The sequence below is a fragment of the Heterodontus francisci genome, chromosome 15, assembly GCF_036365525.1.
Source record: "Heterodontus francisci isolate sHetFra1 chromosome 15, sHetFra1.hap1, whole genome shotgun sequence".
NCBI lineage: Eukaryota > Metazoa > Chordata > Chondrichthyes > Heterodontiformes > Heterodontidae > Heterodontus > Heterodontus francisci.
In genome coordinates, this window is record NC_090385.1 from 30,339,997 (window position 1) to 30,484,175 (window position 144,179).

Below are 144,179 nucleotides of genomic sequence, written 5' to 3' on the forward strand. Positions count from 1 at the left end.
AGGGTGACCTCTCCTCTCCTGTTTCTAACCTCGGCCCATACTACCTCAGTAGACGAGTCCTCAAACGTCCTTTCTGCCGCTGTAATACTTTCCTTCTTATAAAGGTTCATTTCCTTGCTGGGATATGGTTCCTCTAATACTTTGCCCAATTTGACATTACTCATATACAAGCCTCAATAGTAATTGGCAGCAAGCTATTCGACTGTGCAGGGTGTCATAACAAATCCAGTCCTATTCTCAAAGGACATCTATACACCTGCATTTCCTGGAGGATAGTTGGATAGTGATTTTCCCTTCCTTAAACTGGGAACAACAGACTGTAGCATCCAAAAAAGCACCCTGGATTAGCTAACTCAGCACACATTCGGCGATCAAACCTGAGATTTCCCTAGTCTATATGGCCCAGAGATGGTGTCTTTACCTCTCAGTCATCCCTCCAAAGAACCATTGTTATAAGGATTTGCTGATGGTGATTAGTTTTCCTGTAGTATAAACCCTCTTTTATGTTTACTTAATTGAAATTAGACTTTTCAATAAATATAATCTCAACCTGTACTTGTGGCTCCAACTGTGTTGCGATTGATCCAATACTAGATCATTAAATACCCACAGAAATAATATTTGTATGTGTAAGCAAAGAACTTCAGTTCAACACTTTCTCCTGCAGGTAAAACCAAATTGAACAGGGCTTCTTAGACAATGTGTATTTATAAAGCAGTAGAGAAGCCCAAATATTGCTACATAAATATAAAACTAGTACATTTATTTATCAACACAATCAAACATAAAAATCAGCCCTCTCTTTCATAAAATCATTGTGTTCCTCCAATTTCCCTGATTCCAGTTCCAACCTGTTGAGAATAAATAAGCTACAAAAACAGGAAATGGAAAGGGGAACAGATAAAGATCATATTTTAGGGACTATGTTGTGAGGATTGTTTGGAGATTGACACTTAGTTGCAAAGCCAAAGGTGGTTATAAATCCGTCAGAGGTTTATAATTTAATAATGTGTCTATAGTTTTTACCCTCTCCTCTCCCTTCAAGGTTTCTATGCATCATGTACAATAATCCATGTGAAACAGGAGGGACCCAACTCCTAGACTGCCATTTCTGCTTTTTTGTAAATGAATGCCAGAAGACATGCAAGGAGTACCTCAGGGTGGCTCTGCCTCTTATATTTTCTCCCTCCTAGTTGGGCAGCAAGTGGTGAGGGCGGGGAGTAGCATCTGGTCTCTGATTGGTGCATCAACCTCAGACTCAAATAGGGAACGCAGTGCACAGGGATTTACAGATAACAAACAAAATCTCTCCCTCTCCATTGTCATTGTCTCAAGCTGAACATGACCATTCACAACCTTGCCATCTGATTTGATCTTGGAATGAGTTTCTGATCACATATCCACTGCATCATCAAGCCCAACTACTTCAATCTCTGTAACAACACCCATCTCCGCCATTGCCACAGCTCATCTTCTGCTGAAACCCTCATCCAGGCCATTGTTACCTCTAGACTTCACTGTTACAATGCTCTCCTGGCTGGCCTCCCATCTTCCAGCATCCAAACTTCTGCTGTCTGTAGCCTAACTCACACCAAATCCTTTTCAACCATTACCCCTGACTAACATTGGCTCCTGGTCCACCAATGCCTCAATTTTAAAATTCTCATCCTTGTTTTCAAATCCCTCCATGACTTCACCATTTCCTGTTTCTGTAACCTTCTCTAGCACTACAACCCTCCAACATAGGTCTCCTCCGCCAATTCTGGTTTCTTGTGCAACATCAATTTTAATCACTCCACCATTGGTGGCCAGACTTGCAGCTGCCCAGATCGTAAACTCTAGGATTCCCTCCCTAAATCTCTCTGCCTCGCCATCTCTCTCTTCTCCTTTAAGACGCTTCTTAAAACCTCTTTGACCATTGACTCATTTCCATTTATAGTCACCTTATTTTTAGCAGAACAGATGTTACAGGAATATAGCATTAAGTACAATTAAATGTAAACATACCATCCCATGTGCGACACAAACTGCTGCCCACTTAAATGCTCATGCCCACTGCCTTCCTGTTCAATCATTTTTAGCAGCTGTGTGACACCCACTTGCAGTTACATTACAGCTTTAGCATCTCTAACAAGTAATCTCCGCTTTGTAGAGATGCTAAAGATACTGCACAAATCCAGAATCAGGAAGGGAAGGGGTGTGAGGCTACTTGGAGGGGTAACCTAATTATGCTTTGATTTAACATCACACTCCAGTGGAGTGTCAAAACCAGGTGCAAAAATGCTCAGGGGTCTCTTGGATCTCCTGGGCATCTTTGAACCTACCTACAATTAACTTTAATCATTAGACAATGCCCACGCTGGCTTTCATGCTCTCTAAATATTTAGAGGTAGAATTTCCACAGGATCTTCTAGTGTAACTTTGGCGGAAGACTGGCAGAAACTCTGGAGAAACGGCCTGAGTGACTACTTGCTCTGTTGCTCCGGGGTTGACACCGATCTTCGATGGAAGTTAGTAATGTCGAGGAATCGGGAGAAGCCTCGGAGACACTACCGGGGTTATTAATCGTTAACTGCTGAAAGAGGAGTTCTGCTCATGTGTACAAAGCTCGCACCTGCTCAGGAACTCCAGTTGGGGTGCTATAAATGCAACTTAAACAAGGATACTTTGAGTGCACTGGTGACACTGCAAGGCAATAACAATATGACTAAGATGATACAAGAACGCTCAGCAGGGACGTGTTCTGTCTGCCATCTCTACTTACATGAATGATCAAAGAATAAGACTTTAAAGCATGAAATCCCTCAAAAATTCAAAACCAAACAATCCAACCAATGAAATCTTGTACATTTTCTGTGATTTCAGACCACGATTGGCAATAGAGATTATTGAAAAAATATGTAAATTAGCGAAATAATTATAGAATTCATAGACTGATGCACTGCAGACTTATTTTAACACAGGTCTTGAGAACCGAGCACTTGGCATCTTCCAGTGAGATGCATGCTGTAGTGAATGCCTAGCAACAGGGTATATGCTGTAATATGTACAGGTCCAATTGCTTTATAACAGGAATAGCATTGTAACTTGAGGATGGGAAGGGTGCATTCAAAAAATATGAAATAAATTTTAATAGACCAGAAAAGGATCAGGAAAAGGTAGTGGGGGAGGGAGGGAAGGCACTTAAGCCAATAAAAATGGTACCTTTAAACACAATGCTTACACAAGGGAAGGTATGTTTTTAAATTCAAGCGGTTCTACAAGCATCTTTACTAGAGGTACTTTTCCTAACAGCGTTCATTTTGCTGTTTTTCAGGAATGCAGATTCATGATTTGACAGCAACTCGTTTATTTCATTCGGTCTGAATTGTGGAAACTTACGCCCGTAAAATGCACTTTTACTGGATCTCGTTTCTTTTTTCTGACACAGTCTCACACAAGCCTTGATGATCAAGTAGCCCACCTCTGCTATGTTCAGCAGCACACAGACGCCAGAGACCACCAGCATGAAGACGGTGAAGATAGTCTTCTCGGTGGGTCTGGAGACAAAGCAATCCACTGTGTTGGGGCAAGGGAAGGCATGGCACTTGACCAAGCGGATCATCCTGAAGCCCGGGTAGATCAAGTAGAAGATGTACAAGAAGGCAACTTCGAAAATCACCCTGAAGATGATACTGATCACGTAGGTCCACCAGAGAGACCCAATGATATGCATTTTGCGCTTGGTCACCTGCTCAATGTCCATCTCCCCAACTTCTCCGGTGAGCTGCTTGATCCGGAAAATCTTCTTTTGCACATGATGCTTATGGGCAACGTGCATAGCCACCAGAAGGGCGGGAGTGGACACCAGGATCAGCTGGAGGGACCAAAGCCTGATGTGGGAGATGGGGAAAAACTGATCGTAGCAGACACTATTACAACCTGGCTGTTGAGTGTTGCAGGTGAATCCAGTCTTTTCATCGCCCCAGACGCTTTCTGCAGCCACAACCAGCACCATGATCCTGAAAATGAACAGAACAGACAGCCATATCCGTCCGATCCCGGTCGAGTGCTTGTTCACCCCGATGAGAACAGTGTAGAAGACTGGCCAGTTCATCTCCACTCAGTTCTGGAAAGAAAAAGAATCAATTAAGTTGCCAATTCCTCCGTGTCAGCATCAACCCAACGAACGCCTTTTGTAATTGGTGATCATATGGTCTGTAGCGTTCTACATATTATATTTGCATACAACGATTCCTTTTATTGCACTAACAAAACAGTATTCAGTTCCGACTCCTTCATCTCCACCTACACTAGATAAAGGAATCTGTGTAGTCACAGAGATAGCATGTGCCTATTATCCATTGTTTAGTTAGCCCACGTTATCCCCTTTCTCCCATACATGAATATACTATGAGTGAAAGGACCTTGCGAATGAAACAATTTTGCCCTATTATTTTATTCAATCTTTTATACTTTAAAGGCACTGAGAATATTTCTTATTTATGGAAATTTCTACAGACCAGCAGAAAAAAACTCTGAATGAAAGGATTTCTATCATTTGTTTTTAAAAAGCTTGACTATTTTAAAATCTTATTCAATTGCTAGGCACATAGTCAAAAATATTTCAGGTCAATACAGTTTTTGCATTTAAAGTGGTATAAGTAAAAAAAAATGCAAATGTGCTCGTCCCGTAGCTCAGTTAGTATAGCCAGTAAATTAGCTGAACCATACAGACAAGGAACGTTTCAAGTTGGCTTCCTGATCTATGCTGAGTTCGTCAGTCGCAATAGACATAATAATAGTGTGCCACATTTGGCCTCAATGTCCCTGAAGTTAGAAAAGATGAAATCAACCAGAATTATCATTGTAGGTCAATAGTCAACAACAACAACAGCAACAACTTGAATTTATATAGCACCTTTAATATTGTAAATTGGTCCAAGCTACTTCTCAGGAGTGTTATCAAACAAAATTTGACATGAGCCACATAAGGACAGGTGACTGAAAACTTGGTCAAAAACATGGGTTTTAAGGAATGCCTGAAAAAAGGAAAGAGGCAGAGAGGCTTAAGGGGGAAATTCCAGAGCCCTAGGGCCCAGGAAGCTAAAGGAATGGTCACCAATAGTGGAGCGATTAAAATCACAGATGTGCAAGAGGCCGGAATCGGAGGAGCAGAGGGATTTCGCGGGTGGGGGTGGTGGTTATAAGGCTGCAGGAGGTTACTGTGATGGGGAAGGGGAAGGCCATGGAGGGATTTTAAAACAAGGTGAGAATTTTAAAATAAAAGCATTGCTGGATTACAGTACTTGGAAATTTCAGCTAGGGTGAAAGGGACTTGGTGAAAGTTAGGATGTGGGCAACAGAGTTTTGGATGAGTTCAAGTTTAGGGAGAGTGGAAAATTGGAGGCTGGCTAGGAGAGTGTGGAAATAGTGAAGTCTAGTGGTAACAAAGGCATGGATGAGGATTTCAGCAGCAGATGAGCTGAGGCAGGGGAAGAAATGGATGATGTTGCGGAGGTGGAAGTAAGTGGTCTAGGCCATGAAGTGAGTCGGTGATTGGAAGTTCATCTCAGGATCAAATAGAATGCCAAAGTTGTGAATAGCCTGGCTCAGCCTCAGACAGTGACCAGGGAGAGGCACGGAGTCAGTAGCTAGACTTTGTGACAGGGACTGAAGACAATGCCTTCGGTCTTCCCAGTATTTAGTTGGAGGATATCTGCTCATCCAAGACTCAATGTCAGACAAGCAGTGTGACAAATCAAAGACAGTGGAGGTGCTGAGAGAGGTGGTGGTGAGGTAGAGCTGGGTGTTGCCATTGTACATTTGGAACCTGATGTTGTGTTTTCAGATGATGTCACTGAGGGGCAGCATGTAAATGAGGAATAGGTGGAGGCCAAGGATCAATCCTTGGGGGATTCCAGAGGTAATAATGAGGGAGTGGGAAAAGAAGCCATTCTAGGTGATTCACTGGCTACAACTGAATAGATAAGAATGGAACTCGGTGAGGGCAATACCACTCAACTGGATGACGAAGGAGAGGAATTGGAGGAGAATGGTGCGGTCAACTGTGTCAAAGGCTGTAGACAGATCGAGAAGGCTGAGGTGGCAGAATTTACCACAGTCATATTCACATGAGATGTCATGTGTGATTTTGATAAGGGCCTTTTCAGTGCTGTGGCTGGGGTGTAAGCCTGATTGGAGGGCTTCAAACATGGACATGTGGGAAATGTGGCCATGGATTTGGGAGGCAACAACATGGTTAAGGACATTGGAGAGGAAAGGAAGGTTGATGATGGGGCAGTAGTTTGCAAGGGCAGAGGGGTCATGGGTGTTTTTTGACGGGGCGGGGGGGGGGTTGAAAGATGTGGGTCTTGTGGATAAGGTGAGCTTGAAGAAGGTATGAGGTGAAATAGGAGACAAACAAAAGAAAGATGCCAGTTCAGATAGGGAAGGGGGAACCTTAGGATAAATTTGGCCCAGTGGGCTAGGTGAAGGGAGGAAAGCAGTAGAGGCAGCTGATGAGATGGTCTCAATCTTAGTGACAACAAAGTTCATAAACTCTTCACACTTGTTGAAAGTGAGGGTGGAGGAGACAGGCATTTAAGAATTTGATTTGTAGTGGAGAAGAGTTGGGGGTTATCTTTGCATTCCAGGATGATCCTGGAATAGTGAGAAGTTTTGGCAGATAAGAGCAGGACCAGATAGTACTACATGTGGTCCAAACAGATATGGGGATGAATGGCTAAACATGTTGTCTACCATAAATGCTCAAGTCTGTATCCTTTGGACTTAAATGAGCAGGGATGAGGTCCGTAGCAGGGAGAACGGCCAGGGTGAGAACAAGTAATGGTTTTAATGGGCACTTGGGCATCAAAGGTGGAGTTGAAGGTATGGTTGAGCAGATCGGTAACTTCAGAAATGCCATGGTGAATGGAAGTTCAAAAGCTAGATAGTTGAGAATTTGATAGTGCTGTCACAAGTGAGTTGGGGGCAAGTTTTTTTCTGGGGTGAACACAGAAAGAAGTGGGATTGGGAGGGGGAAAGGAAATGTGAGTGGAGAGGGATACAAGGAAGTGCTCACAGATGGCTTTATCAATGGAAGTAGAGAGGCAATGTGTGATGTCAAGGTCAAAGGGCTGGCCGTGAATATGGGTAGGAAAGTTTACATGGAGAGATGAAGGAAGGAAGTGCTGAAGACAATTTTATTGCTACCTAGTAGAGATTAGCTGACTCAGGACAAACCAAAGATTGAACCTGTAAATTTCCTAATCTGTATAGTTTATTAAGTTTTACTAGCATGCTTGGTGATACATTTACCCCACTAAATCATGGCATGCTAGCTCATTATTATATAATTTTATAGCTGCTGGGATACAATGGCCCAGTAATTTCAATGTCATGAAATGTAATAAAGGAGCTACGCTATCAAAATATTTCTTGATATTTTACCCAGGCTGTTTTATATTTTCCCTTCCTTTGTCCTTTCAGGTCTCTCCATTTCTCAATTGAGAGGGCAGACAAGAATCTGCTCCTGGGCCTCTGCTGATGCTACTGCTCAATTCATGGCTAGCATATGCATAAGAATGGCTCTGAGACAACAAGCTTTATCAAGGTCCCCATTGGGAAATAAGTGGCTTCCCTTCTCTGTCTCATCTGATTGGAAAATCCTGTGTCCTATCAATCTGTAACACATCCCAGATCTCAATTTGATTTGAAGAAAATAATTTGTTGGCACTGTGTGGTGCATTTCAAATCTTGTTTGATAACATAAAAGCAAAATACTGCGGATGCTGGAAATCTGAAATAAAAACAAGAAATGCTGGAATCACTCAGCAGATCTGGCAGCATCTGTGGAAAGAGAAGCAGAGTTAACGTTTCGGGTCAGTGACCCTTCATCGGAACTGACAAATATTAGAAAAGTCACAGGTTATAAGCAAGGGAGGTGGGGGTGGGGCAAGAGATAACAAAGGAGGTCTAGATTGGACCAGGCCACATAGCTGACCAAAAGGTCACGGAGCAAAGGCAAACAATATGTTAATGGTGTGTTGAAAGACAAAGCATTAGTACAGATTAGGTGTAAATACACTGAATATTGAACAGCAGCAAGTGCAAACCTGAAAAAAAACAGTGGGTAAGCAAACTGAACAAACAAAGATGAAATGAAATAAATGCAAAAAAAAGATTGTAAAAAATGTAAAAAAGAACATTAAAAAAAGGAAGAAAAAATAACTAAAAATGAAAGTAAAATGGGGGGCTGTCATGCTCTGAAATTATTGAACTCAATGTTCAGTCCGGCAGGCTGTAGTGTGCCTAATCGGTAAATGAGATGCTGTTCCTCGAGCTTGTGTTGATGTTCACTGGAACACTGCAGCAATCCCAGGACAGAGATGTGAGCATGAGAGCAGGGGGGAGTGTTGAAATGGCAAGCAACCGGAAGCTCAGGGTCCTGCTTGCGGACTGTTTGATAACACTCTGGTGTAGTGCCTTGGGATGTTTCACGACGTTAAAGGAGCTGTATAAATGCAACTTGTTGTTGTATATAAATAGAAAAGAAAATCAGGCAGAGTGTCAAATGGGTGGCTGATTCATTATTGCCCATCTTGTGCTGCTGCCCAAGACAAATTTCACCCCCACTTTGCCTTCAATGGACTTGTCCTCACTTATACATATAATACTATGTATTCTCAATCTCTCCAACATATACCAGTTTCCTCATAAGAGATCCACAAATAGCTGTTTCAGATAGTATACTGGTCATATAAACCCAAGTTAACAGTAGTAAATTTTTGCTCTGGACCCTGCAAGACAGGATAAAGAAAAGAGGCATGGGATGGGCAAGAGATTGCAGTCCCTTCTCCTTCTGGCAACATTGGCACACACTTATCCTGTTATTCACCCTCTTTCCTGCGCTCAGCAGTCCAGAGACTTCAGTTGGTGGCGGGGTGGGGGGGGAGGGAAGTGATGGCAGGGGCACGGGTGGGGTGGTTGGTGGGGGCACAGAGATATACTGCAATGATAACTTTTCTCCATAACTTCCTTTGCAATAATATTAAATCACATTTTACCCTGAAATACTGAGGACTTTGAATTTAGAACGAGGATTGAAACCATCCTGGTGATTTCAATCTTCTGCAAAAGAGATCCTTTTTCGGGATGTTTTTGTTCAAATTAACAAATAATGGCCTTTTCTGTCATATCTTGGCATCAGAAGTATGTCATTGCTGTGATTAATCTGTAACACTGAGCTGACTATAGTGGGGAAATGCTTTGCACTGAAGCAGTGCCAAATTGTGTCAATAATAATGCTTATTCAGTCAACTGCCATCACATTTATGCCATAAATGTTCTTAGTGACGATAAGCGGGGTCTGATGTAGTAAACCAAAGCTACTAAGTATCATCACCTCATTCCATGACAATATGAAAGGCACAATTCAACATGGTGGCTCCTCATCAGAGCCCTTTCCTATCCTGAGTGGTGTGAAACAGGGCTGTGTTCTCGCACCCACACTTTTTGGGATTTTCTTCTCCCTGCTGCTTTCACATGCGTTCAAATCCTCTGAAGAAGGAATTTTCCTCCACACAAGATCAGGGGGCAGGTTGTTCAACCTTGCCCGTCTAAGAGCGAAGTCCAAAGTACGGAAAGTCCTCATCAGAGAACTCCTCTTTGCTGACGATGCTGCTTTAACATCTCACACTGAAGAATGCCTGCAGAGTCTCATCGACAGGTTTGCGTCTGCCTGCAATGAATTTGGCCTAACCATCAGCCTCAAGAAAACGAACATCATGGGGCAGGATGTCAGAAATGCTCCATCCATCAATATTGGCGACCACGCTCTGGAAGTGGTTCAAGAGTTCACCTACCTAGGCTCAACTATCACCAGTAACCTGTCTCTAGATGCAGAAATCAACAAGCGCATGGGTAAGGCTTCCACTGCTATGTTCAGACTGGCCAAGAGAGTGTGGGAAAATGGCGCACTGACACGGAACACAAAAGTCCGAGTGTATCAGGCCTGTGTCCTCAGTACCTTGCTCTACGGCAGCGAGGCCTGGACAACGTATGCCAGCCAAGAGCGACGTCTCAATTCATTCCATCTTCGCTGCCTTCGGAGAATACTTGGCATCAGGTGGCAGGACTATATCTCCAACACAGAAGTCCTTGAAGCGGCCAACATCCCCAGCTTATACACACTACTGAGTCAGCGGCGCTTGAGATGGCTTGGCCATGTGAGCCGCATGGAAGATGGCAGGATCCCCAAAGACACATTGTACAGCGAGCTCGCCACTGGTATCAGACCCACCGGCCGTCCATGTCTCCGTTATAAAGACGTCTGCAAACGCGACATGAAATCGTGTGACATTGATCACAAGTCGTGGGAGTCAGTTGCCAGCATTCGCCAGAGCTGGCGGGCAGCCATAAAGACAGGGCTAAATTGTGGCGAGTCGAAGAGACTTAGTAGTTGGCAGGAAAAAAGACAGAGGCGCAAGGGGAGAGCCAACTGTGCAACAGCCCCAACAAACAAATTTCTCTGCAGCACCTGTGGAAGAGCCTGTCACTCCAGAATTGGCCTTTATAGCCACTCCAGGCGCTGCTTCACAAACCACTGACCACCTCCAGGCGCGTATCCATTGTCTCTCGAGATAAGGAGGCCCAAAGATGTAGTAAAAACCATGCCTTGTCAACTATGCCAAGTTGCATCATTAGTACTCACAGTCAGAGTGACAGTATTCTTCTTATTCGATTTATTATAAAACAAACCTACACATGGTCCTCTTTCATTTGTTTAAGGCTTGCTGTAAAGTTCAAGGCATTAGTAGTTTGACGTTTGCTATCATGCCGAAGTAGTAAAGGGCAGCATGTGAACTCATATTCACTGAGAGATGGAATTTATTAATTTTAAAATTATTTCACTCAGGTGCCACAGGAAATTAAAAAGCTCCTTTAAAATTTTCTCTGTACAGGTGTATGTAATGTCTTTGTTTCCCCTTTAGCATGTGTTCTCAAAGGATGTAAGCACCCCAATTTGGGAAGAATGGATGTGTTGAACATGGCGGGAGTTGTATTTTTGGTGTAAAGTGTGAACAGCTAGCTATAAAGCAAACAGTCCTTAATATCAGCACCATAACTCTAATGGTAAAAAGATAACCAGAACAGCCTGAAATCTGAAATGAAAACAAAAAATGCTCATCAGGTTGGTCAGCATTGAAGCAAAAATAAAGGTATATATTTTTTTTAGAGATACAGCACTGAAACAGGCCCTTCGGCCCACCGAGTCTGTGCTGATCATCAACCACCTATTTATAATAATCCTACACTCATTCCATATTCCTACCACATCCCCACCTGTCCCTATATTTCCCAACCACCTACCTACATTAGGGGCAATTTATAATGGCCAATTTACCTATCAACCTGCAAGTCTTTGGTGTGTGGGAGGAAACTGGAGCACCCGGAGGAAACCCACGCAGACACAGGGAGAACTTGCAAACTCCGCACAGGCAGTACCCAGAATTGAACCCGGGTCGCTGGAGCTGTGAGGCTGTGGTGCTAACCACTGCGCCACTGTGCCACCCCAATGTTTATGTTTTGAGTGTGAAACTTCAACAGAACTTGCTCACAATTGTAATATTTCCATGCTTTTCCAGTCTTTCTTTACTCCACAAAAATACATGGGAAAAGCAAACTGGAAGCAGCTCAGGAATATTTTGGTAAAACACCTGTAGGAGAGCTCTGCTTCACTTAGAGTCTCTTACAGCTGTGGAACCACAAGACCCTACCGTACTTGGAAATTTCAGTTTCTATTATGAAATTGGCCTTGCAAACTGAAGAATAGCAATCGATGAATACAACAGCACTGGAGTCCAAGAAAAATATTTTAAATGTGCTAACGTCCTTCACCTTGAGACCCCTTCTTTGGCCTCCTTGTCTCGAGAGACAATGGGTAAGCGCCTGGAGGTGGTCAGTGTCTTGTGGAGCAGCGCCTGGAGTGGCTATAAAGGCCAATTCTAGAGTGACAGGCTCTTTCACAGGTGCTGCAGATAAAATTGGTTGTCGGGGCTGTTACACAGTTGGCTCTCCCCTTGTGCTTCTGTCTTTTTTCCTGCCAACTGCTAAGTCTCTTCGACTCGCCACGCTTTAGCCCTGCCTTTATGGTTGCCCGCCAGCTCTGGTGATCGCTGGCAACTGACTCCCACGACTTGTGATCAATGTCACAGGACTTCATGTCGCGTTTGCAGACGTCTTTAGAGCGGAGCCATGGACGGCCGGTGGGTCTGATACCAGTGACGAGCTCACTGTACAATGTGTCCTTGGGGATCCTGCCATCTTCCATGCGGCTCACATGGCCAAGCCGTCTCAGGTGCCGCTGGCTTAGTAGGGTGTATATGCTGGGGATATTGGCCTCCTCGAGGACTTCTGTGTTGGAGGTACGGTCCTGCCACCTGATGCCAAGGATTCTCCGGAGGCAGCAAAGATGGAATGAATTGAGACGTCGCTCTTGGCTGACATACATTGTCCAGACCTCGCTGCCGTAGAGCAAGTACTGAGGACACAGACTTGATACACTTGGACTTTTGTGTTAAAACAATTATAAAAGATGATCAGGGTCACATGGCATGTTTTCCATTTCTGGAAATCAGTGTCAGCATCAAGCATACCTAAATCAGCTATATCAGGTTTAGATACAGAATAAAGCTCCTTGTATACTGCCCCAACAATGTGGCTCACCCCAACCTCTGAAGAGTTTCCTTTACGACACCAGTGTGAAAGAAAGAGATATTGAAAATGATAAAGAGAAACAGAGAGTAAGAAAGATAAAGAAAGAATGGGAGAACAAATGAAAGAACCTTTCACATCTTCAAAACAGTCCAAAGTGCTGCACATCCAATGAATTTCTTTTAAAGTGTTATTGCTTCTTGTAGGCAAACATGGAAACTAATTTATACATAGCAAAGTCCAACAAATAGCATTGACACGAATGACTAGCTAATATTTTTGATGGTGGTGTTGTTTCCTTCAGCATTTCCGATTCCCACAATAGCTATCTTTGTGGCCTCATTGAGTGACATTGTTAGTTAGGATGGAGAGTGCAAATGAGTCCAGGACAGGGAGGAGGGAAGTGAAAGTGGTCATGTGACAGGGTGGAAGGAGGAAAGAGGGGTCAAACGGAAGAGTGAAAGCAAATGACAGAGTTGGGGGAGGTAAGCAGGATTATGTTCTAGTGTGAGGGAAGGTGAGACAGACCACATGCTGGTCTGGGTGGAAGTGAAAGAGGCAGTACTCTCCAGGATAGCGTAGTTTGTACATGAACAGTAGCAAGGAAATTATTTAATGCTCTCACTAAAAAGTGAAGAGATTTACAGGAAAGTAAAAAGAGAAGGACATTACAGTCGAGCTGATCCTCTCCATGACCTGTGTGTATAATTGTGCATTTTTAGGCTCTGGTAAGAGAGAAGACTATGAAGTCTCCATTCCTTGCACACAGGATCTCCATCACCTTCTTGATGGCAAACTGGGAAATGTTGGCTATGTCACCTGCTCCAACCTGGAAAGATCTACTTGTGTAGAATTTGAGGACAACAGTGACCTTGGTAGCCACTGGCTGTGCCATCCTTGCTCTTGCTGTGTGCTGTAGGTCCTGTTGAAAAAGGTGGCCTAGTTCAGTGACAATGTCCTTGGTGAATTGTAGGCATCTCACACATTACAGCAGTCGAAAAGTGCTTCCTGAATACACTTGGTGGGTAGGTCCTTCTCTGGAGAGCCCTCCAACTTCTCCCTTTGCACACAGTTTCCCTTCTCTGCAGTCTCTGCTCCATTGCCCTGTTGTGTGCAACCCAACACAAGTCCCCTTAACTCTAGCAGGCATTCTGCACACAGGGCACAAAACCCCTCTCATCTCCTTGTCAGGATGCAACAATACTGCCTTCAAAATCCAACGAATCACCAAAACTCCTCCAAGAACAGCAAGCACTTCCACAAACTTTGCAACGGCAAGGTACAGTACCATGAAGTCCAGCTTGACAGAGTATTGCTAGACAGAATATTTACTTAACTTGTGAATTTGGTAAGTGAGGGAATTTTAAGGGCTGCTCTCTTTCTAATCTCTAGTCAAGTTTGCATTTTGCATTTAACTTAACTTTAACATTAAATTGTAGTTTCTTTCAGTATTAGTCAGTGATAAATAAGGCGCCTGCTAGTGGCAGCTGCACACTTAGTTAATTGGGTGGCTTGTTAGAACTGGTTCCCTAGTAAGCAGGGTCTGACTCAGGTCTCTGGAATTTCAGCTAGTATAAATACAGGAGGTTTTGCTAATACACAAAGTCCAGCTTGGTGAAGTACTGCTAGACAGACTATTTATTTAATTTGGTAAATGAGGGAATTCAGTGCAGTGAGGGAAGAGGTGCTGGCCTTTTGCAGAACAAAGACTGGTCTGAAAGAGGGAGTGGGAGACAGCAAGGCCTGAGAGCTGAAGTCCAGAGACCTTAATTAGGTGAGTAGATAGGGGAGTTTTAATTAAAGGTTTCCTTTTTTCCCCTCTAAACTAGGGCAATAGTTTAAACTAGTACTGGAGAGATATAAGTACTGTATTAAATTTACAGCTTAATGAGTTAAACTACTTAAATTAGTTGCAAATAATCATTGAGTGATATTTCTAAACTTGAAAACTTAATTAGTTAGACAAAATACAATAGAGAGATGGCAGGGCAGGTGATGTATTGCTTCTGTAGCAGGTGGGACCTGGTGGACAGCAGTCTGATCCACAGCAGCAACCATATCTGCAGTAACTGTTTGCAGCTTGAGGAGCTTTGGTTCAGAGTTGATGAGCTGGAGTCTGAGTTTTGGACACTGATGCATCATGGAGGGGGAAGGGTATCTGGACACTTTGTTCCAGGAGGCAGTCACACCTCTTCGGATAGGTACTTCAGATTTGGACGTGGTCAGGGACGTGCGACTGCGAGTGAAGCAGATATGGGGATCCTGAAAGTAGCACTGGAGGAGCCTCAGCCCTTGCACTTGTCCAACACATTTAAGATTCTTGCAGCTTGTGTGGATGAGAACAGGGACTGCAGGGAGGATGAGAAAACTGGCCACAGCACGATGGTGCAGGTGGCCATTCAAGTGGGGGGAGTATAAAGGAATGTAGTAATAGTAGGGGATAGTAGAGTTAGGAGGATAGATGCTGTTCTCTGCAGCTGAGAGTGTGAGCCATGAATGCTGTGTTGCCTGCCTGGTGCCAGGGTTACGGACATCTCCTCAGGTTTAGAGAGGAATTTGGAATAGGAGGGGAAGGATCCAGTTGCCATGGGTACACATGGGTACCAAAAACATAGGTAGGACTAAAAGAGGTGCTGCTGAGGGATTATGAGCAGCTAGGGGCTGAATTAAAAACCACAAAGGTAATAATCTCTTGATTACTGCCTCAGCCACAAGCAAATTGGCATAGGGTAAATAAAATCAGAGTTGAATGCATAACTCAAAGATTGGTGTGGAAGAAATGTGTTTTAATTCATGGGACACTGGCACCAGTATTGGGGAAAGAAGGAGTTGTACCTTTGGGATGGCCTTTACTTGAACCGTGCTGGGACCAATGTCCTGGCGAATGTGTAACTAGGGCTGTAGAGAGGGCTTTAAATTAAATAGTGGTGGGGAGGAGTCACATGAGGGGAGAATTAGAAAGTTGATGAGAAAGAACAGGGCAATAGTACAGAGTAGCGATATGGGTAATGGTAACCAGAGTGTGACAGGAACGGACAGAGCATACAAACATAAGCCTAATGGTAAAAAGACAGAATTAAAGGCTCCTTTTTTTTAAATTTAGAGATACAGCACTGAAACAGGCCCTTCGGCCCACCGAGTCTGTGCCGACCATCAACCACCCATTTATACTAATCTTGCATTAATCCCATATTCCTACCTTCCGCTCAATTCCCCTACCACCTACCTATACTAGGGGCAATTTATAATGGCCAATTTATCTATCAATCTGTAAGTCTTTGGCTGTGGGAGGAAACCGGAGCACCCAGAGGAAACCCACACGGTCACAGGGAGAACTTGCAAACTCCGTACAGGCAGTACCCAGAATCAAACCCGGGTCGCTGGAGCTGTGAGGCTGCGGTGCTGACCACTGCGCCACTGTGCCACCTGTTCCTTATCTGAATGCCCACAGCATTCATAACAAAATGGATGAATTGATAGCAAAAATAGAAATAAATGAGTACATGATAGCCATTGCAGAGATGTGGTTGCAAGATGACCAAGGCTGGATATTTGACATTTCAGAAGGATTGGAAGAAAGGAAAAAGAGGTGGTGTAGCTCTATTAATAAAGAATGAGATCACTACAGTAGTGAGAAATGATCTTGGGTTAGAAGATTAAGATGTATAATCAGTTTTGGTGGAGATAGGAAATAGCAAGGAAAGAAGTTACTTGTAGGAGTAGTTTATGGACCCCCTAACAGTAGCTACACTGTAGGACAGAGTATAAATCAAAAAATAATGGGGGCATGTAAGAAAGGTACTGCAATAATCGTGGGCAATTTTAATCTTCTTATAGATTGAACAAATCAAATTGGCAAAGGTAGCATTGAGGATAAATTCTTAGAATGGTACATTCTGAAACCAACCAGGGAACAGGCTATTTTAGATCTGGTAATGTGTAATGTTATGACCAAGGTGGGAAGAGTGCACTATTAATTCTGTTAATTCATCACAGGTCACAGCATATCAATAAATTTTCCCACTTACCGATGCAGCCAATTCGATACCCTATTTGTCCCCCAGAATAAAGCACACCAACCAGGTTTCTTTAATCAACAAAAAAATAACCATTTATTATAAAACCAAGTCTTAACCAATAATGAAGTAAATCTATACATGAATTGAGTTATTAAAGATCTTAATTTTTCCCCTAACCCTCATGCACACGCACATACATCCAAAAACCTGTTAACTGGGAAAAAAGGGATTTAGCTTTACAGTTGTTTCATAGGAATAGAAGGAATTTAAAAAAAGCTTAGATTGTAATGATCTGGAAGCAAGTTCTTTGGTTTGACAAGGTGTCCCAAAGTCGAATAGTTGGATGCCACTTGAAGTCTTTCCAGGTGAGGTTGATGCACAGTCTGTGATGGGTAGGCGTTCAAAGAAATTTAACTGTATAAGACTTCACATCGGTCTTTCATCAGGGTTGTAGCAACAGGTGTCAGTTCTCACATTCGATGCAAAAGCCCTTTTTTAAAGATGCAAGATTTCTGCAAATTCAGGGTTTGTTCAAAAATGCAGGAGGCAACAGGACTACTTCATTTTTGCTTTTCGAGAGTAAGGAGTCTTTCCAGTGAGGTAATACTTTTCTGGTTCTTCTGATCTCCAGGCAGGTCCAAATCAAATTCCAATTGCCTGCTTTTGTCCAAACCCACTGGTTTTTAAACAGTTCAAAATGAAACCAAAACCTTCCAGAAACAAATCACATGCCAAGTCATAAATTCTCTCTTATCACAACAGAGGGTAGCTCTTGGGTCAAACCCCCCCTGCTGGTTTCCTTGAAATTACCTGCTTTCCAGTCCTTGTTTACCAGTTCAACTTTTGTTGAACGTCCTTTCAAAACCTCCATAAAGTTCAGCTATCTCCAGATGTCTCAATGTCCACTGAAATCCTTTTCAGTTCTTTACAAAAATATAGAATCCCAAGTTTTAATACAAAAAAAATGGAAATCCTCATAAGAGTAATGAGACAGGATTAATTAATGATCTCTTAGTAAAGGATCCTTTAGGCAAGAGTGATCATTACATGATTGAATTTCACATTCAGTTTGTAGGTGAGAAACTTGGGTCTGAAACTAGTGTCTTAAAGGTAAATAAAAGCAATTACAAAGGCATGAAGGCAGAGTTGGCTACAGTGGACTGGGAAAATAGGTTAAAAGGTAAGACGGTAGACAAGCAGTGGCAGACATTTAAGGAGATATTTCATAACTCACAACAAAGATATATACTTTTGAGAAAGAAAGACTATGAGATGGATGAACCAGCTGTGGCTAACTAAGGAAGTTAAAGATGGTATCAAATTGAAATAAAAGATGTACAATGCTGCAAGATTAGTGGTAGGCCATAAGATTGGGAAAAGTTTAGAAACCAGCAAAGGATGACTTAAAAAAAGGGAGAAATTAGAATATGAGAGTAAACTAGCAAGAAATATAAAAACAGACAGTTAGAGCTTCTACAAGTATATAAATAGGAAGAGAGTAGCTAAAGTAAGCTTACAGCATAAGACTGGAGAATTAATAATGGGAAACAAAGACATGGCAGAGATTTTGAACAAGTATTTTGTATCTGTCTTCATGGTAGAAGACACAAAAAGCATCTCAATAATAGTAGAAAGTCAAGGGGGAAAAGGGAGGGAGAAACTTAAAACAATCACTATCACTGGAAAAAAAAATACTGGGAAAACTAATGGAACTAAAGGCTGACAAGTCCCCTGGACCTGATGGCCTGCATCTTAGGGTTTTAGAAGTGGCTGCAGAGATAGTGGATGCATTGGTTACTCTTCCAAAATTCCCCAGATATTGGACAGGTCCCAGTGGATTGGAAAACCGCAAATGTAATATTTCTATTCAAGAAAGGAAGGAGACGGAAAGCAAGAAGACAGAAAGAAAGAAACTATAAATCAGTTAGCCAAACATTTGTTGTTGGGAAAATGTTAGAATCCATTATTAAAGAGGTAGTAGCCAGACATTTAGAAAATCATAATACAATCAAGCAAAATCAACATGGTTTTATGAAAGGGAAATGGTGTTCGATGAATTTATTAGAGTTCTTTGAGGATTTAATAAGCAGGGTGGATAAAGGAGACCCAGTAGATGTAGTGTATTTGGATTTCCTTTAGGCATTTGATAAGGGGCCACGCAAAAGGTTACTACACAAGATACGTGCTCATGGTGTTGGGGCTAATATATTAGCATGGATAGAGGATTGGGTAACTAACAGGAAACCGAGTCGGGATAAATGGGGCATTTTCAGGTTGTCAAACTGTAACTAGTAGGGTGTCACAGGAATCAGTGCTGGGGCCTCAACTATTTACTATCTATATGAATGACTTGGATGAGGGGACAGATTGTATTGTAGCCAAATTTGCTGACAATACCAAGATAGGTAGGAAAGCAAGTTGTGAGGAGGACAAAGAGTCTGCCAAAGGCTATAAATAGGTTAAGTGAGTGGGAAAAAAATTAGCAGATGGAGTATAATGTGGGAAAATGTGAGGTTGTCCACTTTGGCGGGAAGAATAGAGAAACAGAATATTATTTAAATAGAGAGAGACTGCAGAATGCTGCGGTACAGAGCGATCCAGGTGTCCTTGTACATGAATAATGAAAAGTAAGCATGCAGGTTGTCACAGTCCTGTAGTTTCATGGTCCTGTAGTTTTTTTGGGGAATATGCAGTTTGCCTTTAAGAATAAGACTGTTAAGAATAAACTACCTGAGAGTTATAATGATTTTTTGTCAAAGGGGAGAGTAACTCCGTATCCTGTAAGTGAGGCAGGAAAACCTATCATTATACTCAGGGATACAGGAGCAACACAAACACTCTTGTTGGGGAAAGATATGAGGTTTTCACCAGAGCGCGCATTGAGCACTAAGGTTTTAGTTAATGGAATTGGCGGGGAGTATATACCTGTACCTTTGTATAAAGTACGCCTAGAGAGTGACTTAATATCTGGGATAGTAACTGTAGGTGTTGTCCACAGTTTACCAGTAAAGGGAATTGATCTACTCCTAGGAAATGATTTGGCAGGATCAAAAGTATCAGTTTCTCCTATGGTTACAGAGGAACCCTGTGAAATTAAGGAAACGGAGCAATTACAGGAGCAAGTTCCAGGAATATTTTCTGCGTGTGTAGTTACCTGAGCAATGGCTAAACAGGATCCATTGTCGGAGGTAAAAGGGGCACCAGAATTAGATAATCAGGCATCTGAAACCTTATTTGGGGATTTAGATAATCCAAATGAGATGTTTAACAGATTGTCTATCATTGCAGCACAGTAAGCCGATCCAGAGATCTACCAAATAGCACAGATGGCTCTGCCAGAAGCTGAGGCGAAAGGAGTTCCGGAAGGCTATTATACGGCAAACGAAGTTTTGAGGAGGAATTGGAGACCACCTCATAGACCAGCCGACGAAGACTGGACAGTTGTTGAACAGATAGTGGTACCACCTAAATATCGCCAAGGATTACTAAGGTTAGCATACGACATTCCTTTTTCGGGACATAGGGGAATTCGGATGACCAAATCACACATGGGCAAACATTATTACTGGCCAGGTCTTACAAAGGATATGAGACAATTTTGTAGGGCATGCCACACCTGTCAAATGGTGGGAAAACCACAACCTACCATAAAACCAGGGGATGAGGTATTAGTGTTGTTACCGTCACAGGGAGAACCAGTAAAAGCACGTTTCAGTGGCCCATATAGAGTGATCAAAAGAGTGGGTAAGGTAGATTACTTGATTGACACCCCGATCGCCGGATGAAGAAACGGTTGTGTCACGTTAATCTGCTCAAACCATATTACCGAAGGGAGAAGGATAAGCCAGTACAGGTAGGCCATGTAATCAGGACTGTGGAGAAGGAAAAGGATAGCGAGGATAAGGCAGAAGTAGGCCTAGGAAATTGTCAGAGAACCTCCAACTATCCAATCAGCGAATGCAGAATGGCTAGGAAAATTAAACAATAGACTTTTACACTTGGAGGCAAAACAGCGTGAAGTCCTAACCAGGGTTTTCACGATGATTCAAAATGTTTGTAGGGACAAGCCAGGATGTACAACCTTAGCCACACATGATGTGGGTATAGGGGAAGCCATTCCTTTAAAACAACATCCTTGTTGCTTAGGTCCAGACAGACAGGCCCAAGTGGAAGCAGAGGTACAATGCATGCTGCAGGGGAGCTTAGTTGAACCGAGTCAGCACAACTGGAATTCACAGATGGTCTTGATGACTAAACCTGGTGGGACGACTCAAACTTGCATAGACTCTAGAAAAGTCATTGTGATAAAGAAGGCAGACTCCTACCCAAATTCTCATTTAAAGAACTATATGGACAGAGTGGGCAACACAATGTGTCTTAAAGAGACAGATGTGTTGGAAGGATACTGTCAAACTCATTTGACATCCCAGGGTAAGAAAAAATCTGTTACACCAGACAGGATTTTCCAGTGTCAAGTGATGCCACATAGGTTAAGGGATACTCTGGAAACTTCTCAGAATAGTGAACCCAGTAGTGGTCTGTGCTCCTAGCTGTGCAGCTCACCTGGCTGAGATGTTGGACAATAGGGACACTTGGAAGGAAAATACAAAACAATTGGAAGACGATGCTTGGAAATTTAAAGCCGAAATGTTCTGGTGGAACTTTTGATGTAGTCTAAACATTTTTTTTAGAAATGTGTATATCTGTAAATGTGTGGGAAAAAAAATGTTTGAATTTTTTCAATTTTTTTTAACCATTGGAATGAAATGCATTTCAGGAATGGCAGTTCATTCTGCTAGGGGCGGTGGTGTCATAGTCCTGTAGTTTCATGGTCCTGCAGTTTTTTTGGGGGGCAATATGCGGTTTGCCTTTAAGGTTTGCAGAGGATCAGTATTGCTTTAAGAACCAGCAAGCCTCAGGAGTTATAGAAAGGTGCATTTTCAGTTGCGGTTAGAAACAGCCATTTGGAGACTGTGATTCAAAGGGTGCATTCTCGTTACCATAGATACAGCCCCTGGGAGTGAGTAGCAAGCGATACATTTATTACAATTCAATTTTGAACTGGCTTTTATTTGAAGACAGTTTGTTCTAACAGAACACAGACAGAGGACACAGACAGCTGTGGTGTTTCACACCTGAAAAAAGAGCTCTCAACCATTTAAACTGAAGGAATAAGATTTTAGTCTGTTTAATTATTATCTCTCAAAATTCTAAAAATTTTAAGCCAAAACAAAGGTCTCTGGTAATTTGAACTGAAGAAAGGGAAGTTAGACTGTGACAATCTTTTATCCCTCAAAAAATTGAAGTCCGATTGATTCTATCGAAAGTGTTCGCAAGCCGTTAATTGTTGAAATTCATCACCGAGGAAGGAAGCATCACCTATTGCTGAAGTTAGACTACGGACTGTTCTATGTGGAAGAACCTTTTTCCCCATCAGATGGCTGTGAGGACTTCAAGCAACATTCTGAGAGGACTTCAAGCAACATTGGACTGTAAATTTGCAAGGACTCTAATTTTTTCCATTTTAAATGTTGTTTATATCTTCATAGTGTTTAAGAATTTAGTTCTTCTAATTAAAGAGTTAATTTGTTTGGTTTGGTTAGCCTCATTTGGGGGGTTAATAGATGGTACGATTTGGCTGGGTCTTTCTTTAATTTGGAAAGTTTTAAATGATATGTTCGGCAATCTGTGGAGTGACAGGACTGAATTATTAGTGCGTTTCTCCCACCACAATCAGATCGTATATTTTGATTGGGGGCTTTGACTGGAGCGGTCGGTCGTAACAAGGTTCAGCAAGTAATTAGGAAGGCAAATGGTATATTGGCTTTTATTGCAAAGGGAATGGAGTTTAAAAGCAAGAAAGTCTGGCTACAACTGTACAGGGCTTTGGTAAGACCACACCTAGAGTATTGCAGTGTACAGTATACAGTTTTTGTCTCCTTACATAAGGATGGATATACTTGTATTGGAGGCAGTATAGAAAAGGTTCACTAAGTCGATTTCTGGGTTGAAGGGGTTGTCCTATCAAGAAAGGTTGAGCAGGTTGGGCCTATACTGATTGGGGTTTAGAAGAATGAGAGGTGATCTTATGAAACATATGATGCTGAGAATATGTTTCCCCTCGTGGGGGAATCTGGAACTAGGGGGTACAGTTTCAAAATAAGGAGTCTCCCATTTAAGATGTAGATGAGGAGGAATTTCTTCTCTCAGAGGGTTGTTAATATTTGTAATTCTCTACCCCAGAGAGCAGTAGAGGCTGATTCATTGTATATATTCAAGGCTGAATTGACAAATTTTTGAACTACAAGGGAGTCGAGGGATATGGGGAAAGGCAGAAAAGTGGAGTTAAGGCCACAATCAGATGAGCCATGATCTTATTGAATGGCGAACAGGCTTGAGAGGCCAAATGGCCTACTCCTGCTCCTATTTCTTATGTTCTTATGGTCTAAAAGTAAATCAGAAGCACCTCACCTATAAGTCGGATGGCTGGCCCTTTAAGTAATGCTAGTGGGGTTTTGTCGTGCAGGTGAATGCATGTGAATGCACGTGAGTTAATAGGAGAGGGCATTAACTGAACCTGCATGGTCCAAATTGGCAGAACGTGAGATAAATCAGTTGAGGAGGCTGATCGACATTACAATCTGCCCACTCTCCATGCTTCCAGCGCGCACACGGCAAGCCATGCTAGCACACTGACAAACGGGGTCATGTGGGCCACTTTGGATGTGGGCGGAAGCGCTCTGGTCGCCATTATCTCTCTTTTGGGTTTCTATATTGTGGCACCGGTGGTGCTACGGAGCCCAACTTTCTGGCCTTTGTTCCTCTATTGCCCTGTTCAGGTTGAAAAAAACGACGACGTTAACAAAACTAAAACTGTAAAAACGGACTGTGACATTAGAGAGGAAATTGACTTTAACAGCAAGCATTCCTGTAGCAGCCTCATTAAGCTACTGTATACAGGTAATGGCCAGGACCAGTGTCACTTAAAGGGATTGTTAGAAACAGATCTGAGAACATTGAAACTCAAGGCGTTAGCAGATTTGCGGCTATAAGCTTTACTACAATTATTCTTTCTGCTCCCTGGTCATAATCTTCATTAATGCCTTTCTCCACCCTCCCTGCACCTGCCCAGGTCTTCACTTTAAGCCATTGCTGCAGGCCCATGTTCCCTGTCTGGCCCGCTGGCTTCTCCACCCTCCCAAAATGGTAAGCTGCCTATCAACACAGGAAACACATGGGTTGCTTACTATCAGTGACACAATTAGTGATACCAATCTTGCCTCTGAGTCAGAAGGTGGGTCAGGACCCAGTCTAGCGAATTGAGCATAAAATCAAGGGTGGCACTCCAATGCAGGACTGAAGGAACTCTGCACTGTCAGAGGTGCTGTCTTTTGGATGGGATGTTAAAATGAGGCCCTGCCTATCTTCTCAGGTGGATATAAAGGATCCTGTGCTGTTATTTTGAAGAAGAGCAGAAGATTTCTCCCCAGTGTGCTGGCCAACACTAATCCTTCAAACAGATTATCTGGCCATTATCTCATTGCTGTTTGTGGGACCTTGTAGTGTGCAAATTGGCTGCTGCATTTCCTACATTACATAAGAATATAAGAACGTAAGAAATAGGAGTAGGAGTAGACCATTCGTCCCCTCAAGCCTGCTCCGCCATTCAATATGATTGTAGCTGATCTTTTACCTCAACTCCCCTTTCCTGCCCACTGCTGATATCCCTTGATTCCCTGAGAGATTAAAATCTATCAATCTCAGTCTTGAATATACTCAACAATGGAGCATCCACAATCCTCTGGGGTAGACAATTCCAAAGATTCACAACCCTCTCAGTGAAAAAATTTCTTTTCATCTTAGTCCTAAATAATATACCCCTTATCCTGAGGTTATGCTCCTGTGTTTTAAATTCCCCAGCCAGGGGAAACAACCCCTCAAGCCCCTGCAGAATCTTGTATGTTTCAAGGAGATCCCCTCATTCTTCTAAACTCCAGAGAATATAGGCCCAATTTGCTCAGCCTGTCATCATAGGACAACCCTCACATCCCAGGAACCAATCTAGTGAACCTTTGCTGTACCACCTCCAAGGCAAGTATATTCTTGCTTAGATATGGACAGCAAAACTGTGCACAGTACTCCAGGTGTGGTCTCATCAAAGCCCTATACAATTGTAGCAAGACTTCTTATTCTTGTAGTCCAATCCTCTTGCAATAAAGGCCAACATGCCATTTGCTTTCCTAATTGCTTGCTGTACTTGCATACTAACTTTCTGCATTCCTTGTATGAGTACACTCAAGTCTCACTGAACAACAACATTTAAAAGTTTTACACCTTTTTAAAATATATTCTGCTCTTCTATTCTTACTACCAAAGTGAATAGCCTCACACTTCCCCACATTATACTCCATCTGCCACCTTGTTGCCCACTCAGTTAACCTGAGTATATCTCCTTGCAGCCTTTTTGTGTCCTCCTCGTAGCTTACATTCCCAATTAACTTTGTATCATCAACAAACTTAGATACATTACTCAGTCTCTTCGTTTAAGTCATTAATATAGATTGTAAATAGCTCAGGCTCCAGCACTGATCCTTGTGGCATGCCACTAGTTACAGCCTGCCAACTTGAAAATGGCCTGTTTATCCCTACTCTCTGCTTCCTGTCCATCCATGCTAATATATTACCTCCAACTCCATGAGTCCTTATCTTGCATATTAACCTTATCAAATTCCTTTTGGAAATCCAAGTATACTACATCTACTGATGCCCCTTTATCTACCCTACTATTAATATTCTCAAAAATCTTGAATAAATTTGTCAAACACGATTTCCCTTTCATAAAACCATGTTGACGTTATCTGATCATACTATGATTTTCTAAGTGCATTGTTAAGACTTCCTTATAGATTCCAGCATTTTCCCAATGACTGATGTCAGGCTAAGTGACCTGTACTTGCCTGTTTTCTCTCTCCCTCCTTTCTTGAATAGTGGAGTTACATTTGCTAAGTTCTAATCCACTGGATCTGTTCTAAAATCTAGGAAATTTTGGAAAATCATAACCAGTTATCCACTATTTCTTTAGCTACCTCTTTTAGAATCATTGGATGTCGGCCATCAGGTCCTGGGGATTTATTGGTTTTTAGTTCCTTAAGTTTCTCCAGTACTTTTTCTCTGTTGATATTGATTACCTTAAGTGCCTCACTCTTATTAGCCCCAATAACCAATTATGCTCTATTTCTGGTATATAATTTGTGTTTTGTACTGTGAAGAGAGAAACAAAATGTGTTCAATGTCCCTGCCATTTCCTCATTCCCCATGATAATTTCTCCTGTCTCTGCCTCTAAGGGATCAATGTTTATTTTAGGTACTCTCCTTTTTATATACTTGTTAAAGCTCTTACAATCTGTTTTATATTCCTGGCTAGTTTACTCTTATATTCTATTTTTTCCCTTTTCATCAACTTTTTGGTCGCCCTTCGCTGGTTTCTAAAACACTCCCAATCCTCAGGTTTACTACTATTCTTTACAACATTAGAAACCTCTTCTTTTAATCAAATACTTTCCTTAACTTCCCTAGTAAACCACGGATGGATCTTTCTTGCTGAGTTGTAGTTTTTTAAATGAAATGTATATTTGTTGAACATTTTGAATTGTTTATTTCAATGTTTCCCATGTTTTTTTTAGCACCATACCTTTTAATCTATTTCTCCCTGTGTCTGCGTGGGTTTCCTCCGGGTGCTCCGGTTTCCTCCCACATGCCAAAGACTTGCAGGTTGATAGGTAAATTGGCTATTATAAATTGCCCCTAGTATAGGTAGGTGGTAGGGAAACATAGGGACAGGTGGGGATGTGGTATATGGAATTAGTATAGGGTTAGTATAAATGGGTGGCTGATGGGCGGCACAGACTCGGTGGGCTGAAGGGCCTGTTTCAGTGCTGTATCTCGAAACTAAACGAAACGAAACAATCAACCTTGGCCAGCTCTCCTCTCATACCTATGTAATTTGCAGAATCATAGTATCATAATGGCACAGAAGGAGGCCATTTGGTCCATCGAGTCCATGCTTAAGTTTAAGACTTTTGTCTGGGACTGGAGTATGTCGCTTTCAAACTTTACATGTATTTCAATTGTCTGATGATCACTTTTTCCCAGAGGATCTTTTACTATGAGATTACTAATTAAACCTGCCTCATTGCACAATACTAAATTTAGGAGAGTTTTACCCCTAGTTAGTTCCACCACATATTTTTCCAGGAAAATGTGTGAAAATATTCGACAAAGGCATCTTCCAGACTACCTTTGACAACTTGATTTGTCCGGTCTATATGAAGATTAAAGATCCCCACAATTATTACAATGCCTTTGTTACAAACTTCAATTATTTCTTGCTTAATGCTCTGTCCCAACAGTATAACTACTGTTAGGAGGCCTATAGACTACTCCCACCAGCATTTTCTGACCCTTGTTATTCCTAATCTTCACCCATTACAACAATGACTACATCCCAAATGTACTTAATTGGCTGTAGAACACTCGAGAACATCCTGAGGTTAAGGTGCTACATAAAGCCTTTCTTGCAGTTGAACTTAAATTAAGCCTAACCATCAAACTGGTTTAGACAACATGGGATGGGTCTTGCGATTACTGTGCTCACCTCCTGCCCAATGCATGCCAAAAACCAAACTTGAGACCCTGGAATAGAAGCCCTTAAGCAATTTTCCCTCCCTAGCTGAGGAGCCCAAGTCCAATTGTAGTGTCCCCTAATGTTGCTTCAAACTGAGATCAGATAACTCAACACAAACTGGGGATCAAACCAATCACCTCATGATTGGTGTGACTGAACAACTCATTGGATAAATTCACTGAGCCATCAAGGGAGAGCCTACATTATTATTTTTTTAAAATCAAACTATTTCTTGTTCAATGTTTTCTAATGGATTTTGTTTGTGGTCTGTTTGTTGACATTCTTTAATGAAGTAGCTATGAAGTAATCAAAATTCAACAAGAATATGTGTAGTACCAATAAATACCACATGGTGGCATTAAGTATCAGTTTAGATAATTACTAACCTATTCTAACTTTACAGCTTACTATAGCAACCAACTATTATAAATTTATACAGTAAAGTGTCGCATAGGGCAAAGTAATGGATACAGTGTTACTGGATAATGGCATAGCAGTGTTACATGTATGGAATGGATAATGTCAACGCTTATTTATAGGATGACCAATAGATGGGGTGGGGCGGACAGAGTGTGGGTTAATAGATAGGAGAGTGTTAGTGTAACTTCTCAGGATTTTTTTTTTCAAAGGATTTGGGAATTAGTTATTTTGAAGTGTTGTGCTTTAAAACAAATTGATATCTGGCAAGTTTGAAAAACTGGAGGCAGCAACCATTAAGACAGTGCTTGTTTGTTAATGGGCCAAGCATTGAAGATATGTACTAAAGCTAGACAAGGCAGTTTGTGGAAGCTACTTCCAGTTGAGATAATGAAAGAATATTGATTCCTCCCAGCTTCATTGAGACAGCATGACTCCAATTAATAGCAAGAAAAACAGGAGATAGTTTCTTCAGACCCACACTCGAATGGGTGAGGAGAGGTAGCCTGATTTGTCATGCTGCTTGTCTGATGCCCAGTATTGGATGAGCAGAAATTTTCTCCAATTGAATACCAAAGCCATTGTCCCTGCCACAAACTCTGTTCCCTAGCCATTGACTCTGTCACTTTCCTTGGCCACTGTCTAAGGCTGAACCAGACTAATTGCAACCTTGGCATTCTGTTTGAACCTGAGCTGAGCTCTGACCTATATCCTCTCCATCACCACGAGAACCTACTTCCACCTTTGTAATATTACTTGTTTCTGCCCTTCCCTCCGCTCATCTGCTGCTGTAACCCTCAGACATGCCTTTGTTACCTTTAGATTTGGCTATTCCAATGTTTTCCTAGCCAACCTCCCATCTTGCACCCTCCATAAACTTGAGCTCATCCAGAACTCTGCTGTCCATATCCTGAGTTGCACCAAATCCCGATCACCCATGTTCTGGCTGATCTAAAGCAAAGACTTGACTTTAAAATTCTCATCCTGGTTTTCAAATCCCTCCATGGCCTCCCCCTTCCCTACCTCTGTAATTTCCTCCAGCCCTACAACCCTCCAAGATATCTGTGTTCCTTCACTTTTGGCCTCTTGTGCATCCCTGATTCTAATCGCTCCACCATTGGTGACTGTGCCTTGGGTTGCCTAAGTCCCTCCCTAAACCTGTCCACCTTTCCACCTCTCTCCCTCCTCCTTTAAGATGCTCCTTGAAAGTTACCTCCCACCTGTCCTAATCTCTCCTTATGTGGCTCTGTCAAATTTTGTTTGACAAAACTTGCATTCAGGAGTGTGTCTTCTGCCTAATATATAAATATATAATGGTGTATCGTGAGGGTGTAAGAAGTGCCTTGGAACATTTACTGACATTAAAGGCACTAAATAAATGTAAGTCGTTGATGTTTCATTGACAGGCCTACAGTGAATCACTGAACCAAGAAGTTCGAGGAGAAGACCTTGCACTTGTTGGAAAAACAGAGAAAAGGAGGTAAGAAACATTTTGTCAATCAGTCAGATTTTAAACATGAAACTGTGGAACAGGCCTGGTCCTCGAGCTGGAAGCTAAGATGCAGGAAGTCAGATTATGCAATTAGAAGTTGTCTAGAAAGAAAGATTAATGCCTAAAACAAATAAGTCAGCCCACAAAAGAGAAAGGCCACATGGTTTATGACTTTATTCATCACTTTTTGAGTAGAGAAATGAAACTTGTGTCAAGTAAGTGAGGTTTATTTATTTATTACACCTGTAAAATAAACTATTTGTATCTGACCATCTCACAAAAGAGATTTTTCAGTTCAATTACTGAGAAATTGGGGAATTGTCATTATTGCAGGTGTGAAGGCCCAATATTCAGTTCAATTTGCAAGGATGTCCAATTCTTACACCCTCACGATACACCATAATATATTTATATATTAGGCAGAAGACACATTCCTGAATGTAAGATACTTGGACCACTTACTGGGGTGACTAGCAGTTCTGTACCTGAAAGAACATCTAAAACAGACCCAAAACCTTTAACAGTTATCTATAGAATAACACTAGGGAAGTGCTGGACTCTTGCCCCGTTCTACACACAATTCCAGCCGTGTCTACAAGGAAGGGGGACGCTTGAACAAAATAACACAGATTTCCTCTACTGGCAATGCCGTCTGTACAAATGAAATATATGGATCGATTTTTGACAAATAACTGAGGGATCATGCTGACAGCCTGCCCCCTTTCAGTGGTGAAGAAGCCGGAGCCATTTTGAGGCCAAGGCCTTATTTAAATGGAATTGGCCTGCTGCCCGCCACAAACAGGCACCTCCCCAGATTCAGGCCACCCCAGTATTGAGTTGCAACCATGGGGTGGGGTGGGCAGGTGGTGTCAGGTGGGAGTGCTGGGAGGCAATAGCCTCACAAAGATAATTTAATCTTACATTTTTGGGTCCCTTTGACAGTAACACTAATAAAACTGGTCAGAGTGCATAGCGCATGCCCTGTCCAGTTTTGTCCTAAAATAGCAATTAGGTCCGGTGCCCCTGATTTGCATATTCATTTGTATAATATTTTACTGCCTGAAATAGGCACGTGCTATGAACACCTAGCAGCAGACCTTCATAAAAGTGGCAACAGATAATGTCAGAGTTAAAAGGATGGTAAGTCTACCCCATTTTGAGGTCGTTTGTGTCCCGTCAAGTTAAACTCAACCCATAGACACCAAGGCAGCCCTTGATCTATAATCTGTGCTAAATTTGCTGATTTCAGCTAGGGTGGCGTTGGAAGGCACTCTAAATATTGTCAGTGAGTGGGTGAAAAAATCAGCAAGAATTCTCACTTCTGTGACTCCTGCTAGAGTGTGTATGTGAGGTCTTATGCAGAGAAACAACATGAGGTACTGAAGGGCATCTGGTACTTTTGGAACCATATCCCAGCAAAAATCAACACACTTGGACTTGAGGAAGTGCAGATGGTGGCCAAAGTAAGGCTACCAAGCAGGATGGGAGAAAATAACATTTTTAATGGAGGAGAGAGAATGGTTGAGCAGATGGACAGCTGCCAAAGGCTAGCAGTTGACAGCTTGAAAGTGCAATTATAAGTGTTTTTGGTGAGAGATCTTTCCAGGGTGGATGTAGAAGAAGGTGGGGGTTGGATATGGACAGTGGTCAGGATACAAGAAAATGGATGGAAATGGTTTTGTTGGTCATCAAGACCATGGGAGCAAAGAGGCCGTGTGAGATGGAAAAGTTGAGGGTGGTGGGATGGCCATGTGTGTAGGAAAGAGAATTTATATGGGGGGAGAGGTTAAGAGAGGGCAGGAGGGCAGTGAAATCAGAGGCAGTAGGGGAAGGTAAGTTGAGATGGAGATTGAAATTACTGATGAGGAGTCATTCAGTGCAGCGGCTGAGGGAGAAATGGTATTAGGGTAGCCATGTGGGAAACTCAGGATGGGGTTTGGCAGTAGAGGTGTTCAAAGGAAGCAAAGATGGGGTTGGGCTGGGCAGGGGTGGGGGTTCGCCCCACCTTCAAGGGGATTTTACCCATGGCAAGCGGGCGTCCTGGAGCCTGGAAAGGCCGCCCAGTGAAAGCTGGCGGCCTCTCAGCACCCCGGGGCTGAGTCCTGACAAACGGGCACAGGGTTGCCCCCACCCTTGCCTTGCGGGGGCCCGACCGATTACCCCCAGTGAGGCAAACCAAACTTACCTGCGCTCCTGGCTCCATGTCCTTGGCTGGGCTGCAGTCCCAGCAGTTGCCACAGGTCCCAGTGGCACTGCAAGGATTAAGAGCTGCCAGCCCGATGATTGGCCGGCAGCTCAATGAGGCGGGACTTCCTCCCTCAAGTGGGTGGAAGTCCTGCCTTGGAACAGTTAAAGCCTGGGGACCCGTAAAATGCGGGACGGATCCCCAAGCTAGGCAGAAGCGGGTTTGCCACTGACTTTTACGTCAGTGGCTAGCTCCCGTCCGCCCGACGTAAAATCCAGCCCAGTGTTTCAGAAAACTATCCTGGAAAAACCACCTTGAAGAAATTCACGACCTTTCTGACATTTGCTAGTCGGCTTAACTCAATCTATATGAAACTTTGTATCCCCTATTAAAACCACTCTGCCTTTGCTATATGCTTGCCTAATCTCAACATTTATACAAGCTACCACTTCACAGCTACTACTGGGCACCTACATAACTCCCACTACAGTTTTAAATCCTTTTCTATTCCTTATTTCTACCCATAAAGTCTCCACTGCCTGCTTATCTCTTGTTATATTTTCTTACCATTGAAGTGATTTCATTCTTAATCATTAAGACTATTCCTTCCCCTCTACTATTTTACCTACCTTTCCTGTAACATGGTAGATTTAATTCCCAGTCCTGACCATCTTGCAGCTATGTCTCCATCCCAGCCCAGTTCAGGTGGAGCCTGTCCCAAGAGTTCAGTTCCTTCCTGTCCCAGTACTGGTGCCAGTGTCCCATGAAATGAAACTCCTCTTTCACACACCATTCCTTCAGTCATTTTTTCATTCTTTCATGGGATGTGAGCATTGCTAGCAAGGCCAGCATTTACCCATCCCTAATTACCCTTATTAGATCATTTCAGAGGGCCATTAAGAGTCAGCCACATTGCTGTGGGTCTGGAGTCACATGTAGGCCAGACCAGGTAAGGATGGCAGATTTCCTTCCCTAAAGGACATTAGTGAACCAGACGGGCTTTTATGACAATTGATGATAATTTCATGGCACCATTATTGAGACTAGCTTTCAATTCCAGATTTTTATTATTAATTAATTGGATTTTTATTTATTAATTGATTATAAATTCCACCAGCTGCTGTGATGGGATTTGAATCTGTATACCGAATACATTAGCCTGGACCTCTGGATAACTAGTTCAATTACATTACCACTGTGCCACCATCTCCTCCCTAATCTGCTTATCCCTACACAAATTTGCATATGGCTCAGGTAATAAACAAAAAATTAAAGCTCTCAAAGTTCTGACTTCAATTTAGCTCCTAGTTCCTGGTATTCTCCAAACAGGACCTCTTGCCCACCCTTTTCTATGATGATGGTGCCAACATGGACCACAATGATTGGATCCTCACCCTCCCTTAGAACCATAGAAACATAGAAAAAGTACAGTACAGAAGGAGGCCATTCAGCCCACCGTGTCTGCACCGGTCTAATAAACTAGCCTCCCAAACTAATCCCACCTTCCAGCACCTGGTCCATAGCCCTGCAGGTTACAGCACTTCAGGTACATGTCCAGGTATCTCTTAAGAATTGAGGGTCTCTGCCTCCACTACCATTCCTGGCAGCGAATTCCAAACACCCACCACCCTCTGGGTGAAAGAGGTTCCCCTCATGTCCTCTCTAATCCTTCTAACAATCACCTTAAATCTGTGTCCCCTGGTAACTGACCTCTCCCCCAGGGGAAACAGGTCCTTCCTGTCCACTCTATCTAGGCCCGTCATAATTTTGTACACCTCAATTAAGTCATCCCTCAGCCTCCTCAGTTCCAGGGAAAACAACTCTAGCCTATCCAATCTTTCTTCATAGCTGCAACCTTCAAGCCCTGGCAACATTCTTGTGAATCTCCTCTGTACTCTCTCCAGAGCAATTATGTCCTTTCTGTAATGTGGTGACCAGAACTGTACACAATACTCCAGCTGTGGCCTAACCAGCGTTTTATAGAGTTCCAGCATCACATCCCTGCTTTTGTACTCTATACCTCGGCCAACAAAGGAAAGCATTCCAAATGCCTTCTTCACTCTATTCACCTGTCCTGCCACCTTCAGGGATCTGTGGACATGCACTCCAAGGTCTCTCACTTCTTCTACCCCTCTCAATATTCTCCCATTTATTTGCCCTCCCCAAATGCAATACCTCACACTTATCTGGACTGAATTCCATTTGCTACTTTTCCACCCAATCATTGATATCATTCTGGAGTCCACAGCTTTCCTCCTCACTATTAACTAAACGGCCAATTTTTGTGTCATCAGCAAATGTCCCAATCATGCCTCCTACATTTAAGTCCAAATCATTAATATATACCACAAACAACAAGGGACCCAACACTGAGCCCTGTGGAATGCCACTGAAAACATCTTTCCATCCGCAAAAACATCTGTCAACCACTAACCTTTGTTTCCTGTTCCTGAGCCAATTTTGGATCCAACCTGCCACCTTCCCTGTATCCCATGGGCTTTCATTTTACTGACCAGTCTGCCATGTGGGACCTTGTCAAATGCCTTACTAAAATCCATGTAAACCACATCCACTGCATGACTCTCATCAATCCTCTTTGTTACATCCTCAAAACTCTCAACTAAGATGGTAAGACATGACCTGCCCTTAACAAATCCATGCTGACTATCCCTGATTAATCAGTGCCTTTCTAAGTGACAGTTCATCCTATCCCTCAGAATAGAATCTAATTCCAACAATTTACCCACCACCGAGGTCAGGCTCACTAGCCTATAATTATTTGGCTTATCCCTCGCACCCTTTTTAAACAATGGTACAACGCTTGCAAACTTCCAGTTATTTGGTACCTCGCCTGTATCTAGTGAGGATTTGAAGATAATCCTCAGCGCATCCACTATTTCCTCCCTGGCTTCCCTCAACAATCTGGGAAGCAATCTATCTGGTCCTGGTGGTTTATCCACTTTCAGGGATTTCAGACCCACAAGCTCCTCCTCTCATGCTTATCGTATCCAATATTTCACACTCCTCCTCTTTAACTACAATGTCTGCATCAACCCTCTCCTTTGTGAAGACAGAGACAAAACCTCATTAAGCACCCTGCCCACATCTTCTGCATCCATGCATAAGTTCCCCTGTACATCTCTGATAGGCCCTACCCATTCCTTAGTTATCCTCTTGCTGTTAATGTACTGATAAAACATCTTTGGGTTTTCCTTGATTTTGCCTGCCAATAATATATCATGTCCTCTCTTTGCTTTTCTAATTTCCTTTTTTACTTCACCTCTGCACCTTCTATACTCCTCTAGACTTTCTAAAGTATTAAGATATTTGTGATGATCATAAGCTTTCTTTTTTTGCTTTAACTTACCTTGTAAGCTTTTAGATAACCAGGAGGCTCTAGATTTGGCGGTACCACCCTTAATCTTTGTGGGAACATGCCTACACTATGCCCGTAGTATCTCGCTCTTGAATGTCTCCCATTGGTATGCCACTGATTTTCCTTCAAGTAGCTGTATCCAGTCCACTTTCGCCAGGTCACCTCTCAGTTTCATAAAATTTGCCTTCGCCCAATTTAGAACCTTTGCTCCTGTTTTTGTCCCTTTCCATGATTATGCTAAAACTAAGTATATCATGGTCACTTCTCCAAAATGGTGACCCACTGTTACTTCATCCATGGCACATTGGAGCAAGAGGCTGTCCAAAGGGAGAAGGAGGGTGAGAGTGGGCGCACCGCTGGGCTTGTTACGTGCTAGCTAAAACAGTTCTTCCCTCTCCAATATCCCTTCAAGCTGGTTCGAGATGTCCCTCACCCTGACATCAGGTAAGCAGAAAACCAAGCAGGGCTCTCGATTCTGCTTGTAAAGGATGCTATCTGTCCCCCTGATCATTGAATCCCTACAACTACATTAGGCTTCCCCTCCTTCCCCCTTTGGACAGCCTCCTGCTCTAATGTGCCATGGTCCACATTCTGACAGTCCTTATCCTGATTTGCACAGGTAGTAAATACATTGTACCTATTGGATAGGATCAGTTTCAATGGTTCCTCTTTCTCTATCACACTATTGGCCACACCAACCCCATTCTGAACCTATACCTCTCTATGTGGTGTGACCAAAGTTTGGAGAAAACTTCTTTATGCGTCTCAAAGTCACACTCCAGCTCAATGACCGAACTGGAAAGATTTGAAACAGAAATGGGGCAATCTCGCTCTCCACATACTTCCACACACTGCAGTTCTGCTATATCTTAGTCCAAATTATTTATATCTAGTTTTTAGTTTGTTGTGTATTTCTTTTTCTACACACTAACTTACATTAAGTGCTGGGCAAAAATTTTAAATACCTTTCTGCCACAAGCTTCCACTGCAAGTATTGCAAGTAAAAGAAAAAGCATCTCCTCCCCCCTCGGCACCGAATTTCCACTTGCACCAAATTCTTGACGTTAGTACTCTGTTAATACTGCACTATTCACAACCACTCTGTGCTAACCGCCCTGTCAGGGAAGTCAATTCCTGGTGAGGGGCCCCAAAGCCAAGGCAGCAGTAGTCTAATGTCCTCACACGGTTGGTCAAGTTCAATGAATGCATCTTCACAAGACATCTAATATCCACCACACTGTCAACCTCTCACACTGCTCAACACACCACCCCTATCACTTACCCAGCAGCATTCCCTAGCACTCAGGACTTAAACCTAACCTCCAGATACTCTGTCACCCTCACACACATTCCAAAGATTTAGATTCCACCTCCCACTGCCTCCACATACCTCCAGTTACTCAGCTGTGGCAGGCACATCACCCAAACACAGTTCCACACAATCACTGACATTAAGCCCTCTCTCTTACAGGACAAGGTCACCCACAATAGAAAGGAGCAAAGCAAATACAATGTGGGGGTAGGGGGTTGGCGGTGGTGGGACAAGGATGCTTGCAGTCCAGGGCCCTATGGGGGGGTGGGGGTGAATGATTCTCCGCATCAAGGAGCATTCAGCACCACTGAAAACATTAAGGGTGTCCTGCCTTATTCCCCTTCTCAACTTCCGGATCACCCTCTTCCTGTTGTCTAGCATGTTCAAGCTGCTGATGGTGTGACCATGGATCTCTGGCTTTCCACCCCCACCCCTTCCATCACCTCAACCTTCCCCTTTCTGATATTCTGCTTTCAGACACCCAAGAACTGCTGTCTGCCCAGCCACCGCAGCCCCAGGAGGAAGAGACCAGCACCAAAGCACTGCTGAAGAAGCCCCTCACTTAATCTGAAACTCGAAGCCACCAGCTCAGATACTGGCACTGCATGTACCTTAGAGGCTAGTGTAGAGTTGGGATTAGCACGAGGTGAGTCACCACACATGTGGGCTGCAGCCAGACCAGAGGGAAAGGATAGTTTGTGTGCCAGCTCTCTGGAGGACAAGGTCACATGTTTGAGTTCAGGGGACTCAGATAAGGACTTTGATGGGCTGGCATACAGGAGAATACTGACGAGGATTCATACCAAGGAGCTGGGTACATTGGCTGGCCTGCTAGACAGCCTCCTGTCACTGTCAAGCAGAATGGAGAAGTCTGGCTCCAACTTGGCAGAGGGCATTGCACAGAGCTTCCCCTCTACTCAGCCTCTGCTCTATCTCCCTGTCACATTGCAGATCCAGAGGCACTGCAACTTCAGCCCCTATACCTGTTGCAGTCTTTGTGTAGAAAGGTCATCAAATCCTTTACCATCCCTGTCAAATCCAGCAACTCACCACAATACCTTCGAAAACACTCCATAGTATTTCCAGACTGCAATAGCAGACGTTAGTGTAAATCAACTTATCTGTAAGTTGGGTGCCTGGCCCTTTAAATAACACTAGTGGTGGGTCCGTCTTTCAGCTTTATAGCTGGTGAGTGACATGTGAATATGTTGAATGGACCTATGTGATCCAAGTTTGTAAATTGCATGTCATATCAGCTGGTATGGTCTGGCCAGCTGGAAGACTTCAAGCACACGGAGGGCATGCCATGAGGGGCACGTCCTAGCATCTCGCGCCATCCTCGAAGCGACCAGAGGTGCCGTGCCCCCAGCTTCCGTAGCAACCGTTCCAGCTGAGTTTCACACCTATTATTTTGCAGCAACAGACTAGGATGAACAATTTTTTTTCCACAACTGGACAAATATTGTTTCCTTCCTCCACTACACTGCTACAAAAAGCATATTGTAATAATGTATGAAATAACATCAATCATCTGTGTGTGTGCATATGTAAAGTACACAAAGAGTAAAGGATCCTTTTAGGATGAACGAAACTCAAATCATTTGGAATTTACTGAAGGATCAAATAACACAGACTTGGAATTTCCTTCAGTCGCTGATGCAATAACTGCCCCAGGTTTCCTCAGTGCCGTATCCAGGCATATGGAAAGGGAGGAGTGTTGTAAATTGATGCTAAGACAGAGAGCCAAAAATGTTTTTTCCAACAGGAGCATCCCTTACATTGAGTGCAAAATTAATTCACATCCAAAAAAAACATAAAAAACAAAAATACTGTAAAATAGTAGCAAACCTATTGCTGGGGTCACTTGATAACATTCTGGAAATTACAAACTGTAGTTGAGGGGGTTGGCTTATGAGGAGAGACTGAGTAGATTGGGATTATATTCATTGGAGTTCAGAAGAATGAGGGGGGATCTTATAGAAACATATAAAATCATGAAGGGAATAGATAAGATACAAGTAGAGAGGATGTTTCCACTGGCAGGTGAAGCTAGGACAAGAGCGCGTAGCCTCAAGATTAGAGGGAGCAGATTTAGGACTGAATTAAGAAGGAACTTCTTCACCCAGAGGGTTGTTAATCTATGGAATTCCTTGCCCAGTGAAGTAGTTGACGCTTCTTCAGTAAACGTCTTTAAAGCTAAGGTAGATATCTTTTTGAACAATAAAGGAATTAAGGGATACAGTGGGAGTGCGGGTAAGTGGATCTGAGTCCACGAAAAGATCAGCCATGATTTTATTGAATGGTGGAGCAGGCTCGAGGGGCCGGATGGCCAACTCCTGCTCCTAGTTCTTATGATCTTATGATTTCAGCAACCTAAAAAAATCTTGATTTTCTTTTACTGGTATCTCTGATATGTTTTTTCTCCAATACTCAGACAGCCAGTATTTCATGCACTTTTCTCTAATCTGCATTATTTGTTGAGAGGTAATTTAATAAAGAAATACAATGAGCAAAAATAACACTTTAACTCAATATACTTAGAAATCAATGACTATATTTTCCCAATTTATGCATCAAGTAGACATAAAGTAGTCTACCCTGGATCAGTTATCTTTTGCACTGAATTTTCCAATAATTCAAATTAAACAATGTAAGTAACATGGCAAAGTGATAATTTAGAGCTTAAATTTCTCAATTATCAGAAAATACAAACTAAGTGCCTTTGAATTAAGAGGGATAGGGTGCTGCTTTATGCTCGTTTTTACTTTTCTGTTAAAGTTAATGAACAAATGAAAATATACCCCTAGAATTAATTAATAAAACTGAATCTTTCCCACCTTTCTTTAGAACAGCAGAATGGAGAGTCTGCACAGATGGTAAGATGATGTAATTGGGTTGAAATTGTACTGTGGTAGTAATAAAGCATGCATTAAAAAGTTCATATAAAATGTCTGGGTCTGCTATTTAACCAAGGTATTAACCAGTGTTTACATGAATTAATGCATTCAATAGAATATTGGACAGAGGAGTTTGATATCAATGCATTAGTTTGTTCTCTACCAATATCATAAACTTTGATATCAAGGATCTAACACTTGATCTAGGTGTTTGCAACAGCAACATTTAATAGTTTGCTCTCTCAGCAACAATATTGTCATAAAACATGAACATGTGGTTAATTGTTTTGCATTATGGCTCTGTTAATGAAAAACCTTTATAAAAAAAAAAATTATAACAAATCCTAAAAAAATTATTGAAAATTATCATTCAAGCTCCCATTCATAAAATGTTTGCTAAATGTGGGATTAAATGATGCAAATTGAACAAAATTAGCAATCACAAATCAGTTAGTGTTTTCCTGTCAAAAACAGTGAATTTTCAGTGCAATGAATAGTTCAAATAACTTGCTTGTATTAACAAGTATTAAGCATTACATAACTTAGGCAAAGGACTCAGTTTTAAACATCTGGAACAACTCAAGCAGAACCAAAGCTGCCTTCCATTACTTGAAACTGAATCCTCCAATCAGCTGTGGACACTTGACAATTCTCCATTTCCTCCTCTGAACCAGCAGTGAGACAACACAACAAATCTGCACATTGGCAACAGCTAATTTTGGTTTGCAGCCTAAAACATCAGAGAATTTGTAAGTGGCCATTATCTTTCCCAAAAAAAAACTTAGCCTCCATTGCTGGCTAGAGATATTAAGATTATGAAGAAAGGTTCCATAGGAACATAGGAGCAGGCCATTAAGCAAGCTCATTCAATTAGATCATGGCTGATCATCTACCTCAACGCCACTTTCCCGCACCATCCCCATATCCCTTGATGCCATTAGTATCCAGAAAGCTATCGAATTATGTCTTGAACATGCTCAATGATAGCTTCCACGGCCCTCTGGGATACAGAATTTCAAAGATTCACCACCCTCTGAGTGAAGAAATTCCTCTTCATCTGTCTTAAAACGACCTACCCCTGATTTTGAGAGTATGTCTCCTGGTTTTAGACTCAACAGCCAGGGGCAACATCCAATCTGCAGCCACCATGTTATGTCATGTAAGAATTTTTAAGTTTCAATGAGATCACCTCTCATTCTTCGAAACTCTAGAGAATACAGGCCAGTTTGTTCAATCTCTTCTCATAAGACAATCTGCCATCCGAGGGATTAGCTGGTAAATCTTCATTACACTCCCTTTATATCCTTCCTTAGGTGAGGAGACCAAAACACAATACTCCCGGTGCAGTCTCACCAAGGCTCTATACAATTGCAGCAAGACATTTTTACTCCTGTACTCAAATCCCCACGCAATGAAGGCCATTTGCCTTCCTAATTGCTTGCTGCACCTGCATGCTAGCTTTTAGTGACTCATGCACAAGGACACCCAGGTCCCTTTAGACATCAACACTTCCCAACCTCGCACTATTAAGAAATACTCTGTCATCCTGTTCTTCCTACCGAAGTGGATAACTTCACACTTATTCACCCAATAGCATGAGCGCATCTTTGCTTCTCAGAAACTTACTGACCCATTGTCCATTTCCAGTTTTTATTTCAGATTTCCAGCATTTGCAGATTTACAGTTTATTTTTATTAAGGTATTTTATGTTTTTTAAAAATTCATTCATGGGATGTGGGCGTCGCTGGCCAGGCCAGAATTTATTGCCCATCCCTAATTGCCCTTGAGAAGGTGGTGGGGAGCTGCCTTCTTGAACCGCTGCAGTCCATTTGGGGTAGGTGTACCCACAGTGCTGTTAGGAAGGGGGTTCCAGGATTTTGACCCAGCGACAGTGAAGGAACGGCGATATCGTTCCAAGTCAGGATGGTGTATGACTTGGAGAGGAACTTGCAGGTGGTGGTGTTCCCATGCATTTGCTGCCCTTGTCCTTCTAGTTGGTAGAGGTCGCGGGTTTGGAAGGTGCTGTCTAAGGAGCCTTGGTGCATTGCTGCAGTGCATCTTATAGATGGTACACACTGCTGCCATTGTGCGCCGGTGGTGGAGGGAGTGAAGGTTTGTAGATGGGGTGCCAATCAAGTGGGCTGCTTTGTCCTGGATGGTGTCGAGCTTCTTGAGTGTTGTTGGAGCTTCATCCATCCAGGCAAGTGGAGAGTATTCCATCACACTCCTGACTTGTGCCTTGTAGATGTTTACTGGGATATTTAAAAAACTTGTATTTATATAGTGCCTTTAACATAATAAAATGTTCCAAGGTGCTTCACAGAAGCGCTATAAAACAAAATTAGACAGCAAGCCACATAAGGCAATAGTAGGGCAGATAGCCAAAAGTTTGGTCAAATATGTAGGTTTAGTTTAAAGGAAGAAAGAGGTAGAGAGTCAGATAGGTTTACAGAGGGAATTCTAGAGCTTAGGGCCGAAGCAGCTGAAGGTGCAGCCATCAATGGTGGAGCAATTAACATCAGGGGTTCTCAAGAGGCCAGAATTAGATGAGCACAGATGTCTCAGAGGGTTGGGCGACTGGAGCAGATTATAGAAATAGACCATTGGAGGGATTTGAAAACAGGATAAAAACTTTAAAATCAAGGTGTTGCTTGACCGGGAGCTAATGTAGATCAGCAAGCACAGGAGTGATAGGGGAATGGGACCCGATATGTGTGTCGACACGGGTAGCAGAGTTTGGATGACCTCAAGTTTATGGAGGGTAGAATGTAGGAAACCAGCCCGGAGTGCATTGGAATAGTCAAGTCTAGAGGTAACAAAGGCATAGATGAGGGTTTCAACAGCAGATGAGTGGAGGCAGGTGCAAAATCAGCTGATGTTATGGCGGTGGAAATAGATGGCCTTAGTGATGGTGAGGATATGTGGAAGGAAGCCAACTCAGGGTCAGATATGGCACCGAGGTTTAGTCTCAGACAGTTGCCAGGAAGGGGGATGGAGTTTGGAGCGGGGACCAAAGACAATGTCTTCCTAATATTTAATTGGAGGAAATTTCTGCTCATCCAGTACTGGTTGTCGGATAAGCAGTTTGATAATTTAGCAACAGTGGACGAGTCAACAGAGGTGGTGGTAAGGTAGAGCTGGGTGTCATCAGCATGTGTGTGAAAACTAATACTGTGCTTTTGGATGACGTTGTCAAGCGTCAGCATGTAGATTAGAGATAGGAGGGGACCAAGGAAAGATCTGTGGGGACACCAGAGGTAATGGTGCAGGAGCGGGAAGAGAAGCCATTGCAAGTGATACAATAAATCCAAGGTTAGACTATCAACTGGTGTATATAGGACAGATGCCTTAGATCAGTACTGAAAGGGAAATAGACCCATATGACATTACCCTTCTCATATGGGTTTATTAATAATTATCTCAGTAAATAAATGCATCATGACACTGAGCTATACACATCAAGAACTTTCTAGATTTGATCCGTGTTCTGTGATGAATGTGGTTAATCTCAATTGTGGTGACTAGGAGAGTTCTACAGTTAGTTTTAGCATCCCTGCACTTCAGCCAAAAAACTCCCATTTGTCATCCTCCAACCTCCTCTGAAAATACTTGTGATTGGATGCTGAAGGAGGCCAGGGAAACTCCTCATACTCATGTTGACCTTAGCTATGTGCTAGAAAAGGGAAGAACAGGAAGACGAATGAGTTGAACACATAACTAAAGCGGTGCTGTCAGGAAGAGATGGTGGAAAAACAGTGATTGTGGTATACATGAACTTTCAGAAAACCTTTGATAAGGTACCACAAAGGAGACTAATGAAGAAGATTAACAGATATGGAATTAGCAGAAGGGTAGCAAATTGGATTACAAACTGGTTAGAAGTGAAATGGTGAGTAGGATTTAAGAGTAGCTTTTCCAGAGTGGTTTCTGATTATTTATACCAATGGTCTGCATGTACGTCTTAAGTGGTTTTGTCCAAATTTGCAGATGATACAACAATAAGAGGCATAGTTAATAATCCTGAGGACCAAAGGAAGAGGATATTGATAAAATGGAAGAATGGGCAAAAATATGGTACATTTTGGAAAAAAATATATACCTTTAATGGGAGAATGATGGATGATGGGAAAAACTAGAACGATTTGGGGATTCAAGTTCATAAAACAAAAGCAGCAGCTCAGTTACATAAGACCATTAAACAGCTAATGGAACACTGAGTATTATGGCAAGAAGTTGAGATGTATTTGTGGACCTAAATAAAATCTCAGTAAAATCACAGTTAGTGTACTGTTGAGTTCCAAATTATGGGAAGGATGAGGCATTAGAGAGGGTATGTCACAAAGCTGCTACCTAGGATTCTGCCTATTAGTCATTTACAGCACAGAAGGAAGCCATTCAGCCCATCGAGTCTATGCTGGCTTTTCACAGAGCAATCCAATCAGTCTCACTCCCCTACTCAATCCCCAGAGCCCTGCAAGTTTATTTCCTTCGAGGGGCCATCTAATTTCCTTTTGAAATCATTGTCTCTGCTTCCACCATCATTGTGGGCAGCGAGTTCCAGGCCATTACCACCCATTGCGTAAAAAAGTTCTTCCTCATATTCCCTCTGCATCTCTTGCTCAAAACCTTTAATCTGTCTCCCCTAATCTTTGTACCATTAGTTAATGGGAGGTTTTTCCTTGTCTATGCCTGTCATAATCTTGTACACCTCTATTGAATCTCCCCTCAATCTCTTTTGCTCTGAGCAAATCAACCCCAGTTTTTCCAACTTAACCTTGTAACTAAAATCACCCATCCCTGGAACCATTCAGGTAAATCTCCTCTGCACCTTCTCAAGGACCCTCACATCCTTCCTAAAGTAGGGTGACCAGAACTGAACGAATACTCCAGTTGGGGACTAACTAGAGCTTTATAAATGCCACCCTCAATGATCATCAAAGCACATGTGCCCTCAGGTCCCTCTGTTCCTGCATACTGTGCGTCTCCCTATTTCTTCTGCCAAAATGCATCACCTCACACATCAGTATTAAATTCCATCTGCCACCTGTCTGTCTATTCCATTAGCCTATCTATGTCCTGTTGGAGGTGGTTCATATCATCCTCACTGTTTGCCAAACCTCCAAGTTTGGTCTTATTGGCAAATTTTGAAAATCTACACTGTTTTCCAAGATCCAAGTCATTTTTATGTAGCAAAAATTGCAGTGGTCCCAGCACTGACCCTTGAGAAACACCACTGTGTACCATCCTCCAGTCCAAAAAACAACCATTTACTATGATCTGCTGTTTTCTATCCTTTAGCCAATTTTTTATCCAATTGGACACTGACCCTTCTATTCCATAATCCTAAATTTTGTTAACCAACCTTTTACGTGGTACTTTATCAAAAGCTTTCTTAAAATCCATATAACAATATCCACCACATTCATCAACCTTGTCTGTTACATCATCAAAAAATTCAATTAGTCAAGCATGACTTTTTTTTTTTACAAATCCATGCTGGCTGTCCTTAATTAACTCAAACCTCTCCTAGTGTCTAGTGATTTTTTCCCCCCCAGATTATTGCTTCTAAAACTGTACCCATCACTGATGTTAAACTCAATTGCCTGTAGTTGCTAGGACTGTCCTTATACCCTTTCTTGAATAAGGGTGTCACATTTGCCACACTCCAATCCTCTGGAACCTCCCCTGCATCCAGGGAAGATTGCAAGATTATGGCAAGCCCTTCTGTTATTGCCACCCTCACTTCCTTTAGTAATCTGGGATGCAAGTCATCCAGACCAGATGACTTAGCTATCCTAAGCATAGCCAGCCTTTTTATTACCTCCCCACCTCTCAATTTTCACCCCATCCATTGCCTCTACTCTCTCCACTTTACTGATATTTTGTCAGATGCCTCTTCCTTCGTGAGCACTGATACAAAGTACTCATTAAGTATATTAGCCTTGCCCTGCACCTCGAAGCATATATTACCCTCTTTGTCCTTATAGGCCCCACTCCACTTCCTACTACTTGCTTACTATTTACATGTTGGTAGAAGATTTTTGGGTTCCCTTTTATGTTGACTGCCATTCTATTCTCATGTTCTTTCTTTGCCAGTTTTATTTCCTCTTCACCTCCTCTCTTAACATATTGTATTTGGCCTAGTTCTCCATTGAAGATTTCACCTGACAAGCATCATGCACCCTCTTTTTGTTTCATCATAATCTCCAACTCCCTCGACACCCAACGAGACCTATTTTTGGTTCCCCTAACTTTCACCCTTGTTGGAATGTATCTAATCAGTACCTGAAGCATCTCTTCCTTAAAGATAACCCATTGTTCCGATTCGGCTTTTCATGTCAGTCTTTGGTTCCATTTTACCCTGGTTAGATCCTTTCTCATCACGTTGAAATTAGCCCTCTTCCAATCTAGACATTCTACCTTATTTTGTTCCTTGCTTTTCTGTATTACTAATCTACACCTTATGATATGGTGATCACTCTTACCCAAGTGCTCCCCAACAGACACTTGGTCCACTTATCCCATTTCATTCCCCAGCACTAGATTCAGTAATGCCTCCTTTCTAGTTGGGCTGAGAACATCCTGATTAAGGAAGTTCTCCTGAATACATTTCAGAAATCCCTCCCCCTCCTTTCCCTTTACTCTAACATTATCCCAATCGATATTAAGGTAATTAAAATCCCCAATATCACCACTCTATAGTTCTTGCACATCTCTGTGATTTCCCTGCAGATTTGTTCCTCTATCTCTCTCCTATAGAATACCCGCAGTAGCGTGATCATACCCTTTTTGCTTCTCAACTCTAACCAAATAGATTCTGTCCTTGCCCCCTCAGACATCCCCTCTTTCCAACACTACAATGTCTTCCCTAATCAGTATTGCCACTCCGCCTCCCTTTTTTCCTTCTCTATCTTTTCTGAACACTTTATACCCTTGTACATTAAGTGCCCAGTCCTCACCATTTTTAAGCCATGTTTCTGTTATTGCCACATCATATTCCCATATTGCTATTTGTGCTTGTAGCTCACCAACCTTATTCACCACACCTTATGCGCTTACATACATGCATTGTAATCCTGTCTTTGCATTCCTCGCAATCCTTCTCAGTTTGCTGTCATCTAATACAGAACTACTCCTCTCTCTAGTACACTCAACACTCTCACATTATGCACCTTATTTCTCCTTTCTACTTCTATATGCTGGTACTCAACCTCCGCCAATTTAGTTTGAAACCTTTCCCAACCACACTAGTGAACCTCTCTGCACGGACCTTAATACCTGCCCCTGCTATGTCGTTAGGAAACATAAATCTGTAGACTTGAAAAATTGGGGCTTTTTTTTTTTAAGAACGGAAGAGATTATTGGTGATTTCATAGGACAGAGTACATTGAAACAAATGGTTTCCAGCTAGTGAAGAGTCCAAAATGAAGGAACATAAAAGAGTAAGTTCAAGAGATTCAGGACAGCGAAAACCTTTTTAAAAAAAACAAAGCATTGTGAGGCTGAAGAATAAATGGACGGAAGAACAGAGGAGGCACACGTGATTAGAAAGACTGCTGTCTGGAAGATAAATACCAAAGAAGCCATGTTAGGCTGACCAACCTGTTTCCATGTTGTAGTTTCTGTGTAATTCTATGTAATTTTGTGGCAAAAAATGAACACACCCAGTAAGTGCTCAGAAGTGAGCTGCTGCTACCAAAAAGACCCAAACTGGGTTTAAAAAGTTAAAGTAGCATCAAGACAGTCACCAAAACTATACTAAAACAATATTTGTAGTTAACAGTGAAATGGTTTATGGCATCAAGTGCTCTAAAACATGAAGGACTCCAATAATGTTTGGGAATTTTTTTTTTTATTCGTTCATGGGATGTGAGCCATTTGTTGCCCATCCCTAATTACCCTTGAGAAAGTGGTCACCAGTCAATGTGTTTAACACCATTGCATTATATTTTAAATACACTGATTACTCATTTAAAATAAAGATTGACAAACACATTCAAATAGTAGACAAAGAAATTTTATGTGAACCATTGGCTGGTGTGTTACCAAAGGAAACCAAATTCTAAGCTGGAAATGAGGAAAGGCTGATCAATCCAGCTTCTTTTTTCATATGTATTTCCTAACTTGATACCAAACCAGGGCTCAACAATGTCCAGTCTGCAGAAGGGGAAAAAAAATAAGTAATTTAAAAAACAAAAACAGGTCCTTCAAACTTCTCTGGCAACTGTCTTAATCACAGTTATGTAGTTTATTTTGCAATTTGTATTATGTAGTACAATATGAATAATCACTTGTGAGGGCATAATGTTAGGATTTATCTTCCAAGAATTTGTTGCTGTCCTCTTTTTTTTTTAAAGAAAGTACAAGCTATTCTTCATTTATAGGTAACATTTTGAGGAGTACATTTAAAGCTACCAACACATTGGATTTTGATGTTCATAAGCCATAAAGTTGGCTTAAAACACTATCTAGGTCTTCTGACATGTTACTACCTGTAGCACGCCCAGCTTCCTGTTATCTATATAATTAATGCACATTAGAACATACCTGGTTATTTTCTCAAGTTAGTTGGTTCTGACAGTAATTTTACAAGACGTTGCTTCCAGTGCAGAGGAATACTTGCTCCAACTTTGGGTGAAGCTTCAAAAAAAAAGTTTCAAAACATAAACTTCTCACCCAGAAATTTTTTGCCACTGGAGTTTATAAATATTATTGTTTGAATGATTTCAGATGGTACATTAGTGTTGTGCATTAAAAAATGCACTATAGTAGCAGGTACAGATTTGTGTTACCATTTTCTCTGATATCTCAGGGGATTATCACTGAACCAGATAGTTTGCACCTCGATGAGGTGCTCAGGTGAAAGGTCATCGACCTGAAACGTTAACACTGTTTCGCTCTCCACAGCTGCTGCAAGACCTGCTGTGCATTTCCAGCACTTTCGGTTTTTATTTCAAATTTCCAACATCCGCAGTATTTTGCTTCAATATTATTACACCTCAATGTTGTATTTGACCCAAGATGACCTTCCGGCTATATATCCACTCCATCACCAAGACCGCCGCCTTTTACTTCTGTAACATTGCCCGACTCCGCTCATCTGCTGCTGAAATTCTTAACCATGCCTTTGTTACCTCTAGACTTGACTATTCCAATACACTCCTGGCCAGCCTCCCATCTTCTACTCTCCATAAACTTGAGCTCATCCATAACTCTGCTGCCTAACTTACACCAAATCTGTTCATCAATCACCCCCCTGCTTGTTGACCTACACTGCCTCCCAGTCCAGCAATGCCTCAATTTTATAATTTTCATTCTTGTTTTCAAATTCCACGATGGCAAAGACTCTCCCTATCTCGGTAGCTTGCTCCAGCCCTATGAACCCTCCATGATCTCTGCACTCATGCAATTCTGGGCTCTTGGGCATCCCCTATTTTAATCATTCTACTATTGGCAGCCATGCCTTCAGCTCCCTAGGTTGTAAGTTCTGGAATTTCCTCCGTAAATCTCCCCACCTCTCTTTCCTCCTTTAAAATGCTCCTTAAAACCTACATCTTTGACCAAGCTTCTGCTCATCTGCCATACTATCTCATTATGTGGGTCTGTGTCAAATAGTCTTAGGATGTTTTACTATGTTAAAGGTGCTATATAAATGCAAGTTGTTGTTGTTACAGAAAATAGCTGAGCCACACTGAACAAAGAGATCCCACATTCAAATCCTGATCTTTGTAGTTAGTTGATCTTAGCTGGGGCAATCGGAGAGGTACTACAATGTGAATCAGTGCTCTTGTATTAGAGAGGGGAAAGTTCCAGATCACTTACAATAACCCCTTACATTAACAATAGTTCCTTGTGAAGGAGTAGAGAAAAACAAAAACTGCATTTGTGTGTGTGATCAGGTGAAAAATGGTAGTATACAGCAAAGTGCGATTACATGGGAAAACCAGTACTGGTTTAGAACACGTGATACTGAGCCAAGAGTATACATTTGTACTTAAAAAAAGTGAAAACTGTGGGGGCTAAAGTTCATTTCAGGAAATGGAACTGTTCTTTTCAAACTGCACACAAAAAACACATTTGGTGTTCACGATCCCATTGGCTATAACACTTACCACAATTTCCTTCTGAATATCTTGCAAGCCCAGCTGCTGCCATCTTTTGGGAAAGCTTAGACCCTCTCCTAAAGGAAAAAAAAAGTTAAATCAAGTACAACAAACCAACTAAGTTAAAGAAAGTGAACTTGTACTAACTTTGACAGTTAAGTTAAACTAGGACTAAATTATATAGCACTGCAAAACATTGTTTAAGAATTTAGTTCTTCTAATTAAAGAGTTAATTTATTGATTTATACCTTAGATGCCGAATGTTTATTCAGTATGCTTAGCTAAAATGGAATATTTTGATTACTATTCATTACTCATTATCATTTTAAACTTTCCAAATTAAAGAAAGACCCAGCCAAATTATACCATCTATTAAGCCCGAATGAGGCTAACCAAACCAGGTGTTTTAAATCAATAAATTAACTCTTTAATTAGAAGAACTAAATTCTTAAACAATATGAAGATATGAACAACATTTAAAATAGAAAAAATTAGAGTCTTTGCAAATTTACAGTCCAATGTTGCTTGAAGTCCTCACAGCCATCCGATGCGAAAAAAAGGTTCTTCCAGAGTACAACAGTCCGTAGTCTAACTATAGCAGTAGATGCTGCTTTCCTTCTTCCACGATGGATTTCAACAATTAACAACTTTCAATAGAATCAATCTGACTTCAGAGTTTTTTGAGGGATAAAAAATTGTCACAGTCTAACTTCCCTTCCTTCAGTTTAAATTACCAGAGATCTCTGTTTCGGCTTGACTTTTTTTTTTAGAATTGAGAGATAATTAAACAGACTAAAATCCTATTCTTTCAGTTTAAATGGTTGAGAGCTCTTTTTTCAGGTGCTAAACACCACAGCTGTCTGTCTGTCCTCTGTGTCTGTGTTCTGTTAGAACAAACTGTCTTCCATTAAAAATCCAGTTCAAAATTGAATTGTAACAAATGTATGGCTTAATACTCACTCCCAATGGCAGTATCTAATGTAACAAGAATGCACCCTTTGAATCGCAGTCTCCAAATGGCTGTTTCTAAGGCAACGGAAATGCACCTTCCCTTAACTCCTGAGGCTTGCTGGTTCTTAAAGCAATACTGATCCTTTGCAAGCCTTAAAAGCAAACCGCATATTCCCAGAAAAAAAAAAGCCACAGGACCATGACACTAGGGACATTGATTTACTAGCATTGGGGACAGCCATGGAACCTGAAAAGACAAACAGTGTCCAGTGTCTGATGGTAGTTACAAGGCCTAGCAGTAATTTAGGGGGTGGTGGTGAAAGGGGGGGGATCAGTGCATTTGAAGGGGGAATCCCTGCAACATTTGAGGGAAGGGTTGAACTAATCAAATCACTTTTGAAATACTCTTTTGTCAACTATTTTTATCTTTAGTAACAAATGTCTAATGCCAAAAATAAGGTGCAAGACTGGCATTGTTTTTATCCCAGGGTTAAACGTTCTTCTTTTTTAAAAAATTATTTCATGGGACATGAGCATCGTTGGCAAGGCCAGCATTTGGTGCCCATCCCTAACATTCGCACCACCAAGTGCCAGGCAGTGACAATCTCAAACAAGAGAGAAGCTACCCATCTCCTCTTGACGTTCAATGGCATCACCATCACTGAATCCCTACTATCAACATCCTGGGGGTTACCACTGACCAGAAACTGAACTGGACCAGCCACATAAATACTATGGCTACAAGAGATCAGAGGCCGGGAATTCTGTGGGGAGTAACTCAGCTCCTGTCTCCCTAGTGCCTGTCCACCAACTACAAGGCACAAGGAGTGTGATGGAATACTCTCCACTTGCCTGGATGGGTACAGCTCCCAACAACACTCAAGAGGCTCAACACCATCCAGGACAAAGCAGCCCGCTTGATTGGCACCCCATCCACCTCCTTCAACATTCACTCCCTCTTAACACCAATGCACAGTGGCAGCAGTGTGCACCCATACAAGATGCACTGCAGCAACTCACCAAGGCTCCTTCCACAGCACTTGCCAAACCTGCAACCTCTACCACCTAGAAGGACAAGGGCAGCCAATGCATACACCACCACCTGAAAGTTCCCCTCCAAGCCACACACTATCCTGACTTGGAACTATATTGCCATTCCTTCACTGTCGCTGAGTCAAAATCCTTGAACTCCCTTCCTAACAGCACTGTTGGTGTACCTACACCCCAAGGAATGCAGTGGTTCAAGAAGGTAGCTCACCAACACTTTCTCAAGGGCAATAAATGCTGGCCTAGCCAGCGACGCCCACATCCCACGAACAAATAAATAAAATTGCCGTTGAGAAGGTGGTGGGGAGCTGCCTTCTTGAGCCGATGCAGTCCATCTGGTGCAGGTACACCCATCTGGTTGAAATTCACCCCTCCACCGGATGATGTGCCTAAATAAAAAGCTTAGAAGAGACAATTTCCTCCTGCAAAGTACTATCACAATGACAATTTTATGTCTCACACCATCACAGCCTGTCTGAATAAAGACTAGCGATGTATCAGACAAAAGTGGCCCATGGGTAAAGATTAAGATTTCTACTAGCTACAGTAAATACAAATTAAAAACAAACTATTATATTTAGTCCAAATAAGATCACAACTCAAAAAGGACAGGGAGGTCTTGCCTGCATACCTCATGATCCCTATTTTCCCTCTTTCACTGAAGAGTGCCACTGTCATGATGTTTGATTTTTGGTAAAGTCTCGCAAAGAATGTTTTATTTTTCACAGTCTTCTTGAACCAGTTGATCTCTGATCTGGACCAGTTGGCACCATATATTGGAGAAACCTGCAGAAGATGATTTGATAGGATATTGTTTTGTAAGCATTCCACACCGCCCCTCTCCAAACCCAATATCTCACGCTCATGAAACTTATATTTTAGGGTGTGATGTGGGTAAATCAGTAAACCACCGTCAGTGCCTAATCAATTTAACAGTTCAGTTAAAAAACATTACACAATATGAACCACAGTTCCATTACTAAAACTTGTTTGGTTACAGAATCTGAACAGCATTACTTATTAAGGATGCAACACGTTTTAGGTAGATTTTTGGGACACATTCTGTACTTTTTATTGTTTGTGAGGAAAACAGTGGCACAAACTTAATGAGTAGGTGGGACTTGGAGAAAAAAAAGTCACAAGTTTATATCACAGCATGCCCAAGGCACTGAGCACTGGTGTTGCAGCACACTTAATATCATCGCAGTTTCTAACTCAGCATTTATAAAATCATGTGTTTTTTCAATCGCTGAACATTAAAGCTAAAAAGGGTTCATGCATCATTATTCAATACCCTTGATTTAGTTGCAATTATAAACAGTATTAGCCTAAGAAAATAATCCTCCTTAACCTTTGTTTATTTGTTCCTGATTTGGCATTAGATATTAAAAAACCTGAAATTACACATGCGGAATTTTCTTAAAACTCAGACTCCTATGTACTTACATTTGCTAAAGACACAAGTAAAGCTTGCTGGGGAAGGGCATAACATGTTGGAGGTAGAGATTTTAAACAACTGAGTGAAAGGCAAGCAGAGAATCCATAATCCACACATACCACTTCTACTAGAATGTGTTGATTATCTGCAAAAATAAAGTCAAAGTTAACAATTTACCTCCTCAATGCAAATTTAGCTTTCAAAAAATGAATTTAAACAAACTGCTCATTGCAGAAGAAAAACAACTTTATCAGTAACCTGCTGCAACCTGATATGCAAAAAGCCAGGTATATCAGAATCTAAATGATTAATCTCATTTACTCTATGTGGAGAGTTTATCTAACTGGGTGATCAAAGGTATACAACATATTGTACCAAAGTTCCTTAAACACTCAAAACCTGTGACAACAAGCTGATTCAATATTACACATTGTTAGAACCTACATCAAATGGACTGCAGCGGTTCAGGAAGGCAGCTAACCTTCTCAAGGGCAATTAGGGATGGGCAATAAACCCTGGCCTTGCCAGTGATGCTCACATTCCAAGAACAAATAATAAAATCAACAGTAAGCCTCTGTGAATGATTCTATACTAGTCATGGTGAAACTTGCCATAAAGAATTTCAGTATAATAATGCCATAGTTATTGGTATGCTGCATGTAGAGCAAACTATATCACAATAACAGAAAACAGAAGGTAGGTAGGTTCAGTTCCCTGGTGTGTGGCGAACTGGCTGATTTCTATGGGGGAACAACTTGGATGTTATAATTCGCATGGGTTAGGACCCCTGGAAAGTGCACTTATGTAGATGTTAGTCAAGGCCAGGCTCAGGGCTGGCTTTGGTGTCCACTGTGACTGAACAGCCCCACCCACAGTCACTGTCTCCACTCTCACATGAAGAATGACCACTTGTGCAATCCTGGTACTCCCATGAAAAATATGATTTGCAGGTTATAAAGACCTACATGAAAGTGCATCATTTGTACTTGTTCTTTTCTCAAATGTCTTTTCATTTACTATTATGATCTACATCCTGTTTTTATAATGCATTTTCTAGCCCACTCGTCATACAGCCTGTACCCATACCATGTGTGATTGTTGCTTCATTTCCCAAAACCCTGATGATACGTGACCTGTACCACTGCTTGCTTTCAAGGAGCCAAGCACACACACAGGAGCTGATCAAAGGGATGCAACACAAGGTAGCAGAGTTCCTCAAGCACTCGATGCTGCAAAAACAAGGTAACCTAATGTTAATTTTGGCAATAGGTTCAGCCAAGGTTATTAACACACACTCTTTGGAGAAGAAACACAATATGGGGAGTCCATTAAAGAGGATATTTCTCGTTCCAACAACAGTTAAAGTTATGAATCAATACATCAGATTTCTGCATTAATGTTTGCAAGTGAGAGAAGCTAAATATACACAGGCACCTGCTGGCCCCACGCTGTTGGAAAATCCGATGTCTAACCGCTATCTTTGGGTGGGGAGCAGGTTGCTTAGTCCACTTTGGAGAAACAATTTCTGCACTCCATTTAGCCTCCTTTGTAACAGGGGCTTGTAATAACTTAAAAACTCACATTTTCTTCAAGAATCCAGGTCACTCTCATGGCCTGAAACCCATCCCAAACTAAGGACCTATTTGTGCTCTTCAGGAGGCCTTTACACCTCATCTAACTTAGTGCACTTGCTTGCAAACATATACCAAGTCCCATTAAGTTTGGGAGTCAGTAATCCTCGACATAGGGCTTCCACATCTCCAACCCCTCCATGTTAAGGTGGCCTTGTTTGTGGCAGATGGAGGTTGTGCTCCCAAACAAGGCTGGAACCTGGTGTATGTGGTAGTTAGTGATTGTACCACTGGACTCCTGCTACAGTTAGAGTTTTTTTTACACAGTTTCATACCTCAAATTTTAAGTGAGAGACAGGCATAACAGTAAAATAACAAAAATGTCTTCAGAAATTAAATATTGCAGGATTTTTGTGCTAAATTCAAAGCTTTATAAATCTATCTATCTATATAACTTAGTAAAGATTTTCAATCTGCATACACTGGGGGGAGGGCAAATAGTGTCTTTTCCCATTCAATTTTTTTTAAAATGCCAATTGGTTGAATTTTGGAAGTAAACAAAGCCTCTTTGAATGAAGCAGATAGATGGGGGGGTTAGAGGGAAAAAGGTTGAAGGGGCCTCTGGCCTCCCAAGCTCCTCCCCTGGTGTGTATGAACAGCTAGGGAGTGACTGCAGAAAGGGAAATGGCAAATTACAGGGTTGAGTTGTCAGTTCAAAATAGAAAAGGTAGGGGTAGTGATGGGAGTGAGGTGATAATAGATAGAGGAGGAGATATAGGGAAAGTGAAGGGGCAGGAAACATGAAAAGATAGGAGTGAGGGGCTGGGGGAGAAGCACAAATGATATGGAAGGTTGCCGGGGGTGTGGGGGTTATATTTTCCCTGCAAACTCCATCCAAATGCGGTCTGCAGCCTTTGCTAGCTCCTTTTCCCATGACACCATACCACTCCACACACCACTTCCCACATAAAAAGCCAAGAAAAGAAGAAAAAGACAGAAAAGCAGAGAGAAACAGAAACACAAAAATAACAAAAGGGACAGATTTCAGAAATCTTAGTGCATGTATATCAACTTGTAATATATTAAAAATATTAATACATCTGTGCATATTTCTGATCAACTTTTCCTATTACAAATTTCAATGTCTAAATTTATAATGGACACTCCCTACAGAACCTTGTCACATTGTAATTACACTATTTTACCAATGGAAGCAGGGCAACATCAACACTGACAGAATGATGTAACCATAACAAGTTTGTATCAGGAGTTTTCATTATAAATGTGGACATCGGAATTTATAACGGTAATATAAAAAGAAGTATGTTTTAAAATGGGGACTAAACTATGCCTGTGTACCCTGGTCCAATTATCTCACTGCCTCTAACCCTGTAGGCTACACTTGGCCTTGACTCCCTGTGTGCAACACCACAGAAGATCGTATATTACAAATTTAAAATCTGATGTCACAGTCTGAGATGGAGTCTTTTTATTTACTTTTTGTCAGGGAGGGAAGGAAAACAAATAATATTGCACCCATAATGCATACCGTATGCCTAAGTTATCAATAGTTACAAAATTATTACTGTTGTCCCAGTAAGCTCTCTGTGTCCTGCTACTTTGTTTTTATAGAACTTTGTTCCTTCACTCTAGAAAGACATGATTATTTTAAAACACAGGGTGGAAAAATTCTCTCATGTACTTACTTTAATTGCCTCATCAGTTCTGGTAGCTCTTGACCACAGTGCTGTATATAGAAATAATGTGGGTCAATTGCGTAACTGACCCTTACCTCCACCTCCTGCCACCGACAAAACTGGAATTCTGGAATATCACTAGCTACAGGCAGTTCTATATCTCTTTCAACTGGTGAATCTGGAAAATGACTCTTACTTAGTGGTCCTAACATGTTGTTTGGGCTCAAGTATTGTTGAGGAGAAAATATACAATTTTTTGAGGTCGACACTTGTTCAATTGGATTTGGTTGGTGCAAAGTATCATTCAGGCTCAAGGGTTCTTGAGGTGAAGTGGCATCAAATGTTGAGACCACAACTTGTCTGTTACATGACTTTTCTTCTTCAGACTCAACATAGCCACTAGTATCGCTGTCCGATGCAGTAAATTCAAAAGTGTCCCAAACTTCCCATTCTGATCGAACTATATATTTTTGACTGTCATTCGAAGACTTGCTTTCGTTGGACAAGATATGTGGATCTTCTTCACTCAGGAAAAGGCTTGTGCAACTAGAGTTTTCAGTAGATAACTGTTCTTCCTGTGTTGCAGTGACCTCATTGTATACATTTGATGACACAACTTCTTCTGGAAGTTGGTCCGCTTCTGAAGACTGACTGTTGGTAAAAGGGTAACTACCAATGGAATGTTTCACAAATAGTTCTTCCTTCTGCAAGTTGTATAATTCAGATTTTGATGTTACATCCTTACAAGGCACACCAATTACCCTGGAAGTATTCATTTTAGAATCGTCAAGCTTGGGACTACAGATGCCAGATTTCTCACCAATACACATGCTTACATTTTTTTTAACACCTGTTAGAAAATCTTCTGGAGCTACACCATCAATGTGACTTTTGGAACCAGATGCAGGAACTCCAATAGAAAGAAGTTTCTCTGTTGGAGTCTGTGGTCCAGTTGCCAGCATTCCTAGTTGAAACAAGATGCCTGTGATGGCAGACAAGGCCTTAATGAGGAACAGAAAAATAACCTAAAGGAACATCTAATCTTTGTTAAATTTAGGCATAATCTTTAAACAATTAACCTATAGCAATTAGCTTTAACAATTCAATTTAAAGCACAGAAAAATAATGTCCCTTTCATTTCCTGAGAGCTCCTTCAAAAATGTTGTTTACATAGTAACTTGGTATAATTGATCTCAAACTTGAAACTTTTATAATTACCCTGCGCATAATATGAAATTACAACCGAAGAAGCTGGGCCAAAGTCAGTACCAAAGGATCAAGAAGAAATAGACTAATAAGTTAAATTTCAATCTTTAGTGTCCCACATAATTGAAAGTCCTATTTCTAGCATGTGTCTGTAGCATCACTCCTTTCAAAGGCTTCAGAAGTGTTACACCTTAAAGCGTCACATTTGTAAGGCAAATAAATTGTGAATAATCCAAATAATAATCTATTTAAGTCACTGAAATCTAAATCTGAATCAAAAGCAGTGAAGCAGCGGAAAATCAGGTAATCAACTCAATTTTTTTCAAAGCTAATATTGACTAACCAGCAGTACCACAAACCCAAACAATTTCATATCTTTCCCTATACGGTTTTCATCTTTGCTCAGTTGGAAATAAAATTTGTAGTATACATGTAAACAAAGGAAAAACAATCGCGAAAATGAATTACTGGTCTCTAGCATTTTACATTCATAACGTTCCAGTATGTGCATGAAAAAAGTCAAAGATGTTCAGAAAAAAAATTACTTAAGTTTCCTCCAATATATCTTAACATTTGAGATTTTCAAGATTTAGTTACAGATGGTGAGTTACCTGTTTTAGTTTCTTGCAGCATTTTGTATAATTCTTTACTTGAACTGTGTAGTTGACTTAGTTGATCATTGACAACTTCATAATTTTTGCAGAAATCTTCTTCAGAAGTGATAGTAATGTTCTGAATATTCAATCTGACCTTTATCAAGACACGTTTTAACAAGCCAATTTTAACCAAAAAAAACTTGCATTTATATAACGCTTTTAACATAGTAAAACATCCCAAGGTGCTTCACAGCAGTGTTATCAGACAAAAACTGACACAGAGCCACATAAGGAGATATTAGGACAGATCAAAATGGTAGGTTTGAAGCAGCATCTTAAGGACAACAGAGATAGGGAGGTGGGGAGGCTTAGGAATTCCAGAGCTTAGGGCTAAGACAGCTGAAGACACGGCCGCCAACGGAGGGACAAAGGAAATCGGGGATGCACAAATGCCAGGAATAGAGGAATGTAGCTATGTTAGTTCTTGGGTATTATTCACTGTGAAGATCATAATGTAGTTTGTAAAATAAAAATATAGAACTTTATACAGTGAAAGAAACATGGAATGAGAAAAGTTTTCCTTTCCATCAAGCTTATTTCTTCAATAGATTTAATGCTATATGCCTTATCATAGACTCTATGTAACCTATATAGTGCCAGTTAAAATTTGAATAAATATTCCAAGCTGCAAAAAGTAATTAAACACAGTTCCAGAGTTTCGATCCATATCACTGTTTAACTCTGATTGGCTGTCCTTCACAACCTCTAACATCACAAGTACATTTGTGTTCTGTGCAGTATTTAATTACTTCAGCCTATAGTCAGTTATAATCATCAACCCATTCTGAACTAGATACTGATGCAGCACTTTTTTCTTTAAAGAATGACACAGGACTTATTTACTTGGCATCTCTTCCACATATCTACTGTTGCACTGGGGGAAGGAGGAAGGAAAAACATTTCTTTTAATTCTACTTGAAGCTGTTTAATTCTGCACTTGCATCCTCTATTTGGTATTCACAATATAATTCAAATAGCCTGCTTATATTATCATCATTGATGCTTCTGAACAATTCAATTCCCACTATTTTTTTTCCTTTTTCTGCAGGCATCGACTCCTTGTTGAGGTATAGTTCCATGAGTCCCAGTCACTATCCAGTAGCTTACTCAGCTAGTCAGTCTTCCTCTGTGAGCTAGATAGTGAATGTCAGTCTGTTCTTTTACTATGGGGCGCACCAGGTGAGGTGAAGTCCATTCGCATCTGATATCCATTTGTTTATGCACACATTTGGCAGGGGTTGCTGGTTAGTGATTAGAAGATCCTGGTTTAAAGTATTATCCTTGATCTTTCTAAATCCTCTCCAAAACATCAATGGCTTTTGAAGAATACTGGGCATCTTACTTCCAAAACGATACATTATAGTTTTGGTGCTCACCTCAGCGAGAGATGCTAGTGATGGGGAATGGATGATAATTTGCAATCAGTGCCTGCATCAAATACTCAATGGTCAACAACAGCATCATTCATAAGGAGTAAAGCTCCTTCAACATTGTCCAAAGGATATAAACAAACTCCATCCCAAGAAGATCACCCCCTAGTGTGTGAGTATCCAACCTTTTGAAGCATGTGAGCCAGAGTTGTATTTTGACCCACCAAGAGTGAGGGGGGGGCGGGGGGGGGGGGTGTGGTGAGTGTGCAGGAAACCCAGAATTTGGAGTTTCCCTGCATGGTGTGGAGTTTTAACTCCCCAGGGCACGTGTGACATCAATGACAGGTTCCCTTCCTGTAAATTAACCGGATTGACAGGCTTGGCTTCCAGTCAGGCAGGGAATACTGGCGAAGAGATCTAGGACCTGTAGGTCTAAGCCCCAATCCAAGGATTCCTGACCTGGGCTGGGGGGGGGGGGGGGTGGGGGTCAGGGGTCAGAAATTGGGAGACCTGAGCAACTGCAGGCTGGAGATGGTGGTTAAAGCTTAGAGGCTTGAGGAATCAGAGGCCCGGGGCAGGGCAGGGAGGGGTTGGAGTCCTTGGCAGTGAGATCAGAGGATTTGGGGGCAGGGGAGGTAAACGGGTGGCGGTCGGGGGACGATCAGCAGGGTCAGGAAGTGTTGTCCGATCATGAGGGGGTTGTCAAGGTAGATAAGCTGGAGCCAGCAGGTAACTGGAAAGGCAGTGTGTTGTCCCCTTTTACACTCATACATAATAATACACTTCATCGCCTGGTTTGGTCTGCTCACCTGACATTCTTTCCTACTGCCTGCCTATTTGATAGTTAAGTCCACCACCACCTACTATCCTGACCTTCCTTTGCTCCCTGTTGCCCATTTTGCATCTTTTTGTCTGTTACTAACTTGAGTGTATACTGCAAAGTACACAAGCTTGGAAGTTCCAACTGCAACTCTTCAAACTTCCCTGGCCTGGAGGATTGGGAAAGACTGTTGCCAAACTGGTCCTTCATTTGACTATATCTCCCAATTTGGGAACAGTCTTTTCTAATCCTTCAGGCTGGGGAGGTTTAAAGAGCTGAGGCTGATAGCTGGTGTTGTGTGACCTGATTATATGACAAGGTTATTCAACTAGTTTAAGAAAAGGAAAGATTAAAATGTGAAGAACAGAAATTCGTTAAAGAACAAGTTTGACTGGTTTAAATGACTAATAATGGAGAGCAGTGGCAGATGAGAAACAAAAACTGCATGTAAGAGTTCAGCAAAGAACAAGAAGATAAAGGAGAATTTGCTAGTAGTAGCTTCCAACAACGCCAAGAACCCTGAATTTCTCAACTCAGGCCAAGCAGGATTTAAAGAGGAATGAGTACTAATGACAGCTTGCTATGAATATCAGAAGATATCCTCCAAGTTTTTTAAATGAAAGAGTGCACGCTAGTGACGATTCTAGATGTGTAAAAAGCTTTTGAGTAAAACAAACCTCTTTGCAGTTTAGAAAAAAGAGAAGTGATCTCATTGAAATGTACAAAATTCTTAGGGGCTTGGCAGGGTAGATGCTGAGAGGCTGTTTCCTCCGACTAAAGAGTCTAGAATTAGGGGTCATAGTCTCAGAAAAAGGGGCCAGCCATTTAGGACTGAAATGAGAGATTTCTTCAATCAGAGGGTTGCAAGTCTTTGGAATTCTCTACCCCAGAGGGCTGTGAGTGCTCAGTCGTTGACTAAAATCACGGTTGAAAGTGATAAATGTGTGGACACTACGGGAATCAAGGGATATGGGGATAGGTTTGGAAAGTGGAGTTGAGGTACAAGATCAGCCATAGTCTTACTGAATAGTGGAGCAGGCTTGAGGGGATGGGTGGCCTACTTGTGCTGTTATTTCCTATGTTGAAAAGGTTTGGTTCAATGGGTTACAATATACTATCTTCCTACTCAACATTCCCAGTGAGCTGAGCTGATGAACGCAATTTATATTTTTACACATTGCACGGTGGCTGTCAAAGTAGGCTCAGCGATCTCTACTGGGTTTTGGCAAATGGCAGGAGTTCCCCATTCCCCAGAGCTCAGTTCTCAGCTCACTTCTGATCTTCATTTATATCAATTGACCAACACCAGAATAGAGGATTGAATCTTGCTCGCAGTCTGCCATTTGGATATCCTCCACAAACTCAAATAGTATCAGAAAAACTCCAGAGATGCCTGGAGGAAAAATGTAAAATAGAAGGTTTTGCAGAACTCCAGAAAAGATGATGATCCTGGATATAACAATGAAGAGGAATATGGCTTGGACACAGCATGTTGATCATATTGATAAAGTACCACGTAAAAGGCTAGTTAACAAAATTCAGGCTTATGGAATAGAAGGGTTAGTGTCCAATTGGCTAAAAGATAGAAAACAGAGGGTCGTAGTAAATAGTTGTTTTTCAGACTGGAGAATGGTAGACAGTGGTGTTTCTCAAGGGTCGGTGCTGGGACCACTGCATTTTTTGCTATATAAAAATGACTTAGAAAACAGAGTAGAATTTCAAAATTTGTCAATGAGACCAAACTTGGAGGTTTGGCAAACAGTGAAGATGATATGAACCACCTGCAACAGGACATAGATAGGCTAACAGTATGGACAGACAGGTGGCAGATGGAATTTAATACTGACATGTGTGAGGTGATGCATTTTGGCAGAAGAAATAGGGAGAGGCAATATATATTTAATGGCATAGTATGCAGGAACAGAGGGAGCTGGGGGTGCATGTGCATCAATCATTGAGGGCAGCATTTATAAAGCTCTAGTTAGGCCCCAACTGGAGTATTGTGTTCAGTTTTGGTCACCCTACTTTAGGAAGGATGTGAGGGGGTCCTTGAGAAGGTGCACAGGAGATTTTCCAGAATGGTTCCAGGGATGGGTGATTTTAGTTACAAGGTTAGGTTGTAAAAACTGGGTTTGTTCTGCTTAGAGCAAAAGAGATTGAGGGGAGATTCAATAGAGGTGTACAAGATTATGACAGGCATAGACAAGGAAAAACTTCCCATTAACTAATGGTACAAAGATTAGGGGAGACAGATTAAAGGTTTTGGGCAAGAGATGCAGGGGGAATATGAGGAAAAACTTTTTTGCGCAGTGGGTGGTAATGGCCTGGAACTCGCTGTCCATGATGGTGGTGGAAGCAGAGACAATGATTTCAAAAGGATATTGGATGGACACTTGAAGGAAATAAACTTGCAGGGCTTTGGGGATTGAGCAGGGGAGTGGGACTGATTGGATTGCTCTGTGAAGAGCCAGCACAAACTTGATGGGCCGAATGACCTCCTTCTGTGCCATAACTGACTCTATGACTACCAGGGTAGCAGCCAAGGAGGGTAAATTGCAAATTCTCTGTGTATGAAAGCCCCAGAACGGTCCTCAAACTGTGTAAAGCCTGCATCCACCCAATCCTGGAATATGGCAACTCAGGCTGGTGCACAGTGAGTCAGCCACAATCCAGGAGCAAGCAATAAAGGCAGCATATTGCTTTCCAAGCTTTTTCTGATCAACTTATCTGTACAACACCTGAGGACTCCAAACAATGGATGAAAGGTTTTTGATACTCTGGAAGAAGTACCTGCACAAAGATATAGTTGCTGATAGAGGAGGGGGGACAGATTCACCGTGATACCTATGCAACACTGCACTGTGTGTGTCTGCCATTAGTGGCAAACCTAGGCAACATTCAATCATGGAGAGGATTATGGCGCAGAAGTCAACTAAGTTCCCCTAAAATCCATACACTGATCAGAAATTCTGAATATCAAAGGGTGTTTACCATCAAGCTCCCAATGTTATTGACTATTTGATTTTATGAGTGTTATGCACAAGCAAGCACATAAGAACTGGAGGCCAGATAGAATGAGTTGTGGGCCAGATTCAGCTTGCAGGACCGCATTTTTCTATACTCACTAAGCAAATAACATAAGCCATGAAACGAGACAACCAGTGAGAAATTATGAAATAAAACCAAAAAAAAAGTGCTGGAAATACTCAGCAGGTCTGCAGCATCTGTGGAGAGAAAAGCAAAGTTAGTGAGAAATTATGGTTACTTTGTCCTGGGAATTTCAACCCACTAGGAAGCAAGACTGTTACAATTAATTTTACCTGTGATCATTCTAGCCTTGGACCAGGGAAGGCTTCGATCCCATTAATTTGGGTTGAACTTAGACCCAGATGCCAGATGTAAAAGTACAATATTCAAAGTCCTGTCAGTGCATTCTCATTTGAATTTCCGGCAACTATAATAACACAACATCTTGATAATATAAAGAACCTTCACTTTAGAAACAAACAAAAACTGTCATTGCTATAAGAGTTAAAATGTCCTATTCCTTGGGAATCTCCAGTTGATTGAAAATTACAGTAACATACCCATTCGACCAGCAGTCTCAGCTCTTTACTAATGGCCTTCTGGTAATTTTCAATTATTATCAGCTGGTAGAAGACAGACCGTTTCCTTTTTTCTATTGTGGTAGCATACTTCTGCTCCATAAGCATCTTTCCCTAGCAAAGTAAATATTACAAATACATGACATTATATGTACTTTTAAAACTGTCCACCTAGATTCAAATATCTAACAACAACTTTCATGCATATAGCAGCTTTAACGTAGTAAAACATCCCAAGGCGTATCACAGGAGCAATTACCAAACTAAGTTTGAAATTCAGACACATAAAGCAATATTCAGACAGGTGACCAAAAGCTTGGTCAGAAGTAGGTTTTAAAGTGCACTTTAGAACAGGCAGAGAGGTTTAGCGAGGGAATTCCACAGCTTAGGGTCTAGGCTGTTGAAGGCACAATTGCCAATGTTGGAGCTAAGAAAATTAGGGGTGTGAAAGCGACCAGAATAGTGGAGGACAGAGATCTCAGAGGGCTGTAGAGTTGCAGGAGGTTACAGAGGTAGGGAGAGATCAGTCCATGGAGGGATTTGAAACAATGATGAGCGTTTTAAAATTGAGGCATTGCCAGATCAGGAGCCAATGTAAGTCAGCGAACACAGGGATGATGAGAAAACAGGATGTGGGTAGAAGAGTTTTAGAGGAGCTTAAGTTTATGGAGGATGGGAGATGGTAAGCTGGCCAGAAAAGCATTTGAATAGTCAAATATAGAGGTAGCAAAGGAATGGATGAGAGTTTCAGCAGCAGATGAGTTGAGGCAGGGAGGAGACAGGTGACATGCTGATGGAAGTAGGCAGTCGTGATGATGGAAATGTGGTCAGAAGCTCAGCTTAGAGACAAATAGACCTTCAAGGTTCAGAACTTTTTGGTTCAGCCTCGCTAATGAGAGGGATTATGGAGTTGATGGTGGGGGAACTGAGTTTGTGGCAGACACCAAAGTCTTCCCAATATTTGCTTGGAGGAAATTTCTGCTCATCCAATACTGGATGTCAGGCAAGTAATGTGACAAATCAAAGGAAGTATAGGGTCAAGAGAGGTGGTGGTAAGATAGAACTAGATGTCGTCACTGTGAGAGGTGGAGGTGAAGTACAGCTGGATGTCATCAGCGTATGTGTGGAACTTAAGCTTGGATTCATAATTTTTCAACATGTACCAAATTTTGTATAATTGCCATTCACTAGCCAACAAGTCCCTTTATAGGGAACCTGAAGTGCAAAATGAGAACTGATTTACCATCACATTGATGAGCTTCATTTGTAACTGGGAAGGAGGGAATGAAAAAGAAAAAGATTGAAACCACAAAGAACAACTTAAAATCTTGGTAATATATTGTAATAGAGTGAAACAGAACAAAATTTCACAAGGGGAAGCAGGTAAAGAAAAATAGGACTTGGATTTACATAGCACCTTTCATGACTTCAGGATATCCCAAAGCACCTTACACCAATGAAGTACTGCTGAAGTGTAGTTGCTGTTATAATGTAGAAAACATGGCAGCCAATTTATGTACAGCAAGGTCCCATGAACAGCAGTTAGGTAATGACCAGTTAATCTATTTTTTTAGTGATGTTGGTTGAAGGATAAATATTGGCCAGGACACTAGGAAGAACTCTCTTGCTCTTTTCTGAAATAGTGCCAAGGGTTCTTTTACGTCCAGCTGAGAGGGCAGACTGGGTTTTGATTTAACGTCTCACCCTAAAGAACCCACCTCCGACAGTGCAGCATTCCCTCAGTAATGCACTGGTGCCGGCCTAGATTATGTGCTCAAATCTCTGGCATGGAACTTGAACACACATCCTTTTGACTCGGAGGCGAAAGAGGTAGATCTCTCTCGACCTCAAAAAAACAATAAAAGATAAGTCACTTTTAAATTCCTTTTGCAGGTGCAGATGCATGCAGGCAGGAAATGGATGGAAACTGCTTTACTGTAACAAAGACATAATGAGGAAAACCATTTTTTAAAAATTGTGTTTGCGTATAAAACACACATACAATAAACACTATCCTTTTTGACAATGATTAGCTGCAAACACGAGGGATACGTCAGGAGTTAAAGATATTGCAAAACCCAGTTGCTGCTTGAGCAGGAGTTTTAAAAGTCCACATGCAGTGGGTTTTCAAATCAGATTATAAAATCAAATAACAGAAAGAGAATAGAAGGAAATTTGAGAACAAATCTTCACAACTACTATTTCCAATAGAATACACTGAACAGGATTCTGCCCATCTCTGCTGTTTCAATGGTTAGAGTGACACATTCTTAGATTCTACCTCCAAATCCAATCTTTTTGGGAAGTATTTTAGACTGCCACAAAGGCCATGTCCAGCACTGTAGAACTCTCAGATCTAGTCCCCAGTTGACTGGTCTTGTTGATCTCAAGATGCACTGACCAACACACCTATCATTGCTAGAATTAAAATGCATCCCCTCACTTTGGCAAAACCATACACCTCCCACCACAAACATATGAGTTTGTGGATAATATGTGGGTAATATGCCAGTCAGAATGCATGATGTATGGATCCAAGCATTTTGACCCCTTTTCCGGAGACTTGTACAATACCCTCTCACAAACCCAACACATCTCTTCAGCAGGTCAATGCCAACAGGCCGAATGACCTCCTTCTGTGCTGTAACACACCTTCACTAGTCTCCATCTACAGAAAAGGTGAGCAAATTGAAGATGGGTGTGGGGATTGCAGTGTGCGATTAACCTGTGCCCGTTGCTTCTAATACAGGCAGCACACCAACTTCATGCAGCCTGCTAATTTGGATAATTGCTGTATGCAGCCAGCGCTAATCCTGCTGTTGAGTCTCCACAGGGAGCCCACATTTGCACAAGGAACGCACCACTTAAAGCTAACCTGGACTAGTTAAAGCCAATCTGCACCACTTAAAGGGAAGGTACATTCTGGCTGGAGCAGGTCAAAGAATCACAGAATTGTTACAGCACAGAAGGAGGCCATTCAGCTCATCTTGTCAGCACCAGCTCTCTGAAAGAGCAATTAAACCTAGTGCCATTCCCCTGCCTTCTCCCCATAACCCTGTGCATTCTTCCTTTTCATATAATGCTTCAATTGAACCTGCCTCTGCTACACTCTCAGGCAGCATATTCCAGACCTTAACCACACGCTGTGTGAAAAAGTTTTTCATGGCGCTTTTGCTTCTCTTACCTATTACTTTAAATCCCTGCCCCATGATTCTCGATCCTTTCACGAGTGGGAACAGTTTCCCCCCATCTATTCTGTCCAGACCCCTCGATTTTGAATACCTCTATCAAATCACCTCTCAGTCTTCTCTTCTCCAAGGAAAACAGACCCAACTTTTCCAATCTATCTTCATAACTGAAGATCCTCATCCCTGGAATCATTCTCGTGAATCTTTTCTGTACTCTCTCCAATGCTCCCACGTCTTTTCTAAAGTGCAGCGCCCAGAACTGGACACAATACTCTAGCTGAGGCCGAACTAGTGTCTTATATAAATTCAACATTAACTTCCTTGCTCTTGTACTCTATGCCTCTATTAATAAAGCCCAGGATACTGTATGCTTTATTAACTGCTCTCTCAACCTGTCCGGCCACCTTCAATGACCTATACACATATACACCCAGGTCTCTCTGCTCCTGCACCCCTTTAGAATTGTAACCTTTATTTTATATTGTCTCTCTATGTTCTTCCTACCAAAATGAATCACTCCACATTTATCTGTATTGAACTTCATCTGCCACCTATCTGCCCATTCCACCAATTTGTCTATATCCTTTTGCAGTTCTGCATTATACTACTCACAGTTCACAATGCTTTCAAGTTTCATATCATCCGCAAATTTTGAAATTGTGCTCTGTACACCAAGGTCTAGGTCATTAATATAAGTAAAGGCAAGGGTCCCAACACTGATCCCTGGGGAACACCACTACACGCCTTTCTCCAGTCCGGAAAAACATCCATTAACCACTACTCTTTGTTTCCTGTTACTCAATCAATTCTGTATCCATGTTGCTACTATCGCTTTTATTCCATGAGCTATAACTTTGCTCACAAGTCCGTTGTGTGGCACTGTATCAAATGCCTTTTGAAAGTCCATCTACACCACACCAACTGCATTGCCCTCATCAACCCTCTCTGTTACCACCTCAAAAAACTCCAGCAAGTTAATTAAACATGATTTTCCCTTAAAATCCATGCTGACTTTATTTAATTAATCCGCATTTGTCCATGTGACTATTAACTTTGTCCCGAATTATTCTTTCCAGAAGTTTCCCCACCACCACAGTTAAGATGCCAGAACCGTTTGTGGAAGTCAATTATGGTGCAACAGGGAAGACTTAAGTTTCATGCAGCTGCACTGGATGCCTTGGTGGAGAAGAGATGTGATTCTCTTCATATTCTCTTCCCCCAGACAAGGGGACAGGAGGTCCTGCAGGCAAACTTTGCAAAGACAGTGGGACCAAAGAGGCATGGTGTCAATGCTAAGAGTCAAGCCTCAAGAGCTGAATGCAGTGCCACAAAAAGTTCAGGGACCTTACACGAGTGGTCAAAGTCAGTGAATGTACCTTCAAATGCCACATCCCACCAACTGCAGCACTAGTCTCACACACTGCTCAATGCACCATACCCTATCAATCACCGGCCAACAATCACGACTCATACCTTACAATCATAGCTTCATCTCACCCAGTTAACACTGTTGTAAGGCTCACATTCACACCTTGCACATACTTTCAGCTATTCATCCATGACAGCCACATCAGTCAAATACATTGCACCACACTCACTGACAAATTTCCCTCTCCCTTGGAGAACAAGGTGGTGCATAGCCTGAGGCAGCAGGATCTAATCGGCGGGGGACAGGCACGGCTGCTTGTAGTTACCTCCATGGAGGAGAAAGTCCTCGCCACCATTAGAGCACCCATTGTTGAGGCCGTGGCCAGTGGCAGGACTGAAGCTATCACAGATGATGATATCCTCATACTGAATCTTACTTCTTACATCCCACTTCCACATCTGTTCTGATGACAGGTCACAGACCTGAAATGTTAACTCTGCTTCTCTCGCCACAGATGGTGCCAGACCTACTGAGTATTTCCAGCATTTTCTGTTTTTATTTCAGATTTCCAGCATTTGCAGTATTTTGCTTTTATTAAGATTAGAATCAGTTTGGGTAGAGATAAGAAATAGTAAAAGGTAGGAAGTCACTTGTGGGAATAGTTTATAAGCCACCGTAACCACACTGTAGGACGAGGTATACAGGAAGAAATAATGGGGGCTAGCGAGAAAGGTACGGCGATAATCATGGGTGACTTTAATCTACAGACAGATGGATGAATCTGATTGGCAAAGGTAGCTTGAAAGATGAGTTCATGGAGTCTTTTCAGGACAGTTTCTTAGAGCAGCACGCTCTAGAGCCAACCAGAGAGCAGGCTACTCTAGATCTGGGAATGTGCAATACTCAATACTGAGACAGGATTAATTAATGACCTCATAGTGAAGGTGCCCCTAGGTAGCAGTGATCACATGACTGAATTTCACATTAAGTTTGAGCGCGAGAAAAGTGGATCAAGACTCAAACTTAAACTTAAATTAGGGTAATTATGAGGGTTTGAAGACAGAGCTGGCTAAAGTAAACTGGGAAATTAAGTTAAGGGATTGGTCAGTAGAGATGCAGTGGCAGACAGTTAAGAAGATATTTCATAACACTCAGCAGATACATTCTAGTGAGAAAGACTCTAGGGTAAGGATGCACCATCTGTGGCTAACTAAGGAAGTTAGAAATAGTATCAAATTGAAAGCAAGGCATACAATTCAGTGAACAGTAGTGGCAGGTCAAAAGATTGGACAGAACATAAAAAACAGCAAAGAATGACGAAAAGAATAATGAGAGAGAAATTAGAGTATGACAGAAAGCTAGCTGGAAATATAAAAACAGATATTAAGAGCTATTCAGCTATTTAAAAAGGAAAAGAGTGAGTGAGTGTTGGTCCTCTAGAGAGTGGAACTGGAGAGTTAATAATGGAAAATAAGGAAATGGCGGAGGAACTGAACAGATTTTTTGCATCTGTCTTCACTGTAGAGGATACAAATAACATCCCAGAAATAATTGTGGATCAAGAGTTGAAAGGGAGGGAGGAAATTAAAACAATTACCATCATCAGGGGAAGGGTACTGAGAAAATTATTAAAACTAAAACCGGACAAGTCCCCAGCTCCTGATGGCCTTCATCCTAGGGTCTTAAAAGAAGTGAAAGCAAAATACTGCGGATGCTGGAAATCTGAAATAAAAAAGAAATGCTGGAACCACTCAGCAGGTCTGGCAGCATCTGTGGAAAGAGAAGCAGAGTTAACGTTTCGGGTCAGTGACCCTTCTTCGAAGGTCACTGACCCGAAACGTTAACTCTGCTTCTCTTTCCGCAGATGCTGCCAGACCTGCTGAGTGGTTCCAGCATTTCTTTTTCATTTCTTAAAAGAAGTGGTTGCTGAGACAGTGGATGCCTTGGTTTTAATTGTCCAAAATTCCACAGATTCTGGAAAGGTCCCATCGGATTGGAACATGGCGGTTGTAACTCCACTATTTCAGAAAGGAAGACAGAAAGCAGGAAACTACAGGCCAGTTAGCTGAACATGTCTTAGGGAAATGCTGGAATCTATTATTAAGGTTATAGCAGGTAATTTAGAAAATCTTAATGCAATCAGGCAGAGTCAACATGGTTTTGTGAAAGGAAAATTGTGTTTGCCTAATTTATTAGAATTCTTTAAGGAAGTAGCAAGCAACGTGGTTAAAGGGGAACCTGTGGACGTGGTGTACTTGGATTTCCAGAAGGCATTTGACAACGTGACACATCAAAGGTTACTAAACAAAATAAGAGCGCATGGTATAGGGGGTAACATATTAGCATGGATAGGGGATTGGTTAGCTAACAGGAATGAGAGAGTAGACATAAATGGGTCGTTTTCAGGTTGGCAAGCTGTAACTAGCAGAGTGCCAGAGGGGTCAATGCTGGGCATCAACTATTTACAATCCATTTCATTGACATGGATGAAGGGACAGAATTTGTTGCTAAATTGCTGATGACGCAGATAGATAGGAGAGTAAGTTGTGAAGAGGACATAAGGAGTCTGCAAAGGGATATAGATAGGTTAAGTGAGTAGGCAAAGATTTGGCAGATGGAGTATAATGTGGGAAAGTGTAAACTTGTCCACTTTGGCTGGTAAAATAGAAAAGCAATGTAATATTTAAATGGAGAGAGATTGCAGAACTCTGAGATGCAGAGGGATCTGGGTATCCTAGTACACAAAACACAAAAATTTAGTATGCAGGTACAGCAAGTGATTAAGAAGGCAAATGCAATGTTGTCGTTTATTGCAAAGGGAACGGAATATAAAAGTAGAGATGTTTTGCTATACAGGGCATTGGTGAGACCACATCTGGAGTACTGTGTACAGTTTTGGTCTCCTTACTTAAGAAAGGATAGAATTGCATTGGAAGCAGTTCAGAGAAGGTTCACTCGACTGATTCCTGGGATGAGAGGGTTATCTTATGAGAAAAGATTGGACAGGTTGGGTCTGTATTTCTTGGAGTTTAGAAGGATGAGAGGTGATCTTATTGAAACATATAGGATCCCGAGAGGACTTGACAGGGTAGATGTTGAAGGGATATTTCCCCTTGTGGGAGAGACTAAACCTAGGGGACACAGTTTAAAAATAAAGGGTCTCCCATTTAAGACAGAGATGGAGAGAAATATTTTCTCTCAGAGGGTCGTGAGTCTGTGGTACTCTCTTCCCTGAAGAACGCTAGAGGCAGGGTCACTGAATGTTTTTAAAGCAGAGGTAGACAGATACCTGATAAACAAGCGAGTCAAAGGGTATCGGGGGTAGGCGGGAAAGTGGAGTTGAGTCCACAAACAGATCAGCCATGATCTTATAGAATCGTGGAACAGGCTTGAAGGGCCGAATAGCCTACTCCAGCACCGAGTTCGTACATTTGATTTCACATTCGCAGCCACCAACTCAGATACTGACAGTTTACTTTATAGGGCAGCACAGAGGTCAATCTCATGTGGTGAGACACCAGGCATGAGTGGCCTGCAGCCAATGTAAGGGGCAATTGTTGCATAGCTGCCAGCCCACCAGAGGGCAAGTTCTACGGCAGAATTCAGATAAGCACTTCTAGGAGGCGGGCTGCAGAAGACCGCTGCTGGGTGTGCAAAAATCAAATGATTGGTGCATTGGCCTGCGTGCAATGCCAAGGAGTTTTCAGGAGTCCACCAACAGCACAGGACTTGCACAGAGGTTGGAGCCCATCCTTTCCAGCATGGATTTGGTGACCAATTCCATTAGCATACGTACGGACCCAACCATGATGCCACGTCTGATGGCCAATGTCTCAGCTTCCACTGCAGCACAAGCTGAATCTCAGACTGAAGTCATGCAAGGTCAGATTGCTGCCATGCAATGGAACCACTGTTTCAACACATCAATGATCTACTCGATCACATTTCATGTGGCATCATGCTTACGTTGTATGCAAGGTGCCCAAGTGTGCGTGGGTTGTACACCGGATTCATGAGACATGTAGCCAACGGCTAGCCTTTGTTGTCCAGGAGCCACCCGCTGGTTTGTCTTGGTGGCTCAAATGTGGATAACATTGCAGATTCCACAGAACAATGGCAATATGACTGCTGACAGGATACCAGGCATTCACCTGCATGATTGTCCGTATGGTATACTGAAGCAGTTTGTGCCTTCATGCAGCAAGACCTACAAACATACGAATTAGGAGCAGAAGTAGGCCATTCGGCCCCTCTAGCCTGCTCCACCATTCAATAAGATCATGGCTGATCTGTTTGTGTCTCGAATTCCAAACTCCCATCCACCCCTGATAACCTCTGATTCCCTTGCCTAACAAGAATCTATCTACCCCCGCCTTAAAATTATTCAATGACCCTGCCTCCACCACCTTCTGAGACAGAATTTCAAAGTCGCACAACCCTCTGAGAGAAAAAATTTCTCCTCATCTGTCCCAAAAGGGCAACCCCTAATTTTAAAACAGTGCCTCCTAGTTTTGGACTCCCCCACAAGAGGAAACATCCCTTCCACATTCACCTTGTCAAGGCCGTTCAGGATCTTATATACGTCAATCAAGTCTCCCCTCTTCTAAACTCCAGTGAAAACAAGCCCAGTCTGTCCAACCTTTCCTCAGAAGACAACCCACTCATTCCAGGTATCAATTTAGTAAACCTCCTCTGAACCGCCTCCAACGCATTCACATCCTTCCTTAAATAAGACAACCAAAACGGCACACAGTATTCCAGATGTGGTCTCACTAATGCCCTGTATAACTGAAGCATAACATCCTTGCTTTTATTTTCAATTCCTCTCATATTAAAGGATAGCATTCCATTGGCCTTCTTTCTTACTAGCTGTCCGTGTATACTAACTTTTTGTGACTCATGCACTAGAACACCTAGATCCTTTTGCACCTCGGAGTTCTGCAGCTGTTCTCTGTTTAAGTAATACTCTGCTTTTTTATTCTTCCTGCCAAAGTGAAGAACTTCACATTTTCCCACATTATACTCCATCTGCCAGATTTCTGCCCACTAACTCAACCTATTTATATCGGTCCTTATGTCCTCTTCACAACATACTTTCCTACCTATCTTTGTGTCATCTGCAAATTTAGCTACCATTCCATCGCTCCCCTCATCTAAGTCATTGATATAAATTGTAAAAAGTTGAGGCCCCAGCACAGACCCCTGCGGGACTCCACTCGTCACATCCTGCCAATCAGAAAAGGATCCATTTGTGCATACTCTCTGTTTTCTGCCAGCCAGCCAATCTTCTATCCATGCTAATATGTTATCCACTACACCATGAGCTCCTACTTTGAGCAATAACTTTTATGTGGCACCTTGTGAAATGCCTTCTGGAAATCCAAGTACAGTCGGTCAACGGGCTTGCCTTTATCCACAGCCCATGTAACTCCTTCCAAGAACTCCAATAAATTTGCTAAACATGGTCTCCTTTTCACAAAGCCATGCTGACTATTCCCGATTACCTTGAGTTTTTCTAAGTGCCCAGCTATAGCCTCCTTAATGATCGATTCTAACACCTTCCCCACGACAGATGTTAAGCTAGCTGGCCTATTGTTACCTGTTTTCTGCCTCCCCCCTTTCTTGAATAGAGGGGTTATATTTGTTATTTTGCAGTCTGATGGAACCTTTCCAGAATCTAGGGAATTTTGAAAAATTAACACCAATGGATCTACTACCTCATTAGCCACCTCTTTTAAGACCCAAGGATGAAGCCCATCAGCACCTTGTCATCCAACAGCTCCATCAGTTTGGTCAGTACCGCTTCCCTGGTGATTGTAATTTCACCAAGTTCCTCTCTTCCTTCAACCTCTTGATTTACAGTTATTACTGGAATGTTTTTTGTATCCCCTATAGTGAAGAGAGAGACACCTGGACAACATTCAGGCTTGGGCTGATAAGTGACAAATAACATTCACACCACACAAGTGCCAGGCAATGATCACCTCCAACAAGAAAGAATCTAACCATCTTCTCTTGGCATTCAACAGCATTACAATCGCTGAATCCCCCACCATCAACATCCTGGCAATTACCACTGACTAGAAACTGAACTGGACCTGCCATATAAATAGTGTGGCTACAAGAGCAGATGAAGGCTGGGAATTCTGTGGCGAGTAACTCACCTCCTTACTCCACAAGGTCTGTCCACCATCTACAAGGCACAAGTCAGGAGTGTGATGGAATACTCTCCACTTGCCTGGATGAATGCAGCTCCAACAATATTGAAGCAGCTCAACACCACCCAGGACAAAGCAGCCCACTTGATCGACACTCCAATCATCACATTAAACATTTACTCCATGCACTGCCTGTGCACAGTGGCTGGTGTGTACCATCTACAAGATGCACTGCAGCAATTTGCCAAGCCTTCAACAGAACCTTCCAAACCCGCAACCTCCACCATCTAGAAGGACAAGGGCAGCAAACGCATGGGAACACCATCACCTGCAAGTTGCCCTCCAAGCCACTCACCATCCTGACTTGGAACTATATCGCCATTCCTTCACTGTAACTTGGGAAAAAAACCTGGAACTCTCTTCCTAACAGTACTGTGGGTGTATCTACACCAGATGGACTGCAGCAGTTCAAGACGGCAATTAGGGATGGGCAACAAATGCTGGCCTTGCCAGCGAAGATTACATCCCATGAAAGAATAAAAAAGCACCAGCTGGGCATTCAGGGAGTGGAGTAACAGCACTGTGGGTGTACCTACCTCACATGGACTGCAGAGGTTCAAGAAGGCAGCTCACCACCACTTTCTCAAGGGCAATTAAGGATGGGCAATAAATACTGGCATAGCCAGAGACGCCCACATCCCATGAATGAATTTTTAAAAAAATTCCTTTCAGCTGCAGTACATATCAGAGATGACATGCAACGTCTGCAAAGTGGCGTGCATGCAGTCAATGACAACCTGAGGCACAGGAAAGCCTGCAATCCTCACGAATCCATGTGCCTGTTCCGCTTGTTTTCTCTGAACAGAATAAAATGTATTCAGCTCTCTTAGAATACAGAGCCTCAGTGACCTCCCTTATGCAATAGTGGAAAGTTGGGAGCTGTTGCAAATATCACCTGCCTAGAACACATAAAAGTTAATGACCATAATCACCTTCACAGCCACTGGCAATGCCGTCCTTGCCCTGCTCTGAGGTTGCAGTTGTGGCTGCAGCAGATGGCAGATTTCAGTGAGGACGTCGTTTCTGAAGTGCAGACATCTGGCACACAGTTTCTTGCTGAGGTTCAAATAAGAAAATTGCTCCCTGAGCACCATGCATGGTTATGGCCTCCTGTGGAGAGCCCTTCTCCCCGTTGCCCCCTTCTAGCAGCTTGTCCTGACCTGTGTGACCTTTGCTCATTGTCCTGGTCATGCTGTAGTCCAATGGGATGCAAACTACTGCACCCATGTCTGGAAGCAAGTGGTTTGTGCAGAATCTTTGAAGTCAGGACAAAATCCTTCAGCACGTGCCACACCACGCCCTGTAGACTTTAGCAAGTTGAAGGAACTCTAGAAATCACCAGACCTTCTACAATCTCAACAGCCAGTAATCAGTCAGCAACTATCATAACTTATATTTATATAGCACCTTTAACGTAATAAAACATCCCAAAGAGCTTCACAGCAGCATTATAAAACAAAGTATGACACCGAGCCACAAAAGGAGATATTAGGTCAGATAACCAAAAGCTTGGTCAAAGAGGTAGGTTTTAAAGAGTGTCTTAAAGGAGGAAAGCAAGGTGGAGAGTGTAGGGAGGGTATTCCAGAGCTTGGGACCTAGGCAACTGAAGGCACAGCGACCAATGGTGCAGCAATTAAAATCAGCGATGCACAAGAGGCCAGAATTAGAAAAGTGCAGATATCATGGAGGGTTGTGGGGCTGGAGGAGATTACAGAGATAGGGAGGTGGCAAGGCCATGGAGGGATCTGAAAACAAGAATAAATGACCGGGAATCAATGTAAGTCAGCGAGCACAGGGGTGATAGGGAAATGGGACTTGGCACGATTGAGATATGGGCAAGAGTTTTGAATGACCTCAAGTTTACAGAGAATAGAATGTGAGAGACCAACCAGGAGTATGTTGGAATAGTCACATCTAGAGGCAGTAAAGGCATAAATGAAGGTTTCAGCAGATGAGCTGAGTCAGGGGTGAAGTTGGGTGATGTTACGGAGGTGGAAGTAGGCAGAATTAGTGATAGCACAAATGAGATTGGCAGCTCATCTCGGGGTCAAATGTGACACCAAGGTTGCAAACAGACTGGCTTAATCTCAGATTGTTGCCAGGGAGAGGGATGGAATCGGTAGCTAGCGAACAGAGTTTGGCGCGGGGGAAGCTAAAAACAATGGCTTCAGTCTTCCCAATATTTAATTGGAAAAAAATTCTGCTCATCCAGTACTGGATGTCAGATAAGCAGTCTGATAATTTGGCAACAGTGGAGTTGAGAGAAGTGGTGGTGAGGTACAGCTGAGCATCATCAAGTGAAAACATAAGCTGTGCTTTTGGATAATGTCGCTGAGGGGTGGACACCACAGGCAACAGTGTAGGAGCAGGAAGAGAAGCCATTGCAAATTATTCTCTGGCTAGATAGGTAAGAATGGAACCTGTAAGTAGTTGATGATCCTTTAAATAGAACTGGTGGTGGGGAGGTTCTTCCTGCTGCTGAACATATGCTCAGCTGCTTTTAAAAGAGACAGCATTATTTGGAGCTTTGAGTTCCAGAATGGCACCAATGCTGTCAAATTAGCATAAAACATGGACTGACATCACTACCCACTTCTGGTGGATGCTCCCTGCACGTGTGCTAAAGCCCTCACTAAAATGATGTACCTCGTGGCTTGCACCAGAAGTGCGTGCGCATCGCAGATGCCAGTTTGGAGCCAAAAATGCCACCCGTAACGCCAAAAAAAAGGCGTTAAGTAGTTAAATTTTTGCGTCCTTCATCTCTCGAAGAACAGTTGCCATAAATGACAAGGAAATCCATGAATTTTACAGTTATCACGAAACAAGAGTCGGGGGCAAAGTTTAGGGTGTTCCAGGCAGCAGCACCACCGACTTACACTTCACTAAAAGAGCAAACGTCGGGGTATCTGAGTGACGCTTTCGCAATTTCCCTATAGAGGCCTACTGGATACCCGCCTCGTGCACAGTCAGCCAAGGGGGCATCTAATGGCGGGCACTCAGCACTCCGAGTCCCTTATGAAAGAATGCTGAAGGTATCGAGTTTCTAACAGCACTTTTGTTTTTTTCTGGTCTAACGGAACAATTCGAACGCCCGGTGACTGTCTGCTCCCACTCCAATCTCCGCCATCCATCAGCTGCCTCCCCACCTTCACCGTCCATTTTTACCTCCATCACTTCAGTCGGCGGTCCGACTTCAAGCCCCTCCCCTTTACCGACCAGTGACCGCGCAGCCTGGAGAATGATGGACAGGTGTCGTCATCCGCTGGCTTGAGTTGCCTGCAGCAGCTGGAGGTTTAAATCCACTGTGCAGTGGGGTCACTGGCCTCCAAGTTGGCTGTTGCAATGCATTGCAATCCTGTCGGAGATTCAGTAGTTCCTATAAATTTAATCGATTCAACGAGCCGACTTTCTAATTGCATCCTTCCCAAAACTGTGTCTCCAGTCTAATTGCCTCACCCTGGTTGTTTGCAGTGCATATTTTTTTTTGCTTGTGCAGTATCTGAGGTTTCTTTATTCAGCCCTCAATGTGTGCAAAAACCCTGAAAACAAATGTTTTCTTTTTAGTTGAATTAATTTTTTTTTTAGCCCCATTTCTGTTTCCAGAAAACAGCAAGAGATCTTAATTTAGAAATACTAACCAAGGACAAAAGATAATTTAAGAGCAAAATGAGCAGGAACTCTGAAATCAGAACAGAAAGTGCCGGAAATACTGAGCGGGTCTGGCAGCATCTGGGTGGAGAGAAACAGAGTTAGCGCTTCAGGTCTGTTACCCTTCGTCAAAAGATAATTTGTTCATTTGGACTCATCCTTTTCTGAAGTGATGATAAGGTGTGAGGGTGTAACTGTCATTGACTGAATGGTAGGGCAGGATCTTACAGTCAAATGGGGAGATGAAGGACAGGGAGCAACAGTGGATGAAGAAGGGTTGGATGGCCCTGGTCCAGGGCCACTTTTCCCTTTCAGAGGAGCAGGGAGATTGCTCTGGACTGAGGGGGAGAATCTTGTCTTTTCACAGAATTGTTACAGTGCAGAAGGAGGCCATTTGGCCTATTGTGTCTGCACGGACTCTCCTAAAGAGCAGTTCACCTAATGCCACTTCCCTGCCTTCTCCCTGTAAGGCTACACATTTGTCCTTTTCATATAACAGTCTAATTCACTTTTGAATGCTTCAGTTGAACCTGCCTCCACCAAACTCTCAGGCAGCGCATTCCAGACCTTAACCAATCGCTGTGTGAAAAAGATTTTCCTCATATCGCTTTTGCTCCTTTCACCAAATACTTTGAATCTGTGCCCTCTCGTTCTCAATCCTTTCGCGAGTGCGAACAATTTCTCCCTATCTACTGTCATGATTTTGAACACTTATCAAATTTCCTCTTAATCTTCTCTTCTCCAAGGAGAACAGACCCAGCTTCTCCAACCTATCAACGTAACTGAAGTTCTTAATCCCTAAAACCATTCTTGTGAATCTTTTCTGAGCTCTCTCTAATGCTTTAACATCCTTCCGAAAGTTTGGTGTCCAGAATTGGTCACAATACTCCAGTTGAGGCCGAACCAGTGTTTTATACAGGTTTATCATAACTTCCTTGTTTTTGTATTCTATACCCCTAATTATAAAGCCCAGGATCCTGTATGATTTGTTAATCATGCTGGGAAAGGCTGGAAATTCCATGGTATCATTCAGTAGATGGGTGACGCAAGATACGTAATTTCTGCACAGTGAGCCTGTTAAATAAATTTAATTTCAGCTCCACTGCATTCAAATGTGTCACTTGCTAAATTCAAGCATCATCTGCAGGTGCCACTCCTTTGGAATTCAGAGACCACTCCTAATTTTTCATAAAAACAGTTAAACTGCATTTGGCACAGCACAAATGCCAAAATAGGAAAAGGTTTGTAATTCAGAATTGCGAGAGAGAGAGAGACATCCATTATTTACAGAAAGCCTCCATTCTGTTCAATGGAGGCAGCTTTGTGGATTTTGATGGGGAGCATTTGGAATATATTCAGGGACTAAGTTTGCCTGGCAAGTCGCCTTGCTCATAGTATTGCACACATATGCAGTGCATCTCTTCTGGCTGTAAGGAAATTCTCCTGGTTGGCATGAGGCATGATGGAACAGGATTCAAGTGAAAGTAATTTGTTGATGCATGAAAATTCTGTTACCTCATGTTGCCTTATGGGTTAGTTTACAAATTCCTGTCTCCCTATAAAATAAGTGATTATGATTAGCTTTTGTGAGCCTGGATAGCTCAGTTGGTAGAGCATTAAACTTTTAATTTGAGGGCCCAGGGTTCAAGTCCCTGTTTAAATGCTACTCTTAAACCAGCATTCACAACTCTAACATTTATATACCACCATGAAACACAAGCAATACATGCTGAATGCATTCTCTTGTTTATTTGCAGTTGACACAAAGATTGGCTGTGTGGTACATAGCGAGGAGGATAGCTGTAGGCTGCAGGAAGATATCTAGGGACTGGTCAGGTGGGCAGAAAAGTGGTAAATGGAATTCAACCCAGAGAAGTGTGAGATGATGCATTTGGGGAGGTTAAACAAGGCAAAGGAATACATGATTAATGGAAGAATGTAGAGGAAGTGAGGGATCTTGGAGTGAATGTCCACAGATCCCTGAAGATAATAGGAGAGGTCGATAAGGTGGTTAAGAAGGCATATGGAATCCTTTCCTTTATTAGCTGAGGTATAGAATATAAGAGCAGGGAGGTTATGCTGGAACTGTATAAATCTTTGGTTAGGCCACAACTTGAGTACTGTGTGCAGTTCTGGTCACCTCATTACAGAAAGGATGTAATTGCACTAGAGAGGGTACAGAGGAGATTTATGAGGATGTTGCTGGGACTGGGAAAATGCAGCTATGAGGAAAAATTGGATAGGCTGGGGTTGTTCTCCTTGGAACAGAGAAGGCTGAGGGAAGATTTTATTGAAATGTACAAAATTGTGAGGGGCCTGGATAGAGTGGATGTGAAGGGCCTCTTTGCCTTAGCAATGAGGTCACTAACTAGGGGGCATAGATTTAAACAGTTTGGTAGAAAGATTAGAGGGGAGATGAGGAAAAATGTTTTCACCCAGAAGGTGGTGGGGGTCTGGAACTCACTGTCTGAAAGGGTAGTAGAGGCAGAAACCCTCAACTCATTCAAAAGATGTCTGGAAATGCAGCTCAAGTGCCGTAACCTGCAGGACTATGGACCAAATGCTGGAAGGTGGGATTAGACGGGATGGCTCGTTTTCAGCAGGCGCAGACACGATGGACCAAGTGGCCTCTTCCTGTGCCATAAACCTTCTATGATTTTATGATTCTATGTTGCACATTTTACATGAATTTGTAGCTGGACTAAAGTGCTGGGATTTTTAGTGGAAGCTTTAACTGCTGCTGTGTCTATTAAGAATTCTGTAATCTTGCTCTGAGGGTCAGCCACTGATTTGCTCAACCACACCCTCACTTCCACCTTTGATGTCATAGTCCCCACTAAACAATTACTCTCGCTCATCCTGGTTGTTGCCCTGGTATGGCCCTCATGTCCGCTCCCTTCCTAGGAACACAGAATTGAATGGATAAGACAGATAACTGTTTTAGCCATTCACTGCCAGATCTGGCTGGAGCACCTAAATGACTACCAGTCTGCTAAAACTGCTCACTATTCCAGGATCATCCTGGAAAGCAAAGATAACCCTCAGCTTCTTTTCTCTGCTGAAAATTGTCTTCTTCAACCTCTCTCCCCTGTCTCCTCCACCTCACCTTCAACAATAAGTGTGAGGAGCTCATGGACTTCTTTGTCACTAAGATTGAGACCATTTGATCAACTGCCGCTGCCACTTCTCTCCCTTCCCCTAGGCCATAGGGCAAAATTTCCTCTAAACTTCACCCTGCCCTTGGCCTAAATGCACATTGTTCTATAGTTTCTCTCCTATCTACCCTCATGCCCTCTCCAAGCACACCCTGTTCATGAAACTTACTTCCTGCTCCCTCAAGCCTATTCCCACTAAACTACTGACCACTCAACTACCCTTCCTGGTCCCCATGTTAGCTGATATTTTTAACAGTTCTCTGTCTTCAGGTACTTTCCTTCTCTCCTTCAAATCTGCCATCATCACTCCTCTCCTGAAAAACCAACTCTTGACACCACCGTCTTTGCAAACTACCACCCCATCTCCAACCTCCCTTTACACTCCAAAGTCCTAGACCTTGTTGTCACCTCCCAAACCCATGCCTATCTTTCCCAGAATGATTGAATCCTTCCAATCAGGTTTTTACCCTGGCACGGTACTGAAACACCTCTTAACAAAGTCACAAATAGAATTCTATCTGACTGTGAGATAGGTAAACTATCCCTCCTCATCCTTCTTGACCTATCTGCAGCCTTTGACATGTTTAACCACACCATCTTCCTCCAATGCCTCTCCACCATCGTCCAGTTGGATGGCACTGCACTCACCTGGTTCCATTCTTATTTATTTAATCTTAGCCACAGTATCACCTCCAATGGCTTCTCTTCCTTCTCCCACACCATTACCTCTGGTATCCCCCAAGGGTATATCCTTGGTCCCCTCCTATTTCTCATCTGCATGCTGCTCCTCGGTGAAATCATCAGAAAACACAGCATCAGTTTTCACATGTAGACTGATGATAGCTGTACCTCACCACCACCTCTCTTGACTCTCCACTGTTGTTAAATTATCAGGCTGCTTGTCTGACATCCAGTACAGGATGAACAAAAATGTCCTCCAGCTAAATATTGGGAAGACCGAAGCCACTGTCTTCAGTCCCCGCTACAAATTCTGTTCCTTTGCTACTTACTCCATTCCTCTCCCTGGCAACTGTCCGAGTCTGAACCAGACTGTCTGCAACCTTGGTATCATATTTGGCCCAGAGATGAACTTCCAATCACATATTCATGCCCTCACTAAGATGGTCTTTCTCCACCTCCGTAACATTGCCTGACTCTGCCCCTACCTCAGCTCATGTGCTCCTGAAACACTCATCTGTGCCTTTGTTACCTCTAGACTTGACTATTCCAATGCACTCCAGGCTGGTCTCCTACATTCTACACTCCGTAAACTTGAGCTCATCCAAAACACTGCTGCCTGTGTGTTCACTGACCTACATTGGCTCTCGGCTGAGCAATGCCTCGATTTTAAAATTTTCATCTTGTTTTCAAATCTCTCCATGGTCTCTCCCCTCTCTATCTCTGTAATCTCCTCCAGCCCCAAAACCCTCTGAAATACACATGCTGCTCTAATTCTGGCCTCTTGATAATCCACAATTTTAGTTGCTCCATAATTGGTGGCCGTGCCTTCAGCTGCATCGGCCCTAAGCTCTGGAATTTCTTTACTAAACCTTTCGCCTCTTTCCTACTTTAATATGCTCTTTAAAACCTATCTCTTTCACCAAACGTTTGGCCCTCAAACCTAATATTGCCTTATGTGGCTCGGTTTCAAAATTTGGTCAATCACATATGCGAACACACGAGCATATGAATTAGGAGCAAGAGTAGGCCCCTTGGTCCCTCGAGCCTGCTCCGCCATTCAATAGATCATGGCTGATCTGATTTTAACCTCAACACATTCCTGCCTACCCCCAATAACTTTTGACCCCCTTGCTTATCAAGAATCTATCTACCTCGGCCTTACAAATATTCAGAGACTCTGCTTCCATCGCCTATTGAGGAAGAGAGATCCAAAGACTCATGACCCTCTGAGAGAAAAAAATTCTCCTCATCTCTGTCTTAAATGGGCGACCCCTTATTTTTAAATAGTTACCCCGAGTTCTAGATTCTCCCACAAGAGGAAACATCCTTTCCACATCCACCCTGTCAAACCCCTCAGAATCTTATATGTTTCAATCAAGTCGCCTCTTACTCTTCTAAACTCCAGCAGATACAAGCTAAGCCTGCCCAACCCTTCTTTATAAGACAACCTGCCCATTCCAGCTATTAGTCTAGTAATGCAAAGCACTTGGGGCATTTTATTATATTATTGTTATCTGATTGTAATGCAATCCACGACCTCCTTTCTGGATTGGACGTTAACATTCAAAGCCTTTATTTATGTCTTTCTCTATAAACAGTCCCGCACACGTTAAAACTGATTTAATTTCTCAGGCAATTTTAACAAGTTTGCCAATGTGAGAAAAAGGGCAGTCATGAATTACCACGACTGATCCAACTGAGAGCTAACGAAGATATGTGTATTGTGGCAGATTTGCATTGTTTTAAAGATGTGCTTGAAATTAGGTATTGAAGAGTTGTCTTTAACATTTCCATAGCAAGAGGCCTTCTAAGTGAGGATAACTAAAGGATCTATCCTTGGTTCCCTGCTCTGTTTCAACACCATGCTGCCCCTTGGTGACATCATCAGAGGACTTGGGGTTGGGTTCCATATGTATGCTGATGATACCCAGCATTACCTGTCTGCAGCAATGCCTCAAATTTTAAATTCTCATCTTTGTGTTCAAATCCCATTATGGCCTTATCCCTTCCTATCACTGTAACCTTCTCTAGCCCTACAACCTTCCAACAACTCTGCATTCTTCCAACTCTGGCATCCTCTACATGTAAAATCAGTACAGCTGTCTAGGCCCTAAGTTTTGAATTCTCTCCCCAAACTTCTCCACCTCCCTATACACCTTACATACTCTCCTTAAAATCCATCCCTTTGAACAAGCTTTTAGTCACCTCTCCTAGTATCCTTTTTTGGCTCTGAGCGCAACTTTGTCTGATTATGCACCTGTGAAGTGTCTTAGGATGTTTTCTACCAGGCCACAGTTTCTTACAGGTATCGGTTACCATATAAGAGATCACCCATGTTGCGGGACAACTCAATCACCACACGAGGAGACTCAGGAACAGGTTTCGATTGTTTATTCAAGTGTACACAGGGAGAGACTATCTCGGGCAGTCCGAGCTAGCACTCTGATTTTACATTCAAAGTTGCCAGTTTGTATACATTTCTTGTCACGCAATATGGTTATACAATGAGTAGTTCATCATGCAGCTCTCTGATTAATCAGTTTTGTCTTTATCACATTAGCTAGACCTTCCACGACTTGTGAGTTGTGCAGTCTGGGCCGCATCCCGGTTTCAATCACTCTCGAACCTTGACCCTAGCAGCTTGTTTGTCTATTTCTCATCCTACCTGTTGTATATTCTGCTGAATTTCTTTCTAACTCTCATGTTCTTTCTTCTTAACCCCTTTAGTCCCCCCTTTTGGCCCTTGGCTACTAGCAAGATGGCCAACTAACACTAAGTGCTCCTTGCTCCATCACTGTTGGCCAGACAGGTGGTTAGATTTGCATGGTTACATTTTCTAAATTATGTCTAACATCTCAATTTAGGTGCCAGGGTACAACATTCAACCATGGGTCCAATAACAATTAGCAACTGCACTGCCACCAGTACATGGGAATCAATTCTAATCCAGTGGTGAAAGTCCACCCTAATACCTCAGTCCCAAACCATCTCCCACCATGTTGCGTCCTCCAGTTCGGCTACCACATCCTCTCCTAGTTGCTTGACCTCCTGTTGGATTCATTGCTGTCTGGGCCTCTTCCTTCACCTGCAGTAGATATTCCAGCATTTTAGGGATTTGCTCCCCCTCGGGAAGCAGGTATCTCAACAAGTCCTCTGTTAGATCATCGGTAATGCTCATCCACTCCCTACGGGGAGGCTGGATGTGAGTTATCGCCGAATGTCTGATTGTCCTTGGGGCCCGGGGGTGGAAGCAGAAACCTTGGTTGATCACTGGGTAGTGGATGTTACTGTACTGGTATTGAGGTGTGCTGATAGTCATGCAGTATTCCCCTTCTCCACGGTATGCCACCTGCATTGGTTCATGGCGTGCGCTGGAAATTTCAAGGGTATCGTTTAAGGTGGTATTAAAACCATGCGCGGCTCTCGTCCCTATCTCTATGGAATGTGGACAGATAACATTTTTCCCTACGCCCAGCCAGTGAGATCCCGTGGAGAGGGAATCTCTCTGGGTTGCGTATTTGGGTATGAGGTAGTACTTTGGCCAATTGCTATCTCCCATGATCCCTGTATGCTCTACCCCAAGAAGGGTTTGGATGCCCCTGGTTCTTTAGTGTTTTGCTAGCATGTTGGTTAAATTCAAATCTAACTTAAAATTCCATTTAAACATTGCTTTGCTCAATATGATTTAGAAGTCAGCAAGCTCGTTAGAGCTAACAGCTGTAATTCATTTATAAATACCGACTGGCTCGACACAATTATTCTAAAGCAATTCAATTTTTTAAAAAATTAAGTGTTATAATTGAATCAGTGAATCTGGTTATGCTGTTCAGCCACAAAGCTAGCCAATGTGCTGATGTACACTTAATGCAGTCTAACAACCTCTCTTTAGGATACAAATAATGAACAGATTACCCAAAATGGCAGTCTGCAGTCAACATTCACGTTGTTAGACAATTTAATAACAAATAACTTGAATAGAACTTAATCCAACAAGTAACTGCATACAGATAAAATAGGGGTTATAAAATTTAGAACTACAGTGGGTGATACTGATGCTAGATTTATGTATGACTGCTTTAAGTATAAAGGGAACCTTCATTGCTATGCTTTGCAACTTCAGCCATTCCCAACTTCCCTGAGCTACTCTTTAGGCAGACTAGTTTGTTAACCGTGACATGTAACGTTCCACACGCCCAATCGCAATTGGCATCGCTCAAGTTCTTATAGAACAGGCCTTGTGTGACTTGATAACTTCCCATCGTCCCAGTTGGGCTTACCTGAAAAGCCGCCACCTACAGTAGCTCTAAAACACCCAATAGGGTCCCTATATGTTTCCTAGCTGTCTTTGAGGCAATCAGGATGTCATCTACGTATTGAACCATCGTACTGTCCTCGTCTACACTTGCCTGGATCAGGGCATCACACATAACCCGGTGAAAGATCGCTGTGCTATTGTGGAGCCCTTGCGGTAGGCGCATCCAGGTGTACCGTCGGTGCCTCACAGTGAATGCAAACTTGTCCTGGGATTCGTCTTGCAACGGTATAGCCCAGAATCCATTTGCTACGTCTAGTACGGAGAAGATCGTGTGGTCTGGCTCCAAACCATTAAATATAGTAGCGGGGCTGGCTACTATCGGGTGTTCTCTCGGCGTCACTCCAACCAGGGCCGTGTAATCAATGGTTAGTTGGTAAGACCCGTCAGGCTTCCGAACAGGTCAGATGGGGGAATTCGTCGTGGACCGAGTTCTCCTCATGATTCCACCCCCCCCCCTCCCCCTCCCCCTCCCCCGTTCTAGGCTCTGCACTATTTCTCACACTATCTCCTGTGCCTCCCGTTTGTTGGGGTACTGCTTCCTTGGATGATCCGAGGGCCGATATTCCCTATGCAGCATTTCCAATTAAGTCCCGAAACAATCATCGGGCCTCCTCGGCTGTCAAGAACTGTTGCCCTGACCCGCCACTAGGTGTCTGCCTAGGTCCTTGTCCCTCTTTTCCTCTACCTAGCGCCCAGCAGTCGCACCGGTTGTGGCCGGGCTTTCTACAATTTGCACACCAGTTGTCGGTCTGTCCTTTTTTCAGGGCCCGACAATCGTTTGCCATGTGGCCTTGTCTGCCACAATTATAACACCCCTTCTGGGTGCTAACAGCCGCTATCACCCCTCTCTTGCTGCTGGTCCAGGCCTGTGACCCATCGCATGATATCTCTATGATTTCCCCCTACTGACAGCTTCGTCTTTAGGACCTTCTGATGTTCTGGGCCGAACCCTTCCTTGAACATTTTCAAGAATATTTCATCACTACATTTTAGGTACAGGGCCCCGCTATACTGTATGTATGCGTCCCATTTCCGCTCCGCATAGTCTACCACTGACTCGCCCTTTATCTGGGCTACAGATGTTATGTAATCCCAATTTGATTCCCCTTTTCCCAGTTTCTCCTGAATTGTCCTTAAAGTCCCGATGTTTACCCGTTATCTTGTCCTTAGTCGTTCTTTTTTCCGTTGTTGCCCATTCGCTGGATCGGTAACAAAGGAGGAGCCCATCCCGGATATCACCGGGACATTTTGCCTTCACTAACGCATGTGTATCCTTCGGGTGCATAGAGTGGAAATCTTGCATTTCCCTAAGCTTAGTCCAAAATTCTCTATTATCATTCTGAGGCTTAAGGCGAGGCAGTTCCTTAAGTAACATCTGTTTTTCCCCTGGACTAAAGGGGAAGTGGGTCATTTTCCCCGTTATCGCCTGTGCCTCTACTTCTTTACCATTCCCACCCTTAATGACTTCACCCTTGTCGTTCCTAACTTTTTTCTTTGTTGCCCTGGTTTGTATGGTCATGGGGGCCATTTTAGGGAAATCGAGAGGTGGTGCCGTGGGGGTTACTCCTGCTCCCTCCTACGGAAGCGGATGTTCCCCGTGTTTGGTTGCCTCCACTCCCAGGCTTCCCCAATCAACTACATCATCGGGATTGTGGTTGGCGGCGGGGAATACTGCTGCGACTGCTCGGCAGCCCTCTGTCTTTGTTTGCCACATGTGTGCGTTCACCCGCCTACATAGCTCGAAGTATAGTGCGGTCACGATAACTGCTCCTTTCTGTTCTCTATTCTTCTTCTGACCTATCCACCAGGTTTTCTGCTTGTCAGGGGTTCCCTCCAGATCCTACCCATCCTTTCGCAACTTCATATGTTGTTCTGCCATAAACTTAATCATGGAACCCTCTGGCACCCAGTCAAAGTCTATGGCGTCTTCTGCCTTCTCTCCCATTTTTACCTTTCGTTTACACTTCTCCCACTTGCCCTGCGCGGTTCTCCGACCAGCACGGCTTCGCATTTAAACTGTAAGGGGTCTGACCTCTCTGTGTGGCTTTGGCTTTACTATCCCACCAGCACAGTTCTGCCTCCTTACCCGGCCCCAGCGCCTCCGGTCCTGAGTGTTCTTTTAGTCACACGGGTAGGTTTACTGCCCTAATTATGGGTGGTAAATAAATGTACTCACCCCCTTGCAGCGCCCACTTCGATGGTCCGGTACGAGTGTGCCGCTGACTACACCAAACTGTTGCGGGACAACTCAGTCACCACAGGAGGAGACTCAGGAACAGGTTTCGATCGTTTATTCAAGCATACACAGGGAGAGACTATCTCGGGCAGTCTGAGCTAGCACTCTGAATTTATATTCAAAGTTGCCAGTTCATATACATTTTGTGTCGTGCAATATGGATGTACAATGAGTAGTTCATCATGTAACTCTCTGATTAATCAGCTTTGTCTTTATCACATTAACTGGATCTTCCACGACTTGTGGATTGTGCAATCTGGGCCGCATCCCGGTTTCAATCACTCCCTAACCTAGCCCCTAGCAGTTTGTTTGTCTATTTCTCTTCCTAGCTCTTGTATATTCTGCTGAATTGCCTTTCTAACTCTCATGTTATTTCTTCTTAACCCCTTCACCCATGGGGCCATTCTTCAGGTGTCTAGACAATGAATTAAAGCAGATCGTTGGGGAGGGATATTATGGCTATCTCAGATCCTCTCCAATGTATACACTTTTCAACAGGAGTCACTGGACAGGAGTTAGAAATAGGAATCATGGTTGATATCTTGCTGCCAACCTAATCCTGTGACATTGAGGTTGTGTCTGTGCTGCTATCCTACTTTAGACTGTGTAATGCAGCAAACACCAGGAAATATCCTGAACCAGGGAATATCCTAGTCTGGCAAATGTCATTATTAACTGAGCCATCAAGGAGCTTTTGCTTTACTGATTCCTGAGTTTCTGTCTAGTTTGTGTGCCATGTATACTTTTATTTTTAGAGTTCAAGAGTTCACCTACCTAAGCTCAACTATCACCAGTAACCTGTCTCTCGATGCAGAAGTCAACAAGCGCATGGGAAAGGCTTCCACTGCTATGTCCAGACTGGCAAAGAGAGTGTGGGGAGATGGCGCACTGACACGGAACACAAAAGTCCGAGTGTATCAAGCCTGTGTCCTCAGTACCTTGCTCTACGGCAGCGAGGCCTGGCCAACGTATGTCGGCCAACAGCGACGTCTCAATTCATTCCATCTTCGCTGCCTCCGTAGAATCCTTGGCATCAGGTGGCAGGACCGTATCTCCAACACAGAAGTCCTCGAGGCGGCCAACATCCCCAGCATATACACCCTACTGAGCCAGTGGTGCTTGAGATGGCCTGGCCATGTGAGCCGCATGGAAGATGGCAGGATCCCCAAGGACACATTGTACAGCGAGCTCGCCACTGGTATCAGACCCACCGGCCGTCCATGTATCCGCTTTAATGACGTCTGCAAACGCGACATGAAGTCCTGTGACATTGATCACAAGTCGTGGGAGTCAGTTGCCAGCGATCGCCAGAGCTGGCGGGCAGCCATAAAGGCGGGGCTAAAGTGTGGCGAGTCAAAGAGACTTAGCTGTTGGCAGGAAAAAAGACAGAAGCGCAAGGGGAGAGCCAACTGTGAAACAGCCCCAACAACCAATTTTATCTGCAGCACCTGTGGAAGAGTCTGTCACTCTAGAATTGGCCTTTATAGCCACTCCAGGCGCTGCTTCACAAACCACTGACCACCTCCAGGTGCTTGCCCATTGTCTCTCGAGACAAGGAGGCCAAAGAAGAAGAAGATACTTTTATTTTTCCATTGACGATCAATTCCACTGGATTTCATTATAAGATGGAGACCCAATTCCTTATTGTAAATGTAAGGAACTGCCCCAAAATCTACTCCAGTTAAACTGATTCTCTTAACCAGTCAGAACATTCACAGTTCCACATTTTTAATGTCCTGAAGACCAAAAGCTCTCACTGCTGCCTTTTTGAGGATAAATGATTTCTCTTATTGAAATGTCACTCATTTTTCTTTGTTCTGGTGTTCACAATGGATACTTCGACAATACTTCAATTTTAATAGAAAATCGTATTTGATGCTTAAAATGTAATTTCGAATTGTTGCATTTGTGTTCATTGACGGGGCAGGTTGTTTTGAAAAGGACATTTATACTTTGGAACGTAAAGAGTCAATCAAAAATAACTAAGTGCTGATGTGAAAACTTACAAGGATCTTTCCTAACTGCCGACGTGGCAGTTCTAGGAGTGAAGCGTGGGGGACAGGCGTGTCTGTCCTGTTTCAGTGCGAACACAAATTGATGAAAAGGCATTATTAGAAATATGTTTTTCAAATAACCCACCGAAGCTAAAGTTCACGATCAAATTTCATCATAATTTGCTTTCCTGTGTACCCGTTGTTTGTATCTCATCGATTTGACAGTTGCTTTCTTTTATAATATTGTTCCAAATGTTGATTTGCTTACTTAATGCTGATGCTGGTGTAATGCAGAAAGTGAAAAGTAAAAACACAAAAATGCTGCTAACTTTGATTTAAAATATCACTTCGATAAGTATAATAAATTCATTCATTTAACAGGATTTAGAAATAAAACCCTGCATTTAAACATATTTGCTAAAACAGAAAATGCAGTGTTGGTAATCCTAAAATAAAAGCAAAATACTGCGGATGCTGGAAATCTGAAACAAAAACAAGAAATGCTGGAATCACTCAGCAGGTCTGGCAGCATCTGTGGAAAGAGAAGCAGAGTTAACGTTTCGGGTCAGTGACCCTTCTTCGGACCCTTCCTTCCGAAGAAGGGTCACTGACCCGAAACGTTAACTCTGCTCTTTCCACAGATGCTGCCAGACCTGCTGAGTGATTCCAGCATTTCTTGTTTTTGTTTGTGTTGGTAATCCTATTGTTTTCTGTACTCGAATAAAACGAAAACAAATATTAAATGACTTTTTATTTTTTTCTGCTGGAACCTCGTGTTATTTTAATGATTCTGCCCCTTCCCCAGTTATCGCCTTAGTTTATCTAGATTTTCAGAAGGTTTTCAGTTTCATCACACCTTTTATGTAAATACATGCGAACGCTTGAAAGAAGCTGCACAGAATAGAAAAAACAAAAACCTTCTGTTCAAATAATGGTGAATCGAATTTATTTCGTTCCCCAATTAAGATGATCTTATTTTTAAAATCCCATTTTAAGCGGGATCATACTCCCTGGAGGGTTATATACTGCATTTCTTTCCATGTAGGCGGTGCTGTCGGCTTGGGTTTCACAGACGTTTAGCGAATTCCTTCTGGAACTTTCTTCGGGCTGGTTATAAAACGGGAGGGTAGGCTTTTGTCTGGTTGCGCTGATAGAGTGGAAAGAAGTGGAGTTGCTGTGCAGCGGTGGAGTGGAGTGGGAGTGAGCCCCGATCCAGAGTGTGACCTGAGGTGGAGAGAAAAGGTAAGAATTTCTCACTCACTATGGTGCCTGGCTTCAACTCTTAGGAAACCTTACTAACTATGGAAGCTAAGGGGGCTTCTGGAAATACGGCTCCATTACAAATATAACGTTAAGAGGTTGGGGAGGGGCGTAAATGTTCGAAAAGAATTACTGAAGAATTTTAAGTCCTCTAGAGCAACCTAACAGTTCGGTCGTACAGTTCTAAAGTCTCATCCACCTGAAATGAATTGCACTAGTAAATTTGAAATATTACTTAATATATGGGAATGCGAGAGAGGGCGAATCGCCAGGGAGGACGTCAGACAGAAATAGACTAACTCCAAAACAGACGAAAGTACAGGCAACCACGGCACAGACAGACATGCATTGGAAAAAGACGAAGAGAAACTGCCACGCTTGAAGTCTGGAGAGAGTATGAGATGCTCACTGCGAAGCAGAAAGAAACGGGCAGGACAAAATTCACTGACCTGAAACGTTAACTCTGCTTCTCTCTCCACAGATACTGCCAGACCTGCTGAGTATTTCCAGCATTTCTTGTTTTTATTACAAAATTGTCAGATACTGTGCTTGAATTCACTGCTTATAACTGCCAACGTGTGATTGATGGGAATGAAGGCAAGAAAGAGTAGAAAGCAAGATTTCCTTTGTCATTTGTAGTAAAATCATAAACGGTTTATAAAATGAATGCATGTAAGATGGGGTTCGTTTGTTGAAGAAGACAGCCAAAATGCCTCATTTTCTGCTGTCATTTTTTAGATGACCCTTTTTTTCTAGGAATGAAAGTCCACAATAAATCATCGATGTTTTTTTCTGGGGAGAATCTTGACTTGTCCAATCTTTCCTCATAGTTGAGATTTTCCAGTCCTAGTAACATCCTCATAAATTTGTACCCTCTCTTGTGCCAGCACGCTTTTCCTGTAATGCGGTGACCAGTATGGTAGGCAGTACTTTGGCTGGGGTCTAACTTGTGTTTCATACAGTTCTAGCATAAACTCCTTTCTCTCATATTCTATGCCTCCTTTATATGTGGCTGTGGTGGGTAAGAGACATAGGAACATAGGTAGATAGGAACAGGAGTAGGCCATTCAGCCCCTCGAGCATGGCCCGCCATTCATGGCTGATCCGCCGCCTAACTCCATATACCTGCCTTTGGCCCATATTCCTTAATATCTTTGCTTAACAAAAATCTATCTATCTCAGATTTAAAGTTAACAACTGTTCTAGCTAGACTGTTGCTCTCTTCCTTCTGGAATGTGCCTTTGCAAAGCAGGTGTGGAAAGAGATGCAGTGGTTTTTGTCGAGGTTCATCCCAAGCAGCTCTGTAACACAGGAGTCTGCTCTATGGGCTGGTCCCAAGGATGCACAGTGAGATAAACATCAACTGCTGCTGGAGGACCATCAATTCGGTGAAAGACGCTCATTGGTCTGCCTGAAACTTGCTGGTCTTACAGCACAAAGAGTTGTTCATGACCAAGTGTTGCAGACTGGCACATTCCAAGGTCCAGGACCACGTGCTGAGGGACGCACTAAAGCTTGGGGCAGCCGCCGCAAAGGCTCAGTGGGGAAAGACCACTGTGTAAGGTCCTCTCGCCATAGTGAACTGAGGGGCTGGACCCATGGGAAACCCCTCGGGCTGTATACACCAAATATGGGTTTGCTGTAAAATGTACATGCCATGTAAAATGGAATGGAAGGGTTGTGAGGCAACTAATTCCTGTATTGAAGAAAACTGATTTCCTTTGCACTTTCTGGAATGTCAACTTGGTGCTGTTTTGAACTGTTTTGTAATGTATTTTTTACAGATTTTTATGAAAAAAGTTTATTTTTGGAAAAAAAAACTATGCATCCTTTATACCTTCTTGACAACCTTCCCTATCTGTCCTGCTGCTTTCAGGGATCTGTAGACATGTACTCCAAGGTCGCTCTGTTCCTCTACATGTCTCAGTATTTTGTCATTTATTGAGTATTTTCTTGCCTTGTTTTCCCTCTCCAAATGCATTAGCTCACAGTTCTCTGGCTTGAATTCCATTTGGCACTCTTCTACCCATGTGACCAGTCCATTGATATCTTCCCATAGTCTACAGCTTTATCTCTCACTGTTAACCACACAGCCAATTTTTGAACCATCTGCAAACTTCTTAATCATGCCCCCTACACTTAAGTCTAAATCTTTGATAAAGCAAGGGAGCAAGTATGAAGCCCTGTGGAACCCCACTGGAAACAGCCTCGGAGTCACAAAAATCATTACCCTTTGCTTCTTGTCACAAAGCCAATTTTGGATTCAATTTGCCACTTTTTCTTGGATCCCATGTTTTTTTTACTCTTCTGACCAATCTGCCATATGGGACCTTGTCAAAAGCTTTGCTAAATTCCATGTAGACTACATCAAATGTTTTACCCTTTTTGACCCTTTTTGTTACTTACTCAAAAAAAAAATCGAGTTGATCAGACACCGCCAACCCTTAACAAATCTGTGCTAAATGTCCTTGATTAATCCATGCCTTTCTAAATGCCAATTAATACTGTCCTTCAGAATTATTTCAAATAATTTGCCCATCCCACTGAGGTTAGGCTGACTGTCCTTTAATTATTCCACCTATCCCTTCCTCCCTTTTTAAACCACAGTACAATTTTAACAATGCTCCTGCTCTCCAGCACCGCACGTTTATCCAGAAAAGATTGGAAAATGATGGTCAGAGCCTCTGCTATTTCCTCCCTTGCTTATCCTAGCAGTCTGGCATACATTTCTTCTCTGCCTGGTGATTTATCTACTTTCAAAGATGCTAAACCCCTTTTCTTTCTCACTATGTTTGTCATATCCAATATTTCACACTCCTGCTCCTTAAATACAATGTTTTGAGCAAGAAGTTCCTATTTTGGACTTGTGATATTTCAGTCACTTTTAGGCAGTCTTTGTATCGTTTTTGCTGTCTACCATGATATTGCTTCCCAACTGATAATGTGCCATAATCCTCTTTGCGATTTATCCATCAGATGTTTGCACCATATGACCTGATCAGCATAGCTAAGTTTCATGCCAGCTTTTGTAAGAACTTCCTTGTCAGGGATCTTGCCTTGCCATCTGATCTTCATTACACAGCCCAGGCAGCTTGAATGAAAGTGATTCAATTTCTTAATATGTATTGTCTCAGGTTTTGCAAGCATAAAGTGGGATTGTCAGAACACCAGCCCTGTATACTTTAAGCTTACTCAGCAGGCTGAGCCACTATTGTTTAGTTTAGTTTAGTTTAGAGATACAGCACTGAAACAGGCCCTTCAGCCCACCGAGTCTGTGCCGACCATCAACCACCCATTTATACTAATCCTACACTAATTCCATATTCCTACCACATCCCCACCTGTCCCTATACTTCCCTACCACCTACCTATACTAGGGGCAATTTATAATGGCCAATTTACCTATCAACCTGCAAGTCTTTGGCATGTGGGAGGAAACCGGAGCACCTGGAGAAAACCCACGCAGACACAGGGAGAACTTGCAAACTCCACACAGGTAGTACCCAGAATTGAACCCGGGTCACTGGAGCTGTGAGGCTGCGCTGCTAACCACTGTGCCACCCTGTGCCAGAGCTGTGCACGGAGTTTGCCAAAATCAAGCTGTTTTTGGTAATTCTGCAAGGTGCTTGAAGTATGTTGTTCAAACATTAGCCACGTGTGGTAAATCAGGAAACCAGATGTGGCTAATTGCATTCCTGATTAGTAGATTGTCACTGTCATTGGGGATGTGATCTCAATTCTTATATTCACTTGGTATATGCATGTGCACTTTAATGTTTTTGTGCATTTATTGGTGCAATGGTAAGATGAAAAACAATGTTTAAGTGTTTTATGATGGTTGTGAGTGCTTTACATCCTTGGCCACTGAATTGTTAAAAAAAAAATTGTTGGTATGGTGATAAATGTTTGTTAAAGTTGTTACGACCAGGTGAGAAAGAGTCTCGGGTTCCCTTTCAGCCTTCACCTGGTCTTACTCTAACAGGGTTTAATTTTAAACACATCGTGTTTTTAGCTCCTCCTTGGTGAATCCTTGTTCACCGCTTTCCAATTAAAAGGCAAAGAAACTAGCACAACAGGCTTTCTCAGGTTTAAAGAATAAAAATGAATTTATTAAACTTGAACTTAAATTCTAATTTGGTTAACGCTGATGGATACACGACACGCCCACACTAGCATGCATATGTGATAAATGCAAATAGTGGTAGAAAAGAGCAGAAGAAAAATAAAGTGGAAAAGTTTGAGGCAATATCTGAAGAGTTTTTGTTATGTGTCTTTGAGCTCACTATAGAGTCCTTGATTGTAGGTAGTCCTTCTTTTCGTTGGGGCCCAGTATTCTTCAACCTTGTTTACTGTAGGAGGCTTTTCTCTCTTGGGGTTCGTGTGTCTTCAGTGGGTTTTGGAGTTCAGTGAGAAAGAGTTGGGGGCAGACAGGAGGTTGTCTTCAGCCCAGGAACATTCTGCTTTCTGCCAGTTCAAACACTGTCTCTACAATTTAAAAAAAACTCAGACTGCCAAGAGCAGGTTAGTCATGTGACTAACTGGTTTGCCCACGTCTGTTTGTGGATTGTATTGGAGCAGGGGATAGCTCCTTTGTTCCACACACTGTCTGTTAATATGCAAAAATGTCTTTCTAGCCAGGGGCCTGGCAACCCCTTGTCACAGGCCTTTTCTTCCCAGCAACAATTTGAAATTTTAATGTCCATGTGGTGAAATTAATAATGCCTCATCCTTGGCAGGTGGGGGCCTGCATGACAAAGTAAATATACACATGTGAAATACATTTACCTGTATTGTGAATATATGTAAGGTGCTTTCTAGTAAAATTAGTGCATATGGATAAAATGGCGTCAGCAATTTCTGTCAGTCAACACTGTAGAATTATTCTAGTTAAGGGTGGCGCAGTGGTTAGCACCACAGCCTCACAGCTCCAGCGACCCGGGTCCGGTTCTGGGTACTGCCTGTGCGGAGTTTGCAAGTTCTCCCTGTGACCGTGTGGGTTTCCACCAGGTGCTCCGGTTTCCTTCCACAGCCAAAGACTTGCAGGTTGATAGGTAAATTGGCCTTTGTAAATTGTCCCTAGTGTAGGTGGGTGGTAGGAGAATTGTGGGGATGTGGTAGGGAGTATGGGATTCATGTAGGATTAGTATAAATGGGTGGTTGAATAAATGGGTGACTGATGGTCGGCACAGACTTAGTAGGCCAAAGGGCCTATTTCAGTGCTGTATCACTCTATGACTCTAAGTTCTCTTATTACAACCTCAGTGAGATTGTTAACATGAATAATATGGGATATGAACCCCCAGATCAATTTAAAGAATTGCACAACAAGATTTCACATTTTAAGACTTTTAGTTTAGTTGTTATAATAAAAGAAATCCACTTAACTACATAGTACTTTGTAAGTAGCTGATACCACAGATTACAAAGAAAGGTATTTTCTTTACTTATTAAAATACTAGAAAACCTCACACCGCACTTATACATTACACAATCCTCTTTGATGGCAAAATCTTTGTGGTTAAAATATCGAAACTCCTCTCAGTTGCAATGGTTCTGAAGAGTCATATCCGACTCGCAACACCAATTCTGTTTCTGTCTCCATAAATGCTGCCAGACCTGCTGAGTATTTGCAGCATTTCTGTTTTTATTTCCGATTTCCACCATCTGCAATATTTTGCTTTTATTATCCCTGTAGCAATCCATTGGATCTCCCAGACCTTTTCAAAAATCAGTGTCCTTTTCACTCACTTCTCTGAGCACTTCCAAGCTGGACGTTCATGAATAAGGCAATTCCTGGTGGTCCTGCTGGTCTTACATTTCTCTGCAAGTTTCAACTTTCAGAACAGGTTCAAGTCTTTGCAGTCTTTTACCGTATCAGGCTTCCAAAAGCAGTGCTCTCTCGCTCTCTCAGGGTCACCACTGCTGGTTGTCTTCCTTAGAGCCTGTTCTGAGGCTGCAACCACTGGGTTCCCTTCTTAAACCCTGCCTTGGGGCCACAACCGCTGGTTTCCTCTCTTACAGCCTGTCTGCCTTCAGACAATCTGTTAACTTTATCTGGACTCAAAAGTCAATAGCTTATTTTTCTGTTTCAACATGCAAAGTCCAGAAGACTGGTTTCACAGAGCCACCTGGGCCTTCCATTGTTCCCAGGTGTTAACAGCTGCTTGGTACATTTGCATCTTCAGAAGCATTGACCCCCTCGTTTATGACCCAAAAGTCTGGGAGGGTGAAACCCATTGTTCTTCAGGTGTTACCCCTTGTCATGCCAGGCCCCCACCTGCCAGGAATGAGGCACATTAATTTTGTCATGAACATTGATTTTAAGCTGTTACTGGAGTGAAGAAAGGACTTGTAAAACAGATCAGTTGTGGCTGGAAAAGACATTTGCATATTAACAGATGGTGATTGGAAGGGCAAAGGACCATTCACTGACACATTCAACCCACAATGGACCAGGTATTGTGTGTAAGAGGAGCATTCTAGAGACTGCTAAGATGATACAATCCAAGATGTGGTCAGACCAGTTAGACACATGACTAACCTGCCTGGCAACTTGAGTTTTTCTGAATTGTACAAACAGTTTGAACTGACGGTGTCTATTTGCCCCTAGACTGAGAAGATCTCTCCTGTCTGCTTCCATCTCTTGCTCCCAAGCCTCTGAATCCACTGAAGACACATGAAACCCAAGAGAGAAAAGTCTCCTACAGCGAACAAGTTTGAAGAAGAATACTGGGTCCCGACGCAAAGCAAGATCTACGTACAATCAAGGACTCTACAGTGAACTCGAAGAACCGTAACAAAAACTCTTCAGATATTGCCTCAAACGTTTCCACTTTATATTTCTTCTCTTTTCCGTCTCTATTTGCATGTGTATCGCATATGCATGCTAGCGTGGGTGTGTCCGTATTCGTAGGTGTCAACTGAATTAGAGTTTAAGTTTAATAAATTTCAACTTATCTTCTTTAAACCTAAGAGAGCCTGTTTTTGCTGGTTTCTTTGCCTTATAATTGGAAAGCGGTGAACAAGTATTCACCAAGGAGGAGCTAAAAACATGGTGTGTTTAAAATTAAATGCTGTTACGGTAAGACCAGGGGAGAAGCTGAGAGGAACCCCTAGACACCTTCCTCACCAGGTCGTACACAAATTTGGGTGCTAGCATTCGGAATTGACCCACAGCCAAATGATGGAAATTGGAAGTGGGAAGCCGAATTGTTCTCAGTCAAAAAAGAGCAAGATTTCAATACAGGTTTTCTTGTGGTTGTGTGTGCTTGAATACTAACATGTCTGCAACTGAAGCTAGTAGCTCCCCAAGCCAGAGGGAAGTAACTTGGGATAAATTAAAAGCACTATCTATGGAGGAGTTGAGGAAAATGGCTGAGCAGTGTGGGATTACTGTATGTGGCAAGGCTAGGAAGTCTGAACTCCTAAGGCTAGTGGGAAACCATTTTTTCCTTGAATGTTCTTTCTTTCTTTTGGGCCTCCTTATCTCGAGAGACAATGGATACGCGCCTGGAGGTGGTCAGTGGCTTGTCAACTATGGCAGAAACAGGGTTAGAAGCAGACTCAGACAGGGTATTGCTAGCAAAGCTACAATTGGAACAGAGGAAACCTGAATTAGAGGAGACGGAGAAAGAAAGCCTTCCAGAAGGAACAGGAAGAAAAAGAAAGACAGGAGAAGGAACAGGAGAGGGAAAGAGAGGCAGGAGAGGCAGAAAGAGAGAGCCTTCCAGAAGGAATGTGAAGAGAAAGAAAGAAAGAGAGGAGAAAGAGGGAGAAAGAATATTCTGGAGGGAATGCGAAGAAAGAGAGCTGAAGAGTTAACTAGTGCGCGATAGAGTAACCCCAGTGAAAGCATAGCCAAATATGGAGGAGCGTAATTCAGGGCTGGGTACAAAATTGTTTAAACTAGCTCAACTAATTCCAAAATTCAATGAGGAGGGTGTAGAAGAATTTTTTGTGTCCTTTGAGAAACTGGCAAGGCAGCTAAAATGGCCAGCTGAGACCTGGCTTCTATTACTACAAAGCAAGCTAACTGGAAAAGCCCATGAGGTTTATTCCCTATTGCCAGATGAGAGTTCATCAAATTATGAACTGACCGAAAATGCTATCCTCAGGGCATATGAATTAGTACCTGAAGTCTATCGCCAAAAGTTTAGAACCCTCAAGAAGCAAGCTAATCAAACTTATCTGGAGTTTGAAAGAAGCAAGCAGCTGGCTTTTGACCAGTGGCTGAGTGCTCTTAAAGTACAGCTCAGCTATGAGAATCTCGGAGAAGTAATTCTGTTAGAGGAATTTAACCACACTCTCCCACTCTCCATAAAGACACATGTAGAGGAGCAGCGGGTCCATAGAGCCCAGCAAGTGGCCGTTCTGGCCGATGGGTTTGCTTTAATTTATAACTCGGTTTCCCTGGGCAGAACCTTTCCTAGTCACCCCCACAAATCCGAAAAGGACAAAAGGAGGGAAGGTGATCTCCACCCAGACAGTCCTGGGAGAGAAAGGAAAGCAGGAGACACAGGGGGCCCGCCTCTAGAAAAACAAAGATGCTGTGATCAAGAGTGAGACCCGGCGATCTCTGTGCTTCCATTGTAATAAAGCAGGGCATTTAAAAGCTGACTGCTGGAAAATAAAGGGAAAACCTGTAGGGTTAATCAGGGCACACCCGCTCAGTGAAGAAGAGAACCTGATGGAAGGCACAGCAGAACAAGCTGTGGCTTTAACTGCAGTAAGAGTGAGACCCAGGAAGCTTACAGCTGCAATTGCAGAAAAATTTAACAGGATTCCTGAAGATTATCAGGGTTTTGTATCTGAAGGGAAAGTAACCCCATACCCCTCGAGTGGGCAAGAAAACCCATAGTGATTCTCAGGGACACAGGGGCCACTAGATCCCTTTTATTGGGAAAAGGACTTACCTTTCCCCTATAGACTGCAGTCAACACCAGAATGTTGGTGAATGGTACTGGAGGGCAGTGTATGCCTGTACCTGTACACTGGGGCACCTGGAGTATGACCCAATTTTGGGACTGGTGACCGTAGGGATTGTCACTAGTTTGCCTGTGGACAGGGTTGACCTGCTCCTAGGTAATGATCTGGTAGGGGTGACGGTGGTAGCCCCCCCAGTAGTGAAAGAAAGACCACAGAAGGTCAGAGAGACAGGACTTTAGCATGAGACAGACCCCTGCAGTTTCCCTGAAAGCAGAGGGCTGGTGAACTGTAAGGGACCCTGCCGAGAACAAAAGGGGACTAGCAGGTACAAGGCTGGCAGAAGGTTAGACAGGGAAGGGGAAAAAATGACCAAGAGGGCAGGTTAAAGGAAGTCTGGGATGAAAACCTCTACTGTCCAGTCAGCCAACCCTAGAAAATTTGAAAAGTTAGACCCCATATCCTCCTATGTAAATGCAGACACTAGAAGCACCCCACCAGAGTTGCTAACAGCATTTACAGGAACCTGCAGAGACAAAGAAAGACCTCTAGAGGGCACAGAAACCATGAGTGATGCCTCACCTGGTCAAAGTGCCACAGGGGAATGCAGTAAAATCTGCACAAATACCTGCAGGCAGGAGTGACCTTTGGGATAAAGGGTAGATTAGCAGAGAATCCTCTCCCGCGGTCAGAAAAAAGCAAACCACCCATCCCCCTAAAGTCAAAAGCCTTTACATGACTCTGCAAGGCACTAAAGGAGAGTTCAGGATAGACCTGCACACTGCTGACTCTCCTGGGAAAAAAATTACCTCAGCAGGAACAAAGACCCTGGGCAGCCATGGAAATGGGCAAATGGAAGAGAAATGTCCCCAAAAAAGAACGACATGTTTATTGGGTTGCCAAAAAAGGGGCGATTTTAATAAGTTTTAGGATTTGTGAATGAATGAGGGAAATGCATGGGTTTTTTCTGTATCATATCTTCCCTCTACCCTTTTAATGAAAAGCGCCTGTTCTCAAATCGCATTTCATTCCGCTGGCTGTGGAGGTATCATGCCAGGACCCCGCCTGCCAAGAATGAGGCACGTTAATTTTGTCATGAACATTGATTTTAAACTATTACTGGAGTGAAGAAAGGACTTGTTAAACAGATCAGCCGTGGCTGGAAAAGACATTTGCAGATTAACAGACAGTGATTGGAAGGACAAAGGTTCAATCCGTGATGCATTCGAGAGACTGCTAAGGTGATACAATCCTAGATCGGACCAGTTAGTCACATGACTAGCCTGCTAGGCAACCTGGGTTTTTCTGAATTCTACAAACAGTTTGAACTGAGAGTGTCTGTTTGCTCCTGGACTGAGAAGATCTCTCTCCTGTCTGCTTCCATCTCTTGCTCCCAAGCCTCTGAATCCACTGAAAGCACATGAAACCCAAGAGAGAAAAGTCTCCTACAGTAAACAAGGTTGAAGAAGAATACTGGGCCCCAATGAAAAGCAAGATATACCTACAATCAAGGACTACAGTGAGCTCACAGAACTTAAAACTCTTCAGATATTGCCTCAAACGTTTCCACTTTATTTTTCTTCTGCTCTTCTGTCTTTATTTGCATGTGTGTATCGCGTATGCATGCTAGCTTGGGCATGTCGTGCATTCGTAGGCGTCAACCGAATTAGAGTTTAAGTTTAATAAATTTCAACTTTTCTTCTTTAAACTTAAAAAAGCCTGTTTATGCTGGTTTATTTGCCTTATAATTGGAAAGTGGTGAACAAGGATTCACCAAGGGGGAGCTAAAAACAGTGTGTTTAAAAATTAAACCCTGTTACAGTAAGATCAGGGGAGAGGCTGAGAGGGACCCCTAGACACCTTCCTCACTGGGTCGTAACACCCTGCAGTCTCTTTTTTCAAAAAAGTCTTTGATCTGTCTTGTCCTTTAGCAGGGTGGATGTGAGGTCACCTGATCTTCCAGACTCCATCTTTAAACTTTTAAAAATCACAATTTTAAAAACATAATCATGTTACAGAGACCATTATTCAATATACCTCTGAAAATATTTTGTAAAATATTTGGACAAGTAATTGTTTGAATGTGATTTAGGCAGGTCATGTAATTAATAAGGCATGCAACTATTTTAATTCTGAATTTGCAATGTAACTATGTTACCTAATAATTTAGCCGTATAAATCGTCTGATTTGATTTGTCTAGAATTAGTGCGTTCAGTTGAACATCAGTTATGTGATAACTGATATCTAATTTAACTGGAATCCAATTTGCTTAAAATGCATAGGCAGAAAATGAAATATAGGAGTTTGTGTCCATGTTTCTCCCCTTCCATGCAGTATAACACATTGTTATGATGAAAATAACCAAATGAACTATATACCCTTCATTTGCATTTGTTATATCTTTCAGAATGAACTTGGCAAAGATGTACATCCCTTTGAAAAGATTTCGAGGTACAAAATAAAGGGCTGCAAACTTTCAGTTACCCTATGTACTAGTTTGACTGTTAGCATTTTAAACATTGTCAGTATCATAAATGTCAGCCATCAGTTTTTCAAGTTGATGGTGTTTAATCCATATTACTTTGCTAGTATAAGAAAAGGCAGCTTTTTCACTGGATGGGTGCTTGTCAATATCAACCAATTAGATCAGCTGGAAGGTGGAACTAGAGACTGTTAGTACCAATTCATCATACTTTATTTTCTCCCATTGTTTCATGAACATGAACTGGAGGCAGAAAGGTTTTTGTGTGTCATCTGTGGTTCAATGATAGCACTCTGGGTCCCACTGTGGGAATTTGAGCACAAATTCTAGACAGACACCCTAGTAAGTTTTGAGGGAATATTGTGTTTCAGATAGATATTAAACTGAGGCCCCACCTTCTTTCTCAAGATTCTCAAAATTTTGTGATACTGTTTCGAAGAAAAGGGAAGTTCTTCCTGACGCTCTGATCGATATTCATCCCTCAACCAACTCAGAAACAGATTATCTGGTCATTGTCACATTGCTGCTTGTGCGACCTTGCTGTGTGCACATTGGCTATTGCATTTCCTACACTACAACCGCAGTGCAAAAGTACTTCATTGGCTGTAAAGTGTTTTGGGATGTTCTGAGTTTCCGAAGGGTTCTATCAATGTAAGTTTTTTCTTTCTTTTAAGAAGAGCTGTTTGTTTCTGAATGTCATGGTTACAGGTGTGATTCGTTAGTTTGGTTGTTGTCTTATACAAGGGTCTTTTTTTTTTTCAAGATTAGTGACAGAAGCCTTTTTGAGGTTATACAAACATATTCTGGTGTGAAAACATTATTTGAACAATTATGTCGCTGCATTTGAGGAATTACCAGGATTTGAAAATTTGATGGATGAATTTTACTTAAATTTTCAACATTCCCATATTTTGAGTTTTACTATAGCAGGCTGATGTGATGTGCATTGGCCTGTCTGTGCAGGAGATAAAGTTTTCAGTTATTTTTAACTGCAAAAGTTGTTTTCAATTTATTTGCATGCTAATGGAGGTCTTTTTGTCAACTGTGCGGTAATCAGGAAAACAATCTATTAGGGCTGTCAACATCCACACAAAGGGCTGAATTTTACACACCCCTCGACGCTGCGGGTTGCGGCGTGGGGACCAGTAAAATTCTGCGGGGAGAGGCCCGCCTCCAGCCGCGACGTCAAGAAAGACCCGCCACAAATTACTGGCGGCAGGGGGACCTCAGTGCGGCCTCCCGCTGCATGGCGGCGATACACCAATTAGAATATGTTAAATGGTACTTCTGCAGATTATGCAGCCCGCCGCCTCTCCATGGACACTTCCTCATTTTCCTTCGAACGGGCGACTGTCACGTGCCATCCCGTTCACGATTAGAAAAGCCAGCAGGTCATCGGAGGCAGAAGGTTTCACGACAGAAGGTAAGTTCCATTTTCAGGGGTCCCACTCTGCATACTGGAAGGGAGGAGGGGGGATTACAGGGGTCTCACTCTGCATTCTTAAAGGGAGGAGGGAGAGCGTCTGGGGTTACTGGACGGAAAGCTCTGCAGGCATGAAGGGAGGTATTGTGTACCCTCATTCCATAAACAGTGTACGCTCTGCATCTTTATGTGTTTGCGAAGGAGCAATGGCACCCTAGTCACCTTGTGTGTGGGGAGGGTGCCAGAAAGGGTAGGAGTATACGAACATACGAATTAGGAGCAGGAGAAGGCTACTCGGCCCTATGAGCCTGCTCCGCCATTCAATAAGTTCATGGCTGAACTGATTACTCCACATTTCCGCCAGGGGCCCACCAGAGACCTTTGTGAGGTCACACAGTCAGCAGTGCACTGCTGCATCAGGGAGGTCACCAATTCCCTGCACTGGAGGGCCAGTGAGTATGTCCGATAACCTTCCACCCCCTTGCTTATCAAGAATCCATCTACCTCTGCCTTAAAAATATTCAAAGCATTAAGGTTATATGGATGGTGGGGGAATCGATTCAGCTGGTAGGATCTTGTTGTGGTCATGCTGTGCCACTCTGAGTGTTGGCCAAGATGGGCAATGCCGTGGCACGCCACATAGTTGATCCAGGAAAGCAGCTGATGTACCCGTCAACACCAATCGCTGCCGTTTTAGGAACCTTCGAATGCATGAAGGGTTCAACTCTATTTATCACATGGAAATAGGTATGGCTTATCCCACATCGTGTGATCCTCTGCTTGTGAGGATCCATGTGCGCCAGAGGCAAAATTAACAGGTAGGTGCCATCCACGTGGAGGCCCCTGGTCATGAACAGCAGCCCCCAAGGGGAGCTCGCCATTACGATTGCCGTGCATTTACAGGCCCCACATGACATACCATCGGATGTCAGAGCACCAGTGTCAGAGGTGATTGCGCATGTAGAGAGGGTGGTGACACGTCTCTGTGCCCTGCTGAAGGATGACCTGCAGCCCATGGGCTTCAGTGGACATCCTATGCCTTTGTTCCTCATAGTGGCAGCAGTTTTCAAGGTTGACGCCGCTGCAGCTTTTCAGGGGCCCACCAGAGACCTTTGTGAGGTCACATAGTCAGCAGTGCACTGCCGCATCAGGGAGGTCACCAATTCCCTGCACTGGAGGGCCAGTGATTATGTCTGCTTCAGGACGGACTCTCACAGCCAGGCCCTGAGGGTCATCGGTTTCGGCACCCTTGCCGGAGAACCATAGGTTGTAATGTTCATAGACTGCAGACGTCACTGTTCAAGGAGTCCTCTCAATCTAGGTGAAGCTGATATGTAATCACTGCAGATGCTTCCTGCAAATCTGTGACTGCTTCTCAGGCAGCTGCCATGACACCTGGGTCCTGCGCCAGTCCCAGGTGCCACTGCTGTTCACTGAACTGGCTCAGATGGAGGGGTGGCTAACTGGAGATAAGAGCTATCCTTTGCAGACATGGCTCCTGACACCAGTGAGAGACCCCACCACTGCTGCAGAGGAGAGAGACAACATCAGACACTGAGCTACATGAGCCACCATTGAGCAGGAGATTGGCACACTTAAAGAGCGCTTCCAATGCCTGGATGGATAGGTTGATGCCCTGCACTACGGGCCGAAAAGGCCAGCTATTTTCTTTGCTGCTCTGCACAACTACGCACCTTAATAGGGGGCAGGCTTGGCATGATGAAGAGAGACGTCAACAGGATTCCTCCTCGGACTATGAGGAAGCTGAGGACCTACAACATGAAGGATGCATGGGAGGGCAGATGGCACCCAGGCTTTGCACGCAGGTCTAGCAGTGAGCTAGGGATGTACGGCAGTGGCTTATTAGACAGAGGCTGTCTGCTCCATAGGAACCGACATGAGCTCTGCAAGCCACACATCACCCTCGCTCACCTGCTGTGCATCAGTCCACATCTGCAGGGGGGGTTCTTGGTCTGCACTTCTGAGTGAGCCACTCATGTAGGTGCCATTCCCTGAGCATCGGACAAGGGAAAGTTGTGCCATACATTGCACCATTCATGGCGCTTATTCCCACCCTGCCCAACCTCCCATTCTTCGGCACAGTAGTGGCACACACATGCCACTCTGTGGGTGCACCCGGTTTCAAAGGAGCCCTGATAGACATTTGTACTTACACTCACACTTCTTAGCAGGTCATTCATTTTCAGCACTGCACCCACTTGCGCCGGATTGCACCGCGGCTGCTCACCTCCTGAGTCACCTCCAGCCAGGTTGCCTTGGTCAAGCGAGAGGTCTTCTTCCTGCCATCGCTGGGGAAGAGGACCTCCTGCCTTGCGCGCACAGCCTGGAGGAGGGTGGTCAGGGAGGCATCACTGAACCGTGGTGCCACCCTGTAACGCTGCTGTCTCTTCATAACGTCGTATCCCTTTAATTTGCCATCCTGTGTCCAGGAATCATCTTTGATGCAGGCATAGCTACTGTACTGGCAGACCTTGCCCTTTTAAATAGGGCGCCCGCACATGACTTGCAGCTGTGCCAGCGTGCTGCACGGAGCCGGCAGTCCCGATCATCGCCCACCCCCCAACCCATGAGGGTGCACGGCCTCTATGGAAATGAGTCCCCGTGATTAATATTGCAGGGGCTCGGTGGTAGATGGCGAATGTGGGCACGCTGCCGAGTTCAAAGGGCGCCACCACGAAGTGCAGCACCCGAATAAAATTCAGCCCAAAATGTGAGGAGTAAATATTAATGATCAGTAAGTATAGAATAGATTGCAAACCGCAAAATGGAAGAAAGCAGTCAGTCAGATCCACAAGAACACAAAATTCAGGTGACCGCTGCCTGGTCATGTTTTCTGCACTTTATATTTTTGATGATTGCTAATGTAATTATTTTTATTTCCTGTACAAAAAACACTTTTCTGTCAAGAGTGAAAAGAGCAATAGAAGCTAGAAATTACTGTTGGCAATAATACTGAATGAATGCTTGATGCATCCCTCTGCTATTTTAGTGGAGGTATTAACATACTAGCCTGGATTTTACATTGGTATTAACAGTGAAACTGTCATCATTCACTGTTTGAATGCTCTGCACTGCCCTTATTAGGGCTGTTAACATCCAAACAAAATAGGGGGATTAAATATAAATGTACAATAGATAGCCAACACAAAAGTCCGAGTGTATCAAGCCTGTGTCCTCAGTACCTTGCTCTATGGCAGCGAGGCCTGGACAACGTATGTCAGCCAACAGCGACGTCTCAATTCATTCCATCTTCGCTGCCTCTGGAGAATACTTGGCATCAGGTGGCAGGACCGTATCTCCAACACAGAAGTCCTCGAGGCGGCCAACATCCCTAGCTTATACACACTACTGAGTCAGCGGCGCTTGAGATGGCTTGGCCATGTGAGCCGCATGGAAGATGGCAGGATACCCAAAGACACATTGTACAGCGAGCTTGCCACTGGTATCAGACCCACCGGCCGTCCATTTCTCCGCTTCAAAGACATCTGCAAACGCGACATGAAGTCCTGTGACATTGATCACAAGTCGTGGGAGTCAGTCGCCAGCTTTCGCCAGAGCTGGCGGGCGGTCATAAAGGCGGAGCTAAAGTGTGGCGAGTCGAAGAGACTTAGCAGTTGGCAGAAAAAAAGACAAAAGTGCAAGGGGAGAGCCAACTGTGTAACAGCCCCGACAAACAAATTTTTCTGCAGCACCTGTGGAAGAGTCTGTCACTCTAGAATTGGCCTTTATAGCCACTCCAGGCACTGCTCCACAAACCACTGACCACCTCCAGGCGCTTATCCATTGTATCTCGAGATAAGGAGGCCAAAGAAGAGATAGCTAACCAGAAAATGGAAGGAGGCAGTCAGGACAGCACAAAATTCAGGTGACTTGTGCAACTGACAGCAAATTTTGGAATCTACAAATGTGCAGTCAAATGCAGAAATCCAGAAGTTACTGTCTGATTCTATGCTTCTCCAGAGGGTATGCTGTTGAGATCTCCCCCATACTGCAATCAATTGGAAATCATTGAACTGACAAGAACTTCCACACTTATGCTGTTGGTCTAGCTGTAATAACCCTCGAAAAAGTTATACCTTGCTGAATGAGGTGTAACTGGATTTTTAACAGTCTACTAAGCTCATAATTACTACTAGCAGCCTCTCTGACCCTTAAAGAGCATTTTTATATTGGTTGAATGTCAATTTTCTCCATTATGAAAAGAAATTGCATTTTTTTAAAAAGTTTGATATTTTAGCTTCTACCTTAATCCCATTTGCATGTCCCGGTCATTTATTTCACCATCTGTAAAATTTAAAATTGAAGGGATTCAGTAGTTTTTACTTCTTGGTTTTCTGTCTGTGAGAATACTTCAGTGTAAGGGGCTGCTTACCCTGCTTGATGACATCATAGTTGCTGGATGCCAGGAGATCCCCTTGAATTGTCACGAGGTTCAAACTGACGTCGCTAGATCTATGCAGGCAACTTTCTTGGTGTTAGTGCTGAGCATGGCTGACTATAAAATACAACCCATTCATTTTTAAGTGTGAGCATGTTAAATACCTGCTCAGTATTGTCATTAACAGTAACCTCCAGATTTTTATACATGTTTTAAAGACAGAAGTCATTTGAAATACAGATTGACCGACATCTAAAAGAGAAAGAGACAAATTAACCATTGAAATTACAATAGTGAAGAAGGCCAGTTGAGCCTTCATGCAGGTGCAAAAGTTAAAATCTTCAACTGGAACTACCTGCTTGAATACCATTTCTTTGGTCTTTTTCATACTTATTTATATTTTTCCTTTTCATACATTTATCTAACTCCTTCTTAATATTTTAGTATCCCTGTCACAACTACTGTTCTAATGACCTTCTTGAGTGAAAAATCTTCTAATGTTCTTCTTCATTATTCTACTAGTTTACACTCCCTTGTTACTGAGTAGCTAGCTAGAGGAAACATCTTACATTGTTTATCCTCCTTTAAACCTCTCATAACTTTGAAATCCTCCATTTGTTAATATTTTGGTGTAATCCTTCATCAACAATTAATTTTAAGGTCTTTATCTCTTTTGCAATTATTTAACAAAAAAGTTATTTATTTAAAGTATTTAAATCAACAAATTCTAAGTAATCCCCCATGTCCTCTATGGGGTCCAGTACAGGGACAGATGTGATAGTGAGTAATTTTTTTCTGGTGAATGTAGAATATGCTGTTGGCTGGGATTATTGTAGGTTTCAACTCACAAATCAACATGGATGTATCTGCAGTTTGATTCCTATTAAAAGCGAATGATCCCTATAAAGTTGTATCAAATTCTATACAAATACTTTATTTTCATATTTAAAATATTTATTACCTTTTAGGATAAATGTATTTTTGGCCTGAAAGGCAAAATTATTGTTCACTCATAATTGCTAGATATTGTACCAACTAAAGTGTCTAAAAAAAGTCAAAACCTCATGGAGGAATCGTGTCCACAAGTTCCCCACCCAAAAATATCTCAAACTGTTTTTAAATTGACCACTGTGGAAACAAGTGCTTTTGCGCAATTTAGTTTCTTTCCCTGTAGTAAGTGACCAAATGCTGAGTGCATCTGTAGTTCAAGTTATAACAAGTCCAGTATCACTGGGTTGTCTAATCCATTGTCTTCATTTCATAAGACCTATATTTGGAACAGTTTTTTGAGCTGCTGCCTTTTTAAGCTGTTGATCAACATTCTCTAGTTTTCTAGGCTGGCACATATCTAGCTTTATGTGCTATTTTCAGGAGAGTTTTTGTTCGTTTGTGGGATATGAGCGTCGCTGGCTAGGCCAGCATTTATTGCCCATCCCTAATTGCCCTTGAACTGAGTGGCTTGCTGGGCCATTTCAGAGGGCAATTAAGAGTCAACCACATTGCTGTGGGTCTGGAGTCACAAGTAGGCCAGACCAGGTAAGGACAGCAGATTTCCTTCCCTAAAGGACATTAGTGAACCAGGTGGTGCCAGTAATCCAGTATAATGCAGATTATAAAATATAGCAAAGGTATAATAATAGAGCGTAAGATATAGTTCTGGAGTTTGCTTAATTGCACTTAATCTAGTGGAAACTGGGTGGGTGAGCAATTAAAATTGCTTAAGTTACTTACTTCCTCTAAAGCCGCCGGGAACTGACAATCAGAATTTTAATCTACTCAACCGAGCAGGTGGCAAGGACAATAGTTCGTAGCCAACAGAGTTCTTTTTTACACATGCATGTCAGGTGCCGATGAAGTCATTGGGCCCTGACTACAATCTTTTCTATGCGGCCTGAGTGGGAAGCGGCAGTGAGTTTCTTGTCATGCCAATCCAGCAAAGAAACAGATCAGTACCAGAAGAGGCCTAAAAAGGCAAGTTTTAATTATTTTTACCTTTTCTTTGTGGGGCCAGGCTCACAAGGAAAGTATAGGCCTCAGCTGCCATGATCTCATTGCCCCTGCCCCACCCCCCGCCACATGACAGGATGGAGTTGTTCCTGCATTGTAGCTGCTATTTGAGTGCAGGGATGTCAGTGGCAGGATTTAAATGAGGCCAGGTCATAAAATGTGGCTAGATTTCATTTGTCACGGGTGGGTGTGAAATTAACTTGATAGTGTGGTTTCCCGCTGGAAATCTACCGGCAGTTAAAATCCAGCCCTTTGTGAAAATGCATTATTCTTTCCAAATTGTAAATATTCTAATACTTTAGGATAGGCTATATGCATCTCTAAACTGTATTCTTTGAAGTGACTGCATTTCATTCTTTATCTACCAACAGTTCTACTGGCTTATATTTACTGGACAAAACCATGGAGATGAAATTAGTAGCCCTAAGCCTGCTACTTGCTGTAGTAACAGCAGATTCTATGATGTTGAAGGAACATGGTCCCATCCTGGCAGACAGCACAGTAAACCTGGCGCTCAATCTCTACAAGACCATGATCAAAGACCGGAAATTATCATCTGAGAACCTCCTCTTCTCACCTGTGGTGGTGGCTTCCTCCTTGGGAGTGATGTCTCTGGGTGCCAAAGATAAAACAGCCAAACAGGTTAAGTCCCTCCTCAACATCAACTTGCGCGATGATGCTTTTCATCCTACTTTCTCAGAACTGTTTAATGAGGTCAGCAACGAAACGGCCCGCAACACTACTTGGAAGATTGGTAGCCGCCTCTATGGGCCAAGTTCAGTCAGATTCCAGGATGACTTTGTTCAGAAAAGCAAGACGCACTACAGACATGATCATTCCAAGATTAACTTCAGAGACAAGAGGAGTTCAATCCAATCCATCAATGAATGGGCCTCTCAGACAACAGAGGGAAAACTAGGAGAAATCACAAAGGATGTGTCTAATATTGATGGCGCCTTGTTTGTCAATGCCATGTACTTCAAACGTGAGTATTGAAATCAGTGATGAAGGATTTGGTATTAAATGGTGACAGTCTTCATATGCAGAAATTCAGTGTGCATGCATTTGACTGTAAACTTAATTGTTCTTAATTTGCTTTCACAGCGCACTGGGACGAAAGATTCCATGACAGCATGGTTGATAAAAGGGGTTTCATGGTGACTAGAACCCATACTGTTTCTGTACCTATGATGCACCGTACAGGCAAGTTTTAGAAACATAACATGTTTTTGAGTCACAGACTAGTAAAGTCCTAGGTTTGATCCTTGATGAGTTAGTAGCCTGGGTGACTTTAGAAGTGTTACATTTGGCTTCAGTGCTCTGGGTTCGGGAAAATTCTCCAGAGGTCCTGCCTCTGATTGCTATAGAGTAACCTCTACTGGAAGCGTGTTTGGATGGACAGCAAATGAGGAAAGGGTTAGGCTTGACTGTGTGCTTCATAGTTTAGTTGCCTTCCAACAGTGACTGTCAATGCTCACATATGAATGATGGCTACTTGGGCAAGATATCAAAGGACACTAGACAGCCTTAAAACCAGACTCCAGTGATGAAGCTACTGTCTTCAGTAGAGGGCGGGAGAAGACTTGCAAGTAAAAAGAGAAACGTATGTTTTTTGGAGAAAAAGATTGCATTTTCCATAAGTTTTCTCCACCAAAATTCTGTAAAATGCAATGAAAATAAAGTATTAATACAAAATATTTTAACTAATTAACTCCATTAACATTGAAAATGTCTTTTTTGGAATTGTAGATCTTACAGCAGTCATCTATTGGGGTCTTCAACCACAATGACAATTCAGAAACCTGCATTGAAGTGCATGCCATTTCTGATATGTGACTGATATGTAATTTTCAGGTCTGTATAACTACTACGAAGATGAAGTTAATGAGGTTCAAATTATTGAGATGCCGCTGGCACATAAGTATTCCAGCATGATTTTTATAATGACGCATCATATAGAACCTCTGGACAGAATAGAGAAATTATTGACGAAGGAACAACTCAACGTTTGGTTCAGCAAGCTGAAGAAACATGCTGTTGGTATTTCTCTTCCCAAAGTCAACATTGAGGTCAGCCATGAGTTACAGGTAAGAACTGTGACAGCTTTTGAGCAACTAAAGGACTAAATTATAGATAATTACTTCTAATGAGTATTTGAATTCAAAGATAACTTGCAATAAAAATATCTTCTATTATCTTTACGTAAGAAATGAGGAGGAATTTTTAGTTTCTGGACTTATTTTAGCCATCCATCACTGGCTGTGCCTGTAAAAACATCAAACACTATTGGGCCTTGCTTTTCTCTGCAAAAGTGTTCACTACTCCAGGATCATCCTGGAGAGAAAAGATAACTTGAAGCTCCTTCTCTATCACCAACCCCTTTTAAACTGCTTTCCTGTGCCCCCTTCGCCCTCATCTCCATTAACGTGTACAAGGAGCTCATGGATTTCTTTGTCGCTAATTGAAATCATCGATTCGGGCACCTCTGCCACATCCGCCCTTCCCTTGACGAGGCTAACCCTCCCCCAAGGATCCACTCATGAACCCACCTGTTTCTCTAAATACTCTCCTATCTTCCCATATACCTGCTTCGAGCTCATTATTCATGAGAAGCTTCCTCAACCCTTTTCCCACTAAACTGCTGACCACCAAACTTCTCTTCCTGAATCTCATGCTTGCTGACATTGTAAGTGGTTCCCTCTCCTAGAGTACTGCTCCCCTCTTTCTCAAAATCACTATCATAATTTCCCACCTCAAAAAATAACATTCAACCCCCCTGTCTTGGAGACTGCCACCCCCTTTCCTCTCCAAAGCTTTTGGACATGTTGTCAAATCCCCAAAATCTTGCCCTTTCCCACAAACCCATGTTTGAATCTCTCCAATTAGATTTCTGACCCTGCTAGAGCATTGAAATGATACTCATCAAAGTCACTGACTGCATCTTCTGTGACTGTGAGCAGGGATAAGCCAGGTAATTACAGGCTGGTGAGTCGAACATCAGTGGTTGGGGAACTATTGGAAAATTCTGAGGGACAGGATTAATCTCCACTTGGAGAGGCAGGGATTAATCAGGGATAGTCAGCATGGCTTTGTCAGGGGGAGATCGTGTCTGACTAACTTGATTGAAATGAGGGTAAAGCAGTAGATGTAGTCTCTATGGATTTCAGTAAGGCTTTTGATAAGGTCCCGCATGGGAGATTGGTCAAGAAGGTAAGAGCCCATGGGATCCAAGGCAATTTGGCAAATTGGATCCAAAATTGGCTTAGTGGCAGGAGGCAAAGAGTAATGTTCGAGGCTTGTTTTTGCGAGTGGAAGCCTGTGACCAGGGATCAGTGCTGGGACCCTTGCTGTTTGTAGTGTACATTAATGATTTAGATGCGAATATAGGAGGTATGATCAGTAAGTTCGCAGATGACACGAAAATTGGTGGTGTCGTAAATAGTGAGGAGAAAAGCCTTAGATTACAGGACGATATAGATGGGCTGGTAAGATGGGCGGAGCTGTGGCAAACGGAATTTAATCCTGAGAAGTGTGAAGTGATGCATTTTGGGAGGACCAACAAGGCAAGGGAATATACAATGGATGGTAGGACCCTAGGAAGTACAGAGGGTCAGAGGGACCTTGGTGTACTTGTCCATTGATCACTGAAAGCAGCAGCACAGTTAGATAAGGTGGTTAGGAAAGCATATGGGATACTTGCTTTTATTAGCCGAGGCATAGAATGTAAAAGCAGGGAGATTATGATGGAGCTGTATAAAACGCTAGTTAGGCCACGGCTGGAGTACTGTGTACAGTTCTGGGCACCACATTATAGGAAGGATGTGATTGCACTGGAGAGGGTGCAGAGGAGATTCACCAGAATGTTGCCTGGGCTGGAGCATTTCAGCTATGAGGAGAGACTGGATGGGCTAGGGTTGTTATCCATAGGGCAGAGAAGGCTGAGGGAGGACCTGATTGAGGTATACAAAATTATGAGGGTATTGATAGGATAGATAGGAAGAAACTTTTTCCCTTAGCGTAGGGGTCAATAACCAGGGGGCATAGATTTAAGGGAAGGTGCAGGAGGTTTAGAGCGGATTTGAGGAAAGAAATTTTCACCCAGAGGGTGGTTGGAATCCGGGACGCAATGCCTGAGGGGGTGGTAGAGGCAGGAACCCTCACAACATTTAAGAAGTATTCAGATGAACACTTGAAACGCCATAGCATACAAGGCTATGGGCCAAGTGCTGGAAAATAGGATTAGAATAGTTAGGTGCTTGATGGTTGGCACAGACACAATGGACCGAAGGGCCTATTTCTGTGCTGTATAACTCTATATGACTCTAATTTCTTGCAGTTAAACATTTGGAAGTCCAAGCCATTGACTTTAGCCCTTGCCACAAACTTAATACCATTGCCACCAATTCCAACACCACCTCCCACCACCACCCCCCAACAAACCTGTCCATCTCTCCACTTCCCTCTCCTTTTTAAAAACCCTTCTTAAATCTGCCTTTTGACCAAGTTTTTAATCACTGCTCTCACCATCCCCCCCACCAATATCCCTTTTTTGCTTCTGGAAAGGAGCTAAAAGCTTGATCAAAGTGGTATGTTTTAAGGAGGATCTGAAGGAAAAGAAGCAGAAAGACTTGGGGAAGGAATTATAAAGAGTAATTACAAGGCCTAGATGGGTGAAAGCATAGCTGCAAGTTATAGATCAGAGGGAGCATTCCAGCCTGCCCTGATAATCAATGGTTATGCTACTACTATTTATATCCAACTGTATCTGCTTTAATTTGAGCCAAAAGCTATCTGATTATCACACAGGAGTACCATCCCCTTTTGTCATTTCATACACAAAGATCATCTGCTTCTACAACCTCTGTCTGCACAATGACTCAGCATTGGCATTGCAGCTTCAACTAAGGTGTCAGTTCAGCCTGGTAATAACGGTTTTACTTGTTTTTAAAAATAAATCACTCTATACTAGGAAAAATGAACAGCGATGCAATAACACACAGGCCAGTTTAACTGAATCTCACTGGTCTGCAGTAATTTTCCAGAATGGCAACATGTTAACATGGCAGGACTGGAAGTAGATTTGTTACACAGCAGAACAAGGTTTGTGACATTACATTTATTTATGTTCATACTGCTATGACTAGACACAGGATCTGTGCTACAGATATTCGTGCTGCAAAAAGGAAAACTTTCCTACATTGGGCATCCAATTTTGGCAGCCAAGCATTCCCTGATTAGATATAGCACCGCTCAGTGAATAGCAAAGCTCCCCTAGCCCACTCCAACCACGTCACCACGTATCTGAAACCTGACTTCAGAAGAGCACCCCCAACAGTGCCCGTGTTCCAATTTTCCCAACAGCCAATTAAGCTGTTTGAGAGAGAGATCATTAATTGAGAAGTAAGGATGTCAAGGAATATGGCAATATGGGAGAAAATTGAGATTAATGAAGTATGGCTGCCATGGTTAACACAGGGATGGTTTGAGGGGTCCAATGGCCTTTCGTTTTCCTATGTTCCAGTTATCTTCGGTTCTACTTTAGATTGCCACTCAATGCCAAATTTGTGCTGTGGGTGCATGTTCATAAGAAATTAGATTATCACTTTCCAAACTCATTTTACATAGAACCCTAGCAGCTACCAGATAGGAGACCTTAATTGTATCCATCTAAGCTTGTTTCAATCTGAAGCCCCTGAGGTGGAAGAGTATGCTGATCTAATCTGTCGCTGAGTCCTCCATATTGATATTTTTGTTCTCAAAACCACTGCCATAAAAAAACTTGCAGCGCGTTCAAATCCTACTGTCACAAATTGTGAAATTTAAGAAACCAGGTAATTTATTGCCTACCATCTGAAAAATAAATGTGAAAGCTGTTGGATTGTGAAAACCCAGCTGGTTCACTAATGCATCCTATAGCCAGTCTAATTACATGTGACTCCATCCCACACTTCATGGTTGACTGTTAATGCCTGTAGTGGAATAAAGTGAAGTAAAGGCCTGCTACCCGACTCAAACCCAATGGAACCCGATGACGTGTGCCGGGTTCAGGTCGGGTCGGGTTGCACTTCCGGGTCTGGCATTCGGGCTCGGGTTGGGCTGGGTCAGACACTCTATCACAGGTAAGTGGCTCCAATGTTAATTTAATTTTTGGACTAGAAAGGTGGTTTTGTTACAGTTATATTAAGTTTGTGCAGATCAGCAACAAATTGAAAAACGGAAGGTAAGTTAACTGATGGTCGGGCGTGGGAAAAAGTGGAAGGACTCGGCCGGGTCGGGCTCGGGTCAGGTTTTCTTTTGCAGACCTGAGCAGGCCTTTAAAATGAAGATCTAAAGAAAGCATTGTTGAGAATAAGATATTGTTCAGTAAATGTTTTTACCTTGTTTGAGTGTATAGATTTTTGCCATTTATTTAGAACATAGCTTAGTTTTACTTCTGTTATGGTAGTTTACATTCTTTGAAAATCCTCTATTGTCTCTTAGAAACATCTGCAAGAGCTGGGTCTGACTGAAGCTGTAGATAAGAACAAAGCTGATTTCTCAGGTATCACGGGCAAGAAGGATCTACACTTGTCCAACATGCTCCATGCTACTGCTATTGAATGGAACATTGAAGGAAACCCTTTTGACATGGACTTGCATACTCGTGAGGAAATGAAATCACCCAAGCTGTTCTATGCAGATCACCCCTACATCTTCCTGGTTCGAGATAACAAAACCAACTCTATACTCCTTATTGGAAAGTTAGTGAAACCAAAATGGAATAACCATGATGAGTTATAAACTTGAATCATATAAAGTGCAGTAATATTCTACATGCATATTAATGACCTCACATTCAGATTACTTGTGACATGGAGGTGGTGTAAAAATGATTCCTGTTATTGTGGTTCTACAATGTTGACCTTGTAGAAAAAAAAGGAGTGTTGCTAGTATTGAATTCTAATCATTGTGATTAGGTGGGTGGCTGACAAAACATCCAATCGAATGTATATTGTTTCACTAAAAATAGGGTTGACTATTTACAACCAAGATTACTAAATGCATCTCTAGTGGAAGCAGAATTTAAGGAATTTTGAGTCTTCTAACTACATACCATAAACCTCTTATGGGATCAATCATTGCACACACAATTCTATTCTCTATTCCTCCCATCTTTTTAGTTTTGACTCCCTTGTAGATCCCTAAATATTACATTTCATAAGATCAAGAGAACAAGAATTTATAATCTGTACGGTTCATGACTTCATTTCATGTAAATTAGCCCATAAATATTTTTAATCATACTGATCTACAACAACGGATACTACCTATTTATGCATGAGTGTGTTTAGAAGTGAGGTTGTTAATGTCACTGCAGAGAACAAATATCTTCCTTCTATGCAACATAGGTTGTTTGTAAGTGAGCACAATTTTCCAGCAGTGTTACATCTATTTTTGTATTCTTTTTGTTGAGCTGGATCATACTGAATAACCTTGTCTTATTTCTACAGTTCTTAATAAAAGGAACAAGAAAAATTATTCCTCGTCTCCAGTTTCTTTTCAAGTTATGCATCCTCTAAATACGTAGGGGTATGGTAAAATGGCCTTAACTTTCCACGCAATGCCTTAAACGATGTAACACATGTATAAAATGTCCCACCAGCCACTGCACCACTGCAGACAGAGTAAAGTTTAATGGATAGTGCCATTACTGTACAAGGATGAAGTGGTAGTTTTATTTCAGGAACAATGCATGGCCTGGATAAACTTGAATGGGAATTTTTAAAAATATATTGAAAATATGAGGGTGTCATGTTAAGGAAACTTTTAGTGATTTTCCATAGAAATAATTTGGAAAAAAGTTACTTTAAGTGTTATGCACTTTGATGTTATTTCCTCATTGTCTGTAAATAATAAGGAATTTGTTAGCTTGTCTCAGCAATAGATAAATGTCTTACACCTACTGTGTTGGAAGTCACTGGTCCTGGGTGCTTGGCAGGACATCTGGTAGGTTTTCCCTTTCTGGCTGTGAACAGCAAGACGTAAAACACATTGGAAGTCAGTTTTGTTTGAAACAGAAAGGACCACAAAACTAACACCAACAACAATTTATATTTATATAATGCCTTTAACATAATAAAACATTCCAAAGCGCTTCACAGGAGTGTAATAAAGCAAAATTTGACACTGAGTCACGTAAGCTGATATTAGGGCAGATGGCCAAAAGCTTGGTAAAAGAGTTAGGTTTTAAGGATCATCTAAAGGAAGAAAGAGAGGTAAAGAGTCAAGGAGGTTTAGGACTGGGGTTCCAGAGCTTAGGGCTCAGATAGCTGAAAGTGCAGCCACCAATGGTGGGGCAATTAAAATTGGGGATGCTCAAGAGGCCAGAAATAGATAAGCACAGATATCCTGGACTCTTGTGGGATTGGAAGAGGTTAGAGATAAGGATGGGTGAGACTGGAGGGATTTGAAAACAAGAGTGAGAATTTTAAAATCACTCATTGCTTGACTGGGAGCCAATGTAGGTCAGTGAGCACAGAGGCGATAGGTACTTTGGTGCAAGTAAGGACACGGGCAGCAGAATTTTGGATGACCTTAAATTTATGGAGGGTAGAATGTGGAAGACCAGCCAGGAGTGTGTTGGAATAGTCAAGTCTAGAGGTAAGAAAGGCATGAATGAGGGATTCAGCAGCAAATGAGCTGAGGTGGGGCGGAGTTATGGAGGTGGAGATAGGTAACCTTGGAGATGATGTCGATATGTGCTCGGAAGTTCAGCTCTGGGTCAAATATGACACCAAGGTTGTGAACAGTCTGGTTTAGTTGCAGACAGTTGTCAAGCAGAGGGATGTGGTCAGTAGTCAGGGAACATTAATTATGTGCTTTCAGATGATGCCACTGAGGGTCAGCATGTAGAGAGGAAATAGGCGATGTTATGACCAAGGTTGGAGAAATGCACTTTCTCTGGTTCCACTTCTTTATGGGTCACAACATATATTTAAATGTTTTACCCAGTTACCAATACAGCCAATTATATACTTATCTATTTTAGTTTCAGAATAAAAATCTGCCAGCCAGGTTTCTTTAATAAATCAATAATGTTGTTGTTTATAAAAGACTTATTGAATAAAGATGCAATGCTTTAACACACAGTTTTAAATATGAAAGTATAAACATATAGCCTTCTAAAATAACCTAACGCACATGCACTGGTTAAAGAGAGAAAAAAAAGTGGCCCTGCAGAGATCAAATTTAAGGAAAATACTTTTGCCAAGTTATTGTCAATTCTTGAAGAGAAAGGATAAGATATGAACTGTTTCAGATGGCCCTTTGGTCTGGTGTTCAGGTACATGGAGATGGCTGTTACTGGGATCTTTCTGGAGCAGTTCTATTCGGGCGATGTCGAAGATTAGTCTGGCATGTGCTTTGGAGAATCACTGCATCAGGGTTTCAGCTATCACACTGGATTCTCAGGGTTTCTCAAAGAGGTGGAACAGGATGAGTCGGTTGCTTCTCTCAGCTTGCTGCAATCCCAACTGAACTCCAAGAACAAAAACAAAACCCCTGACAGCCAGACTTCTGGCTTTTCTAAGTCCAAGCAGTTCCATAGTCCAAAAGGCTCTAGCTGCTTACTTAGCTTAAGACATGTGACTTCCAGTAAATGTTTTTAAACAAAGTCCCAAGTGTACTTCCAGTGACCCTTTAAAAAAAAAGTCCAACATCTCTTCTGGTATATTTTACAATCTTTTAAACACAAGTCCTCAAAAAAATAATGGCAGCACCTTCATAATAGAGGGGCACCTGAGGTAATGCTCAGGGAAGTGAGAAAAGAAGCCATTGCAAGTGATACTCTGGCTACGATTAGATAGCTAAGAATGGAACCAGACGAGTGCAGTCCCACCCACATTGGAGAGGCACTGGCGAAGTATGGTGTGGTCAACCAGGTCAAATGCTGCAGACAGGTCAAGAAGGATGAGGAAGGATAGTTTGCCTTTGTCATAGTCATATAGAATGTCATTTGCAACTTTGATAAAAGCTGTTCTGGTACTGTGGCAGGGATGGAATCTAATTGGAAGGATTCAAACAGAGTTCCTGGGTATACGGGCATGGATTTGGGAAGTACCAATGCGCTCAAGGGCTTTGGAGAAGAAAGGGACGTTGGAGATGGAGTGGTAGTTTGCAAGGATGATGGGTCAAGGGTTGTTTTTTTTGAGGAGAAGGGTGATGATGGCAGATTTAAAAGGGACGGGGACAGCTCCTGAATAGAGAGACCTGTTTACAACCTTAAAACATTGTTAGCTTGTTATGAAGCAGTGAAGCTGCTTTTAAAAGGTTGTGAGAAGGTTATAATGCAGGAAGTGGTCAGAAACCATTTTAAGTCAAGCCAGATTATCCTTTGATGTGGAGAAGTGCTGCATGTCCATTATTCTATATCTTTTGCAAAGACAAGTTGTGCTGATTCAATTAAGTGGATCTGATCATAAATTGCTGCGTATGTTCATTTGATAGAACATAAAGCAGCTGAATAAATCGTACCTCATTTCAACAAATGTTCGCTCAGTCCACCTTCAGAGTGCAAGAAGCGCTTTGTGAGCCATCTATCATAGACGCTCTTTTTCAAGATGCAACTTGAACCTGACAAGGCTTCTACAGCGAATCTAAATGTATACTGGAGGATGTGCCGTGAAAAATAATGGGCTGGATTTTCATTTTCAGTTCGGAACCTGATGACCGGAGCATTTCCGGGTCTGACCTCGCGCGCGGCGCTATTTTTAAATGCAAAGCTAGGAATGAGCCGGGGAGCAAGTGTTTCGCCCAATTAGAGGCATCGGAAGGGTTATGGAGGCAGGAACGGGGAATTGTCTGCGATTTTTAAAGACAACCGGCAACCTTCACTGGGCTTGTTGTTGCCTGTACCAATTAGTCACCAGGCTTCTCGGAGGGCGTGAGTGGACTTGGGAATGCATCCCTGGGCGGCACTCCACATTTCTGATGCCTCTCTTGAGGCTCCAATAGATGTTGTGTTTGAGAGGAGAGAGGTCTTCTACCCAGCCTCAGCGAAGAGGAACCCCCCTCCCTAATGAGACCAGGAAGGTGTGGATGGAAGTGGCCACGGACCCAGGGGTCTGATAAGTAGGAGCGGCGTGCAGTGCAGGAAAAGGTTCAATTATCTACTGCTGTCTGGTATGGTGAGTGTCCATCGGAAGCCGGTTGAATGGGCACAAACTCTCTAAGCACGGGACTGCAGACGAGAAGACTTCGCAACACGGCCATACATCTCCCTCACATTGTCAGTTTAAGTGTGTGCTCACTGCACAGAGGTGTTCAGATGAGGACATCACTGAGGGGGGACATAAGCCCACTTGAATGTCATGCTGGGAGAGATGAGGGGGGTAGCATATTTATGGATCTTTCTCGTCTGATCCTGCAGAAGAGAGCTCATAATGAAAGGAAGATGGCCAGAATGGGAGCTGGGGTGGCCTAGCTCCACTTTTTACCTTCAGTGGAGGAGGCAGTGCTGGAGATCGCCAGGGTGCCAACCCAACATCGGTGCAGGATGGCAAGACGGGAGGTCATGAGCAGCAGGGTATTTCTTGAGTGAACGGCACTGTAGGATCGGAATCCCCTCCAACTGGGAAATTTATGGAATATAAAATCCAGGCCCACGGACATGTTTTGACCTCATGTTTGGACTATAAAATATAAAAGCCAAGCTGGACCAGCAGCACAGAGCTGGGCAGCAAGGGGTTAATTTGGACATTTAGTGGCTCCTCAAAAAGGATTCAGGCATTGACTGTGCTATCATGGAGCAATGACAGCAGAGAAAAGTCATTACCTGCCATTGGCTAATGCAATGGCTCTGGCGGAGGTGGGACCAGTACAAACTGGACGGGTTACACCTGGGCAGGACCGGGACTGATGTCCTAGGGGTAGTATTTGCTCGAGTGGCTGGGGAGGGTTTAAACTAAAATGGCAAGGGGATGGGAACCTTTTCAAGGAGTCAGAGGAGGGGGGATCAAAGACAAGAACAAAAGACAGTAAGGGGAATAAGAAAAGTGGTAGGTATCGAAATCAAGGGCCAGAATCAAACAGGGCCACAGTGAAAAATAGTGGGAAGGGGACAAGTAATGTTAAAAAGACAAGCCTTAAGGCTTTGTGCCTTAACACGCAGAGCATTCGCAATAAAATGGATGGATTAATCGTGCAAATAGATGTAAACGGATATGATATAGTCGGGATTACAGAGACATGGCTTCAGGGTGACCAGGAATGGGAAATGAACATCCAGGGGTATTCAGTATTTAGGAAGGACATACAAAAAGTAAAAGGCGGTGGAGTTGCATTGCTGGTTAAAGAGGAAATTAACATAATAGTGAGGAAGGATATTAGCTCTGACGATGTGGAATCTGTATGGGTAGAGCTAAGAAACACTAACGGGCAAAAAACGTTAGTGGGGGTTGTAAATAGACCCCCAAATTGTAGTGGTGATGTTGGGAATGGCATTAAACAGGAAATTAGAGACATATGCGATAAAGGAACATCTGTAATTATGGGTGGTTTTAATCTGCATATAGTTTGGGCAAATCAAATTAGTCACAATACCGTGGAGGAGGAATCCATGGAGTGTATAGGGAATGGTTTTCTGGACCAATACGTTGAGGAACCAACTAGAGAACAGGCCATCCTAGAGTGGGTATTGTGTAATGAGAGAGGAATAATTGACAATCTAGTTGTGCGAGACCCTTTGGGGATGAGCAACCATAATATGATAGAATTCTTCATCAAGGTGGAGAGTAATGTAGTTGATTCTGAGACTAGGGTCCTGAATCTTAATAAAGGAAACTATGAAGGTATGAGGCGCGAGTTGGCTATGATGGATTGGGAAATGTTACTTAAAGGGATGATGGTGGTTAGGCAATGGCAAACATTCAAAGAGCGCATGGGTGAACTGCAACAATTGTTAATCCCTGTCTGGCGCAAAAGTAAAATGGGAAAGGGAGCCAAACCATGGCTTACAAGGGAAATTAGAGATAGCATTAGATGCAAGGAAGAGGCATATAAATTTGCCAGAAAAAGCAACAGACCTGAGGATTGGGAGCAGTTTAGAATTCAACAAAGGAGGAGCAAGGGATTGATTAAGAAGGGGAAATTAGAGTACAAGAGCAAGCTTGCGGGAACATAAAAACTGACTGTAAAAGTTTCTATAGGTATGTGAAGAGAAAAAGATTGGTGAAGACAAATGTAGGTCCCTTACCGTCAGAAACCGGGGAATTTATTATGGCTGACCAAGTAAATGCATACTTTGGTTCTCTCTTCACAAAGGAGGACACAAATATCATACCAGAAATGTTGGGGAACACAGGGTTTAGTGAGAGAGAAGAACTGAAGGAAATCAGTATTAGTAGAGAAATGGTGTTGGGGAAATTGATGGGATTAAGGCTGATAAATCCCCAGGGCCTGATGGTATGCATCCCAGAGTACTTAAGGAAGTGGCCGTAGAAATAGTAGATGCATTAGGGGTCATCTTCCAAGATTCTATAGACTCTGGAACAATTCCTACAGATTGGAGGGTAGCTAATGTAACCCCACTATTTAAAAAGGGAGGTAGGGAGAAAACAGGGTATTAAAGACCAGTCAGCCTGACGTCGGTAGTGGGGAAAATTTTAGAGTCCATTATCAAAGATTTTATAGCAGAGCACTTGGAGAACAGTGATAGAATCGGACAGAGTCAGCATGGATTTACGAATCTACGAGAATTCTTCGAGGATGTAACTAGTAGAGTTGATGAGGGACAACCAGTGGATGTGGTTTATTTGGACTTTCAGAAGGCTTTCAACAAAGTCCCACATAAGAGATCAGCATGTAAAATTAAAGTGCATGGGATTGGGGGTAGTGCATTGCGATGGATAGAAAATTGGTTGGCAGACAGGAGAAAAGAGTAGGGATAAACAGGTCTTTTTCCGAATGCCAGGCTAGTGGGGTACCACAGGGATCGGTGCTAGGACCCCAGCCATTCACAATATACATTAATGATTTAGATGAGGGAACTAAATGTAATATCTCCAAATCTGCAAAACTGGGTGGGAGGGTGAATTGTGAGGAGGATGCAGAGAGGCTTCAGGTTGATTTGGACAAGTTGTGTGAGTGGGCAAATGCATGGCAGATGCAGTATAATGTGGATAAATGTGAGGTTATCCACTTTGGTAGCAAGAACAGGAAGGCAGATTATTATCTGAACGGCTATAAACTGAGAGAGGGGAATATGCAACGAGACCTGGGTGTTCTCGTACACCAGTCACTGAAGGTAAGCATGCAGGTGCAACAGGCACTAAAAAGGCAAATGGTATATTGCCCTTCATAGCGAGAGGCTTCGAGTACAGGAGCATGGATGTCCTGCTGCAATTATACAGGGCCTTGATGAGGCCACACCTGAAATATCGTGTGCAGTTTTGGTCTCCTTATCTGAGGAAGGATGTTCTTGCTATAGAGTGAGTGCAGCGAAGGTTTACCATACTGATTCCTGGGATGGCGGGACTGACGTTTGAGGAGAGGTTGAGTTGGTTAGGATTATATTCACTGGAGTTCAGAAGAGTGAGGGGGGATCTCATAGAAATCTATAAAATTCTAACAGGACTTGACAGGGTAGATGCAGGAAGGATGTTCCGATGGTGGGGGAATCCAGAACCAGGGGTCACAGTCTAAGGATACGGGGTAAACCTTTCAGGACTGAGATGAGGAGAAATTCACCCAGAAAGTGGTGAGCCTGTGGAATTCGCTACCACAGAAAGCAGTTGAGGCCAAAACATTGTATGTTTTCAAGAAGGAGTTAGATATAGCTCTTGGGGTGAAAGGGATCAAAGGATATGGGGGGAAAGCGGGAACAGGTTACTGAATTAGATGATCAGCAATGATCATAATGAATGGTGGAGCAGGCTTGATGGGCCGAATGGCCTACTCCTGCTCCTATTTTCTATATTTCTATGCTTCTAATTAAGAAATTGATTATCCTGCAGAATGATACAAGAGACAGGCCATCGATATGATAATAAGGCCCCCATCATATACAATGGTACTGGAATCTGGCCATTGTAACTATGATTGATTCCTCTTGAGGAGGGAGATGGGACATTCACACCTTCATCAACTTCAGAGCCAGGTGCTTTTACTGTTTTGCCTCAAAGCAGCAGGAGGATTGTTTAAATGATATGAGAGCTGATTAGATGTTTCTGAGTTATTCCATGGAAGGACTGTATTGTTGCACCTAGTATAAGCTGATCATATTTGTCTGGACTATGCATGGAATAAACTAAAAGGTGTTACCTGCTGGACACTGAACAGCATGAACAATAGGAAATATGTTTGAGATGTTCTGAGTCATATTATTATAAAAAGAAAGCACATCAGAGTGACTGTGCTGCAGTCATGTGAAGAAAGACAGGTATAGTCATCTCTAGATCCAGGCATAGAATCAACATTGGTAGTGACCAGCCATGTGGCTGATTGTAGTTTTTCAGTCAAATCTTGAAGAGGTTTGTACTGTGGGGGCTGCAGTTAGAAGAAGGGTCAGGATTGGTCACCTTGACTCAGGACCTACAATCAACATGAAACAGATCGGCTGTGCTGGAGATTGTAAGGGTTTCAGCCAAATCGTAGTGATATTGGTCTGAGGTTTTGGGACAAAAGCGTAATGTTTTTGCCTGTATTTGTAAGGATTTCAGCTAAATTGTAGTGTCTTGCTAGGCCCCCACCTGCCAAGAATGAGGCACATTAATTTTGTCATGAACATTAATTTTTAACTGTTGTTGGAGTGAGGAAATGACTTGTTAAACAGATCAGCCTTGGCTGGGGAAAAAATATTTACATACTAACAGACATTGAAGATGAGGAAGCGCATTCCAGGGCTTGCTAAGGAGGATACAATCCACAAGGTCCAGGACTGGTTAGATCAGCTGGTCACATGACTACCTGGCTGTTCCAGGGTTTTCTTTTGAATTAGCCACAGGGAGTTTGAACTCAGAAAGACTGTTTGCTCCTGGACTGCGAAGATTTCTTCTTCTGCTCCCATCTCTTTCTCACAAGCCTTTGAATCCACTGGAGACACATGAACCCCAAGAGAGAAAAGTCTCCTACAGCGAACAAGGTTTAAGCAGAATACTGAGACCCAATGAAAAGCAAGATCTACCTACAATCAAGGACTCCACAGTGAGCTCAAAGAACCGTAACAAAAGCTCTTCAGATATTGCCTCAAACTTTTCCACTTTATTTTCCTTCTGCTCTTTTCTGTCTCTATTTGCATGTGTGTATTGCGTATGCATGCTAGCGTGGGCGCGTCGTGTCTCCATAGGCATCAACTGAATTAGAATTTAAGTTCAAGTTTAATAAATTTCAACTTTTCTTCTTTAAACCTAAGAAAACCTGTTTGTGCTGGTTTCTTTGCCTTATAATTGGAACACGGTGAACAAGGATTCACCAAGGGGGAACTAAAAACACGGTGTGTTTAAAATTAAACCCTGTTACAGTAAGACCAGGTGAAGGCTGAGAGGGACCCCTAGACATTTTCCTCACCAGGTCGTATCTGTAGTGATATTGGTCTGAGGTTTTGGGACAAAAGCGTAGTGTTTTTGCCTGTAATTTGTAAGTTTAAACCAAGTCGTAGTAACTTTGCTTGGGTAACTGGGAACAGTGGGCAAATCGCAGAAAGGGTTCAGCTGGGAATTGAAGGTGTCAATTTTAGGTAACTGCAGAATGTTTTGTACTGGGGACAGTTTGTTTATTTCTTTTCAACTAACCATAGAGGTGTCTGTATTAGGGATATTTGGGGGTTCAATAAAACAACAAATTTATGGTTAAGCCAAACCCTGTGTTGTGTGCATTTTGTTCTTGTAGTTCCTGAAGTCCAAGAACCATTGTAAAGGAAAACAGGAACGGAACCTCTTACAGCATGGAGGAGACTCCTGCCCGATGTGAACTTTGGATCTAAGACCGCTGTCATATCAGGGACAGGATGCACTGAGCCACTTGTTGATTAGAATTACTTCTCATTACCATTGTTTTCTGTCTCTCACAGGGCCAGTGACGGAGAGGCTTCCAAAGCAACGCTCTGTCTCAGCACTGACATCAACGGCTGGGAACGAATCCATGGAAACTGCACCATTACATCGTACCTCGGCAGCTGAGGAGAGGCAGAGTGAGAGAGAGAGAGATAAAGGGCGCAAACAGAGTCAGAAAGGCCGAGACCCGAGAGGAGCTGAGGAGAGGCGGAGCGAGAGAGAGAAAGAGATAAAGGGCGTGAACAGAGGCAGAGAGGCCGAGACCTGAGAGAGGCTGAGGAGTGTCATACCTTCGGGACCTGCAGGTGGCGGAATTCCAAGTGACGTCAGGATTCAAAAAGTGATGCGGGCGCAGGGAAGCAGCTGATTGGTAAGTAGGTTCAGGTGATTTTTTCTACTTTTTCTACTATTTATACCACTGCAGTCCATTAGCTTCAAAAGTAAAGGTGAGGACTTTAGATTGTAGTGGGTAGTGTTTTGTTTAGAACAAGGCCCCTAGCATAATTAATATTTTTAAATTAAAGGGCGTAACTAAGTAATCTAAAGGTAAGTCATGGCAGGAGATCTCGCACCCATGATATGCTCCTCCTGCACTATGTGGGAAATCAGGGATGCTTCCAGTGTCACTGACGACCATGTGTGCAGGAAGTGTATTCATCTGCAGCTACCGGCTACCTGCATTATGGAGTTGAAGCTGCGGGTGGATTCACCGTGGAGCATCTGCGATGCTGAGATCATCGTGGATACAACGTTTAGCGATGTAGTCACACCGCAGGCAAATGTTGCAAAGGCAGAAAGGGAATCGGTGACCGCCAGGCAGAGTAGAGGAAGGCAGGTAGTGCAGCAGTCCTCTGTGGCCATCCCCCTCTCTAACAGATATACTGCTTTGGATATTGTTGGGGGAGATGGCTCAGGGGAAAGCAGCAAGAGCTAAGTTCATGGCCCCATGGGTGGCTCTGTTGCACAGGAGGGGAGGAAGAAGAGTGGCAGGGCTATAGTGATAGGGAATTCAATCTTAAGGGGAGCAAACAGGCGTTTCTGCGGCTGCAAAAGAGACTCCAGGATGGTATGTTGCCTCCCTGGTGCTAGGGTCAAGGATGTCTCTAAGCGGCTGCAGGGCATTCTGAGGTCGGAGGGTGAGCAGCCAGTTGTTGTGGCACATATTGGTACCAACGACATAGTTTAAGAAAGGGATGAGGTCCTATAAGCTGACAATAGGGAGTTAGGATGTAAATTAAAAAGTAGGACCTCAAAGGTAGTAATCTCAGGATTACTACCAGTGCCACGTGCTAGCGAGAGCAGAAATAGCAGGATATATCAGATGAATACGTGGCTGGAGAAATAGTGTAAGGGGGAGGGATTCAGATTCCAGGGACATTGGGACCAGTTCTGGGGTAGGTGGGACTGTACAAGCTGGATCGGTTGCATCTGGGCAGGACCGGGACCAATTTCCTCGGGGGTGGGGGGGGTGGGGGGGCGGTGGTGAATGGCAGGGGGATGGGAATCTGAGCAGGGAGACAGAGGAGAGGGAAACAAGGATAGAAATGAAAGACAGAAAGGTAAGAAGCAAAAGTGTAAGGCAGAGAAAACAAAGGCGAGAAATTAATGGGGCCATAGTGCAAAATAAAGCTAAGATGACTAACAATGTTAAAAAGGCAAGTCTAAAGGCATTGTGTCTTAATGTGCGGAGCAGACACAATAAGGGAGATGAATTAACATCGCAAATAGATATAAACGGTTATGATATAGTTGCGATTACGGAGACATGGCTGCAGGATGACCAAGGATGGAAATTGAACATCCAGGGGTATTCAATATTTAGGAAGGACGAGCAAAAAGGGAAAGGAGGTGGGGTAGCATTGTTAGTAAAGGAGGAAATCAATACCATAGTGAAGAAGGATATTGGCTCGGAAAATAATGATGTGGAATCTGTATGGGTGGAGCTAAGAAACACCAAGGGGCAGAAAATGTTGGTGGGGGTTGTCTATAGGCCCCCAAACAATAGTGGAGATATAAAGGTTGGCATTAAATAGAAAATTAGAGATGCATGCAATAAGGGTACAACTGTTATCATGGGTGAGTTTAATCTACATATAGATTGGTCAAACCAAATTAGCAATAATACTGTAAAGGAGGGTTTCCTGGAGTGTGTACGTGATTTTGTTTAGACCAATATGTTGAGGAACCAACTAGAGAACAGGCAATCCCAGACTGGGTATTGCGCAATGAGAAAGAATTAATTAACAATCTTGTTGTGCGGGTTCCCTTGAGGAGGAGTGACCACAACATGATAGAATTCTTCATTAAGATGGAGATTGAAGTAGTTGAATCCAAAACTAGGGTCCTGAATCTAAATAAAGGAAACTACAAAGGTATGAGGCACGAATTGGCTATGTTAGATTGGGGAACTTTACTAAAAGGGTTGACGGTGGATAGGCAATGGACAATATTTAAAGAATGTGTGCATGAATTACAACAATTATTCTTTCCTGTCTGGCGCAAAAATAAAACCGGAAAGGTGGCTCAACCGTAGTTTACAAAAGAAATTAGGGATAGTATTAGATACAAAGAGGAGGCATAAAAAATTTCCCGAAAAAACAGCAAGTCTGAGGATTGGGAGCAGTTTAGAATTCAGCAAAGGTGGACAAAGAGGTTGATTAAGCGGGGGAAAATAGAGTATGAGAGTAAACTTGCGGGGAACATAAAAACTGACTGGAAAAGCTTCCATAAATATGTGAACAGAAAAAGATTAGTGAAGACAAATGTAGGTCCCTTACAGTCAGAAACGGGGGAAATTATAATGGGGAACAAAGAAATGGCAGAACAATTAAATAGTTTTTTTGGCGGAACAGTGACGCAGTGGTTAGCATGCAGCCTCACAGCTCCAGGGTTCAATTCTGGGTACTGCCTGTGCGGAGTTTGCAAGTTCTCCCTGTGACCGCGTGGGTTTTCGCCAGGTGCTCCAGTTTCCTCCCACCGCAGGTGATAGGTAAATTGGCCATTGTAAATTGCCCCTAGTGTAGGTAGGTGGTAGGGAATATGGGATTACTGTAGGGTTAGTATAAATGGGTGGTTGTTGGTCGGCACAGACTTGGTGGGCCGAAGGGCCTGTTTCAGTGCTGTATCTCTAAATAAATAAATAAACACATGCTTTGGTTCTGTCTTCACAAAGGAGGATACAAATAACCTCCCAGAAATGTTAGGGAACCAAGGGTCTAATAAGAGGGAGGAACTGAATGAAATCAGTATTAGTAAAAAAATAGTGCTAGGGAAATTAATGGGGTTCAAGGCTGACAAATCCCCAGGGCCTGATAATCTACATCCTAAAGTACTAAAGGTAGTGGCCCTGGAAATAGTGGATGCATTGGTGGTCATCTTCCAAAATGCTATAGACTCTGGAGCAGTTCCTACAGATTGGAGGGTGGCAAATGTAACCCCACTATTTAAAAAAAGATGGAGAAAAAACAGGGAACTACAGACCAGTTAGCCTTACATCAGTAGTGGGGAAAATGCTAGAGTCTATTATAAAGGATGTGATAGCAGCACACCTAGAAAGCATAAATGGGATTGGACAAAGTCCGCATGGGTTTACAAAAGGGAAATCCCGCTTAACAAATCTACTGGAGTTTTTAGAGGATGTAACTAGTAGAATAGATAAGGGAGAACCAGTGGATGTGATGTATTTGGATTTTCAGAAGGCTTTTGATAAGGTCCCACATAAGAGGTTAGTGTGCAAAATTAAAGCACATGAGATTGGGGGTAATATACTGACATGGATTGTGAATTGGTTGACAGACAGGAAACAGAGAGTAGGAATAAACGGGTCTTTTTCCAGGTGGCAGTCAGTGACTAGTGGGTACCTCAGGGATCAGTGCTTGGGCCCCAGCTATTCATAATATATATGAATGACTTGGGTGAGGGAACTAAATGTAACATTTCCAAGTTTGCAGATGACACAAAGCTGGGAGTGGGGACTGTGAGCTGTGAGGAGGATGTGAAGAGGCTCCAATGTGATTTGGACAAGTTGGGTGAGTGGGCAAATGCATGGCAGATGCACTATAACATGGATAAATGTGGTTATCAACTTTGGTTGTAAAAACATAAAGGCAGATTATCTGAATGGTGATAGATTGGGAAAGGGGAAAGTGCAACAAGACCTGGGTGTCCTTGTACACCAGTCGGTGAAAGCAGTATTCAGGTGCAGCAAGCAGTTAGGAAGGCAAATGGTATGTTGGCCTTCATTGCAAGAAGATTTGAGTACAGGAGCAAGGATGTCTTACTGCAGTTATACAGGGCCTTGGTGAGACCACATCTGGAATATTGTGTGCAGTTTTGTTCTCCTTATCTGAGGAAGGATGTTCTTGCCATGGAGGGAGTGCAAAGAAGATTTACTAGGCTGATTCCTGGGATGGCAGGATTGACGTATGAGAAGAGATTGCGTCGACTAGGTCTATATTCACTAGAGTTTAGAAGAATGAGAGGGGATCTCATAGAAACCTATAAAATTCTAACAAGACTAGACGAGCTAGATGCAGGGACCATGTTTCCGTTGGCTGGGGAGTCCAGAACCAGGGGTCACAGTCTCAGGATACGGGGTATGCCATTTACAACTGAGATGAGGAGAAATTTTTTCACTCAGAGGGTGGTGAACCTGTGGAATTCTGTACCGCAGAAGGCAGTGGCGGTCAAGTCATTAAATATATTCAAGAAGGAGATAGATATATTTCTTAATGGCAAAGGGATCAAGGGATATGGGGAGAAAGCAGGAACAGGGTACTGAATTAGATGATCAGCCATGATCTTTTTTGAGTGGCGGAGCAGGCACGACGGGCCGAATGCCTACCCCTGCTCCTATTTTCTATGCTTCCTCCACCAGCGCAGACATACTCACCTTGGTTGGGCTACAGAGCCTGGACTGCTCTATTGCCTGCCCATGGCTCCACAAAACCTCAAGGAACTCTAACTAGCGGGAACTTAACTGCTTCTGGTTCTCCTAGGGTGGGGCATCTTCAACCAGCGAAACATCGCTGTGTCTGTCCTCAAAGGGGGACTGCTCACAGCTGCCTCTGCCTCACCCTCATCCTGCTCATGTGTGATATAAGGTTCGCCCAATGCTCCCCTTTCTATGGTGCTCTTGTTGCCATATATGCTGGGTGGACTGCCTAAGAATATAATAAGCAGGAGCAGGAGTAAGTCAGTCAGCCCTTCAAGCCTACTCCACCATTCAATGGGATTATGGCTAATCTTCTACTGCAACACCATTTTCCTGCACTATCCCTGTATCCCTTGATGTTTTTAATATGTAGAAATCTATCAATCTCAGTCTTGAACAAACACAATGACTGAGCCTCCACAGCTCTCTGCAGCAGAGAATTCTAAAGATTCACCACCCTCTGAGTGAAGAAATTCCTCCTCATCTCAGTGCTAAATGGCCTGCCCCTTATTCTGAGACTGGTTCTAGATCCCCTCAGCCATGGGAAACATCCTTCCTGAATCTACCCTGTCGAGCCCTGTAAGAATTTTGTATGTTTGAATGACATCACCCCTCATTCTTCTAAACTCCAGAGAGTAAAGGCCCATTCTATTTCATCTTTCCTCATAGGACAATCCCTCCATCCCAAGAATTAGTTTGGTGAACCTCTGTTGCACTCCCTCTAAGGCAAGTATATCCTTCCTTAGGCAAGGAGACCAAAACTGCACACAATACTCCAGCTGTAGTCTAACCAAGGCTGTATATAATTGCAGGAAGACATATTTACTCCTATACTCAAATCCTCCTGTAATAAAGGCCAATATTCCATATGCCTTCTTAATTGCTTGCTGTACCTGCATGTTAGCTTTCAGTGACTCGTGCACAAGCACACCCAAATACCTTTGAAGTTCAACAGACTCTCACCATTTAAGTATTACTCTGAATTTGTTTTTCCTACCGAAGTAGATAACCTGACATTTCTCCACATTGTATTCCATCTGCCAAATTTTTGCCAACTCACTTAGCCTCTCCAAATACCCTTGAAGCATCTTTGCATCCTCCTCACAGCTCACTTTCACTAGTTTTGTGTCATCTGCAAACATTACATTTAATCCCCACATCCAAATCATTATGAATAGCTGGGGCCCAAGCACTGATCCTTTTGGTACCCCACTAGTCACAGCCCACCAACCTGTAAATGACCCATTTATTCCTACTCTGTTTTCTGTCCATTAACCAGTTCTCAATCCATGCCAGTATATTCCTCCCAATCTCATGTGCTCTAATTTTGTTTACTAACTGCTTGTGTGGAACATTATCAAAAGCTTTCTGAAAATATATACCACATCCACCGGTTCCCCCCTCATCTACTCTACTAGTTACTTCCTAGCGAAATCATGAGACCCATCTCTGTTTTATCTGATAGTCAAGGTGTAATTTGTATTATATATATATTAACTATGCTGTCTGTTGCTTCATGTTTAATTTATGTTGGTTTTGGTTTGAGTGTTGAAGTAAAATTTATAAAAGTGAAATCTTATTCGCTTAGTTTGGTTTCCTAAATTGGGGTTAATCCGTGGATTTGATTGTTGGTGGTTTCATTCATCCGCTCTGCAAACATGTGTAGGTCTTGCTGTATTTTGGTGCAGCCTTCCATATTATTAGCCATATTCCTCAATTTGGTGTCATCCACAAATTTCAACACCAAACCTTCAATTAATGAGCTCAAATCATTTATGCACGTAGGAAACAACAAAGGTTCCTGCAAGCATCTCCACAGAACATTTCCCACTTTCGGGCAGTTGGAGAAACCTCCTTTGACACCAGCTTTCAGTCCATTCCACTACTTGGTACCTGACTCCACATGTCCTGACCTTTGCCGAGTTCCTTATGCGGAACCTCATCAAAAGCTTTCTGAAAGTCCATGGATACAGTTACAGGATTTCCTTTTTTTGTATTAAAACTTGGGATTCTATATTTTTAAAAAGTGAAAAGGATTTCAGTGGACATTGAGCTTTATGGATGCTTTTGGAAGGAAGGCAAGGTCAATGAGAGGTTCCTGGTTTTGACCAGTAAACAAATACTGGAAACCAAGTAATTTCAAGGAAACCAGCAGGGGCTTGACCTCAAAGTTACCCCTCGTGTGACAAGAGACAATTTATGATTTCACACGTGACTTGTTTCTGGAAGGTTTTGGTTTCATTTTTGAACTGTTTAAAAACCAGTTTTTGGACCAAAGCAGGCAATTGGAATTTGATCAAATAGTAAACAGTTAATTTTGTTGTCGATGAAAGAAACCTGGTTGGTGTGCTTTATTCTGGGGACAAATAGAGTATCTAATTGGCTGTTTTGGTAAGTGGGAAAACTCGACAGGCCATGAGCTGTGAAGTGGGACTGAATTAACAGTGCACTCCTCCCGCCTTGGTCCTGACAATACCCCATCCACTGCATTGGCCTTGTCTACACTTTTTGTTACTTTCAAGAATGCAGTATGGTTGGTTTAAAAAAATACCATCTTCCTTTTAGAAATCCGACCTTTGTAAAATTATATTCACCGTTTCTAAATATTTTATCTTTTAAAAATGTTTCTAATTTTCCTCATTAACGATGTTAAGCTAACTACTCTACAGTTCTGTCTGGATTTTTGAAATAGGAATTCTATTTGTTACCTACCACTCCTCTAACACTATTCATTTTTCTTTTGAATTTTGATCTAGGGATGTTAGAGCCTCTATTTCCTCCCTTTCTTTGAGCATTCACAAGTGTAATCCATCTAGTTCCAGAGCTTTGTCCATCTTAAACTTGGCTAATATCTTAACTGTTGTAATATCCCTCTTGACTTCTACTAGTGCCATTTGTTCTTCATTACCTCTTCAGTGTAAACTGAAAGTATTCATTTAGTTTCATTGCCATTTCAGTATCTCCAAGTTTTTTTTGCTGTGTGCATCTGGAATACTTCATTAAAAAAAAACTTCAGTATTTTCATTTTGTATTTCTTTTCCTAATTCTTTTTTTTAGTCTTAATGCATTTTGAATGTCTTTTTTCTTCAGTCAATTTTATCCTCACCTCTATTTATCCATGGTGTTTTAATTGTTGGCATCTATCTTTGTCTGTATGCAACCATATCCCTGCTGATCTTTTTCTGTTACCTAATGTGCCTCTTGTACAATGTCTATATCGTAATCGTCCTTTCTTGATCTCCCATTTAAGCTCGGTGTCCCTTTGGAATCCCTGTCCCTGATCCTTACCCAACTAAATCAGTGTCTGTCGCTATCATTGTGGTCTCTGCCACATTGCACTTGCATGCTATTTTTCTACATTTCGGTAGAACCAGGAAAGGCTGGCAGCAGAGTGACAGAAAAGGTTTGGTGACAGCGTTTTTTTTTTACCTACCAGGAAAGGCTAGTAGCAGCATAAGGATAAGGCTTTAGGAAAGCTGGGTTAAGGTAGGGAGGTAAGACAAGGAAGGAGGAGGGTGAAGGAGGAATAGTAGTGTTAAAGTTGACAGGGATAGTTAAATGCAAGAAGAAGGGTTAAAGGGCAAGATTGAATGGGGAAAGGTGCGAGGTAGATAGGTAGTGCATCATGGGAGAGGTAGTGGGGCAGGGCATGGAGAGGAGGATAAAGGGGATAACAGAAACAGCATTTGGAAGGATTAGATAAGAAACACTTTTAAAAAGCAGAAAGTCGGTCATTGATCTGGAGCTAATATTTACAAACTACAATTACCCGGACTTACTTACTTAGAGCAGTAGCTTTAAGCGACAGGATAAATTAGCTAAACATCACAACTGTGTTCCAGATTCCAGACTACATGTGAATAATTACATAGATCATGTTGCACATTAAACAAAAACATTTCACATACTTTAAAAACAGATTCTTTGAATAGCATACATAACTGGAGGAATGCAGCATGATATTAAAAATACCAGTGAACTGGACCATAATTAGAATTGGACTTCTAAGCAAAAGTCCTCTACAATCTTCTGTAATTCCCTTAGTTGCTGCAGTAATGGCAATTTATACACATCTTCACCATAACTGAAAAGTTAACATTCAGATTAGCAGCAGAATCTTCCAGCATTTCTATTTCCTTCCAAGCCTTTATTCTTCCTCCTAATTTTCTCTGTGGAGTTCCTTAAATATTCAGTTCATGCAACAACTTGCCTAGAGGTTAAACTCAGGTCTCCATCTCTTCAATGCATCTGCATTCCAGAATAGGCCAAAACTGCGATCAGGACTGATGATTCTCTCCACCCCACCTCGAACAGCCCTGCCCCCAAACCCCAATCACCTCTCTGTGCTAACAGGAAATGCTGGAAATATAGAGTGGTGAAAAACTGATAGGATAGTGTTTCAAATGTAACCCTTCATTAGAACAGACCAATTCCAATGAAGGATCAATCAACAGAAACATTAACTTGTCCTTTTTCAGATGCTGACTGACCTGCTGCCCCTTTCCAACATTTCTGTTCTATTTCATGCTGCCAGCATTTGAAGTTTTCTTTTTAACTTCTGTATTGGACCAGCAGAGGTAAATAGTCAAAGATTTAATAAATCAGCTTCTCAGAAGAGCTGTTATTTTTTCTGTGGGAAAAGGAAGCAGCAAATGGTTTTGTTATTAAGACTTAAGTTTTTTTTTATTTTGCAACTTACGGTTTACAACATGGGAAATATTCGTAGCAAGTCACTTCCAAGGACTATGGAAGTAAAACATTTTCTACAGATACTAAATTGAATACATTCAGACAGGTTACATGAATTCAGTTGACAAAAACTAGTTAATCCAGGGATTAAATACAGCTCAAGAATTCATCTGTTGCAGCTTTAGTTTGTTAACCAACACTAAAGAAAGTTGGCAAAGGAATCTGAACTCCTGATTTGGAGAATGGGAAAAACATACAGGAGTTGTAAATTGAAATTTGCCACACGTTGCTTATTACATTCAGTAATTTATTATATATTGCAACTCAGAAAAACTCCACTAAGGCAATTACTTTTGTAGAATACTCAATAGATGGCAACCACATCTGTGCAGTTACCACCTTTTCTCACTCCCAATGCTACTCCTCCATCTATTATTACCTTACCATACAGAGAAAATGCAAGTTTTAAATGGCATACAGCAAAATGTGCCTCACTTTGCTTTCAGCTGAGCATCACAATACTGTCACTGAATTTTTTTTTAAAAAAAGGTACCACCAACAATGCAATTGCTGACAACTCAGAAACCAGTGATATTCTCACAGACACACAGAGGGAAATACTCTGCACGGTTGACAAATCCACCTCGGTATTGGTGCAGGTTCTGACTCTCAGTGCACATTCAAAGGCTCCAAGGCGAGCAGTGATACTTGAAGTGCGACTCAAGTAGCAAGGCTAACCCATATTCTGCCTGTTGCCATATCCACGTCTGTGCGTGTCCTTCCAGTCATCCTTATCACGTGCGATTCTCAAGGCCTGTTCATTGTCACCCTCATTATCATTCTCTGTGTCTTGATCTTGATTTTCCTCAACACCTAGAATGAGAAAGCTTTAAAGATCAATTTAAAGTCTAACAATTAAATATTCCCACCAGGCCAACAGGATATGAACCATCTGTTGTGGTTCTGAGATGTATAGACTTGCAAAGTTCAAAATTTCATCCCTATTCTGGGTTGAGATAGCGGATTCAAGCCAGTGTGACACTCAGTGATCAGAGATCATGCTCTAGAAGTCGGACAGCATCGGAAGGGCTCAACAAAATCTAGAGGACAGAATTTCGAGGAGGGAGATCCTGATGTCCAGCAGAACTCAGTAGAAGCATTTGAAGTGTTGCTGGAATCTGGCAGTACTGGAAACAGCAGGGGCCAACACCTTGTGAGGGCAAGGGGTCCCAAGGAACTGCATTTGAACAGTTGTTGGCTACTTTCAAACTACCAGGCTTCATTCCCTGAATGGTAGGTATCACGATCACTACTTTCTCCATCACCAGCTGTTTCCTATCCCTGAACCCTAGAGCTCTGGCTCTAAAGCACCAAAGCATAACTTTCTCTTTGTTTAAAAACAAAATGATGGAAAATCATGGGCTCAATGCATTCCATTTCCTAATGTACACATCGGACATATGCTTCGTGCTCACTATTAGTGAAGTTGTTGACTTATACAGTCTTTAATAGATATAATTTAGATACACAAAAAAATGATCAAAGTTCCAAGTTTTTATATTAAAAAGTTGTTAAACATCAACAATGGCTCAGGGGAGATTTTTAATTGAACAGTGATGTATAACCAAAAGCAATCATAGGAACTTGCAGAATCTCAGAAATGCACAGGACAGAAGGAGACCATTTGACCTGGCGTGCCTGTGCTGGCTCTTCGAAACAGCAGTTGATTGATTATTTGGAAAATGGATTTTTTAGCCAGTCGACAAAGAAATCACAATAAGTCTGTTACTGTTACCATTTCTGTCTGAAATATGATAGCAGTTACTACTGTACTATGTTTTCATGAGCAGGTAACTGAAAAGCACAATTTTAACACGTTAGTGTAAATTCATCACTTGCCTGAAATGAAAAGTTGAAGAATTCAATCAGTAGTTTCAAAGTTTTTCGGAAAAACATTTCTGCCCTTCAACTGCCATCAATGCACAAATTGCATGCTAGCAAATTCTGAAAACTGCACATGCTCAGTGCACACAAACATGAGGTAAAAATATTAGGTTGAACCCCAAGCTTTTGAGAGAGGGCAAAGTCTTCAAGAAAAAAAATTAAAAGACAAAAAAAAAGTCGATAATGTTATCGTGTAATACGTAAATGTTAATTTTTTAAAAATAAATTTCAGCTGAGATTTTAAAAAACGCAGATGAAATTTATTTTTCAGAAAGTATTTTGAGCAACTTGAGGGAACCCAGTAGCTACATTGTAGTTACAGTAATGAGTTTACATTGGTAAAACCCATTAGTAACGTGGACTCATGAACTTATAGTGAGAAAAAAACAAAAAATGTAATGAAACATGACAAAAGTAGTCAAGTTATGAAGCTAGAAAATGAGTGTAGATACAAGAATTTTAATATCAGATTTGAGCTGTTGAGAAAGAAAAGTGACAAAATGAATGGCTTTTGAAAAGAAGTTATTTTATTTTTATCTTTATCACTTATGACAATCAGTTCTGATTTATCACAGGATATACAAGTACAAGAACATTTTACCATTTGAAACATATCATCCTTCTGAAAAACTGTATGTGTGCTCCTTTAAGCCTCTAAAGTCTATAAGATGTTCTGAAAACAGCAGGTTTATAACAGAGGACAAATAAGCTGCCGCAGATATCCTGTTGCTGGTTATTTTGTGTCCTTGGAAAATGACATTATTTTATACCTTTTAAAAGAAATTGACAGTAATTTGGCAAATGTGACAGATAGGAGTAGGGAGTAGAGTTTCCTTTGGGCGCAATTGGTGATTCAGGCACAAATTGTGACCAAAATTGCACTCTGTTTGAAAGGTGTTCCCCCCCAACCAGCCTCCACTTTTCCAAGTTTCTGCCCAAACTAAATTTGCTTGAGAGAGAAATCAATTGTGAAACGCAAGACTGTTACAGTGAAGACCACTTTTCAAAGCACTCCTTGGTTAATATATTTATTCCACTATTATGATCTAGTGAATACATCCTTAGTTGAGAATTTTAACAACATTTGAATGTTAACTGTGGTAACATTTTGAGGCCAGTTTTTCCAAATCAAATCGGCTTTCAAGTTTGCTTTGTTCTTACTGATAAATGGAGAAGAAAGGATTAATACAAGAGAAATACTTGGAATCACTGCACCACTTTGAACTTTTATTATTCTACAGTATTTTAGGCCAATCATGGATAGTCAGTAAAGTGCAACAGCTAACATTTTAACAAATATGTTGCACCAAAAAATATAGATCTGTAAAAAGGAATGGATAGGATGAATCAATAACAGCACACATACAGAAGCCCTACTCCTACCTGGATGGCTTCTTGGAATTCCCTGATCAGGCAGAGCACCCTGCTTCTTATGTTGCTCATACCAATCATCAACAGTCATAGTAGGAAGACTTGGGTAACCAGCACCAAATACCCTAGGAACAGATCAGGACATTTATGAATAGCACAACTGTAAAATTACATAGTCAATTCTGCTTCAACTGGAATTGAATATGAAACACAATTAAGAATTGATTGATACCATGTGATTTACAAAGTAGCCAATATACAGTCTCACCATTAGTGATATTTCTGTTCAAGACAGGTTTGTGGCTGAGGTACTAAATGAGTACTTTGCAGCTGTTGTTACCAAGGAAGATGATGCTGCCCAAGTCATTGTGAAAGGGAGATAATTGAGACACTGGATGGACCAAAAATTGATAAAGAATAGGTATTAGAAAAGCTGGCTGTGCTTAAAGTTAAGTCACCAGGGCTGGATGAGATGCATCCAAGGATACTTAGGGAAGTAAAGGTGGAAATTTCAGAGGCAATGACCGTAATCTTCCAACCTTCCTTAGATGCAAGGATGGTGCCAGAGGACTGGAGAATTGCAAATGTTGCACCCTTGTTCAAAAAAAAAGTGCAAGGATAAGCCCAGCAACTATAGGCTAGTAAGTTTAACCTCAGTGGTGGGAAAGCTTTTAGAAATGATAATTCAGAATGAAATTAACAGTCATTTAGACAAATGTGGATTAATTAAGGAAAGCCTGCACAGATTTAAGGGCAAATCGTGTTGAACTAACTTGCATGAGTTTTCTGAAGAAGTAACAGAGGGGGCTGATGAGGGTAATGCGTTGATATGGTGTACATGGACTTTCAAAAGGCATTTGATAAAGTGCCACATAACAGGGTTGTTAGCAAAGTTAAAGCCCATGGAATAAAAAGGACAGTAGTGGCCTGGAGACAAGATTGGCAAAGTAACAGGAAGCAGAGAGTAGTGGTGAATGGGGGTTCCCCAGGGGTCAGTGTTAGGACCCCTGCTTTTCTTGATATATTAATGACCGAGATGAGTATAGAGGGCAGAATTTTAAAATTTGCAGATGACAAAACTTGGTCATTGTGAAACAAAAGCAGTGAACTGTGAGGAGGATAGTGATAAACTTCAAGAGGCCATGGCCAGGCTGGTGGAATGGGCAGACATGCGGCAGATGAAATTTAATGCAGAGAAGTGTGAGGTGATTCACTTTGAAGGGAACAAGGAGAGGCAATATAAATTAAAGGGTACAATTCTAAAGGGAATGCAGGAGTGGAGGGACCTGGAGGTTTATGTGCACAAATCATTAAAGGTCACAGGGCAGGTTGAGAAAGTGGGATCCTGGGCTTTATAAAAAAAAAAAGTGGGCATACAGTACAAAAGCAAGGAAGTTATGATAAACATGTATAAAACACTGGTTCAGCCTCAACTAGAGTATTGTGTCCAGTTCTGGACACTACATTTCAGGATGGATGTGAAGGCTTGAGGGAGGGTGCAGATTAGGATTTACGAGAATTGCTCCAGAGATGAGGAACTTCAGTTATGTCGCTAAATTGGAGAAGCTTGGGCTATTCTCCTTGGAGAAGAGAAGGTAGAGAGGAGATTTGATAGGGGTGTGCAAAATCATGAGGGGTCTGGACAGAGTAGATAGGGAGAAACTGTTTCCACTGACAGAAGGATCGAGAACCAGAGGACACCGACTTAAGGTGATTGGAATAAAAAGCATCGGCGACATGAGGTAAAACGTTTTTATGCAGCGAGTGGGTATGTTCTGGAATGCACTGCCTGCGAGTGTGTTGGAGGCAGATTCAATCATAGACTTTTAAGAGAACTGAATGATTATAGAAAAAGAAAAAAATTGCAGGGCTACGGGGAAAATGTGAGGGAGTAGGTGAATTGGTATTGCAGAGAGCTGGCATGGACACAATGGGCTGAATGGCCTCTTTCTGCACGATTGTAAGACTACCACAGTTAAAAACTTTCAGAATGTTCTTGATTTGCATATGATATTAGTTTTGCACTTCAATTTTAGTCAAACTTAAAATGTTTCCATCTAAACATTATAAACTCTCTATGGCCAAGTTAAAGCCTCACTATGTAATAATAGAGTCAGTGGGCTGTAGCAGATTCTAAAAGAGAATATGCAACTGTGGATGTAGACTGTTAGCCATCAAGCTAAAGAAACTTCTTAAAATTATATAACTTTGTATATGACATGTCAAAGCAACAGTTTTCATCCAGAGACAACTGTGAAGAAAATTGGAAGCACTGAAAGATTTGGAGAGGTTATGATGGACAGATTAGTCTTCAACTGCCATTACCATTGGCCAAATACATGCTGCAGCAACTATTGTGCAACAAGTGATTGTTAGATTGACATAAATTTCTGCATTCTGTAGAAAAGACAGAAGATAAGGTGACAGGAGTGAAGAGAGTTACACAAGGAGGATAAGTAATGCTGAAGCTTTGGTATTTACATTCTGTGCAGATATTTTGGATACAAACTGCTAACATGCAGCTATAACAACTCATATTCCCAACTAAAATACTGATATCCGCCTTAAACAGTAGCAATTCTTCCAGCATATTTTCTAGCCGTAGTCTTGCAAAGAACTGACGGGCTGGCTCAGTCTCTTCTATGTTGCCTATGGACTGTGGTCTCTTGCATGGGCTGAGCAAACATCAAGTCCAATGTGCTGTATATCTTACGATGACGTATGGAAGCATAAAAGTTCACTGCACATAAAGCAGACATTTGGCACATTGTGTCTGTGCTGGCTTTTTGCTAGAACAATCCCAAACTAATCCCGCTGCATAGTTACCTCCTCACAGCCCTGTAGCCTATGCTGCTTCAGATACTATCTAATTTTCCCTTAAAAGATGCAATGGTCTCAGCATCAACCACTCCATGTGGCAAATCATTCCAAGCTCCAACAACCCCTTGCATAAAGAAAGTTCTAACCTTTGTCTCTTCATTTAGTTGATGATGCCTTGCCACTGACTGCTAAAACTGGAGGAAGAGTTCTTTCCCAATTCACGCTATTAAATCTTCCCTTAGCCACCTCTGGTCCAAAGGAAACAGTCTCTATATCAAGTCTCTCTTTATAGTTTCCCACTCTGCCATCATCCTGTTAAACATGTCCTGTATGCTCTCTATGGCTTCATTGCCCTTTTTATGGAGGAGTATCAAAAACTGCAGATAGTATTCCAATTGTGGCCTAACCAATGCTTTGTACAAATTTAGGATTGTGTCTTTTCAGTAGAATACCCTTCCACTCTATGCCCCATTTAAAAAATCCAAACTGCTGTTGGCCTACTTTATTTAGCTGCAATTGCACTTTCAGGGAATTATGTATTTTAACCCCATGTTC

General features: G+C 42.4%; 3 protein-coding genes, 2 long non-coding RNA genes and 1 other non-coding gene across 8 annotated transcripts in view; 2 read left to right on the forward strand and 4 right to left on the reverse strand.

Moving 5' to 3' along the window:
- Positions 1-3,247: 3,247 nt before the first annotated feature.
- Positions 3,248-77,517, reverse strand: LOC137377404 (uncharacterized). The gene is made up of 18 exons (XM_068046984.1): positions 77,483-77,517; positions 63,525-63,656; positions 57,703-57,841; positions 55,895-56,867; positions 53,704-53,846; positions 52,626-52,762; positions 51,811-51,965; positions 49,191-49,258; positions 47,633-47,718; positions 42,688-42,751; positions 39,688-39,808; positions 32,785-32,892; positions 27,626-27,695; positions 20,030-20,180; positions 19,305-19,413; positions 16,725-16,783; positions 6,742-6,927; positions 3,248-4,101 (listed from the first exon to the last, which is right to left on the reverse strand). Exons 1-18 carry the CDS (start codon positions 77,486-77,488, stop codon positions 3,248-3,250), a joined length of 3,561 nt encoding a protein of 1,186 aa, XP_067903085.1. The 5' UTR covers positions 77,489-77,517.
- Positions 77,518-79,555: 2,038 nt separating this feature from the next.
- Positions 79,556-79,628, forward strand: trnak-uuu (transfer RNA lysine (anticodon UUU)). Its single transcript has one exon. It is a non-coding gene; the product is annotated as a tRNA-Lys (tRNA).
- Positions 79,629-84,177: 4,549 nt separating this feature from the next.
- LOC137377569 (uncharacterized) lies at positions 84,178-86,552 on the reverse strand. Its single transcript, XR_010976441.1, has 2 exons — positions 86,208-86,552; positions 84,178-85,172 (listed from the first exon to the last, which is right to left on the reverse strand). It is a non-coding gene; the product is annotated as an uncharacterized lncRNA (long non-coding RNA).
- Positions 86,553-91,313: 4,761 nt separating this feature from the next.
- Positions 91,314-121,512, reverse strand: LOC137377571 (uncharacterized). Its single transcript, XR_010976442.1, has 5 exons — positions 121,353-121,512; positions 118,784-118,845; positions 108,828-108,950; positions 108,700-108,739; positions 91,314-91,570 (listed from the first exon to the last, which is right to left on the reverse strand). It is a non-coding gene; the product is annotated as an uncharacterized lncRNA (long non-coding RNA).
- On the forward strand, positions 91,460-118,322 carry LOC137377570 (serpin H1-like). 3 transcript variants are annotated; one of them, XM_068047333.1, is made up of 7 exons: positions 91,506-91,588; positions 98,217-98,399; positions 102,937-102,980; positions 111,212-111,825; positions 111,945-112,043; positions 112,695-112,927; positions 117,321-118,322. In XM_068047333.1, exons 4-7 carry the CDS (start codon positions 111,243-111,245, stop codon positions 117,618-117,620), a joined length of 1,215 nt encoding a protein of 404 aa, XP_067903434.1. In that variant the 5' UTR covers positions 91,506-91,588; positions 98,217-98,399; positions 102,937-102,980; positions 111,212-111,242; the 3' UTR covers positions 117,621-118,322. The 3 variants fall into 3 exon arrangements, with proteins under 3 accessions (XP_067903436.1, XP_067903435.1, XP_067903434.1); XM_068047335.1 differs by lacking the exon at positions 98,217-98,399 and having other exon boundaries at positions 91,460-91,588; XM_068047334.1 differs by lacking the exons at positions 98,217-98,399; positions 102,937-102,980 and having other exon boundaries at positions 91,501-91,588.
- Positions 121,513-137,779: 16,267 nt separating the features above from the next.
- igbp1 (immunoglobulin (CD79A) binding protein 1) overlaps positions 137,780-144,179 on the reverse strand; it is a 21,583-nt gene continuing 15,183 nt past the window's right edge. The window contains exons 5-6 of the mRNA XM_068047336.1: positions 140,817-140,929; positions 137,780-138,362 (exon numbers count right to left, since the gene is read on the reverse strand). Of these exons, the coding sequence (XP_067903437.1) occupies positions 138,223-138,362; positions 140,817-140,929 (253 nt within the window). The 3' untranslated portion in view covers positions 137,780-138,222. The remainder of the gene's footprint in view (positions 138,363-140,816; positions 140,930-144,179) is intronic.

Coding starts and splice junctions, on each gene's coding strand:
- LOC137377570 (XM_068047335.1), top strand. CDS start 111,243: ATGGAGATGAAATTAGTAGCCCTAAGCCTGCTACTTGCTGTAGTAACA. Junction 111,826..111,944: donor CAATGCCATGTACTTCAAAC/GTGAGTATTGAA, acceptor TTGCTTTCACAG/CGCACTGGGACGAAAGATTC. Junction 112,928..117,320: donor AGGTCAGCCATGAGTTACAG/GTAAGAACTGTG, acceptor ATTGTCTCTTAG/AAACATCTGCAAGAGCTGGG.
- LOC137377404 (XM_068046984.1), bottom strand. Junction 39,809..42,687: donor CCTTCAGCATCCAATCACAA/GTATTTTCAGAG, acceptor CTGATGTTTTAG/GCTGCAAACCAAAATTAGCT. Junction 4,102..6,741: donor TACAGACTTGAGCATTTATG/GTAGACAACATG, acceptor TCCAGAACTGAG/TGGAGATGAACTGGCCAGTC.